Source organism: Hyla sarda, chromosome 1 (assembly GCF_029499605.1).
Source record: "Hyla sarda isolate aHylSar1 chromosome 1, aHylSar1.hap1, whole genome shotgun sequence".
In the NCBI taxonomy this organism is placed as follows: Eukaryota; Metazoa; Chordata; class Amphibia; order Anura; family Hylidae; genus Hyla; species Hyla sarda.
In genome coordinates, this window is record NC_079189.1 from 385,070,842 (window position 1) to 385,192,737 (window position 121,896).

At 43.9% G+C, this 121,896-nt stretch overlaps 1 protein-coding gene across 1 annotated transcript; it reads right to left on the reverse strand.

The window, feature by feature from the left end:
* Positions 1 to 10,150: 10,150 nt before the first annotated feature.
* On the reverse strand, positions 10,151 to 100,805 carry LOC130308040 (protein FAM240B-like). The gene is made up of 3 exons (XM_056552213.1): positions 100,670 to 100,805; positions 50,782 to 50,924; positions 10,151 to 10,560 (listed from the first exon to the last, which is right to left on the reverse strand). Exons 2-3 carry the CDS (start codon positions 50,919 to 50,921, stop codon positions 10,479 to 10,481), a joined length of 222 nt encoding a protein of 73 aa, XP_056408188.1. The 5' UTR covers positions 50,922 to 50,924; positions 100,670 to 100,805; the 3' UTR covers positions 10,151 to 10,478.
* Between the last annotated feature and the right edge of the window lie 21,091 nt (positions 100,806 to 121,896).

Sequence of the window (121,896 nt, forward strand, 5' to 3'; positions counted from 1 at the left end):
GTAGATTAATGCCATTGACCCACCATCTTGTCGGCAAGATATCAATCTCAAATCTACTGTAAAATTTTTGAGATCCCTTGTTAAAGCTCAGGGTCCAAACGTGTTGAGTCGGTCCATACCATGGGAATAGAGACAAGGAAAACAAAATCCGCTCTCAGGAGTGCTGGTTTCTACTAGGGAGACACTTTGTGATCAGCTTGCTGTCTAAGGACTTTTCTAACAAGCAGGAAATATCCAATGCAGAGAACCCCTTTAATTTAACAACGGTTTATTGATCATCCATTTGGTTATGCCTTTCTGCATAAAAGCATTACAAAGAAGAGCATTACACACATTTACACATCAGGATCTAGAAGGTTGTTGCATTGTTGCTTTTATTAGAGAGGGAGGAAAATGTAAAGAAATAATGTAAATATGTAAAGTCAGTCATATTAATGTTTGTTTATTTATTTCAACTAATAATCTTTTTCACAAATCCACCAGTTTTGTCCTGTAGACAGTCCAGCATTTTTGTAAATCATTCCCTTGGTATAAGCAAAATTGCCTAACTGTTGCTGTCAGCTTTCTTTGGTATATCCAGGACAGGAACCTATTAATCTATTCAGAGTACTTTGCCAGCAACTGTAACAAAACAGTATAAAATATTCCGTATACAGAGGGAGTGGGTTGCAGTGTGTTTGCTTTGTGACAGATTCATTTCTCAGATTTGACAGCTGCTTCTCATGAAATAGAAGGGTCATTAGTCCAAGTAAAATATTACTTTGGTTTGTTTGTAGAAAATAACTGCTACCACAAAGCGAGACTGAAGTATATAAATGTCACCTTGTATAAGTTACACTGAAAAGATACAGCTTGCTATTAGCACTCAATGTATTATTTGTATAACATGGGATTAACTCATAGCTTGGTATTGAGAGCAATTTATATATTACAATTGTGCTATTCAGAAAATGTAAAGCCGGTTGTTCTGCACTATACTGGCACATCCTGAGAGGCTAAGAAATGTGCAAGGTCAATTGATGTTCTGATTTTAAAGGTTTTTTATTTTTATTTTGTTTTTTTACTTTGGGGGAATTTATCAAAGGATGTGTTGTTAAACAATATTTCTACCCCTTCTACACCTTTGTGTGGTGGTAATGTGCATGTGCGTCAAGTTTCTTAAGTTGCACCACGGCGTGTGTTACATATAGTGCTAGAAGAAAATTTTTAGAATTTTTTTTTTTTTTAAATGCAATCCACAGCCTGTACTGTAAGTCAGGGCTGGTGTATGTTTCAGGTATAATTGAGGGCAGTGCATCAAATTTTTTTAAGAAAAGTCACACTTCATAAATCAGCAACCACTGCAAAGTGTCAAGCCAAAGTGTCTAACAACATCTTTACAGTCAAAATCTTTTTTTTTTCATGTATGGGCAGAAAAAAGTCACACACATTTCTGCGACTCTTTCAAAAAGGAGTCTACACCCTTTTCATAAATACCCCTTCCCCCTATGTTTATTCTATGCTTATGTACAAACACAGGTGGGTTGATATTTTGCACTCTTCTGGCCTGTGACATTAAGGCTATATCTCAGAAAGTACCAGGATATACTAATATTTTGGTTACTTTTAATTAAAGGGGTACTCCCATGGAAAACTTTTTTTTTTTTTTTTTTTTTAAACAACTGGTGCCAGAAAGTTAAACAGATTTGTAAATTACTTCTATTAAAAAGTCTTAATTTTTCCAGTACTTTTTAGGGTCTGTATACTACAGAGGAAATAGTTTTCATCTTGGTACACAGAGCTCTCTGCTGACATCATGACCACAGTGCTCTCTGCTGACATCTCTATCCATTTTAGGAACTGTCCAAATCAGCATATGTTTGCTATGGGGATTTTCTCCTATTCTGGACAGTTCCTATAATGGATGTCAGCAGAGAGCACTTTGGTCATGAAGTCAGCAGAGAGCAATGTGTTCCAAAAAGAAAACCATTTCCTCTGTAGTATTCAGCAGCTAATAAGTACTGGAAGGATTAAGCTTTTTTTTAATAGAAGTAATTTACAAATCTGTTTACCTTTCTGGCACCAGTTGATTTAAAAAAAAGGTTTTCCACGGGATTACCCCTTTAACCCTTTTTTTTTTTTTTTCAATTGCATTTGCCTGAAAGTCAGGGTGTGTGTATAGAGTTTTGTACTCCATGTCAGACCTGGAGCAGACTTGCCAATCTTTGAGGTTTGCGACTTTTTTGGCCTACATGCGACTTTCGGACACATAAATTCGTTACCACTGCAAAGTGAAAACTGAAATTTGCTTAGGTAAGGTTATTTGTAACTGTTTGCTTGCCCACAAAGGTGACACAAAAAAGTGCTTAGGCGCACATTCAACTTTTTGTGAGCGTGGAGTAAGCAAAAAAAAAGGCTCTAAAAACCTTGATAAATGTCCCTCATTGTTATTGAATGATTTACTTTACAGAAAAGAGGCACAACTTTTTGTAATCCTAACACCAAGACCAAGATCATGACCTCAATCGCTGCCAGAAGTCCCACCTGAGAGGTTACTTTTTGCCATAGTCTGCTTTACCCTAAAGGCTACATAAATGTTGATGTTGTGAAAAGGACGCAGGAACTTTGTCACATGTATGATTGTAATACCCTAAGATTCAGCAATTTTTACAGTTATTGAAAAAGTTACAGGCCAAGTAATTCAAAAGTACTTTCCTATCCTACTAGTGTGGGCTCCCCACTCTGGCTTTCACCTCAGACTTTCTGATCTGGCAACTTACATTAATATGGCTGCCAGACTGCTCATCCCTCTGCACTGGTGGTCCTTGGAGCCTCCTACTCTGCAGTAATAGAAAGACAAAATAGATTACCTCTACCATGTAGAAGAACTGGTTAGTTTGATGCTGTACCAGCCCTTCTTCTAGTGTTGGACACTTGGAAGACCAATCTTTTTTGACTACATTAGTCTGATGTGATTCTTTGCTTCCTACTTTTGTTGTGTCTTAATTTTTTGACTGGTGTTCCTCTTCCCCTCCCACCCTTATATGGCCAGTGGTGGATCCATGGTGGATGGGGGGGGGGGGGGGGGCAACGGGGCAATTGCCCCCCCCTCCCAGATTAATTTCCCCCGTCACATTAGGGACATCCATGTGTCCCAAAAGATCTTTTCGGGACACAAGGATGTCCGGGTTACCTTTCTGCAACCCCACATTAACTTTAAAAATGCAGGGGCCGCCAGGAGGTAGAGCACACAGGGATGTCATCCCGTGCGTGCACCCATAGAAACAGAGCAGAGCGGAGCAGCTAGGAGGAGGACGCTCACATGGTAAGTTACCAGCGGCACGTCATCTTCAGTGCTCCGACCACCGGTCCCGGGACCCACTGCTATGGCCTATAGGCCATAGCAGTAGATCATGATCTGGAGGAGCCGTGGTCAGAGCACTGAAGTGGGGCAGAACACAGACATACAGCTTCACACTGTATATGGCTGAAGGCTGTATGTCTGTGGGGGCCACTGCCTACCAAATGTGTGGGGAACCATACTGCCAACCTAATGTGGGGGAAATATACTGCCAACCTAATGTAGGAGGAACTATACTGCCAGCCTAATGTGGGGGGAACTACATGGCCAACTTAATATGGGGGGAACTATACTGCCAACCTAATGTGGGGGAACGACTAACGTGGGAGACAAATTAGCTGGCACTATCAGAACTAAGCCCAGAGGAAAAACGGAGAATACAGCAAAACAGGGTCCAGACCATTAAGACCTGCAGCGGTGGTGCTCAGCCCAACAGACGGCAAAGCTTTAGCTGAAAAGCAATGAAAAGAGGTGACACTCAGCATGCAGGGAACTTCTTTATTCACTCGGCGGTGACATCAAGCGGGTAACAGGCGGAGGAGTGGGGTGGAGGAGGGGTAACCGGAACAAATTGCTTTGTGCACGCTGCGCACTTCCTCTAGCCGGATGTGACTAATGTGGGGGGAACTATATTGCTGACCTAATGTGGGGGAACTATGCTGACAACCTAATGTGGGGGGAACTATGCTGACAACCTAGTGTGGGGGGAACTATGCTGCCTACCTAGTGTGGGGGAACTATGCTGCATACTTAAAGAGGTACTCCACTGCCCCAGCGTACGGAACATTTTGTTCCAAACTTTTGGTGTGAACTGCGGGGGTTGTGACTTCTAGTTAAGCTTGTATTACCGAAACTGTACATACTTAAGTCTTAAACCCTGTATATATGGAACTTTCTGTATTTATGTTCATCATACATTTTTTTTCTTGTGGTCCACTGGGGTGCCACGGGTCCTAATGACTTCTTTATTTTTCATTGTCGAGTGTGCATGTTTGTATTTATGTTATTTTATATCATTAGGTTAACAGGTTAAGTCACAGAAATATGAAATAGTAGTAACACAGCATGTTAAAATGGGTAAAAACAGATAAAGGATACAATGAGAATTCTACACAGACATACGTAAAATAAAGCATCACAGCAGACAAAGTCATAGACATGGACGCCTGAGGCATGAATATACCTGCCATGTACCCTGTCACAGGCCAACCACTTGACACCTCTATTGTGACTTAACCTGTATACCATTTATCACCTGTCATTGCTACCACCAGTATCTTTTGCATATGTATCCAAAGTGCCTAATTTCACTCCTTTCTTCTTGTTTTCATCAATTGTTTGTTTTTGATATTTAACTTGTTAAGGACGCAGGGCGTACAGGTATGCCCTTAATCCCGAGTCCTTAAGGACTCAGGGCGTACCTGTGCATCCTGAGTCCCGTTACTCGGGTTTAAACCGTTGTCCCAAGCGGAGAACACTTCAAATCCCCTGGGTCCTCACTGTTATCAGCAGCCAAGACCCAGGGTTAATGCTGGGCACGGCCGATCAGGCCGATGCCCGGCATTAACCCTTTAGACGTCTAAAATGAAAGTGTCCCAGCAGCTCAGCGGACTATCGTGATAAAATCGCGATGTTCCGATCAGCTGAGAGGACAGCGGGAGGGTGCTCACCATCCTCCTCGCTGTCCAATTGGCGATCTACTGCTCCATGCCAGGAGCCGCAGAGCACCGAGAACACTGAACAATGCTTGGCTATGGCATAGCATTGTAAAAATTTGAATCGCCCGGCTTTTCCTATTTTTCAAATAAAATAATTTAGTAAAAAAAAAATCATATGGGATACCACCGCTTGTGTAAATATCCGAACTATTAAAATATAAGGTTCACTAAACCATATGGTCGATGGGGCACACATAAAAAAAATACCAAAGTCCAAAATTGGGCATTTTTGGTTACTTCATATACCACAAAAAAACGTAATAAAAAGTGATCAAAAATGGTACCAATAAAAACGTCATATCAAGGCGCAAAAAATGAGCACTCATAGCACCATATACGGAAAAAATAAAAAAGTTATAGGTGTCAGAAGATGACAATTTTAAACATCCTAATTTTGGTCCATGTGCTTAGGATTTTTTAGGAAGCAGTAAAATAAAATAAAACCTACATAAATTAGCTATCCATGTAACCGAATGGACCTACAGAATAAAGATAAGGTGTTATTTTTGCCGAAAAGTGCACTGCATAGAAACTGAAGCCCTAAAAAGTAGCACAATGGCGTTTTTTTTTTCATTTCACCCCACAAATAAAAAAAATTTTGTCACGCCGCAGATTATGTTATAAAATATGAGATGTCATTACAAAGTACAATTGGTGATGCAAAAAACAAGCCCTCATATGGGTCTGTACATGTTATGATTTTTAGAAGGTTAGGAGGAAAAAACAAAAGTGCAAAAACGAAGATTGCTTTGAGTCTTTAAGGTGAAAATGAGCTGAGACCCTAAGGGGTTAATACGTATGTTCATGTGTTTGTATTAACTTTTTGTAGCTGGTCCTCAGTTTGATTTTTATTATATGTCCTTTGCATCACTACTAGGGGTGACTGGCTCTCATACCTGATGTTTCCCCAGATCATCACACCAGCAGTTGGGGCATTGTATCGCCACACTCTAACCCAACCATCATTGGATCCCAAGCATAAATTGGATTTATCGCTAAAGATTATACGATTCCAAATTCCAGATTTCTCGTTCACAACACCACTATAAGGTTCTGCAAATAAGGTGATGGTGGCTGGCTATCAATGGCAGGACATGGAATGGGTGCAGTTTGATACCAAACTTCATTATGCTAAGCACCCTAAAATGGTTTGGGCAGAAACAGGGGAATTAATAAAGGTTCCACCAGTGTCTGGATGGTGGACAACCTGAGCTTCTTAAATAATGCTTTCTACTAGTGGTTTGTCTGGCCTGTTGAGAACTTGTTTGTTGTGTGTTCATTCCCTCACGTGACAACTGCTCACAACACTTTCTAACAGCTTAATCAGAAAGCCCTAGGTGGTGGGTAATTTGTCAAAGGTCCATCCTACTTCTCTCAGTCCAATGATGCACTCCCTCTTAAAGTCTGTCAACTGGGAAAATGTCTTTGAGTTCATCTTACAGGCATGTATACCAGTCAACTATCTCTCCCCATGAGGTATACTTTACCTAATAGTAGCCTATAAGCCTTTTTTATAGGGCAGCAGGGGAAGCACTTTTATAATAATTTCTAATCAGACCATGCCAAAATCTGCCCAAGACATAACTGCATGCTTTTTCAATGAAAATAATGTGTGTGACTTGCATGGACAGTGCAGATCCTCAGGAAACTCAGATGCAGGTAGGTACACAGTCTTCTTTACAGTACTCTCTTTACAGCACAGATCACATGCTAATGCTCAACCCCACTTCCTGTTTTCTAGCTTCCTGTGACTAGAGACAAATTTACTCTAACAACAATCAGTGAGCAGCAGATTGCAGTGAAGGGAGACACCTAGTGGCCAAGAATGTAGAGCAGTTTTTCTGGATGAGGAGTCATTTCTGGTAAATAAAGGGATTTACAAATAAGTTATCATGTTAAAGAATATTTAGGTTTTTAAGTTGAGCGAAATCTCATTCAAGTGAGCTTCCTGATCTAACCTAAACAGAAGATGGTTCGTCCCAAATGAAAAAATACTCTTACTAATGTCTCAAAGGAACAAAGTGGGCAGAGCTGATCTGTTATGCCTATGTGGACAGCACATGAATCAGCTAATACGCTCCCCCCCCCCCCTTAATACATTTGCCAATAAACATTTTCCTTTCCACATAATCTTAATGCTGACTTCTGACAGCGATTTCTACAATCTGTTAGGGCTTATGCATTTGATATAACTGGAAAACAAGTATGAGACTACAAGGGGATAACAGCTTAAAAAGCTTTGTTAATCCTGTCTCAGCCGTATCACAGTTGTGTATAGGACCACATTTTTAGAAAGAACATTTGAAATAAAATTGGATATTGAAATAAAATTCTCTGGAATCATTTGATTTAATTTTGCAAAATGTAATACATTTTTCTTCTATGGAGCAACCAAATGTATCTATCACATGCTTAACTACATGCTACTCTCTTTCCATTAGGTGACAGTATGCATGTGCCATTATTTTCTGCCCATTAAGCTCATTAAATTGTGTGCAATAAATATATTGCTAGCGTCATGTTTTATGTGTTATGAGGGCTGTTAGGTGACCTCGTTGCATGCGAGGCATGCCCTGACTCAGTCGACCTGCAAAATTCCCATTGCTATTCTAGCAGCAAATAATATGCTGTCCCGAGCCTTATTATACATGATTTATGAAGGCAAAAATCAAGGGGGAGATGTATAAAGCAAAATGCCATGTTTTTTTTTTTCTTTTCTAAAATATAACACACAGCAACTGTGAGAACTTTGTGTACACGAACTGAGAATGAAACCATCTCGTTCCCTATAAAAGGAGCATGATTTTAGGCATATAAATATGTTATTTATCCTCTGACTGCATAAGAGCTACTTAATAGAACCCCAGTTTTGGCTCCCACTTGTTCTGGAAATAATTCAGTCATTTTCATTATATTTTACAATCTGCCTTCAAAAGGACCACATCTTATACAATAAACCATACCTTAACCCATCCATTGAAGTTAAATACACTTAAAAAATAAGTAATATAGATAAAAAAAATATATTATTGTAACATTGTTTATTAAAGATACAGAATAATAGCACAACATTTTTATTTCACCAGTGCCGGCATCAGCACCTAAAATTTTTTATGCAAGCACCAGGAAAGCCCCTTTACATATGCCAATAGCTGCACACTAGCAAGCGCTGATCTTGTTGATTGATAGTTGTTTAATTTCATTGTTGCTGACAGGATATTCCTCATTCACATAGGGGATGTGCGGGCGATAATTATATGAATGGACGCAAAAAAGTCGGAATCAGTCAACAAACATTAATTTTCTCATTCCACAGCTAACCTCTGGCCCTTTTATATGGGCCAGTTTTGGGGAATAAGCATTCCTATGGATGCTTATTTGGCCAATAATTGGCCTGTGTAAAAAAAAAAAAAAAAACAATTAAAGGAGTTATCCCGGTTGTAAAAAACAAAAACAAAAAAAACCCTGCTTAGGTTTCAGTCGGCACCTTGGTCTTCCTTTTAGAGCAGACAGCATTATGGTTCCCATTCCTGAGCTGTGATACCAGGAATATGGCACATGATTGCTGGGATTGCTGGTTGGTTGCAGAAGTCACATGTCATCTGCTACAAAAGGAAGACCAGGTGAGTAACTAGTGGTTTATTCATTTATCTCATTAAAGGGGTACTTCGGTGGAAAACTTTTTTTTTTTTTTAATTAACTGGTGCCAGAAAGTTAAACAGATTTGTAAATTGGAAAAAAGTAGAAAAACGCCAGCATGGCTGAATAAAATCTTCAAAGCTTTATTCAGGAATCCTCGTTAAAAACCTTCATGGTGGCAGAAAGACATGGACGCATACAAAAATAGAAAATATTGCACATAGAAAAACGGTCCCAGACAGTGGCTGACGCGTTTTAGGTTGCTACACCCTTACTCATCAACCTGAAACGCTTCAGCAACTGTCTGGGACCGTTTTTCTATGTGCAATATTTTCTATTTTTGTATGTGTCCATGTCTTTCTGCCACCATGAAGGTTTTTTACGAGGATTCGTGAATAAGGCTTTGAAGATTTTATTCAGCCGTGCTGGCGTTTTTCTACTTTTGTCTACATCCGTCTGGAGGTAGCCGTGCACGCCCCAGGTGAGCTGAGATTTCTCCCCTTTTTTTGTTCTAGATTCCTTAAATGACTTCTATTAAAAAATCTTAATCCTTCCAGTACTTATTAGCTGCTGAATACTACAGAGGAAATTATTTTCTTTTTGGAACACAGAGCTCTCTGCTGAATCACGAGCACAGTGCTTTCTGCTGACATCTCTGTCCATTTTAAGAACTGTCCAGAGTAGGAGAAAATTCCCAGAGCAAACATATGCTGCTCTGGACAGTCCCCAAAATGGACAGAGATGACAGCAGAGAGCACTGTGCTCATGATGTCAGCAGAGAGCTCTGTGTTAAAAAAAGAATAGAATTTCCTCTGTAGTTTTCAGCAGCTAATAAGTACTGGAAGGATTACATTTTTTTAATAGAAGTAATTTACAAATCTGTTTAACTTTCTGTCACCAGTTGGTTTAAAAAAAAAAAAAAGTTTTCCCCCGGAGTACCCCTTTAATTGACCTTTAAAATTTATTTTACAACCTGGAAAACCCCTATAAGGTTAGTATATACAGGGGGATGTCTGATTCTGTCACCTAAAGGTACCAGAAGTAATCTTAGCATATTAGGAAGAACCAGGTTGTAAAATGCATAGAGTTTTTTTTGTCTCATCTCTTTATTTTATGTTTTTCTTCTTATAGGTGGCCACTGCTGTTTTACATTAGGCAGAGGCAGCTACACCACCTTTTTCTAATTACAACTCACTGCACTGTGGAAAGGATTTCCTTCAAAAAAGAAATAGGCACTACAGATGCAAGCACAGGAGACTACAAGAATATTCAAGGTAACTGATAAAGGTATGCTGTATTATTATTTCATCATCTGTGCATTTCATAACCAAGCTCTATGATCACCCTTAAAGGGATAGTGCCAACCTGTATCAATCTTACCATTTTTGGCTCTCCATATGGGTAAGGGCACATGAAGAGCTGATGGAATGGGTATACATATTATTTGTGATGTTATTATTGCGTGCTTCAAAGTCCTGTTCTTTTGACATTGACTCTTTAGGTGCATAATCATGAATTAAAAAGTCACATACAAATAAAGCAATCTTTCTTTCAAAGTATCTATTGCAACAATATATATGAGGAAGAGTTATGAAACCAGACAATCCATTTAGACTGTGATGTTTTTTAACATAGGTTAAATACATTCACAAATACTGTTAAATGCCGTCTTTACCTAACCATCCCAGGAAATGAACTACTAAACAGACAGTTGTTTAGATTATACGATGCATTAACTACTGTGAATCTGAAGACAGTGGAAAATGGGAAGGGAGGTATTGTCACACATTAGATCTCTTTTGATTCTGGCTTCTTATCATTTCAATCTTTTTCTCCAGCCGTTCAGCCCATTCATTCCGAAGCCTAGGATTAGAAAAAGAATAGAAAATGTTGTTAAATTTGTAGAGGAATAAATTAAAGGGATTATCCAGGAAAAAACTTTATATATATATATATATATATATATATATATATATATATATATATATATGTATATATAGCTAGAAAGTTAAACAGATTTGTAAATTACTTCTATTTAAAAATCTTAATCCTTCCAATAGTTATCAACTGCTGAAGTTGAGTTGTTCTTTTCTGTCTAAGTACTCTCTGATGACAGGTGTCTTGGGAACTGTCAAGAGTAGAAGCAAATCCCCATAGCAAATCTCTTCTACTCTGTGCAGTTCCCGAGACAAGCAGAAATGTCAGCAGAGAGCACAATGGTCAGACAGAAAAGAGCAACTCAAATTCAGCAGCTGATAATTATTGGGAAAATTAAGATTTTTTAATAGAAGTAATTTACAAATCTGTTTAACTTTCTGGCGCCAGTTGATATATAAATAAAAAACAATTTTTTTCCTGGAATACCCCTTTAAGTTTAACCATTTAACTTTGTGTATTATTTTCATATATGCATATTAATTGCGGATCTGACTGCAGGACACCCCCTCACCCCCTGAATATCTTGACAATGAGAGTCCTGATTCTCCTGTTTAAATGGAGAATTGTTTACATGGAGGTACTCTATTTATTGTCTATCGCAGTGTTTCCCAAGTGCAGTCCCCAGGCACACCCAATAAGTCATGATTTGAGGATATCCCATACAGGGAACACTTGTGGTGATGCCTGATGCACTGACCATAATAATATCACTTGTGAAAGACTTGAGATCCTGAAAACATAGCCTATCAGGGGGAACTTGATGACTATGCTTGGGAAACACAGGTCTCTTGGATTGCCAGAAATAAAGTGTTTTTCTCAGCTATCTCCTGCAGTTCTATAGACAGTGAATGGAGTGGTCACTTCATTTAGACAAATGTAATAGAAAGTAGGGATCGACCGATATCGTTTTTTTAGGGCCGATACCGATAATCAGTGGAGGTTAGGGCCAATAGTCGATAACTTATACCGATATTCTGGTATAAGTTATCGGCTATTTATCCCCCCTCGACACCGCTGCAGAGCATTGATTTAAAGCGGGCGCTTTAAATCAATGCACTGCAGTGGCTTTTGCGGTGCCATAGGCCGCCGCCGCCGCCACCCGCTTCTCTCCCCCTGCCTGTCCGGGGGTCCTGAGACCTATCACCGCCACCGCTCCCCCCGCCGCGCCGCACCGCACCGCGACTGCTGCCACCGCCGCACCGCACCCCGACCCGCCACGCCCCACCGCACCAGCCCCATTGCCTCCCCCATCCCCGGTTTTATAATTACCTGTTCCCGGGGTCCACTCCACATCTGGCTCCGGTGGCGTCCTCCTGAACTGTCACTGTGCGAACTGACGGTGACGTCACGTCGCGCATGTCACGTCACTCATCATTGCGCACAGCGTAACGCAAGACGCAGCAGGAGCAAGAAGTAGCGTGGGCTCCGGGAACAGGTAATTATAAAACCGGGGATGGGGGAGGCAATGGTGCCGGGGCATTGGGGGGTGCGACGCGTTGCGGCGTCGCGGGGCGGTGCCGGGGGCGGGGCATTATCGTCTTATGGGCAAGGTAATTGCCGATACCGATATTGCCCAAAATCGTGATTATCGGCCGATAATATCGGCCATACCGATAATCGGTCGATCCCTAATAGAAAGTAGTTTCACAAACAAATACAACACTCTGTAACAATCCTCTCCAGGCACATAAAATAGACATTTGATGACCTTGCTGCACTTGACTTGCGATGGAACTCATTCTGCCTTTTTTGTTTGATGTCTAAACAGTTGGATATGTTCTTGAAGGATCAACCAGTATGTTCAGAAGGACTGAGCTCACTTTTATCAAAATAAAAATCCCTATGTATTTTGCTGTTCACAAAGTAGTATTATCCAAGATGTAGAATGTACAGTTATATAATTCTACTTTATACTATACTATTCCAGTTTTCAGGTTCCTCTCATTCAAATATTGGGCTAGGACTGAATGGTGTCTAGTGAGCAATGTACAAATAAGTTGCAGGCAGTTGCATCATATGTGTTGTTTTTCAAGGTGAGTGGCTGGTTTAGGATACTGGTGTATCCTAGCTGTACATAGCGAACTATAAAGAGCTTTTCTATTACTCCTAACCACTGCACTCTCTGTGCATCTTTTGGTATGTGCTAAGATGTATTGTAGACATTACAGTCACTAATGTTTGATAAATAAAGAACATGAGCTAGGTCTGACAAAAAATAATGTTTATCCATCTGTGGTCTCATTCCCATCACAATTTGTTCTTTAGCTATTTGTTTAAATAGGAATCCTGTCAAATATAGGAGTTGACTACATTAAGACCAGAAAAGTAAATGGGGTGGTGTTAGTTAACATAAACAACAGCCCCCTATATTGACATGATTCTGACATATATGTATAGCATAAGTGCAAATCTTAAGATGGCCCTACCCTTCGGCCCCCTTGAACTTTTCAACCTTTTGCCACATTTCAGGCTTCAAACATAAAGATATAAAACTGTAATTTTTTGTGAAGAATCAACAACAAGTGGGACACAATCATGAAGTGGAACAAAATGTATTGGATATTTCAAACTTTGTTAACAAATAAAAAACTGAAAAATTGGGCGTGCAAAATTATTCAGCCCCTTTACTTTCAGTGCAACAAACTCTCTCCAGAAGTTCAGTGAGGATCTGTGAATGATCCATTGTTGACCTAAATGACTAATGATGATAAATAGAATCCACCTGTGTGCAATCAAGTCTCCGTATAAATGCACCTACACTGTGATAGTCTCAGAGGTCCGTTTAAAGCGCAGAGAGCATCATGAAGAACAAGGAACACACCAGTCAGGTCCAAGATAATGTTGTGGAGAAGTTTCAAGCTGGATTTGGATACAAAAAGATTTCCCAAGCTTTAAACATCCAAAGGAGCACTGTGCAAGCGATAATATTGAAATGGAAGGAGTATCAGACCACTGCAAATCTATGAAGTCCTGGCCGTCCTTCTCAACTTTCAGCTCATACAAGGAGAAGACTGATCAGAGATGCAGCCAAGAGGCCCATGATCACTCTGGATGATCTACAGCTGAGGTGGGAGACTCTGTCCATAGGACAATAATCAGTCGTATACTGCACAAATCTGGCCTTTATGGAAGAGTGGCAAAAAGAAAGCCATTTCTTAAAGATATCCATAAAAAGTGTTGTTTAAAGTTTGTTACAAGCCACCTGGGAGACAAACCAAACATGTGGAAGAAGGTGCTCCGGTCAGATGAAACCAAAATCAAACTTTTAGGCAACAATGCAAAACGTTATGTTTGGTGTAAAAGCAACACAGCTCATCACCCTGAACACACCATCCACACTGTCAAACATGGTGGTGGCAGCATCATGGTTTGGGCCTGCTTTTCTTCAGCAGGGACAGGGAAGATGGTTAAAATTGATGGGATGGAGCCAAATACAAGACCATTCTGGAAGAAAACCTGCAAAAGACCTGAGACTGGTACAGAGATTTGTCTTCCAACAAGACAATGATCCAAAACATAAAGCAAAATCTACAATGGAATGGTTCACAAATAAACATATCCAGGTGTTAGAATGGCCAAGTCAAAGTCCATACCTGAATCCAATCGAGAATCTGTGGAAAGAACTGAAAACTGCTGTTCACAAACGCTCTCCATCCAACCTCACTGAGCTCGAGCTGTTTTGCAAGGAGGAGTGGGCAAAAATTTCAGTCTCTCAATGTGCAAAACAGAGACATACCCCAAGCGACTTACAGCTGTAATCACAGCAAAAGGTGGCGCTACAAAGTATTAACTTAAGGGGGCTGAATAATTCTGCACGCCCAATTTTTCAGTTTTTTATTTGTTAAAAAAGTTTGAAATCTCCAATAAATTTTGTTCCACTTCATGATTGTGTCCCACTTGTTGTTGATTCTTCACAAAAAAAATACAGTTTTATATCTTTATGTTTGAAGCCTGAAATGTGGCAAAAGGTCGAAAAGTTCAAGGGGGCCGAATACTTTCACTATGTACTGTATGTATATATATATATATATATATGTATATATATATATATATATATACAGAATGCCTCCAATGTTTGTCCAGATACAACCAAACAGCATTGGTTTGCGGAAAGGTCCAAAAGTTCTCAACCCGGGAACTTTACTCATTAACAAGCAAGGCAATTTTTATTGTTGGGTTTTTGTGTTCTCTCCTAGATTTCTAAAAGTAATTATTCTTTTCCATCCATCCACAGATCCTTATGAGGGCTTGCTTTTTGTGGGACCAATTGTACTTATGATTTAACATACAGTATAAGATATTTGTGCAGTAAACTTAAAAAAAAAGTTATCTTGATTCAGTAAGTCAGTATGGTTACAGTGGTTCCCATAATAAATAGCTTCAGTTTTATTTAACTACTTTTAGGGGTATTTGTAGTAGAAATGATTCAATTGCATGTACAGGTCAATGTATTACTATAGTATTACATTGATCCATCAGATCAGCACTGCATTGTTACGGCCTGCTAGAAGCAGACTATAGCAATAAATAGGTCGTGGCAGCCACAGAGCAAAGTAGCAAGGAACCTTGGTGTATGGATTGGGCTTTTACTAGTAGAACAAGTTTCATTGCATCATTTGCTCTTTTCTATTAATACAGGATGTAAGATTTCTAACCATTTTAATATATATAATAGAGTGTAAATAAAAGTTTGGTGCATCTATCATATCAGCTCTGATCTCGAATATAAGACAAATGTCATCGTTAGGAATTAAGTACTGTTTATTATGCTATAGTAGTCGCTAGTCTCGCTTTCTGATTTTTCTTTAAGCCAAAACCTGTCATGAGTAATATCCCAATTAAATAAGAATAGCTCACCCTTGAGAATGTGGTTGGTATATAATCTTAATTTTGACACTATTTGCAGACCTGTGGTTTCTATAACTAGTAACATTTCTGCATTGTGACACTTAGAACACCTAAAGCAGCAGTTGGTTCTTTTTGACTGAACAAAGTAAGGTCTACTGTTTGACTATTTATAGATAGATTTCATCTGATTGTACGTTCTGTTATAACGCCTTGATACATTTTTCTCATATTTAAAAAACTAAGATATTAGAGGTAGATGTAAAACTCAACAATCAAATTTTGCTTAAATCGGTCAAGCATAAGGAGATGACTAGCCCCTAGATACATTCTAGATAGTACATCATAAGTATATCCAAAAAAGCCATGCTGTTTAAAGGGGTTATCCAGGAAAATTTTTTTTTTACATATCAACTGGCTCCAGAAAGTTAAACAGATTTGTAATTGTGATTAAAAAATCTTAATCCTTTCAGTACTTATGAGCTGCTGAAGTTGAGTTGTTCTTTTCTGTCTCAGTGCTCTCTGATGACACCTGTCTCGAGAACTGTCCAGAGTAGAAACAAATCCCCATAGCAAACCTCTTCTACTCTGTGCAGTTCCCAGACAGAAATGAACCACTCAACTTCAGCAGCTGATAACTACTGGAAGGATTAAGATTTTTTTAACAGAAGTAATTTACTAATATGTTTAACTTTCTGGAGCCAGTTGATATATAAAAAAAAAAGTTTTTTCCTGGAATACCCCTTTAAGTCCGTTTTACAAAATGTGTGCATACAATGGGGCAAAAAAGTATTTAGTCAGTCACCAATTGTACAAGTTTTCCCACTTAAAAAGATGAGAGAGGCCTGTAATTTTCTTCATATGTATACCTCAACTATGAGAGACATAATGAGAAAATAAATCTATAAAACCCCATTGCCTCATTTTTAAAGAATTTATTTGCAAATTATGGTGGAAAATAAGTATTTGGTCACCTATAAGCAAGATTTATGGCTCTCACAGACCTGTAACTTCTTCTTTAAGGTTGGATTTCCACTTGTTTTTTGGGGGGAAAAAGGGCAAGAAAAACACCAATTCTGCCACATGACGTTTTTTCGGCCAAAAAACGCTGCAGTCAGATGTAAGTCAATGAGAAATTGCAAAATTCTTTTTCCACTTAGCGTTTTTCCGTTTGGCATTATTTTTTTTATCCTTTTGGTGTTTTTTTCTCTCTTTTTTTGGCATTTTTTAGCTCCTTGGCGGTTTTGCAAAATCGCAGCATGTTGAGCCTATAGCGTTTTTTCAGGCGGCTTTTATTCTTTTTTGGAAATTAGAGATACCTTTTTTAATAACATTTCGATAGGGTACCATAAAAAAAACTATAAAAAAGATACAGTAGTGATGGAAAAAATTGTATTTAACGAAATTTATCTTTTTTTTAACCAAATTTTTATTAATTTTTAAACAGGGATCAATTTATGTGTGCGGGCAGGGCACTAAAAATATAGCCAACAATGACAAAAATGTAGTGTGTGTTTGTGTTTTTCACTTTTTTTCTTTATTTTTTAGGTGTTACTACTACTCCCAGCATGGAACACACTGTTCCATGATGGGAGTAGTAGTACCTGTTGTCACGGTTCGGCTGGCAGGAGGTGGATCCTCTGTGCCAGAGAGGGATTGGCGTGGACCGTGCTAGTGGACCGGTTCTAAGTTACTACTGGTATTCACCAGAGCCCGCCGCAAAGCGGGATGGTCTTGCAGCGGCGGTAGTAACCAGGTCGTATCCACTAGCAACGGCTCAACCTCTCTGACTGCTGAAGATAGACGCGGTACAAGGGAGTAGACAAGAGCAAGGTCGGACGTAGCAGAAGGTCGGGGCAGGCAGCAAGGATCGTAGTCAGGGGCAACGGCAGGAGGTCTGGAACACAGGCTAGGAACACACAAGGAAACGCTTTCACTGGCACGATGGCAACAAGATCCGGCGAGGGAGTGCAGGGGAAGTGAGGTATACATAGGGAGTGCACAGGTGAACACACTAATTAGACCAACTGCGCCAATCAGTGGCGCAGTGGCCCTTTAAATCGCAGAGACCCGGCGCGCGCGCCCTAGGGAGCGGGGCCGCGCGCGCCGGGACAGGACCGACGGAGAGCGAGTCAGGTACGGGAGCCGGGGTGCGCATCGCGAGCGGGCGCCACCCGCATCGTGAATCGCATCCCGGCTGGGGGCGGTATCGCAGCGCACCCGGTCAGTAGATCTGACCGGGGCGCTGCAGTAGCGAGGATGTTGCGAGCGCTCCGGGGAGGAGCGGGGACCCGGAGCGCTCGGCGTAACAGTACCCCCCCCCCTTGGGTCTCCCCCTCTTCTTGGAGCCTGAGAACCTGAGGACCAGACTTTTGTCTAGGATGTTGTCCTCAGGTTCCCAGGATCTCTCTTCAGGACCACAGCCCTCCCAATCAACCAAAAAAAATTTTTTCCCTCTGACTATCTTGGAGGCCAGTATCTCCTTCATGGAGAAGATGTCAGAAGAACCGGAAACAGGAGTGGGAGAAACAAGTTTGGGAGAGAAACGGTTGATGATGAGTGGTTTAAGGAGAGAGACATGAAAGGCATTGGGAATACGAAGAGAAGGAGGAAGAAGAAGTTTGTAAGAGACAGGATTAATTTGGCACAAGATTTTGAAAGGACCCAGATAGCGTGGTCCCAGTTTGTAACTGGGGACACGGAAGCGGACATATTTAGCGGAGAGCCATACCTTGTCTCCGGGAGCAAAAATGGGGGAAGCTCTTCTTTTCTTATCGGCAAACTTTTTCATGCGAGATGAAGCCTGTAAAAGAGAATTTTGGGTCTCTTTCCATATGGTGGAAAGATCACGAGTCACTTCATCCACAGCGGGCAAACCAGAGGGCAAGGGAGTAGGGAGGGGGGGAAGAGGGTGACGGCCGTACACCACGAAAAATGGGGATTTAGCAGAAGATTCAGAGACTCTGAAGTTGTACGAGAATTCGGCCCATGGTAGAAGATCTGCCCAGTCATCCTGGCGGGAGGAAACAAAATGCCGTAAATAGTCACCCAGGACCTGGTTAATTCTTTCTACTTGCCCATTGGATTGAGGATGATAAGCAGAAGAGAAGTTTAATTTAATCTTGAGTTGTTTACAGAGAGCCCTCCAGAATTTTGACACGAATTGGACGCCTCTATCCGAGATGATCTGCGTGGGCAAACCGTGAAGACGAAAAATGTGTACAAAAAATTGTTTTGCCAACTGAGGCGCTGAAGGAAGACCAGGAAGAGGAATAAAATGTGCCATCTTGGAAAATCGATCAACGACCACCCAAACAACAGTGTTGCCACGGGATGGGGGTAAGTCTGTAATAAAGTCCATACCAATCAGAGACCAAGGCTGTTCGGGGACAGGCAGAGGATGAAGGAGACCAGCAGGCTTCTGGCAAGGAGTCTTATCCCGGGCACAGACAGTACAGGCCCGCACAAAATCAACAACATCCGTCTCCAGAGTCGGCCACCAATAGAAACGAGAGATGAGTTGCAAGGACTTTTTGATGCCCGCATGGCCTGCGAGGTGGGAGGAGTGACCCCATTTGAGAATCCCGAGACGTTGACGTGGAGAAACGAAGGTCTTCCCTGGAGGAGTTTGCCTGATGGAGACTGGAGAAGTGGAGATCAGACAGTCAGGAGGAATGATGTGTTGCGGAGAGACCTCTACTTCCGAGGCATCCGAGGAACGAGAGAGAGCATCGGCCCTAATGTTCTTGTCGGCAGGGCGAAAATGAATTTCAAAGTTAAAACGGGCAAAGAACAACGACCACCTGGCCTGGCGAGGATTCAGCCGTTGGGCAGACTGGAGATAGGAGAGATTCTTGTGATCGGTGTAAATGATAACTGGAAATTTTGATCCCTCCAGCAGATGCCTCCATTCCTCAAGTGCCAATTTAATGGCCAGTAGTTCTCGATCCCCGATGGAGTAGTTCCTCTCCGCCGGAGAGAAGGTCCTAGAAAAAAAACCCACAAGTAACAGCATGCCCGGAAGAATTTTTTTGTAGAAGGACCGCTCCAGCTCCCACTGAGGAGGCATCAACCTCCAATAGGAAGGGTTTAGATGGGTCAGGTCTGGAGAGCACGGGAGCAGAAGAAAAGGCAGACTTGAGCCGTTTAAATGCGTCTTCCGCTTGGGGAGACCAGGACTTAGGATTGACATTCTTCTTGGTTAAAGCCACGATAGGAGCCACAATAGTGGAAAAATGTGGAATAAATTGTCTGTAATAATTGGCGAACCCCAAAAAACGTTGGATAGCACGGAGTCTGGAGGGGCGTGGCCAATCTAAGACGGCAGAGAGTTTATCTGGGTCCATTTGTAGTCCCTGGCCAGAGACCAAGTATCCTAGGAAAGGAAGAGATTGACATTCAAACAGACATTTCTCCATTTTGGCATAAAGTTGATTGTCTCGAAGTCTCTGAAGAACCATGCGGACATGCTGGCGATGTTCTTCTAAGTTGGCAGAAAAAATCAGAATATCGTCCAGATACACAACAACACAGGAATATAAGAGATCACGAAAAATTTCATTAACAAAGTCTTGGAAGACGGCAGGGGCGTTGCACAGGCCAAAGGGCATGACTAGATACTCAAAGTGTCCATCTCTGGTGTTAAATGCAGTTTTCCATTCGTCCCCCTCCCTGATGCGGATGAGATTATAAGCACCTCTTAAGTCCAGTTTGGTAAAGATGTGGGCACCTTGAAGGCGATCAAAGAGTTCTGAGATAAGAGGTAGGGGGTAGCGGTTCTTTACCGTGATTTTATTAAGTCCGCGGTAATCAATGCAAGGACGTAGGGAGCCATCTCTTTTGGACACAAAGAAAAATCCAGCTCCGGCAGGAGAGGAGGATTTGCGGATAAACCCCTTTTTTAAATTTTCCTGGATGTATTCAGACATAGCAAGAGTCTCTGGGGCGGACAGAGGATAAATTCTGCCCCGGGGTGGAGTAGTGCCCGGGAGGAGGTCAATAGGACAGTCATAAGGCCTGTGAGGAGGTAAAGTCTCAGCTTGTTTTTTGCAAAATACGTCAGCATAGTCCATATAAGCCTTAGGGAGACCGGTTACAGGGGGACCCACAGGGTCACGGCAGGGAGTACTGGGAACCGGTTTAAGACAGTCCTTTAAACAAGAAGTACCCCAGCTCTTGATCTCTCCTGTGGACCAATCAAGGGTTGGGGAATGGCGTTGAAGCCACGGTAGTCCAAGGAGAATTTCGGAAGTGCAATTGGAGAGGACCAAAAACTCAATCTTTTCGTGATGAGGTCCGATGCACATTAGGAGGGGCTCCGTGCGGTAACGCATGGTACAGTCCAATCTTTCATTGTTAACACAATTGATGTAGAGGGGTCTGGCGAGACCTGTTGATGAGAGAGGCCAAAATAAAATTTCCTGCAGAAGGCCATAGTAGAGAAGGAGAAGGTAGAGGCAGATATCCGCACAGGCACAGTAAGGCGTGGAGAAGCAGAGTTGACATCAAGAACTGTCTCACCTTTGTGCGGAGTCAGCGTACGTCTTTCCAGGCGGGGAGGACGGATAGGACAATCCTTCAGGAAGTGTTCGGTACCGGCACAGTACAGGCAAAGATTCTCCATGCGGCGTCGTGTCCTCTCTTGAGGTGTCAAGCGAGACCGGTCAACTTGCATAGCCTCCACGGCGGGAGGCACAGGAACGGATTGCAGAGGACCAGAGGAGAGAGCAGCCGGGGAGAAAAAACGCCTCGTGCGAACAGAGTCCATATCCTGGCGGAGCTCCTGACGCCTTTCGGAAAAACGCATGTCAATGCGAGTGGCTAGATGAATGAGTTCATGCAGGTTAGCAGGAATTTCTCGTGCGGCCAGAACATCTTTAATGTTGCTGGATAGGCCTTTTTTAAAGGTCGCGCAGAGGGCCTCATTATTCCAGGATAATTCGGAAGCAAGAGTACGGAATTGGATGGCGTACTCGCCAACGGAAGAATTACCCTGGACCAGGTTCAGCAGGGCAGTCTCAGCAGAAGAGGCTCGGGCAGGGTCCTCAAAGACACTTTGAATTTCCGAGAAGAATGAGTGTACAGAGGCAGTGACGGGGTCATTGCGGTCCCAGAGCGGTGTGGCCCATGACAGAGCTTTCCCAGACAGAAGGCTGACTACGAAAGCCACCTTAGACCTTTCAGTAGGAAACTGGTCCGACATCATCTCCAAGTGCAGGGAACATTGTGAAAGAAAGCCACGGCAAAACTTAGAGTCCCCATCAAATTTATCCGGCAAGGATAGTCGTAGGCCGGAAGCGGCCACTCGCTGCGGAGGAGGTGCAGGAGCTGGCGGAGGAGATGATTGCTGGAGCTGTGGTAGTAGCTGCTGTAGCATCACGGTCAGTTGAGACAGCTGGTGGCCTTGTTGCGCTATCTGTTGCGACTGCTGAGCGACCACCGTGGTGAGGTCGGCGACGACTGGCAGTGGAACTTCAGCGGGATCCATGGCCGGATCTACTGTCACGGTTCGGCTGGCAGGAGGTGGATCCTCTGTGCCAGAGAGGGATTGGCGTGGACCGTGCTAGTGGACCGGTTCTAAGTTACTACTGGTATTCACCAGAGCCCGCCGCAAAGCGGGATGGTCTTGCAGCGGCGGTAGTAACCAGGTCGTATCCACTAGCAACGGTTCAACCTCTCTGACTGCTGAAGATAGACGCGGTACAAGGGAGTAGACAAGAGCAAGGTCGGACGTAGCAGAAGGTCGGGGCAGGCAGCAAGGATCGTAGTCAGGGGCAACGGCAGGAGGTCTGGAACACAGGCTAGGAACACACAAGGAAACGCTTTCACTGGCACGATGGCAACAAGATCCGGCGAGGGAGTGCAGGGGAAGTGAGGTATACATAGGGAGTGCACAGGTGAACACACTAATTAGACCAACTGCGCCAATCAGTGGCGCAGTGGCCCTTTAAATCGCAGAGACCCGGCGCGCGCGCGCCCTAGGGAGCGGGGCCGCGCGCGCCGGGACAGGACCGACGGAGAGCGAGTCAGGTACGGGAGCCGGGGTGCGCATCGCGAGCGGGCGCCACCCGCATCGTGAATCGCATCCCGGCTGGGGGCGGTATCGCAGCGCACCCGGTCAGTAGATCTGACCGGGGCGCTGCAGTAGCGAGGATGTTGCGAGCGCTCCGGGGAGGAGCGGGGACCCGGAGCGCTCGGCGTAACACCTGTACTAATTAACATATCACCCTGGGTCTGTTGCGATCCTCCTGTATAATGTATAGATGCGGCCGGCCACTCTTCTTTGGTCCCCTGCACTGCCTTATATATACAACTATTCATATTTCCCACAGAGAGCTGTGATTGGCCAGACGGTTCCAGCCAATCACAGCTCTCTGTGGGAAATATGAATTGGTGTAAATATACATCAGTGCTGGGGACCATAGAAGAGTGGCCGGCCGCATTATACATTATACAGGAGGATTACAGATGGTTTCAGAAGTGACATCCGCTGTGATCTTTCCTTAACTGCAGGTACTACAGCTCCCAACATGGAGCCGAGCGTCTTTCTCCTGCGCTCAGTATCACTGCTCTGTACTCCGGCCAGTGATATGAATAGAACATCGCTCATTCATATTTCCCGCTGAGAGCGGGGATTGGCTGCCACCATCCGGCCAATCCCCACTCTGGGCAGGAAATATGAATGATTGATGTGAATTTCTATTCACATCACTGGCCAGCCGGAGTATAGTGCAGAGATGCGAGCGCTGTATAGAGTCGCTCTCAGGATTGACACACGGGGCGATATGTCTATTAATACGGGTACTACTACTCCCATCATGGAACAGTCTGTTTCATGCTGGGAGTAGTAGTACTATGTTAAACATGTTAAAAAAAAAAAAGAGAAAAAAGTGAAACACACATACATGCTTTATTACAAATTTATTAAAAGTCAATTGTAAAAAAAAAATTCCTTAAATACATTTTTCCCATCCAAGCCAGTACATGTCTGGGCCCATCTGAAGTTTGCTAGAGAGCATTTGGATGATCCAGAAGAGGATTGGGAGAATGTCATATGGTCAGATGAAACGAAACTTGTCATATTTGGAAGAGAAAGAATGCTGAGTTGCATCCAAAGAACACCATACCTACTGCGAAGCATGGGGGTGGAAACATCATACTTTGTGGCAGTTTTTCTGTCAAGGGACCAGAATGACTCATCTGTGTAAAGGAAAGAATGAATGGGGCCATGTATGGAACATCCTTCCATCAGCAAGGGCATTGAAGATGAAATGTGGCTGGGTCTTTCAGCATGACAATGTTCCCAAACAGACCGCCCAGGCAACTTAGTAGTGGCTTTGTAAGAAGCATTTCAAGGTCCTGGAGGGGCCTAGCCAGTCTCCAGATCTCAACCCCATATAAAAACCTTTGGAGGGAGTTGAAAGTCTGTGTTGCCTAGCGACAGCTCCAAAACATCACTGCTCTAGAGGAGATCTGCATGGAGAAATGTGCCAAAATACCAGCAGTGTGTGAAAACCTTGTGAAGACTTACAGAAAACGTTTGACCTCTGTCATTGCCAACAAAGGGTACATAACAAAGTATTGAGATGAACTTTTGTTATTGACCAAATACTTATTTTCCACCATAATTTGCAAATAAATTCTTTAAAAATCAGACAATGTGATTTTATGGATTTTTTTTTCTCATTATGTCTCTCATAGTGGAGGTATACCTATAAGGAAAACTACAGGCCTCTCTCATCTTTTTACGTGGGAGAACTTGCACAATTGGTGGCTGACTAAATACTTTTTTGCCCCACTGTATGTGCCCAACATCTCTCTTTGCGAACTAACATATTATAAAACAGATATTGTTAAACAATTATGAAAATGAAATGCCTATGAGAAACAGGAAAAGCATAAATGGCTAGTCTGAGAACATGGAACCACACCGGAACAAGTACATCGTTCTGCTTCTGATCTGTGGTAAATATATTGTATTTACCATAAAGCTCATACATGAGCTAAATTATAATTTATATGTTTAAATTAGAGTGAGGTCTACTGTTCACCTGAACTACTAGTTTATTCTACTTTTATTTAAAGCATAACTTTGATGTTAGTTGGGCTGCGGAATACCTATTTAAAGGAGTTGTGCGCTGCCCTGCCTTTTCGGAGCTCTGCACGCAGCGTACACGGAAGCCTGCACAAAGCGTTCGGAACCCCTTTAAGTCTCCCAGCAACTTCGTAGCCCAAGACTTGCCCCATGCTAAAGGAATCAGAATACTGATCTGCCAGAAATCTCATGCAAGCATATCTGATTTCTTGCAAATACCTATGCTGAACGCTTTAGTCTGGGAAATTTAAAGAGGTATCCTGCCACTGGAGCAACATTAGAGTAGGGCTTAAAATTTTTACAAAAAATGGATAGATTAGATTTGGCATAAATATGGTTGGCAGAAAGATAAAATGGTTCACTTTTTTGGACTTTTTATGGATACTAACTTGGAAAAGTAATACTTTTGTTATCCCAATTTAACCTGTTGTCACAAATACGTCAACACATGGAATATTAGTGAGGATTTAGATCCGAATAACAAGGCATATGACATATGCCCAGACAACTACAAATAAGCTAGTTTGTCTGTTTAATTATTTCTGTTTGTTCCATCATGGCTGTAGTAACAACTGGTAGTCTATATATAGCAGAAACCTTCCATTTGACTAGAATGAAACAAGACACCTTTTATGTAGATCTAAATGTGTTGACTAATCGTGTAGTTAATTAGGATTATTGCACAGCACGGGTAAAGAATGCTCACCAAAAACTGTACTTCCTTTTTAACCCCTTCCCGGATTATCGCCATAATCGCACCGACCCACAGAATAAATATAACATCACTTTTACCGCACAGTAAACACCATATGAAAAAAAAAAAACGCCAGGAATTTTCCAGTTTTTCCCAATATTTTGAGAAATAGAAGAGTTTTTTACAAAAAATGCTGCATGTGGCAACAAAAATGCACCACTTATAAAAAGTACATGTGATGAAAAAACTATCTCAGAATCGCTCCGCTCAGAAAAAGTGTTCTAAAGTTATTACCATTTAAAGAGATACATGTCAAATAAAAAAAATAAATAAAGAGCCTGTCATTATTCTGGGCAAAAGCATTTTATCCCCAAATCCAAAGAATAGGGGATAAGATGTTTGATCGTGGGGGGCCCGCTGCTGAGACCCCCCGCGATCTCCCTGTAGCACCCGCGTTCTATACGGGTGCTGAATCTCCAGTTTCGGAAACCTCCGGCTTTCCCGGACTGGGGACATGACATCACGCCACGTCCCCTCAATTCATGTCTATAGGAGGGGCGTGACGGCCGTCACGCCCCCTCCCATAGACATGAATGGAGGGGACGTGGCGTGATGTCACTTCCCCAGTCCTGGAAATCTGGGTCAGTCCTTAAGGGGTCCGTCCTTAAGGGGTTAAGCTATCATACCGGTATCACATATTCTTTTCCTACACCTATGTAATCCATATTGAAACAATTGAAGTAATGTAAAATATGTCAAAGAACCCCCCAAAATGTCTGTTAACGCACATTCAGTTTAATTTATGTCCACAATTGTTTTGGAAGTTTGCTTATATGGTGCAGCATAGGCTGTTATTAGAGAATATTGTAGAGGTTATTGTGCTTTCCTGTTTTAGCTGAAGTGGCAGGCATGGATTTGAGTAATATTGATTTCCACACGGAAATGATTTTCTTTTGCTGACTACATTTACCATGAAGCCTCTGGCTTTGCAGAGAAAAGGGGTGGAGTCTCCTTACTGCAGTTTGTCTAATTATGCTGCTTTACTTCAGCCAGGTAAACTGATTAGACTCCAGTGGGATGGTGTCAGTTCACACTAAATGCAGTTTTGATGTTTTGCTTATTCAAAATGTGTTCTATGTTATTATACATTATTACACAATACATTATTTATATGTTCTGGCTATGCCTTTACTGTGATTTTTCAAAATTGCTCTCAAAATGATGTCGTTTTCTACGACAATTTGCATAATCCCAGTAAATTAGTACCATTTTGCCATTATATGGGGAAAGACTACACTGAAAGACTAGACATGGTGAGTGTGCATTATATAGCAAAACAATGGATTGTTTCTTTAAATGTAAGGGACTTATTTTTGGTTGAATTTTGGCATGTGTTTTAATGCTCATTTTGAGATGTTTTAGGATGAAAATGCCCCAAAAAGTGTCTCCTTTGCCAAAAGGCGGGAATCCATCACTAATGGTAGACATCAGTGATCACGCTGACGTCTGCCATTAACCCCTTAGACACTGAGATCAACACTGATACCTATGTGGTGACCCAGTACAGGATATTCTTCTGTTTGGTAAACGTTGTCTCAGGCACTTCCAGTGTCACTGTTTTGTGCCAACGACTCTAGGGTAAATTGTATTTTGTTATGCTGTCATTTTGTGTTCTGCACATGTTTATCAGTGTTACTGTAACCTTAACTTGTTAAGGACAAAGGGTGTACCTGTACGCCCTTGGCGTTTCCAGTCACCGCCGCGCACAGGGCAATGATCGGAAAGGGATGACTGCTGATATCTATCAGCAGCCATCCCAGGATATTGCCTAGTGGGGTCCCCCTTTGTTGGCAATCACTGTGATTCGCCGGTCATTTCTGGCATGCCGGGAGTTGCAGTTTTGCAAAATCTGGAGGGCTACAAACTGTGACCCTCCAGATGTTGCAAAACTACAACTCTCAGCATGCCCAGACAGTCCAGGCATGCTGGGAGTTGTAGTTCTGCAACATCTGAAGAGCCACAGGTTGGAGACCACTATACAGTGGTCTCAATACTGTGGCCCTCCAGATGCTTCAAAATTACAATTCTTAGCATGCCCAGACTGACCAGGCATGCTGGGCATTGTAGTTCTGAAACATTTGGCACTTCAGATGTTGCCAAACTACAACTTCCAGCATGCCTGGACAGTCTGGGCATGCTGGAATACGTAGTTTTGAAACATCTGTAGGGCCACAGTTTGGAGACCTCTGGACAGGAAACACTGAGTTAGGGTCTGTTACCTAATTCAGTGTTTTCCCAACCCTTGTACCTCAAGCTGTTGGAAAATTACAACTCCCAGCAAGCACTGACAGACAGTACATGCTGGGAGTTCTAGTTTTGCAACAGCTGGAGGCACACTGGTGCGGAAACACTGGGTTAGGTAACAGACCCTAACTAGGTGTTTCCCCATGAGTGTGCCTCCAGCTGTTGTAAAACCACAACTCCCAGCATGCATGTTGGGAGTTGTAGTTTTGCAAGAGCTGGGTACATTCACATGGGCAGGTGTTTACAGCGAGTTTCCCGCAGCAAGTTTATACTGCGGCAAATTTCATGCCGCAGCTCAAACTCCCAGCGGGAAACTCACTGTAAACCCCGTCCATGTGAATGTACCCTAAAAACACTACACTACACTATACTAACATAAAATAAAGAGAAAACCACTACATATACACACGCTTACACAGTCACCCCCAAGCCCCCTCCCCAATAAAATGGAAAAACATCTCGTACAGCACTGTTTCCTAAATGGAGCCTCCAGCTGTTGCAAAACAACAACTTCCAGCATTGCCAGACAGCGATTGACTGTCCAGGCATGCTGCGAGTTTTGCAACAGCGGGAGGCACACTGTTTGTGATACACTGCCGTAGGGTATTTTTTGGTTGGCGAAGGCAAGCACCATACTGGCATCTGGGTCCGCCCCTATGCAAATCCCTAATTCAGGCCTCAAATGCGCATGCCGCTCTCTCACCTCGGAGCCCTGTTGTATTTCAAGGCAAAAGTTTAGTGCCACATATGGGGTATTTCTGTACTCGGGAGAAATTGCACTACAAATTTTGGGGTGCTTTTTCTCCTTTACCCCCTATGAAAAGGTAAAGTTGGGGTCTACACCAGCATGTTAGTGCAATTTTTTTTTCTTTACACTAACATGCTGGGGTTGCCCCATACTTTTTGTTTTCATAAGAGGTAAAAGGAAAAAAAGACCTCCAAAATTTTAACACAATTTTTCCTGAGAATGGAAGTACCCTATATGTGGACATAAAGTGCTCTGCGGACGCACAACAGGGCTCAGGAGTGAGAGTGCACCATGTTCATTTGAGGCCTAAACTGCTGATTTGCCCAGGAGTGGCTGCTACAGTGGTTCTGACATAAACACAAAAAAATTAAAAAAACACACACACGTGACCACATTTTGAAAACGACACCCCTCATGGAATGTAACAAGGAGTATAGTGAGCCTTAACACCCCACAGATGTCTGAAATTTTTTTGTTGAAGTTGGACATGAAAATGAAAAGTTTGATTTTTTTTTTCACTAAAATGCTGGTGTTACCCCAAAGTTTTCATTTTCACAAGGGGTAATAGGAAAAAAGACCCCCAAAATTTGTAACCCCATTTCTTCTGAGTAAGGAAATACCCCATATTTGGATGTAAAGTGTTATGCGGGCACACAACAGGCTCAGAAGGAAAGGAGCGACAATGGGTTTTAGGAGGGAGAATTTGGCTGGAAATGAAGGCCATGTGTGTTTACAAAGCCCCCCATGGTGCCAGAACAGTGGACCCCTCCACATGTGACCCCATTTTGGAAACTACACCCCTCACGTAATGTAATAAGGGGTGCAGTGAGCATTTACACCCCACAGGTTTTATTTTTCATTTGTACAGCCCACTGTTCCAAAGATCTGTCAGACACCAGTGAGGGGTGTAGTTTCCAAAATGGGGTCGCATGTGTGTGTGTGTGTGGGGGGGGGGGGGGTGTCCACTGGGGGCTTTGTAAACACACATGGCCCTCAACTTCTATTCCAGCCAAATTCTCTCTCCCAAAGCCCTATTTCACTCCTTCTCTTCTGAGGCCTCTAGTGCACCCGCAGAGCACTTTACATCCACATATGGGCTATTTCCATACTCAGAAGAAAAAGTAGAAAGAATAAGCTCACCCCAAAACCAATGATTCCGAGCACGTAGAGGGTGTGGACTGCACCTATTAAATAGCAAAGACAAGGAGACTCCAGCTCGATACAGATCCAATAGCCAATGTGAATTCAAATAGAGAAAACAGATACATCCTGCCTTGTACCTGTGATTCATGTAGCTCTATGTGAATAAAGACGGCTATTGGATCTGTATTGAGCTGGAGTCTCCTTGTCTTCAGAAGAAATACTGTTACAAATTTTGGGGGGCATTTTAATCTGTTACCCCTTGTAAAAATGAAAAATTTAGGGTAACACCAGCATTTTAGTTAAAAAAAATCAAATTTTTCATTTTCACATCCAACTTTAGTAAAAATTGATGTCTTCCAAAAGTAAAAACATGATGCAAACATAAAGTAGACATATTGTATATGTGAATCAAAATATTATTTATTTAGAATGTTTATTTTCCTTACAAGCAGAGAGCTTCAAAGTTAGAAAAATGCAAAATTTAAAATTTTTTCATCAAATTTTTGAATTTTTCACCAAGAAATGATGCAAGTATTGACAAAAATTTACCACTTACATAAAGTAGAATATGTCACGAAAAAACAATCGCGGAATCAGAATGAAAAGTAAAAGCATCCCAGAATTATTAATGCTTAAAGTGACAGTGGTCAGAATTGCAAAAAATGCTCCCGTCCTTAGGGTTATAATGGGCTCCGTCCCCAAGGAGTTAACTTTCTGGCACCAATTGATCTAAAAAATCTTTTTTTTTTTTTTTTTTACCCTTTTAACCCCTTAAGGACTCAGCCCATTTGGGCCTTAAGGACTTAGACATTTTTATTTTTACGTTTTCGTTTTTTCCTCCTCACCTTCAAAAAATCATAACTATATATTTTCATCCACAGACTAGTATGAGGGCTTGTTTTTTGCGTGACCAGTTGTCCGTTGCCATCACTCACTTTACCATAAAATGTATGGCCCAACCAAAAAATATACTATTTGTGTGGGGAAATTAAAAAGAAAACCGAAATTTAGCAAATTTTGGAAGGTTTTGTTTTCACGCCGTACAATTTACGGTAAAAATGACATGTGTTCTTTATTCTTTGGGTCAAAGATAACCCATGATAACATACTTTCTATTACTGTTGCGCCTAAAAAAAATCGCAAACTTTTTAACCAAATTAGTGTGTTTAAAATTCCCCTATTTTGAAGACCTATAACTTTTTCATTTTTGCGTATAAGCGGTGGTATGAGGGCTCATTTTTTGCGCCGTGATCTGTACTTTTTATTGATACCATATTTGCTTATATAAAACTTTTAATACTTTTTTATTCATTTTTTTTGGAATAAAATGCTATAAAAAAGCAGCTATTTTAGACTTTTTTTTTTACATTGACGCAGTTCACCGTACGGTGTCATTAACATTTTATTTCAATATTTTGGATATTTACGCATGTGGCGATACCAAATATGTATATCATTTTTTTTTTATACTTTTGGGGGTGAAATAAGGAAAATGGGACAATTTTAATTTTTATTGGGGGAGGGGGGTTTTCACATTTTTTTTAACTTTTTTTAAAAACTTGCCGTTCATGACCCGAGCATCGCTCCAATGCTTGTGGTTATGCATAGTGGTTATGCATAGAAAGTAAATGTACGTCTTAGTGCATTAAGTACCAGCTCACGAGGATGTACATTTTATGTCCGGCGTCGTTAAGGGGTTAAGGACATAATGGGCTTGGTCCTCAAGGGGTTAAGGGAAGTCATGCAGAGTAAACCAGGTGAGCCTGATGCCCCAATGGGATTCCCCCACTTTAACTCTTGTGTAGTGTAGGGGGTTAAGAGTTGCTCAGTCTAGTCTCAGTCTAGTGTGAGCTGGGGTACAGAGGAGCTGGGAAAAGTCTCTAATAATTTAAAGAGGCCTGAGGAGAAGTTTAAGATCTAAAGCCGCACAATTTCCAAGAACCCCATCTCAGAGGTACAGCCTCAAGCTTAACCTCCCTGGCGGTATAATAATGTCAGGAAATTTGTACCAAAAGCGGTACAATTTTTTGCATGGGAATTTGGCGTTCTGTATTGTAGGCCTACAATTCTTAGTAATTACTTACTTAAACCTGACCAAACAGGACTCGTGTCTTAGTAGATGTGATAAAATTTGACACACAAAATCTGGAATTTTAATCTAATAAATAATATTTTTTTCAATAATGTAATGAAAAATAATGAAATTTGTCAAACAAAGAAAATTCAATAAACATCCTGAGTGTGATAAATTTTAAAACATGGGACTGCACAAAGTCCGACGTCACAATCAGGACAATGAAACCTGGTTTCTTTTCGGACTTTCTTTTTATTGCCATCTCTCGTTGGTCAGCAAACTACTCACATCCTGGTAGGCGCTGCCTTTTTTGCGGTTGGCGGGATGTAGTCCATAAAGTGACGACCAGTCAGGCGTTCTGGGTTGACAACGTCAACAGCACGACGTCCAGGTCTGTTCACAACTAATGACGGCGTCTGGTGGTTGACAAAAATCGTCTCAGCCACCTTCCAGATGAACTCGGAATGAACAAGAGGCTTGTCACTCTTTGCTTTGTGCAGAAGATCTTCTTATAATATTTGTTTTGCTGTTTGCGCATAGCCAGATGAAATGTCATTGCCTGATCGGCTCTGTCGACACCTCCTATGGTTTTGTTATAGTCTATCACGACTTGCGGCTTCAGCACATCTATCCCACCTTTTGTGTGGACCATTGCAGTGGAGGTATTGTGCACAGTGTTCATGAGACACACGTCCTTTTTGTCTCACCATCGCATTGACATCATCTTACCCTTCTGCCAGGCAACCATTTCTCCGGTTTTTAGTTCTTTTTAGGCAAACATAGATGGCATGTCACGTCGGTTAGGCCTCACGGTACCATATGCGTCAGTCTTGTTTTTTAGCAAAACCTCATACAGTTCCGGAGATGTGTAGAAATTGTCCGTGGTCACACAATACCCCTGGTTCAGCAATGGCTCCAGCAGTGTAAGGACAGATGATGTGGCCATCCCATAGCCGCTGTACCTGGGGTTGAACTTTGTGCCTTTACCGGTGTAAATGACCGAATTCCACATGTACCCAGTGGATGACTCGCAGAACATGTAGGATTTGATGCCAAACTGCGCTCTTTTGGATGCAATGTATTGTATCCAGCTTAGGCGTCCCTTGTAGGCCATCAAACTTTCATCCACGCTGACATCCCTTTCTGGCAAGTAGGTCTGCTGGAAATTGGTCACAATAATTTGCCATACCTCCCAGATTATTTTTTAGTTTGGGTGCAGGATGCGTGGCCTCATCAAAGTCTTCATTGTTTGTGAAGTGGAAATACTTCATGAGGAGGGAAAACCGGTATTCCAACATCACGGTGCCAAAAAACGGAGTGGCCAGTAGCTTGTTGGTGGTCCAGTACCATTTCTGGAACGGTTTCCCCACCAGCCCCTGAAGAATGATGAGCCCCAGAAACTGCCAGATGTCCTCTTTGGTCACCGGTTCCCACATTCTGCTTCTGGAAAACCTGGCATGCGGCGTAGCGGATTGCTGCTCTTGGTAGCAATTTGTCTCTCTAACAATTATTTCAATTACCTCCTCAGTGTGGAATAATTGCAGGTATGCCAGAGGGTTGTCAAGCTCAGCATCTACCTTCATCCCAGGTGATCCAGTGAACAAGAATCTTGGGGGCGCTACCTCGTCCGTATCACAGTGGAAAGAGTGCAAAGTGTGCACATCGCTGAGGTCAGGTACAGGATCATCGCCGTTGTCACTTGACAGATCAGTGTCGGTGTCAGTGTCAGACGACTCACTATCGCTCAGTTCTGCGAGCACCTGCGTGTCGCTGTCCCTCAGCTGGTCCAAAATAGATTTTGATGTAAAGTGGCGCTTTTTTGATGCCATTTTATAAATATTTTTGGGGCACAAATGACAGTAATGTAAAGTGGCAAGGGGCACTGTACAGTGATCAAGTGTCAGATCTGAAGTAATTGTTACGCCGAGCGCTCCGGGTCCCCGCTCCTCCCCGGAGCGCTCGCCACATCCTCGCTACTGCAGCGCCCCGGTCAGATCCACTGACCGGGTGCGCTGCGATACCGCCTCCAGCCGGGATGCGATTCGCGATGCGGGTGGCGCCCGCTCGCGATGCGCACCCCGGCTCCCGTACCTGACTCGCTCTCCGTCGGTCCTGTCCCGGCGCGCGCGGCCTCGCTCCCTAGGGCGCGCGCGCGCCGGGTCTCTGCGATTTAAAGGGCCACTGCGCCACTGATTGGTGCAGTGGTTCTAATTAGTGTGTTCACCTGTGCACTCCCTATGTATACCTCACTTCCCCTGCACTCCCTCGCCGGATCTTGTTGCCATTGTGCCAGTGAAAGCGTTTCCTAGTGTGTTCCTAGCCTGTGTTCCAGACCTCCTGCCGTTGCCCCTAACTACGATCCTTGCTGCCTGCCCCGACCTTCTGCTACGTCCGACCTTGCTCTTGTCTACTCCCTTGTACCGCGCCTATCTTCAGCAGTCAGAGAGGTTGAGCCGTTGCTAGTGGATACGACCTGGTTACTACCGCCGCTGCAAGACCATCCCGCTTTGCGGCGGGCTCTGGTGAATACCAGTAGTAACTTAGAACCGGTCCACTAGCACGGTCCACGCCAATCCCTCTCTGGCACAGAGGATCCACCTCCTGCCAGCCGAATCGTGACAGAAGATCCGGCCATGGATCCCGCTGAAGTTCCACTGCCAGTTGTCGCCGACCTCACCACGGTGGTCGCCCAGCAGTCGCAACAGATAGCGCAACAAGGCCATCAGCTGTCTCAACTGACCGTGATGCTACAGCAGCTACTACGACCGCTCCAGCAATCATCTCCTCCGCCAGCTCCTGCACCTCCTCCGCAGCGAGTGGCCGCTTCCGGCCTACGACTATCCTTGCCGGATAAATTTGATGGGGACTCTAAGTTTTGCCGTGGCTTTCTTTCGCAATGTTCCCTGCACTTGGAGATGATGTCGGACCAGTTTCCTACTGAAAGGTCTAAGGTGGCTTTCGTAGTCAGCCTTCTGTCTGGGAAAGCTCTGTCATGGGCCACACCGCTCTGGGACCGCAATGACCCCGTCACTGCCTCTGTACACTCATTCTTCTCGGAAATTCGAAGTGTCTTTGAGGACCCTGCCCGAGCCTCTTCTGCTGAGACTGCCCTGCTGAACCTGGTCCAGGGTAATTCTTCCGTTGGCGAGTACGCCATCCAATTCCGTACTCTTGCTTCCGAATTATCCTGGAATAATGAGGCCCTCTGCGCGACCTTTAAAAAAGGCCTATCCAGCAACATTAAAGATGTTCTGGCCGCACGAGAAATTCCTGCTAACCTGCATGAACTCATTCATCTAGCCACTCGCATTGACATGCGTTTTTCCGAAAGGCGTCAGGAGCTCCGCCAGGATATGGACTCTGTTCGCACGAGGCGTTTTTTCTCCCCGGCTCCTCTCTCCTCTGGTCCTCTGCAATCCGTTCCTGTGCCTCCCGCCGTGGAGGCTATGCAAGTTGACCGGTCTCGCTTGACACCTCAAGAGAGGACACGACGCCGCATGGAGAATCTTTGCCTGTACTGTGCCGGTACCGAACACTTCCTGAAGGATTGTCCTATCCGTCCTCCCCGCCTGGAAAGACGTACGCTGACTCCGCACAAAGGCGAGACAGTTCTTGATGTCAACTCTGCTTCTCCACGCCTTACTGTGCCTGTGCGGATATCTGCCTCTACCTTCTCCTTCTCCACTAAGGCCTTCTTGGATTCCGGATCTGCAGGAAATTTTATTTTGGCCTCTCTCATCAACAGGTTCAACATCCCAGTGACCAGTCTCGCCAGACCCCTCTACATCAATTGTGTTAACAATGAAAGATTGGACTGTGCCGTGCGTTACCGCACGGAACCCCTCCTAATGTGCATCGGACCTCATCACGAAAAAATTGAGTTTTTGGTCCTCTCCAATTGCACTTCAGAAATTCTCCTTGGACTACCGTGGCTTCAACGCCATTCCCCAACCCTTGATTGGTCCACAGGAGAGATCAAGAGCTGGGGTACTTCTTGTTTCAAGGACTGTCTTAAACCGGTTTCCAGAACTCCCTGCCGTGACCCTGTGGGTCCCCCTGTAACCGGTCTCCCTAAGGCTTATATGGACTATGCAGACGTATTTTGCAAAAAACAAGCTGAGACTTTACCTCCTCACAGGCCTTATGACTGTCCTATTGACCTCCTCCCGGGCACTACTCCACCCCGGGGCAGAATTTATACTCTGTCCGCCCCAGAGACTCTTGCTATGTCTGAATACATCCAGGAAAATTTAAAAAAGGGGTTTATCCGCAAATCCTCCTCTCCTGCCGGAGCTGGATTTTTCTTTGTGTCCAAAAAAGATGGCTCCCTACGTCCTTGCATTGATTACCGCGGACTTAATAAAATCACGGTAAAGAACCGCTACCCCCTACCTCTTATCTCAGAACTCTTTGATCGTCTTCAAGGTGCCCACATCTTTACCAAACTGGACTTAAGAGGTGCTTATAATCTCATCCGCATCAGGGAGGGGGACGAATGGAAAACTGCATTTAACACCAGAGATGGACACTTTGAGTATCTAGTCATGCCCTTTGGCCTGTGCAACGCCCCTGCCGTCTTCCAAGACTTTGTTAATGAAATTTTTCGTGATCTCTTATATTCCTGTGTTGTTGTGTATCTGGACGATATTCTGATTTTTTCTGCCAACTTAGAAGAACATCGCCAGCATGTCCGCATGGTTCTTCAGAGACTTCGAGACAATCAACTTTATGCCAAAATGGAGAAATGTCTGTTTGAATGTCAATCTCTTCCTTTCCTAGGATACTTGGTCTCTGGCCAGGGACTACAAATGGACCCAGATAAACTCTCTGCCGTCTTAGATTGGCCACGCCCCTCCGGACTCCGTGCTATCCAACGTTTTTTGGGGTTCGCCAATTATTACAGACAATTTATTCCACATTTTTCCACTATTGTGGCTCCTATCGTGGCTTTAACCAAGAAGAATGCCAATCCTAAGTCCTGGTCTCCTCAAGCGGAAGACGCATTTAAACGGCTCAAGTCTGCCTTTTCTTCTGCTCCCGTGCTCTCCAGACCTGACCCATCTAAACCCTTCCTATTGGAGGTTGATGCCTCCTCTGTGGGAGCTGGAGCGGTCCTTCTACAAAAAAATTCTTCCGGGCATGCTGTTACTTGTGGTTTTTTTTCTAGGACCTTCTCTCCGGCGGAGAGGAACTACTCCATCGGGGATCGAGAACTACTGGCCATTAAATTGGCACTTGAGGAATGGAGGCATCTGCTGGAGGGATCAAAATTTCCAGTTATCATTTACACCGACCACAAGATCCTATCACTATCCTATCTCCAGTCTGCCCAACGGCTGAATCCTCGCCAGGCCAGGTGGTCTTTGTTCTTTGCCCGTTTTAACTTTGAAATTCATTTTCGCCCTGCCGACAAGAACATTAGGGCCGATGCTCTCTCTCGTTCCTCGGATGCTTCGGAAGTAGAGGTCTCTCCGCAACACATCATTCCTCCTGACTGTCTGATCTCCACTTCTCCAGCCTCCATCAGGCAAACTCCTCCAGGGAAGACCTTCGTTTCTCCACGCCAACGTCTCGGGATTCTCAAATGGGGTCACTCCTCCCACCTCGCTGGCCATGCGGGCATCAAAAAGTCTTTGCAACTCATCTCTCGCTTCTATTGGTGGCCGACTCTGGAGACGGATGTTGTTGATTTTGTGCGGGCCTGTATTGTCTGTGCCCGGGATAAGACTCCTCGCCAGAAGCCTGCTGGTCTCCTTCATCCTCTGCCTGTCCCCGAACAGCCTTGGTCTCTGATTGGTATGGACTTTATTACAGACTTACCCCCATCCCGTGGCAACACTGTTGTTTGGGTGGTCGTTGATCGATTTTCCAAGATGGCACATTTTATTCCTCTTCCTGGTCTTCCTTCAGCGCCTCAGTTGGCAAAACAATTTTTTGTACACATTTTTCGTCTTCACGGTTTGCCCACGCAGATCGTCTCGGATAGAGGCGTCCAATTCGTGTCAAAATTCTGGAGGGCTCTCTGTAAACAACTCAAGATTAAATTAAACTTCTCTTCTGCTTATCATCCTCAATCCAATGGGCAAGTAGAAAGAGTTAACCAGGTCCTGGGTGACTATTTACGGCATTTTGTTTCCTCCCGCCAGGATGACTGGGCAGATCTTCTACCATGGGCCGAATTCTCGTACAACTTCAGAGTCTCTGAATCTTCTTCTAAATCCCCATTTTTCGTGGTGTACGGCCGTCACCCTCTTCCCCCCCTCCCTACTCCCTTGCCCTCTGGTTTGCCCGCTGTGGATGAAGTGACTCGTGATCTTTCCACCATATGGAAAGAGACCCAAAATTCTCTTTTACAGGCTTCATCTCGCATGAAAAAGTTTGCCGATAAGAAAAGAAGAGCTCCCCCCATTTTTTCTCCCGGAGACAAGGTATGGCTCTCCGCTAAATATGTCCGCTTCCGTGTCCCCAGCTACAAACTGGGACCACGCTATCTTGGTCCTTTCAAAATCTTGTGCCAAATTAATCCTGTCTCTTACAAACTTCTTCTTCCTCCTTCTCTTCGTATTCCTAATGCCTTTCATGTCTCTCTTCTTAAACCACTCATCATCAACCGTTTCTCTCCCAAACTTGTTTCTCCCACTCCTGTTTCCGGTACCTCTGACATTTTCTCCGTAAAGGAGATACTGGCCTCCAAGACGGTCAGAGGAAAAAAAAATTTCTTGGTCGATTGGGAGGGCTGTGGTCCTGAAGAGAGATCCTGGGAACCTGAGGACAACATCCTAGACAAAAGTCTGGTCCTCAGGTTCTCAGGCTCCAAGAAGAGGGGGAGACCCAAGGGGGGGGGTACTGTTACGCCGAGCGCTCCGGGTCCCCGCTCCTCCCCGGAGCGCTCGCCACATCCTCGCTACTGCAGCGCCCCGGTCAGATCCACTGACCGGGTGCGCTGCGATACCGCCTCCAGCCGGGATGCGATTCGCGATGCGGGTGGCGCCCGCTCGCGATGCGCACCCCGGCTCCCGTACCTGACTCGCTCTCCGTCGGTCCTGTCCCGGCGCGCGGCCTCGCTCCCTAGGGCGCGCGCGCGCGCCGGGTCTCTGCGATTTAAAGGGCCACTGCGCCACTGATTGGCGCAGTGGTTCTAATTAGTGTGTTCACCTGTGCACTCCCTATGTATACCTCACTTCCCCTGCACTCCCTCGCCGGATCTTGTTGCCATTGTGCCAGTGAAAGCGTTTCCTAGTGTGTTCCTAGCCTGTGTTCCAGACCTCCTGCCGTTGCCCCTGACTACGATCCTTGCTGCCTGCCCCGACCTTCTGCTACGTCCGACCTTGCTCTTGTCTACTCCCTTGTACCGCGCCTATCTTCAGCAGTCAGAGAGGTTGAGCCGTTGCTAGTGGATACGACCTGGTTACTACCGCCGCTGCAAGACCATCCCGCTTTGCGGCGGGCTCTGGTGAATACCAGTAGTAACTTAGAACCGGTCCACTAGCACGGTCCACGCCAATCCCTCTCTGGCACAGAGGATCCACCTCCTGCCAGCCGAATCGTGACAGTAATACAGTGTAATCCCCTTAGATTACAATGTATCAATGAGTGCGTATGTTTACATTTTTGAATTTCCCGCCCAGTTCTGCTCACATGCGCCGCTGCTGCTCGCAGAGAACGGAACCAGGAAGTCAGGCTGATCACAGCGGAGAACACCGCTGATCATGGAGGAGAACATCACTGAACATCATCGCAGGTGGTAGGTCAGTGGGCTCCGCTCGCAACTCTACCCTGCAACCCTGCAATGATACCCCGCAATGCCGAAATGATACCCTGCAACGCCGCAGTGATACCCCACAATGCCGCAATGATCCCTCGCAATGCCAAAATTCTACCCAGAGCGTGATTCGGGGTTACCGCTCCTGGTAGGGAAAATTAACCCCGAGTCACGCTCGGGATAACCGCTAAGAAGGTTAATGATAAACAAGAAGCTCTGGGGGAATATTCTTTAGTCAATCTAAAGTCAGCATGGGTTGTTACAAGTCTTAAGCTAAAGTTTAAAGTCTGCAGCAATCATAATACAGTCAAGCAAAAGCAACTACAAGTCCCAGCAAGGCAAAAGGCTCCCAAGGGTTACTTTGCATCTCCCCTTTTCTGATCTGCACTGGAAAGGATATTTCCATCATTCCTACGTATGTAACCCTGTATTTGTAGTCATTATTGTCCCCAGTGATGGGCCCAGGAGAACTGTCTAAACCTTGGAACGTGGTTAAAGTTACTCTGGCATCACAAACTGTGCATTACATCATTCACACTGTAGACACCACACCTATATCTATTTTTCTGTTGACAAGTTTCATACCAGTTGTTGCTTGTCTGGTCACTAATAGTGGAGTCAGTGAATATCACATGAGATTAGCTTGTTCCTGCCAGAATGTTCCAGGATGTACAATTTGGTGCCTAATTTTGGCATAAAAAAACTAAAGTGGCACAAAAATGTGCGTATTTTCAAAGCAGCACTAGGGACCTTTGAAAATGTCAGGAAAAAACTAAATGTGATTGATATTGCTGTAACAGAAATTTGAATAGGTCCCCTGTTGTACCACTGATACTGATTTAATTATACTAGTTATGCTTATGCAGCACAAGTATAGCTGTTGAAGAAGAAAAAAAAAACACATTTGAAAAATATCAATTACATATTTTTTTCTCCTCACATATTCAAAGGTCACTTGTGCTGCTTTAAAAATATGTAAGAATTAATTTCTGTGCCACTTTTGGGTTTTTTTCGCACCAAAATTGTAAATCTCTGAAAATTTAGGTAAGAACAAGCTAATCCCATGTAATATTCACTGATTCCACTTTTAGTGCCCAAAAAAGTGATAACTGTCTGGATGAAACATGTCTGAAGGCCAGGGGGTCGCTAGATTAAAGCATTTGGGGCCTGCGCCCTGATTGTTAGCTGCTCAGTGAGTCCATACAGCAGTGTTTTGCAACCAGGGTGCCTCCAGCTGTCGCAAAACTACCACTCCCAGCATGCCAAGACAGCCATAGGCACATTTGTTGGGAAACACTGCCACATACTCAGCGATCATGGGCTGCCTGCTCAGCCCTGCCCAGCAGCAGAAGGACAGAAGATTACCACAGGCTGTCAGGTTACAAAATAAAAAGTATGAATACTGTGTCTGGCCCCTGCCATTCCCTGCTATCCCCCGCCCTCTGCTATCGCACAGTGACATCACAGTACTAGTACACACTGTGCATATTACCCTATACTGTGGCACACTGTGCATATTACCCTATACTGTGGCACACTGTGCATATTACCCTATATTGTGGCACACTGTGCATATTACCCTATACTGTGGCACACTGTGCATATTACCCTATACTGTGACACACTGTGCATATTACCCTATACTGTGGCACACTGTGCATATTACCCTATACTGTGGCACACTGTGCATATTACCCTATACTGTGGCACACTGTGCATATTACCCTATACTGTGGCACACTGTGCATATTACCCTATACTGTGGCACACTGTGCATATTACCCTATACTGTGACACACTGTGCATATTACCCTATACTGTGGCACACTGTGCATATTACCCTATACTGTGACACACTGTGCATATTACCCTATACTGTGGCACACTGTGCATATTACCCTATACTGTGGCACACTGTGCATATTACCCTATACTGTGGCACACTGTGCATATTACCCTATACTGTGACACACTGTGCATATTACCCTATACTGTGGCACACTGTGCATATTACCCTATACTGTGGCACACTGTGCATATTACCCTATACTGTGACACACTGTGCATATTACCCTATACTGTGGCACACTGTGCATATTACCCTATACTGTGGCACACTGTGCATATTACCCTATACTGTGACACACTGTGCATATTACCCTATACTGTGGCACACTGTGCATATTACCCTATACTGTGGCACACTGTGCATATTACCCTATACTGTGGCACACTGTGCATATTACCCTATACTGTGGCACACTGTGCATATTACCCTATACTGTGGCACACTGTGCATATTACCCTATACTGTGGCACACTGTGCATATTACCCTATACTGTGGCACACTGTGCATATTACCCTATACTGTGGCACACTGTGCATATTACCCTATACTGTGACACACTGTGCATATTACCCTATACTGTGGCACACTGTGCATATTACCCTATACTGTGGCACACTGTGCATATTACCCTATACTGTGGCACACTGTGCATATTACCCTATACTGTGACACACTGTGCATATTAACCCTGATGTGCCACCAAATATTCATGCATATGTGCTGCATAATCAATGCGGCAAATATGCATAAATATTATACCCTAATCTTATATTTATAGATAATGGGGGAGATTTATGAAATCATGTGCAGAGGGAAAGTGGAGTCGTTGCTCATAGCAACCAATCAGATCGCATTTTTTAATTTTTTAAAAGGCCTCTGAAAAATAAAAGAAGTAATTTGATTGGTATCTGTGGGCAACAGCACCACTCTTCCTCTGCACAGGATTTGATAAATCTACTCCATTATCTATAAATTTCATATTTGTTGTGGCCTCTGGTGGTTATCTTCTGATGTCTCATATACATGTTATTCATTTTGTTGTTGTTCCTAAAATTTACTTTAACCAGTATGGGAACTATATATCATATAGTAGTAAGCCCCTATACTGCCCGATAAAGTGTTAGGCCCCTATACTGCTCCCACATATTCTTTATAGGGACAGTATGGGGCCTGATGCTATATGGGGGCATATTCAGAAGGTACAGTGTGTAGCAGTGTTATATTAGGAGGGCCAGGGCAATTTTTTGCATCAGGGCCTTGGGTTTCCAGCGCTGCCCCTGCACCTCATTATATAACCAAAGTTATGATAATTAATGTGTGATTGTTCTGATATAGGGTCGTGCTTTCTCTCCTGGTATATACAGTATGTTCTAGTAACCTGACTGAGCATGCTTTTTACTTGCTGAACACAAAAGCAGAAAGACCTAAAAGCAAGCAGCAGCTAAAGGTGAGGTAGTAAAGGCCTGGCATATCATCCCAAGGAAGGAAACTGTTAGAATCGGCAATGTCTATTGGTTTCAGACAGACATTCGGGGGGAATATTCAAAACCGAATTTTCCTTGTTTTTTTGTTCAATTGATTAAAAAAATGTTGTGTTTAAATTGTTTGCCCCATGTGTCCAAATTCTTTTAAAAAGGTGTTAAAGGGGTATGCCAGGAAAACCTTTTTTTTTTTTTTTTTTTATATCAACTAGCTTCAGAAAGTTAAACCGATTTGTAAATTACTTCTATTAAAAAAATCTTAATCCTTCCAGTAGTTGTCAGCTGCTGAAGGTGAGTTGTTCTGTCTGACAACATTGCTCTCTGCTGACACCTCTGCGTGTTTCAGGAACTGTCCAGAGTAGGAGCATATGCCCATAGCAAACCTCTAATGCTTCAGACAGTCCCTAAGACAAACAGAGGTGTCAGCAGAGATCACTGTTGTCAGAAAGAAAAGGACAACTCAACTTCAGCAGCTGATAACTACTGGAAGGATTAAGATTTTTAATTTAGAAGTAATTTACTTTACTTTTGGAGCCAGTTTTTTCCTGGACTACCCCTTTAACAATACAACCTAAGATGTGCAAGACTTTCAAACAACTTAATACACTGTTAAAAATCTGTTGCAATCTTAGACTAGCCAAGACTATTCTAAATTAGAACTAGCCAGTTTTTGAATATCCCCCTCCTTGACTGTAAAGTATTCCAGGTATCAAAAATAATGCTTGTATTTATACTTACGTTAATTTCCCCAATTACTTTTGATCTATTAAAAATGGAGGAACTAGTTAATTTAATATTTTTGTTAGATCTGGTAAATTATTCTGAAGGTCAATGCTTCGATCACATATTGATGGCTTTGTACCATATCCATTGTGGTGGTGTACGGAGGCTAAAAGATATGAACTGTGTCACCGTCCAGATACTTCTGGACCCATCTGTCAATGAGAAGAGTTTTACCGTAGCCTGAGAGGTTTGTATTCCCTCTGGGGGAAGCACTGTTCTCACTTTAGCATACGCCACTGTAACTGAGTGTCTTTGATCATTTGCTCTCAGACTTACATGTTTAAGATGATACACAAGGGTATAATAACTATCCAGTGATCTCACCAGGTCTTTTGTCTCATTAATGTTATCTATGGAATATCATATCCCACTTCAAAATAAGGCTTAGCAGGATGAGATTCAATTTGCATCCTGATATTCATAGAATGTGTTAAGCAGGGTCCGTGCTTTATCCTAATTACCATGACTGTAATGTTTATTTTAAGCATCCAGCCCTCTCAGAAATATTTCACACATGACAGACACTACACCAGTAGTTGCTACTACCGAAAGATGAAACACGGGTTAACATTGATGGAACCTGCTTATAGAGTATTAAGTAACTAAGACCCTCACATTGACCAACCACCACCTTTATAGAGCACTTGTGCTTTTCCTTTCTGCAGTGAAGCATATTGTACAACTACTACCCTACACAGCTCCTTCCAAGTCTATATAATTATAACTATTGTCATTTCCTATTCAAGTAAAGGTCAATAATCTTATTTTTGTGGTTGCAAAATTGTCTCTTCGGCTTTGACAGACTTTCTTTACATTAGGGCATCTAATATACAAAATGAAATGTAAGCAAATGGAAATATTTGCACCCAATTTTAAATCAAATTTTTTGACCCATAGTAGAAATAAAGATGCCCCTCCTGGAAGTAGGTAGTCGCCTCCCTCCGGCCAGAAAATAACACAACAAAAAACCTTTATATTTTTGTCAGGGCCTGTTCTTCACCTGGTGTTCTGACTGGGGGTGCACATGTGATGAGTGATGTCATAGTGCATGTGCCTGAGCTGAGGGGGGGGGGGGGCAGGGTGCAGAGGTCCTGTGCTGCTCCTGGTACTCTGTAGACTGCAGGCCCAAGACAGCCCACAGCCTACAGGGATGGCAACAGAGTTGAGAGAGGGTACGTTTGTTCTGTTGTCAGCTCTCACTTGCAAGTGAAACGTTGGCAGATAAATGTATTGCTCTTTAGATCAGGGATCCATTGCAAGTGCCATGATTTCTTCTTGCAATTATCGGCAATTGCACCACTGACAAGCGAGGTACGTGGCTGTGTCCTAGGTGGGTTCTCACCCAGCCTACCCTTTGCCCCATTTCTGCTTGGCTGTGTGCTTAGGGTCATTGTCTTGTTGGAAGACAATCTGCAAGACAGAGCACTGTGGATCAAGCTTTTATTAGGTATATCTTTGCACTTTGCTTAATTAACTTTTCCTCAACCCTGACCAATCTCCTTATTAAGGCGGCTGAAAAACAGTCTCACAGCATGGTGTTTCCACCATTATGTTTTACTGTAGGGATGATGGGCAGGCTGATAAGCAGTGCCTTGTTTTCTCCAGGCATGAAGCTTAGAATTGAGGCCAAATAGTTCAATCTTGGTTTCTGACAATGTGAATTTCTTTTCAGTACTTTTCTTGCAATCTACAAATGTGTCTTTTGCTGAGGAGAGGCTTCTTTTTGGTGAAGTGCTGCGGTGATGGTTGACCTTCTGGAAGTTTCTCTTATTTGCACACATGATCTTTGGAGCTTAGTCAGAGTGACTATTGGGTTCTTGGTCACCTCTCTTAGAAAGGTGCTTCTCCTCTGGTAACTTGGTTTGGTGGGTGGCCAGCTCCAAGGATAGTCTTGTTTGTTCCAATCATTTTCCTTTTAAGACTTTTGGAGGCCATTGTGCTTTTGAGAACCTCTGGTAAAGCAGAATTTTTTGTACCCCTCTCCAGATCTGTGTCTTCCCCAGAAACTTTCCTGGATACCTGGGTACAAGATTCCTTATTAGCCCACCCCTATATAGGTTATTTATAAAACTTCACTTTTTTTTGAATATGTGATAAAATAATGATTCCAGAAACATAGGATTTAAATTCCACCAGTACACTAACCTGCTCTCAGCTGAGAGTCAGAACTAACCAAAAGCGCCTGCAGGACGCTAATAGCATGTGGATTTATTGCTGATATAAAACAGTAACACTATGCCTCCCCTACATGTTTTGTGGCATGTGACACATCTTCAGGGATACAGAGGCATGGCAGAAACTGTGCTGTGTCTTTACATATCTTGTCCAGTCAACTGAATTTACCACAAGTGACTCTGATCAAGGTGTAGAAACATCTAAGAGATGATCTAGGGAAACAGAATGCCCCAGGGAAAAAATTCAGGTGTCATAGAAAAAGTGTCAAAATACTTATGTCCATGAAAACTGTAAGTTTTTTTTTTTTTAGTAAATTTGCAAGGATTAATAAAATTCAGTTTTTCCATTCTCATTATGGAATATCGAGTGTAGAATGAATTGGGAAAATGTATATATTTTTTAATTGTAGCACGAGGCAGCAACATAACAAAATGTGAAAAAGTAAAAGAGTCTAAATATTTTCTGAGTGCATTGTATGCCATATAATTTCTTTGTAAGCAAGTTAAAAAGTGTCAAGTATTGAAAACAGCATATGCCTTCTCCCCAACTTCTATATTGCCTTGTTACACTGGTCATTTATTATCTGTCGCCTAATTGTGATTTTTTTTGTCTATAATTGCATTGCATTAATGTGTGAATTGGCTGTGGTTTACAGTAGAAATTGCCCAAATATTCTGTTGGAAATGTCTGAAATCCTAAGGGGAAAAGGGGTGTGGCTTAATTGTGGCATGACACAATGTGCCACTATTTTGGCGTACTATTTTGCCTAAAGTAAGCCAACTTATAGCTGGTGAGAAAGAGACAGAAATGGAAGTCAACATTTTTTTTATATTTTTGCAAGATTCCTTCTTTCCCTCTAATAAGTGCATTTCTGATAAAAAAAAAACAAAAAGCTGGGTGAGATGTGTGCACTGGAAGGCTGTGAGAACACTGGAGCTCTGCTGTGAGTTTGAATCCTGAAAGGCTAACTCCACCCCTAGACATCTTATCACCTATCCAAAGTATAGGGTATAAGATGTCTGATCAGGGGGTCCTGCCGATAGAGACCCCTGCAATCTCCCTGCTGCACCTGGCGTTCGTTTAGAGCATCGGGTGCAGCGCCGGAGCGCCGGAGGCTCGAGGCGTCATGGCCTACCCCGCTCATGATGTTATGGCCACATTCCCTCAATTTAAGTGTATGGGAGGGCATGACGCCCCCTCCCATAGACTTTCATTGAGGGGGCATGGCCATGACGTCACGAGTGGGGCGTGACTGTGACGCCACGAGCCTCCGCCCCACATCACCAGAGCTAAGTTCGCTCTGTGCATCAGATGTCTGGGGTGCTGCAGCCGAGATTCTTTGGTTAGGGGATAAGATGTCTAGGGGCAGAGTACCCCTTTTAGTTTGCAGCCTCTAAGAGATACTGAGGGGGGGAACTCCGGTCCACAGAATAGGAGATAAGGGTCTGATCATGGGGAGTCCGACTGCTGGGACCCCCTATGATCTTCTGCTTGGCACACTGGCTCTCCTCATGCACCTCCGCTCTGTGCACAGATTACACCATGCTCCCAATATGTAGCTCTAAGGGAGAACTGGAGATACAGTGCTCATGTATCTTAGGCTTTCTCATAGAGATACATGGAGGGTGTGTGTTGGTCACCACTTCATGTAGTGGTCCACAGTAATCTGGATGCTGGAAAGTACATTGCAGGGGTCCCTGTGGGCAGACCCTCAGCGATCAAACACTAATCCCCTTTTCTGTGGATAAGGGCTAAGAATTTATGTACTGGAGTTCCACTTTAAATTAAAACTGTCAGCCTGTTCACTCACACTAAACCCAATATACTGGGTTATAGTGTGGTTGAACAGGAGTCCAACGAGGGGTTGCTTTCTTAAATATGTCCAGTAGGTCCCAAAATATGTCCCCCAGAAGATCCTCTGCTGAATTCAGTAAATCGTGCACAGGGGGCGTGGCTTCTATAACTCAATTTACATATTAATTGTCTGTTACTCCACATCCTCGTGAAGTGGAGTCACAGACTATGGATATGTAAATTGAGCTGCAAAGCCCCGCCCCCTGCGCACAATTTACTGAATCAAGCAGAGGATTTTCTGGGGGAAATATCTCAGGACCTACTTGACATATTTAAGTAAGTGACTGGATTTAGTGTGGGTGAAAAGGCTGACAGTTTTCCTTTAATTCTTGTGTGAGCAACACATTGAATGCCTAGTTAGTAGTGATGAGCGGCATTGGCCATATTCATATTCGCAATATTTAGCGAATATATTGACGATTATTCGTTCTTTGTTCGTGAAATTAGCATATTCGCTATTTTCCTTCACTTTTTTTCCATGCAAAAATTTGCATGGGAATTTTACATAAAAATTTGCATGTGAAAAAAACAAAACAAAATATCAACGAATATTCGACATTGCGAATATATAGAACTATATTCTAAATATTCGCAAAATCACAAAGTGACAAAGTGCCTATATTCGCTACAAAATTTAGCATTACGAATATTCATGCTCAACGCTAATAGTTAGGGAATACTCTGTTATTGAGCACAAGCAGGACGAGCAGGATTTTCTTTACATTTTATGCCTGAAGTTGAAGGCTATATTTAGCTTTGAGGCTGAAAAAACTAAAGCAAGAGAAGTTTTGTTTAAGCTATACTTCCGTCTCATTGTGTCTGACTGCTGTTTTAGAATAAATTATACCAGGGTACGAGGTGAAGTGCCTTATAGTTAACTTTTATTGTTACAGTTTAATAACTCCCTAAAAAAAAAAAAAACAACTGGAAGCCGTCACCAATAAAAAACAACGACTTGCCAGTTTGAGCAGGTAACACCGGACTATATTCTGTACAACTTGGAAAATAGATGGAGTATACATCTATATGAAAACAAAAAAACAAGGGTGCAGGGTAGCCAATAGTGTACAGTCTCTGCCACTGCTAGTTTGCATCCTCCACCATGCCTCTAGCCTGGACAAGGAAGACTGTAAGTAGCCACATAGAGGCCCCTCTTCTTACCCTTTTAAGTAATCAGCAGCTGGAAGTTCTGCAGATTATTGCTGATAAGGTATTTCATTCTCTTGCAGGTAGTCCAAGGAGGTATGCTGTTTCTTATTTTCTCCTCAGGTTAAGGGATCCTAAATGACTATATGGATATTTGCCCTTAATGATTACTGATAACGGTTCAATAATCATGTTTATACTATACAGACAATACCAGTCTATGGTGTAACTGAGGTTTGTCTTGTATCTCTTAGGATTGTGGTGGTGCTGCTAACTCTGCTCCAACCAACCCCTTTGGCTTGTTGGGATTCTTTGGCATATGAAGACATCTTTTGTTGATTTTGACGTATACTCCTTCTATTTTGCAAGTAATATATAGTCCGGTGTTACCTGCTCAAACTGACAACAATAAGGGAGGAATAAGGGTTAAGTATTAGACACTTCCCTTGTAGCATCCACCTAGTGGGGTCCACTGCAGGACTATCAAACTGGCAACACACATTTTATTCTGACTTCTGTTTTGCCATTACAGTACAGTGATCCCTCAACTTACAATGGCCTCAACATACAATAGTTTCAACATACAATGGCCTTTTCTGGACCATTGTAAGTTGAAACCAGACTCAACATACAATGCTATGGACAGTCCAGATCAGCAAAACATATCAATAGCTGGAAGAACCGACCAATCAGAATGGACATTTCACTGGTAAAGCACCTGTATGTCTGGTAGACTGGTACCTGTATGTCTGGTAGACTGGTGTCTGGTAGCACCCCCTACAGTACAGGGTGGTATTACATGTTCTGTACACTTTACCTGTACCAGGGTTACCTGCTCCTTTGGACACCAGGTGAGGGCGACTCCATGTTACATTTTTAGGACACTTTGTCTACTGTACAGGACCCTAAAGAAGCTCCTGTCCTCTACATAGACCAGTGTTTCCCAAGCAGGGTGCCCCCAGCTGTTGCAAAACTACAACTTCCAGCATGCCCGGACAGCCAAAGGCTGTCCGGGCATGCTGGGAGTTGTAGTTTTGCTACAGCTGGAAGCTCCCTGCTTGGGAAAGACTGACATAGACCGTGATTTACAGCTCCCAGCAGATCTTTCTTACGTTTATACGTAAGGATTTGCTTTATCTGTATTAGTTATCTACTTATTTTTCTTTAATCCTCACTTTTTCCTATTTTTGGATGACATTTGGGGCCTTTAGAACCAATTACCAGGTTTCCATAGAGTTCTGGTCTCAACATATAATGGTTTCAACATACAATGGTTGTCCCAGAACCAATTAATATTGTAACTTGAGGGACCACTGTATATGCCTAGCTCTATGGAGCAAATCTCCCAAACTGCCCTAAACTAAGACTAAACAGAGTAAAATTAGACTAGACAGTCTACAGGTATGCCAGGTTACTCAAACAGCATGAATGACTGTTGTAAATAGTTACATAGTTTGTATGGTTGAAAAAAGACATACATCAATCAGGTTCAACCAAGGAATTGAAGGGAAGGGGTATGGTTGGATGAAGGGGACGGGATGTGATTTTATATTTCTGCATAACATTAAAGGAGTATTCCAGGCAAAACCTTTTTATATATATATATATATATATATATATATATATATATATATATATATATATATATATATATCAACTGGCTCCTGAAAGTTAAACAGATTTGTAAATTACTTCTATTAAAAAATCTTAATCCTTCCAATAGTTATTAGCTTCTGAAGTTTTCTGTCTAACTGCTCAATGATGATGTCACATCCCGGGAGCTGTGCATGATGGGAGAATATCCCCATAGGAACTGCACAGCTCCCGGGACAGAAAACAACAACTCAACTCAACAACTAACTATTGGAAGGATTAAGATCTTTTAATAGAAGTAATTTACAAATCTGTTTAACTTTCCGGAGCCAGTTGATATATAAAAAAAAGTTTTGGCCTGGAATACCCCTTTAATGTTATATTGTTCTAAAAATGTATCTAACCCTGTTTTGAAGCTCTCAACTGTTCCTGCTGTGACCAGTTCCTGAGGTAGACTGTTCTATAAATTCACAGTTCTTATGGTAAAGAAGGCGTGTCGCCCCTTGAGAAATGAAGCACCTTTGTAGACTGTCTGTCTAAGTTTGTACTTTGTAGGAATTAGACAGTAATAATACCCTCCCCCAGTGATATACCACTTACCGTTTTAGAGCGCTCCTTTGTTGTCTAGCTGCTTCAATTTGTCGCTCTTCGTTTTGTTTTTGAATTCTCTCTTCCCAAGCATTTTTAAGTTCACAAGTTTCCAGGGCAAAAATCTCTACACGTATATATTGGTTGTTCATATTCTGTGAAGACATAAGTGCACCACGGTGAAAATCTCTATATTGACACAAGAACATCTTTCTTAATTTTTTTAAATTTTTTTTTATAGGCTAATGTATATATGCAGACATATATTTGTTAGCCGCTGCTCTTCAGCTGTGGATAACAAGTTACATAAGCTAGCCAAAAAGGAGAAATGTTTTATTTTTCTGCTTCCTCTGAGCAACCTGGAATTATTTTATCTCACGCAACAGAAGGCAGAAGACTGGCATTATCTTTGTACAATTTCAGCTTAGTTTGTTTGAGAAGTCTTGCATCATTACTTGCACAGGTGGTTTCTTACAAACCCCACCTGCTTTCTGAATTATACACTCTTAAGAAAATCTACTGCTTTGCATATAAATGTGTTTGCTTTCAGTACAGAAAGACAAGATAGATGAAAAGAAATGAACATGCTTCTTGTTTGCCTTTTGTCTACAGTGTTGTCAGGAAAAAGTCATATCGTTTTCAATGTCAAAATGTTCTGGTAGGTTTCTTGCATCAGTCATATAATTATATAAGATAAAATTCCGTTCTAACTATGCATATTACTTATGAAGTGTCATGGGGTACACAGTACCTGATAAACATAGTAAAGTGTAATATTTGGAAGAACGGTGATGAGAGTTAAAGGATTGAGAAAACCTTCACACTTTGTAATATTTGGCTAATCTCTAAAGGGTTAATGATAGACAAGTATTATTAATGGTATATGCAATATTGTACAGGATCAGTGTCATTGTTTTTGTCAAAAAAGCCAACCTTCTCTTCCATATTGCTATGGCATACCTTCTCTTGATGACTAGTGGAGGTTTGACCTCTAGGACCCCAGTGATATAGAATGAGGCCATAACACTAGTTTTCCATGCACAATGGCACCGCTGACATTAAAGTTGCCACACTGCTGTTTTCTATGCAGCCTGTGGTCATGGAACCAATGGGCAGAAAAAAGACATTGAAGGGAATATAGTTCTACAGAAGGACGTGGCTCCTTACCTTCTAAGAATTAGTGGGTGTCCTAGAGGTTAGACCCCAAACAATCAAAAAATGATGGTATACCCCAGCAATTTAAAGGGGTATTCTGGTGTTAGGAAACATTTCAATAAAACTATAACCACAAGACTTAACTACAACTTTCTAATATAGTGTGGTCACAAAAATGGTACTGGCTTCATCAGGCTTATACTTAACTCAACCATGTTAGGAAGTTGTTTAGTCCTTTCTGGCAGCGCAGGAGATCGGCGTCGGGACCCGGCTGTCAATCACAGCTGGAGTCCCGCCGCAGCTGCTGGAGCCGCGATCGTGCCAGTCCCGGCAGCATTAACTCCATAGATGCCATGATCAATCCTGATCATGGCATTTATGGTGTTGACAGGGGGAACGCGCTCACCCTGTTCACCAACAGCGTCGCCGCGATACGATCACGGGTCGTGGTTGGTTGCTATGACAGCAGGAGGTCAGATCATGACCTCCTGTCTGCCTGCTTACCATTACCATTTAAAGGGACACATGTCAAAAAAAAAAAAAAAAAAGAGCCTGGTTATTGAGGTAAAAAATGGGTCCGTCCTTGAGGGGTTAACATCAAATACATAAAAAATGTACACATAGCCCAAATTCATTGGACCGAAGGATAGATAATTTTCATGTTCTTTATTACTTCTTTAGATCTGTGCTGTCACCATCTTCATTTTATTAATTTAATAATGAAAATTGCACGTGAATATTTTGCTTAGAAAGATTGGCTTACATTTACAGAGATCACCTGTGTAGGTCTGGCTTTTCTAATGTCCATCAGTCATGGTGGTTATGGAAACACATGTCAACTATGACATTCTTAGATGGCCAAACCCCAAAGGCACTCTCTGTTCTGGTAAATAGGGGTTCTCAGCAGGGAACTTCTATGATGTCTATATGCCCTAATAGGAACTAGTACATTTGGAATGTAAATAGTAATGCAAATAGTGCTGAACTTACGCATTAATCCTTCTATGAGAAAAATAAGAAGAAAAGTAAATGTGATTTATATCCGTGAACCATCAAAATTTTGCTCTGCCATTGTAGTTTATCAGAACATGGCGTGTGCCAACACACTTCAATCTAGCACTGATTTTGGCAGAAAATCATATTGATGAAAGGGGGGGAATATAAGAAAACTTCTTAGCATGAACTTGTACAGAAGAATAATTTTCTAAATTAAACATATTTTACATGTTGTTTACACTTCTATAGAATATGGAAATTTCAAAGCGAAGCTCTAGTGTTTGCTTAAGCAAGATACCTTTCTACTTGATGAGAATATTTTTATCTATGTCATTACTGTATCTGTTCTGAGCAGAGCATAAAGGGGAGAAAACAAGAGATTAAACACCCCAAAACAGCAGCTGAAGTTGGTGACACTGTATAACACTGTAGGTGTAACACTTTATGGTGGCATCACTCAAATCTCTCAACATTATGGATGGCTAAAGAGGGCACTGGATAAAAGTTCAATTTTTACATGCATTGAATTTAAATGTTATTTATGTAAACTCAGCCTGACTTTTGACCCAACTGATGCCACAACTGATGACAACGTTCATCAGTTGTAATCAGCTGTTTAGCATGTTTCTGTTTAGTGTTTCTGAATGCCGGAAAGGGGAATGCAGCAAGATGCATTCTCCTGTCCGGTGTTGGTTCGGTGAGTCCAATCATCCGGCGTCCAAACTGAGACTCCGGATGAATGTGAACTGTCCCATTCAAATGAACAGGATCAGTTCTAACATCAGTTTCCCCTCCAGTGCATTTTTTACAGAACCAGAAGGAAAAGATGCCAGACACTGGGCAAATGTAAAAGAGGCCTTAAAGAGCCCAGGAGCGGCGGCGGCGAGGGACTGACCTGAAGCGGCGTGGATCAGCAGTTAGAGATGAGTGACAGCCTCCTGCTGTTGCTTAGCAACAGCTCCCAGCATGCAAAAAGGGCATGCTGGGAGCTGTAGTTATGCAACAGCAGGAGGCAGACCACCACAACATCCAGCATTCCCTTACGGGCATGCTGGGACTTATAGTTTTTCATCAGCTGGAGGCACATTTTTTCTATGGAAAAGTGTACCTTCAGCTGTTGTATAACTACAACTCCCAGCTTGCACACACAGCTAAAGTGCATGCTGGGAGTGTAGTGGTGCATCTGGTGGTTGCATAACTACAACTCCCAGCATGCTCGTTGGCTGTCGGTGACTGCTGAGAGTTGTAGTTTTGCAACAGCTGAAGGCACACTGGATATGAAACTGAGAGTTTTTTTTTACCTAACTCAGTGTTTCACGACCGGTGTGCCTCCAGCTGTTGCAAACTACAACTCCCAGCATGTACAGTTTGTCAGCGCATGCTGGGAATTGTAGTTTTGCAACAGCTGGATGTCCCTCCCCCCCCCCCAATATGAATGTACAGGGTACACTCACATGGGCGGAGGTTTACAGTAAGTATCCGGCTGCAAGTTCGAACTGCTGCAAATTTTCTGACGCAGCTCAAACTGCCAGCGAGAAACTACTGTGAACCCCCGCCTGTTTGACTGTACCCTAAAAACAATACACCAATACAAAATAAAAAGTAAAAAACACTACATATACACATACCCCTACACAGCCCCCCTCCCCTCCCCCCAAAAAATGAAAAACGCCTGGTACGCCACTGTTTCCAAAATGGAGCCTCCAGCTGTTGCAAAACAACTACTCCCAGTATTACCAGACAGCCACTGACTGTCCAGGCATGCTGGGAGTTTTACAACAGCTGGAGACACCCTGTTTGGGAATCACTGGCGTAGAATACCCATATGTCTACCCCTATGCAAGTCCCTAATTTAGGCCTCAAATGCGCATGGCGCTCTCACTTTGGAGCACTTCGTATTTCAAGGCAACAGTTTAGGGTCACATATGGGGTATCTCCGTACTCGGTAGAAATTGTGTTACAAAGTTTGGGGATTATTTTCTGCTTTTACCCTTTTTAAAAATGTAAAATTTTTGGGAAAACAAGCATTTTAGGTAGAAAAAATATATATTTTTTTAACGTATGCAAAAGTCGTGAAACACCTGTGTGGTATAAAGGTTCACTTAACCCCTTGTTACGTTCCCCGGGGGGTCTAGTTTCCAAAATTGTATGCCATGTGGTTTTTTTTTTTTTGCTGTTCTGGCACCATAGGGGCTTCCTAAATGCGGCATGCCCCCAGAGCAAAATTTGCTTTCAAAAAGCCAAATGTGACTCCTTCACTTCCGAGACCTGTAATGCTCCATCAGAGCACTTTTCACCCCATATGGGGTGTTTTCTGAATCGGGAGAAATTGGGCTTCAAATTTTGGTGGATATTTTCTGCTATTACCCTTTTTAAAAATTAAATTTTTTGGGGAAAACAAGCATTTTAGAAAAAAAAATGTTTTTACATATGCAAAAGTCGTGAAACACCTGTGGGGTATTAAGGTTAACTTTATCCCTTGTTACGTTCCCCAAGGGGTCTAGTTTCCAAAATAGTATGCCATGTGTTTTTTTTTTGCTGTTCTGGCACCATAGGGGCTTCCTAAATGCGACATGCCCCGGGAGCAAAATTTGCTTTCAAAAAGCTAAATGTGACTCCTTCTCTTCTGAGACCTGTAGTGTGCCAGCAGAGCACTTTTCACCCCCATATGGGGTGTTTTCTGAATCGGGAGAAATTGGGCTTCAAATTTTTTGGGGGTATTTTCTGCTATTACCCTTTTGAAAAATGTTAAACTTTTGGGAAACCAAGCATTTTAGGAAAAAAAAAATTTTTTTTTTACATATGCAAAAGTCCTGAATCACCTGTGGGATACTTAGGTTCACTTTACCCCTTGTTATGTTCCCCGAAGGGTCTAGTTTCCAAAATGGTATGCCGTGTGTTTTTTTTTGCTGTTCTGGGACCATAGGGGCTTCCTAAAGGTGACATGCCCCCCAAAAACCATTTGTCGCTCCTTCCCTTCTGAGCCCTCTACTGCGCTCGCCGAACACTTTACATAGACATATGAGGTATGTCCTTACTCAAGGAAAATTGGGTTTCAAAAACAAGTAAAAATTTTCTCCTTTTTACCCCTTGCAAAAATTCAAAAATTGGGTCTACAAGAACATGCGAGTGTAAAAAATGAAGATTGTGAATTTTCTCCTTCACTTTGCTGCTATTCCTGTGAAACACCTAAAGGGTTAAAACGCTGAATGAATGTCATTTTTAGTACTTTTGGGGGTGCAGTTTTTATAATGGGGTCATTTGTGGGGTATTTCTAATATGAAGACCCTTCAAATCCACTTCAAAACTGAACTGGTCACTGAAAAATAGTGAGTTTGAAAATGTTGTGAAAAATTTGAAAATTGCTGCTGAACTTTGAAGCCCTCTGGTGTCTTCCAAAAGTAAAAACTCATAAATTGTATGATGCAAACATAAAGTAGACATATTGTATATGTGAACCAAAAAAAATGTATTTTGAATATCCATTTTCCTTACAAGCAGAGAGCTTCAAAGTTAGAAAAATGCAAAATTTTCACATTTTTCATCAAATTTTGGGATTTTTCACCAAGAAAGGATGCAAGTTACAACAAATTTTACCACTATGTTAAAGTAGAATATGTCCTGAAAAAATAATCTTGGAATCAGAATGATAACTAAAAGCATTCTAGAGTTATTAATGTTTAAAGTGACAGTGGTCAGAATTGCAAAAAACGGCTGAGTCCTTAAAGGGGTACTCTGCCCTTGTCTAATGTCTAATCTTATCCCCTATCCAAAGGATAGGGGATAAGATGTCAGATCGCCGCGGTCCCACTGCTGGGGAGCCCCGGGATCCCCGCTGAGGCACCCCGCTATCATTACAGCACAGAGCGAGTTCGCTCTGTGCGTACTGACAGGGGACGGAGCAGCGTTACGTCATGGCATCCGCCCCTCATGACATCACGGCCCGTCCCCTTAATACAAGTCTATGGCAGGGGGCGTGATGACTGCCACGCCCCCTCCCATAGACTTGTATTGTAAGGGGGGGCCGTGAAGTCATGAGGGGTGGAGCCGTGACATAACGATGCTCCGGCCCTGTATTGCCCGTCATTACGCACAGAGCGAACTCGCTCTGTGCTGTAATGATAGCGGGGTGCCGCAGCGGGGATTCCGGGGCTCCCCATCAGCGGGACCGCGGTGATCTGACATCTTATCCCCTATCCTTTGGATAGGGGATAAGATGTCTAGGGGCGGAATACCCCTTTAAGGTGAAAAAGGGCTAAGTCCTTAAGGGGTTAAAGACTTAAGGCCCTAGATACTGTGAAGGGCCAGGCAAAAGCACACACCCACTGGTGTTGTACACAAATACTTTTTTAAGCGTACTGGAGCTCATTGTCCCCCCCTCATAAGTGCATACCACATACATACATCTAAGTGGTGTACTATTTTGTTCCTGTTAAAGACTTAAGGGCCTAGATACTGTAAAAGGTGAGCCAAAAGGACACATCAGCTGGTGTTGTACACAAATACTGTTTTAAGCATAGTGGAGCATATTGTACTCCCCTCATATATACACTATGTTAGGCAGAGAAGTGCCAGGACGTGCACAGGAGTGGAAGATGCCTAAATTCATCAGCAAGAGGTCGCAGCAGACTAGGGGCGAGTGGCAACAGGAGTTGCATCGAGAGGCCTGAGTTCCCAGTATCAGCTTGCGGTCATGTCTCAACCAGCAACTCATCTGCCGTCATTGATTGGTGAACACGGTCATCCACTTCATCACAAGTGACATCTGACACCCCCAGTCAACAGTTGGTGGGTTACTCAGACACAACCCTCAGTTGGCATGGCCCATGAGCAGTCCCTGTCCTCCCATTGCCTCTATCATATTCTGTTCCCTCCCCCCACAGAAGTATCTTATGCTGTGCGTTCAGCTCCACTATTTTGTGAGGATGATCTAGAGGACAGTCAGGAGCTACTGCCCAGCCAAGAAGTGGAGGAGACATCTGCAGTTTCCTCCACTAGGCGGGCAAGTAGTGATGAGGAGAGTGGCGTGGGAGGTGGTGTTGCGAGCGTTCAGGCTCCTGAAGAAGACACTGTTGAGGAACCTGAGGAGGACATCTGTGACATGTAGACACAACTTGATGATGATGAAGCCGATCACACTTGGGAGCCAGGTGCAGAAGGGGCTTCATCATCATCAGGAGAAGAGGGTTGCAGGTTGTCCGTGAGGCAGTAGCTGAGCCAGCAAGGTGGTAGCATGGTTGGCAGTCAGCATGGTGGCAAAAGTGGAAAGTCTGGAGCCAAATGTGCCTGGGATAGACCACCTGCTTTGCAGCAGCCTACCTTCCCAGGAGGTCGTGGGACAGGGGTTCCTGGAGTCAGCGGCAGTAGCAGTCAATGAGTGAGGACTGTTGGCGTTAAAATCAGCTACTCCGTGGTGTGGCAGTTTTTCATCAATCATCAGCAGGAGGCTAACATGGCCACATGCAAGATGTGTTGGCAGAAGGTGAAGTGTGGCCAGGGTCCCAATGTTTGCACAACAACCCTGCGTCAGCATATGTAGGCCTCAGAGAACCGTGGCTCCGATGTGGTGGTCCAGCCTGCTGCATCATCCAGGACACGCCGCTCCCTGTATCAGCCAGCCAAGGCTCCACCGCCTCATCCGAAGGGAGCGGTGTGTCATACCAATTTTCTATCGCTCCAGATGCTCCTGCTCCTCCTACTTCGAGTCAGTCATTCCACCAGCAATCCATCGGCAAAGTCATGTCCAAGAGACAACAGTATGCGACCACTCATCCAACGGTGCAGAAGCTGAATGTGCTCCTGTCCAGGTTGCTGGTGCTGCAGTCCCTCCATTTTCAAGAGGTGGACTCTGCACCTTTCAGAGAACTGATGGCTTATACCGAGCCGAGGTGGAGAGTCCCAAGCCGTCATTTCTTTGAAAAGAAGGCAGTACCAGTCCTGCACAATATTGTGGAACAGAAGGGGGGACAGTCCTTTAGCCTGTTGGTGTGTACCAAAGTGCACGGCAGCGCCGATGTGTGGAGCTGTAACTATGGTCAGGGACAATACATGTCCTTTCCGCTCCATTGGGTGAATGCGGTTCCTGCACGGCCCCAACAGCAACTTGGACAGCTCATGCCACTTCCGCCTCAACGCTCTCAGGCCGTTGATCCTGTGAGAGTGTGCGACTCCACCTCCTTATCCTCCACCGTGTCCTCAGCCTCCACTGCATGGACAAGTCTCAGTGCCCCTCTAGCATACCATGTGTGCAGGTCACGGTGGTGTCACGCTGTTCTTCACATGGTTTACCTTGGTGAACAGAGTCACATAGGGGAGTAAATGCTAAAAGTCATTCATAAAGAAATTGAATCATGGCTTACTGCACGAAAACTGGAAATGGGAACCATGGTGACCGACAACGGGAAGAAACTCTTGTCTGCACTGCGACAAGGAAGCCTGAGACATGTGCCCTGCATGGCACACGTAATCAATCTGGTTGTCAGGTGGTTCCTGAAGTGTTCCCCCCCATTTTCAGGACATCCTAACAATGGGAAGGAAACTTTACATGCACTTTAGCCACTCATACCCTGCAAAGCACACCCTCCTTGAGCTGCTTCAGAACGGCATCCCCCAACCTAGTCTGATTTGTGACATTTCCCCACGTTGGAATTTCACCCTCCATATGTTGGATCGACTATATGAACAGAGAAAAGCCATCACTAATTTCTTGATGATATAAGTGGATAGGGGTACTCTCCTGTGTAACTTCAATGTCAACCAGTGGCAGCTCATACGTGACACCTGCCATTTGCTCAGGCCCTTTTAGGAAACCACATTATTAGTCATTCGCCAGGATTTCGGGATGAACAGCATCATTCCACTGTTTCATCTACTACAACACATGTAATGATGGCTGGTCTGGGCACCCGAGACATGGCAAATGGAAGGAATTGTCCAGCTCCCGAAAGTGCAGTTAAAACTTAGCTAAGTTTTAACTGCACTATTGGGAGCTGGACAATTCCTTCCATTTGCCTGCTTTCTACGGAGAAAAGCGGTTCCCTGCATCCGTGCTTCCGAACTACCATCAACCTGTGCCCGGCTGTTTATAATCAAAGTGGTGAGCTGATCTATCCCTTTTTTCTATATATATATGTTACTGGAGACATGGTGCCTACATCTCATGGCCACATGAGCCATGTGGGGGCTGAACTGGAAAAGGAGGAGGGGGAGGGGAACAGCGGAGCACAATTTAGGTTTCGCGAGATGGACGGTTTTTCTAGTCATCTGACAGGCGAGGAGGAGCAGGAGAAGCTAGAGGAGCTAAAGTGTTATGAGGAAGGCGAGACAGAGGACCAACACAAACCGTGGCAGTATGCAGTGGAGATGGAGGCAGGGAGTCCCTCCGTGTCACTTGCACAAAGGGCACGATGCTTGCTCACTTGCTCGCATAGTGACTGCCGAATTGTCACCATTTGGAAGCGGGATGACTTCTGGCTCTCCAACTTATTGGACCCTTGCTACTGGCGCAAAATGGGGGCCTTTTTAACACCCACTGAAGAAGGACGACAAACTGACCAATACAGAGACATCCTAAGTAGTCAGTTGCCTATCTGCACCATCATCCATCCTCTCGCAGGTCTGACGGGGGCCCTCTGTGCTCACCTTCCACTGCCATGGCTGCTGGGGAGAGGTGGGGTGGCAGGAGCAGTAGCAGCTCCATCAGCAGCAGCCTGAGTCTACAGTCGCTGATGAGTAGCTTTCTTCACCCGCATTGTGAGGAAACTCATCAGCAGCAGGTAGACCTGGAACAGGACCTGAACCTGAACCAGCAGGTGGTGACATACCTTGACATGACCATGCCAACACATCTTGAAGATCCGCTGGACTTCTGGGCAGCCAAAATTGATTGGTGGCCACAACTAGTTGAGTTTGCCCTGGAAAAGCTGTCCTGCCCGGCCAGTAGTGTGCAGTTTAGTGCGGCGGGGGCCATAGTTGCCCCAAGGAGAACTCGTCTGTCCACAAAAAATGTGGAGAGACTGACCTTTGTGAAGATGAATGGATCAGCCAGGATTTCCAACCACCAATGCCTGATGCATCAGAGTAGATTGACCTGGTGACACAGCAACAATTCACAAATATGGATAGTACTAAACATGTTTCAGGTTCTGCTCCCCAGTTACAGACATTCCTCCACATCAGACCACAAGTAGGTATTGAGGACATGCATTAAGTAAAACTTAACTTTTAATAATATGCTTAGGATAAAATATTTGGACCTAATTATTATTTTTTTAAATCAAACAAAAGGAAAGGTGTGCAAAAAACACCATGTGCCACCTACCCAATCAAGAATTGATGTGATGCAAAGACCACTAAAAGGTGGATGGGAACAACGTATGGTCCATTGTAACCAGTGGGGGTAAAAACTTCCCCCTGTAAGGTCCTACTCTCGCATTAATTCCCGTCTTGGCAAGTGTTACTCGGCCAAAAAAGGGCAGCCCCACACAGGAACCTCTCCCTCTTTCCCCCTACAAACACTTCCATTTCCCAGGGATTTTAGGTGGAAATAGAGAGATTTCTGTTCATACTGAGGAATCGGCGAGGAGTTCTCGCTTGAAAATTTCGCCGTGGAATTTCGGGGGGTTTTTTTTCATGCAGAATTTATGATATTCCGCGTGGAACTACAGGAGGAAACTGTTTTTATTTTTTTTTCCAGTGGACTACAACCACCAATTAGAATTTCCCCCTTTTTTGCGCAGACTTTTCGTGCAAATTCTGCTCAAATTTCACACGAAAACAGTGTCGGGCAGAATTTTTATTTACAATTGAGTTCTATGAGATTCTGCTTGCGGATTCCACTTGAAGAATGAACATGCTCTTTCTTCAAATGGAGAGGAATTCCACTGCGGAATTCGCAAGCTGAATTTCACAGTGTGAATGAGAAAAATACATTAAGGTCTATGGAAGAAGAGAATTTGTATTTTTTCAAGCAGAGAATTCACAAGGAATTACTAGAGTGCGAACGGGCCCTAACAATTGCCAAGAAGGGAATTAATAGGGCGAGAGTAGGGCCTTACAGGGGAAGTTCTTACCACCACCTACTACAATAGACAATACATTGTTTCCTTCCACCTTTTCGAGGAAAGTGTTACTCGTCTTAAAAAGGGCGGCCCCACACAGGAACTAATCCGTATTTCCACCTAAAAACCCTGGGAAATGGCAGTGTTTTTAGGTGAAAATAGGGAAAGGTTCCTGTTTAGGGGGCCGCCCTTTTTAGGGCGAGTAACACTTGCCAAGTAGTGAATTAATAATGCAAGGTTAGGGCCTTACAAGGGAAGTTTTTACCCCCCATCGGTTACAATGACTATACAAGGTCTTTGCATCACATCAATACTTGGTGGTGTAAGTGGCACATGGTGTTTTTTGCACACCTTTCCTTTTGTATAATAAAGAAAAATGTGGGTCCATATATTTGATCCTAAGCATATTATTAAAAGTTAAGTTTTACATAATGCGGAACCTCAATACTTACTTGTGCACACTAACACTTTTACAAAAGAGACTGTTTTCTTCTGCCTACCTGACTCTGCTACTATTCTGATCCTGCCACCCGCCTGATGCCACACATCTGATGCCAAGTTCTCCTTTTTTTTCACCCATCTTCGTCACCGTGTGCTGGTATTCTGGTGGTCTCCTCATGCTGCCGCCAACTCTAGGCTGTGTCATTAAGCCACTATATGGTCTCCTCATGCTGCCGCCAACTCCAGGCAGTGTCATTTAGCCACTATATGTCCTCCTCATGCTGGCGCCAACTCCAGGTTGTGTCATTCAGCCACTATATGGTCTCCTCATGCTTCTGCCACCTCCAGGCTGTGTCATTCAGCCACTATATGGTCTCCTCATGCTGCCGCCAGCTCCAGCCTGTGACATTAAGCTACTATATAGTCTCCTCATGCTGCCGCCAACTCCAGGCTGTGTCATTCAGCCACAATATGTTCTCCTCATGCTGCCACCAACTCCAGGCTGTGCCATTAAGCCACTATATGGACTCCTCATGCTTCCACCACCTCAAGGCTGTGTCATTCAGCCACTATATGGTCTCCACATGCTGCCGCCAACTCCAGACTGTGTCATTCAGCCACTATATGATTTCCTCATGCTGCAACCACCTCCACATTGTATCATTCAGGCACTATATGGTCTCCTCATGCTGCCGCAAACTCCAGGCTGTGTCATTCAGCCACTATTGGTCTCCTCATGCTGCCGCCACCTCCACGCTGTGTCATCCAGCCACTATATGGTCTCCTCATACTGATGCCACCTCCAGGCTCTGTCATTATGCCGCTCTGCGACAGTGTTTCCAATAGCGACGCCTCTGATCTGCAGGTCATACCGAATAACAGCATTATTTCACTAACCCAGCACACACACTATGCGTGTTACAGCAAGGCAAAGTGTTCTACACCCCTATTGAGGTCTCTTTAGGCAGAAATATCCGTTTTTAATAGTGATTCACCGCAAATAATTTTGGACCGAAAAAAAGGAGATTTTTATGCTTACCGTAAAATCTCTTTCTCGAAGGATCCATTGGGGGACACAGACTATGAATATATGCTGCTGTCTCTAGGAGGCTTGACAGTATGGCAACAGAAAAGTCGGCTCCTCCCAGCAGGGTATACCTGCCCATAGGCACCTGAGGTAATCAGTTTTAGTCCCAGAGCAATAAGAGAAGACCGACAGGTCAAGAGAAAAACCACAGACTGTTCGAGCAGCCAGAAGAAAAAAGGTAACTGAACACACCCTCAGACAGATAACTGAGATATGAACACCAGAAAAAGGGTGGGAGCTGTGTCCCCCAATGGATCCTTCGAGAAAGAGATTTAACGGTAAGCATAAAAATCTCCTTTTCTCTATCGGCTCCATTGGGGGACACAGACTATGGGACGTACCAAAGCCGTCCCTTGGGTGGGTAAGGAAATCAGTTAGGTGGACGGCTGTACCACCGCAACCTGCAACTCCTTGCGGCCCAGAGGAGCATCAGCTGATGCAAAGGTATGAATCTGGTAGGACCTTGTGAAAGTGTGCAAAGACGATCACGTGGACGCGTTACAGAACTGCGAGACCGAAGCCACGTAGCGGAGTGCCTAGGATACCCCGAAAAATGGGTGGAATGAGCCAAAACCCTAAAGGGAGGGATCTTCCCCCTGTAGCGGAAAACTTCCAAAATAGCAGACCGGATCCACCGAAAAATGGTGGCCATAGAAGCAGGTTGTCCTGTACGACGACTTTCCGGAAAAACAAAAAAGGGAGTCACACTGCCGAAAGGAAGTCCGAACAGCCCTCACCACAACCAAGCCCCCAGGGAGGAGAAGAGGCCAGACAAAAGGACGGTAGGACGATGTCCTCATTGAGATGAAAAAATCAAAACCATCTCAGGAAAGAAGGACGGACCTGGACGGAAAACAACTTGTCCTGGTATACAACCAGGAAGGGAGAATGGCAGGAGAGAGCTGTCAGCTCTGACCACTCCTAACAGAGGTAAGAGCAATAAGGAACATCACCTTTTCGGGAAGGAGGCAAAGAGAAATGTCCCTTAGAGGTTCAAAAGGGGCGCCTCGCAGGGCACCTAAGACCAAGTGTAAGACCCAAGGGAAAGAAGGGGACCGATAGGGAGTGGCAGCTTGTGCCCGACCAAGAGAGAGGAACGCTTCGGTTGTGGCGGGATGAGCAGAGGTCCACACCTGGAGCGATCCAGGGGTTGCAGATCACTGCAAACATCTCCGGATGTGGGGACCACTCGCCTTGGACGTCTGAGGACCGGCTGAGAAGACCACATCCCAGAGACGCCCAGAATGAAGATAGCTGAGATGGCCGGAAACCTGAGTTCCGCCAGAAGGGAATTTCCCAAGAAGCAAGCAAAGAAAGGATTGTCCTAGGCCCAACATGTTGAAGGGGAAAAGGGCTTCTCGGGGGCCAAGAACCGGTCCCTGAAAACACCTCCCCAGCTCGACAGACTGGCAGGGAGGGTCTGGAAGGAGCGCCCCTGAAAAAAAGAGGGAAAACGAAGCCACCATAGGAGGGACCGACAAGACAGAGAGAGAGAGAGAACAATCTTGCGGTCGAGAGACAATGGAGACTTGTCCCACCGGAGAGATTCACCAGCTGAAGAGGTCGGTGATGAAACTGGGCAAATGGCACGGCCTCCACGGCTGCCGCCAACCGACCCAGGACATCCATGAAAAAGTGAATGGAAACTGGAGCAGGGTGCCGAAGTCATCGGACTCTTGACAAGAGAGTAAGCCGAGTGTTCAGCGGAGTCGAAAGCGGGCAGAGGCCGCGTCAAACTGGAGCCCCAGGAGAGAGGTTGGACTTGTCCCGATTGACCATCCAACCAAAGCGAGACAAGGTCTGGAGGTTGAGACTAATCTGGGCCCTGGCTGAAGCTCTGATCAGGAGGTCGTCCAAGCAAGGAATCCACGGAGAAGTGGACAGACCGAAATGGAGAGCCACAATAGAAAATAGCCGACCGGAAGAGCAAAGCGGAGCAGGAAACAATGAGATGTGGAGACAGGCATCCTTGATGTCCACCGAGGAACGAAAACTCCCCTTGAACCATGGATGCCACCACCGAACGGAGAGCCTCCATTCGGGATGGGGAGCAGAAGATGCTGGTTGAGATACTCTAGAACCAAGATTGGGCGAACAGAAAATGCCGTCCTTGGGGACCACAAAGAGGTTGGAATAAACCTCGAAAATTTTTCCCTGAAGAAACCGGGACAATTACTCCCTGATAAAAAAAAAGAGCTGAAGCGCACCCCGAACTGTCTTCGCTAGAGAGGGGAACCGGGGGGGGGGGGGGGTCCAGGAAAGAAAAAGGCAATCCCATGGTGTGGTCCAGGCATCCCGGAAGAGTAAGAGGCGACCAACCACCCGAGAAAAATGGGCGGGTGGGGGCGACCCTTCAGGCCGAGGTAGGCCTACGGGTGCCTGATGGGGTCGCAAAACGTCCGGAACGGTTAGCCGACCTCCGGGAGGGATTGGTCAGGAAGGAGGAAGCCCTTCCCGTGAAGGCGCCTGGCTGGACCATTTGTTGGAACCAAAGGTCCGCAGGACCGGAAGGAGGAGGACTTCCGACAGAAAATTGTTCTTCGAGCCTTATCCAAAGGCCAAAAGGAACTATTTTCCGCCCGTCGCCTAACTTCTTGAAGGCGATGTCCGCTTTCCAGGCTTTAAGCCATATGGAGTGACGGAGGGCTACCAAGTAGCCTGTGGCAAAGGCAGCGCAGTGGCTGCGCATGGAAGCAGAACACAGAAAAAATCTCCAGCTGAGGAGCATTGGAGAGCTAGTGAGGAACCTGCTGTCTCAAAAGCATGTTTAGCCAAGGTCTCCACCTTCTTGTCCGCTGGATTCTTGAAGGCCGCCGCATCAGCCAACTGCAGGGCAGTCGCCTTAGAGAGGTGGGAGACTGGTGGATCCACAGTTGGAGAGGAGGTCCACGGAGCAATGAGATCCTTGACGAAGGAATACTGCGTCTGAACCTTCTTCGTTTCCTGAAACTTCTTGTCAGGGTGCCTTCAGGTAGATGCCAGCAGGGCGACAAATTCAGCATGAGAGCTGAAGGCATTGGGTGCCGGACGGGCACAAGGAAAGGAGACTTGTTGAGCCACATCCGAAGTTCCTGGGTCCTTTAGATGGAAGGTGTCTCTTATGGCAGAAACCAATGAGTTCACCGTGCCAGCTATATCCGTGAGAGCTGAAAACCTTGGGTGCCGGTTGGGCACAATGAAAGGATACTTCTGGAGCCATGTCCGAAGTTCCAGGGTCCTTAAGATAGAAGGTGTCTCTTATGGCCAAAAGCCAATGAGTTCACCGCGTCAGCCACATCCGTGCGGTCCTCTGAGTCAGATGCCGAATCGGAAACCTCGTCCACAAGTTCTCCAGGTGAGTGGGAACGAGTGGAGGCAGTCCTGGAGGAGGGAGACACCGACCTGGTACGCGGTTCTGGAGAGCCAGAGCGGCGACCACGGAAGCGTCCTCTGAAGTAGCGACGTTTGTGACAAATTGGAGCAACGGGGTGAGTCCTATGAAGGAAGCGCTTGTGCCTATCAGGAGACTCAGGATGAGTCAGAGAATACACCCCTATCACGCTTGCGAGAGCGGTGATATAGAGAGAAAGGTAGTGGGTCCCTCTGAAGGACCGGCGTAGGGTGGACCTCTCCAAGGCTGTCACCTGAGCCAAGTCAGATATATACTGGGAGAGGGGTAGAAATAGCAAGGGAAGCAGTGGTGCAGGTGGAACAAGTGGTTCAGCAGAACCAAGCATTGTAGAATTTCGGCCCCTGTTAAAATAATAGGTGACCAGGGCTCCTGCTATCCGACTAGAAGGAGGGACCGTTCCCCAGAGAAGAGAAAGACGCATAGCCAATTGGCACAAAGCAGCAGAAGAGAGGACCGTCTGTTGGCTCTCAGACACCTCTGCGCGCTTAGCGCTGATTGGCAGAGAAGGGGACTGGTCTAAGCGCTATTTTTTTTTTGAGAGGGAGAAGGATGCCCGCGGCCAGAGAATCAAAATGGCCAGGCTATAATAGCATCCCATAAAGAAAGAAACCCCATGCTCTTAGCTAACTGCGGGTGGGAGAAGTCCCAGCCGCGCTTAAAATACATGTCGGCTGATAATGGCTCCCGCTCCTGACCCCGAGCGCATATGCGAATGCATATACGAATAACAGGGGGAGGGAGCGGGCGAGCACTCCGCCGGCAGCAGTACACTGCTGAAAGGGAAAAGCAGGACTCGATACGCGGACGACAATGGCGCCTGCTCCCAGCCCCGAGCGAATGACAGGGGGAGGGAACGGGCAAGCACCCCGCCAGCAGCCCATGCTGCCGACAGGGACATATGGCGGACTCCCAGCCCGCGAGCGAATGACAGGGGGAGGGAGGGAGCGGGTGAGCACCCTGCCAGCAGCCCCACGCTGCCGAAAGGGACATAAGGGGGACACGGTACGCGGCCGGCTGAGCCGCGCGCCCGGCAGAAAGTGAAAGTTAAAGCCGCGCTGCCATGACAGTGCAGCTCTCCCTTACATATTTAAATTTAATTTCACACCACTGCTATAGAACGGGGAGACATTGTCCCCCACCCCATGAATAAAGAGACCCCAAGGAGGGAACAAAGACCCTCAAGACAGGCCCCATATCCAGGCAGTGTACCAAAGGTGGGCCAAAATAGGGGGTCTCCAGAGGCTGAAAGTCCCTACCTGGAAGAAAAAGGGGGAAAAAAATACTCACCTAATGCTGAAGAACTTACCTCTTGAAAGTCTTCAGAATGTTCAGTCAGCATTGTCACCTGCAGCAAGCCAAACTCATAGCGAGGCGAACAGGGAGGTAGGGGGACCCGGACCCATGAGGTACAACCCCAAGCGCTGACCATTGGCAAGAGGGGGTTAACAGTACATCCAAGATGTCTGCCATCTCTCGCAATGGGGAAACAGTGAACCGCAGTTCCTGAGTCCCCACCTGAAAACGGTAAGAAAAAGGAATAAACGAAACTAACACATTCCCTAACTAGGAAAATAATAAAACATAAGAAGAGAACTCCAGACTATGTCCACCTCCTTAAGACACTTAGCTAAAAACTGATTACCTCAGGTGCCTGTGGGCGGGTATACCCTGTTGGGAGGAGCTGACTTTTCTGTTGCCATAGTGTCAAGCCTCCTAGAGACAGCAGCATATACCCATAGTCTGTGTCCCCCAATGGAGCCCATAGAGAAAAAAATTTAAGAAAATTCTGCGAATCGGCCGAATCGAATTTTTAAAAAATTTGCTAATTTCTAGACACTATGTACCTCTCTGCCACATGATAATCATGGTTGATCACTGAACAAGTTCAAGATGCTATTCACCTTTTGTGGAAAACTTGCACCAAAAATTAAAAACATTTTTTTGAACATATACCCTGTGTGATTTTCCCATAACAACCAATTACAGCTTAGCTTTAATATGTTAGTGAAATATGGTAAAATGAAAGCTGACCTATGGTTGGTTGTGATGGGAAAATCACTTCAATTTTTGTCACCGACAAAAATTGTGGCACTGAAATTGGTTGCAACCATCCAAGTTGTTAGGATGCTACCAAATCTAAAAGTTTTATCCTAGTAATTCTATGCTTGCTTTAGCAACCGTTCCTAAAGAACAGGGCTCTCTAGTGATATGCTGTAACGTATGTACATCAGTCTTCCAGAACTTTTCTGGCAATAATTTCTATTAGGAAATAATACAAAGTGATTGGTTAAGGATCATATGGAGAAACTGGGGAATATATTTAGGATCCTTTTCTTTTGCGTATTGGTATTCCAATGCTTTCTTTAGGGCTGTTCAATTCACCCAACAATACTGCACGATAAGAGCTTCCCACATTTAAATAACCGATGCTATATTCGCAGAAAGGATGCGCTAATAACTTTTGACAGTTACGTTTTAGACACTTTTCCTGTGCTTGAAGGATGATTTCCATAGGCACATCAGCGTGAATAAAACTTAACATGATTATGTTGGTAGGTCATCAAGTATGATTACTGTGCAATGTGACATCGCTCCGCTCCACTGTATGTGACAGCAATCACACTCCTGCTGAGTAATGCTAAAAGAATCAGCAATGAAGCCATTAGCACACTTTAATTTCTTCTCAGACAGTTTTTGCTCATTTTATCATTCTGTTTTTCTTTTATTTCCTTATTATTGGATTTTTAAAGGCAGAGACAAGGAAGTGCTTGTTCTCCTTAGAAATGTGTCAAAGATTTTTATAGTTAAAAGTAGCTTGGACTATTTTTCTGAAAATGCTACATGTTAGGGTATGCTTGCTAAACGGAATTACGGAAGAATTACGGAGACATTTGGCGGAATCGTAGCAGAATTTCTGTGTTCTCAGAAATTCCATCGAAATTCAAGCCCCATTGATTTCAATGGGATTCTGCTGTGGAATTCCAGAAAAAAATAAGACTGTTCTTGTATTTTTGCAGAATTCAGAAAGCAGAATTTTGGTGGAATGCCTGCTGCGGAATCCCATTTAAATCAACAGGCAGTAAATTACAGTGAAATTCTTCTGCATCATTCCACACGGAAATTAAACATACCCTAAATAAGATCTCCTCCAAAAGGTACAAAACTATTTCTTACTAGCCAAACAATAGTTGTCTCCAAAAGTGCACATTATAAAGGCTTAAAGGGGTATTCCAGGATTTTTTTTTATTTTACTGTGCTACAGGGGCTGTAAAGTTAGTGTAGTTCTTAATATAGTGTCTGTACCTGTGTGTGTGACGGTGGTCTCGGGATTTCCCAGGTTACAGTGCATCTAGACGTGACATTACTAGTCAGGTGATCAGAGGGAGCCTGTTCTGCTTCAATGGGGAGAGTGACGGATGGGTGGAAATGAGATAATTTTGCAACAGTTGTAGGCACCCTGGTTAGAAAACAGTGGTCTTTTGAATGGAATGCAGCTCATTTGTGTTTCAATGGGTGGGGTGGCTGATGTATGGGAGAGAGGAAAGTGATCTCACACTTAGAAACTATGTGACTTGTAGTTTGAGAACAAAATCCAACAGGAAATATCCAGTTCACTAAAAGATAGCCAACAGCGTTATGGTAATCTCACAACATAGCAATTTAGCCCCTAGACACCTCATGGTGTATAACCCCTTTAATGCTGCCTTGATTCACTGGTGCAGTATGGTTTCTACAGTGTAACAACTACTGTCAAACTACATGTTTTTGCCTTACTCCCAAATTCAAAATTTTACAATAACACCTCACTAGTTCCCTATATGAGGTGATGCACTCAGTACACTTGTGTGAAGCGCGCCTTTATCATTCCTACAGTGTTCAGTCACCCAGTTATTATTCTTGGTTTCACAGAGCACATTGTTCTTGCCACTCTTTAACTCTCTTTATTTTAACTCAACTAATAGGTTCCTTGAATACAAACGCAGGTACTAAAATAGAGCATGTTACAGTATTAAAGGGAACCAATCATCAGATTTTACCCTATATAACGCTTGGCAAAGCGTTATATAGGGTAAAATCTTTATTTTCACCATTCCCGGGGGATGCTCCTGCCCCCAGGGATGGTGAAGATATGTAGTTATAAACTAGTCACCGCTGCCGCCGTAAGTAATCACCTGGGCGGGGAGCTCTTCTCATCTACTACCGTTCTTTTGCCGGAAGCGACGCCCCCTCCGCTTGATTGACGGGCAGCGTCATCACTCTACTCCGTCTGTTCAGTGAGCGGAACAATGACGTGGCCCATCAATCAAGGGGGCGTCGCTCCCGGCCGAAGAACGGGAGTTGGTGAGAAGAGCTCCCCGCCCAGGTGACTACTTACGGCGGCGGCGGTGACTAGTTTATAACTTCATATCTTCACCATCCCTGGGAGCAGGAGCATCCCCCGAGAATGGTGAGGACAACAATTTTACCCTATATAACGCTTTGCCAAGCATTATATAGGGTAAAATCTGATGATTGGTTCCTTTTAAAGTAGACCTGATATCTCAAAGAAACTATAGCAAGAATATAACATTAGTATTGACAAAGATAGAGTCAGGAACGGGATTTAAAGAAGCATCATTTAATTCAGTCTAATGTTTAACAATAGACAATGGCTTGTTCAGAATTTACCACTAGAGATGAGCGAATTTACAGTAAATTCGATTCGTCATGAACTTCTCGGCTCGGCAGTTGATGGCTTATCCTGCATAAATGAGTTCAGCTTTTAGGTGCTCCCGTGGGCTGGAAAAGGTGGATACAGTCCTAGGAGACTCTTTCCTAGTACTGTATCCACCTTTTCCAGCCTACTGAAGCACCTGAAAGCTGAACTAATTTATACAGGATAAGTCATCAACTGCCGAGCCGAGAAGTTTGTGATGAATCGAATTTACTGTAAATTTGCTCATCTCTATTTACCACCATGACAGATGAGATAAGTGAGCTACTCAGTAGTATAGTTTAAAGTCAGGCAAGACAATGCTTCTCATTTTCCCAAGATCTATATAAATAGTGGATTGCAAGGTGGGGTGTCAAATATGTCCTACTGTAATAACACAGTAATACCTTCGAGAAGAAGCAGACTTGTGTGTACTATACATATGAGATTGGGTGGCACAATAATATTTACCAAGCTAACCCTCATAGGTAGTACAAAAAGCAGATTAAACCATGCCTGAACCCCACATCTGGTCAGCGTAATCATTGGGAAACATTCAAGGCATAACAGGATAGAACATTTTTATGACCCTCATTTCCATGTAGGGGATTTCAGCAGACATCCAAAAAGTCTGGAGAGATTGTATGATGGTGCAGTGTGTGTCTTCCTTTTGGTATTTTAGAATAGTTATGTCTATGCACTTCAGCACTTTACTAAAATGAATATATTTCTACCAGTATTTACAATTAAGGCATACAATTAGGATGCAATCCAAGGTGTGTGTCCCTATACCCGAAACCAATATTATGTTGGTCTTATCTTTATGCTTTAGTTACATTTAATGCAAAACCACTTCCCAGGGACCCTGGAATGGTTGAAAACATCCTGGGCACATAGAATGTTGCAAGTCTAACACATAAGGTATATCAGCATATGTCATGCATATTTTTAGGTCTGCCAGATGGAGGATTTTCCTAGGAGGATAATAACATTACTTCATGAGTTGTATTAGAAACCTATTTCCAAACTAACTAACAGAAGAAGCGGAGGACAGCACTAGATCCACCTGCTGTGCAAGTGACCATCCGAATTGCCAATATGGACAATCAAACAAAGCCTAAAGAGTCCAGGGTCACAGCACTAAACAGAGGCTCAGGATTAAACCAGAAGCTGTTGTTTATTGGTTTCTCAATATACAACATTTTCAATATATGTTCGGCTGTATCAAGCAAGCTTGATAAAGTCCAATATATCATCAAAACATTGCACGTTGAGGAACCAATAAACAACAGTAAACAACAGCTTCTGGCTGAATTCAGAGCCTCTGTTTAGTGCTGTGACCCTGGACTCTTTAGGCTTTTTTTCCCCACAACTCTTTTGACCTGTATTTCAGGTTATTTAGACAAATTACTTACAAACGAGCATCCCAAACTAGCCAAGTCAAACATTCTGTATAATGTTAGTAATGTATTTGCTTTCTATTGGCTAATCTCTACTGCACACTCCATTACTGTACTCAACCATTTTATGAGGCTGAAGATGGTGGATATATCACAAAAGGGGATTGCTTAAGAAATATTAGGCCCAGTAAGTGGCCCAATAAGGAAATTGGAACTCTCATTGTTTAGGAGATCAGTAGTATGTTGGAAAAGTATCGACCACATTTTCAAAGATCTTTGTGCCGCAGTTTACACTGTTCACGTCAGTTTTGTAAAAGTGGGCGTGTCCACATATATTGTCTGCCATAAAGAGGTGAGAGTCCAGTTTACATCAAAAATTTCACACCAGCTTTCCGATAGTGTAGAAATCACAGAAATGGTTGTAGTTTTATTGTTTTAGTTTTTCTTTGTTTTTTTGGGAAAGGTGTTTAAGTAATTATTAAAAAAAAGAAATAATTCTTATTGAAAAATTTTATTTAAAAAAAATATATATATTTTTTCTTGGTCACTGCACCTGCACTCACATTTAAGCTCAGAAATGTTTTATTTATACAGTTATCGCTTGTCTGGGCACTAGTACCAAGGAATATTTTGTGAGATGTTTCCGCCAGAGTTCTCTAGGATGTAGAATTTGGTGAAAAATTGCCAATTTCGGTGCCAAACTCGCCAACTGTGAACAGTCCCATTCAAATGAATGGGATTAGATCTAGCATCAGTTTCTCTACGATGCACACCGGAAGGAAATTGTGCCGAACACCGCACATATGTGAACTCAGCCTTACTGATTCAGATGCTCAGGCTGTAAATGAGGGCCAAGTGCAGGGTCAGGCATTGTAATAGGGTCCTGTTCAAATCTTATCCCTGAAGGCTAGGTCAATCCCCTTTTCAATGCAATTCTTTGAACTATTGCAATTTCAACAAACATCTGTCAGATATAGTGATACAGTCAGTGTTAATGCTTTATGTCTTTTATTCCTTAAAAAAAATCAAACCATCAAAAATGCTCTTTTAGATATTGCTTTTGTTTTGCAGGAAATTAGGTATGGGTCAGATATATTGTAGCCTACAGTAACCTTCCTTGGGCCCATGCTATGCCTGATTTTATCAAGAAGCACACAGAGGTCTTTCTCTCCATAATACAGACCCATATGGATGCTGTGTGATGCCACACAAAGTCAGACACAAGATTTTTTTTTTTTTACAGATAACATTTCTGTTATTGTATTTTGTCTTTTTTATATGTCAGAGTGATCTAATACAAGACCAGAACAACAGAAGGTCCATTTAATTACCATAAAAGATTGTTAGCAGAATATAGGTATTCATTTACAGCAGCATAATTTCTGTCTAGTAATAATGGCCTATTATTAGGCTGTTTATTCATGTAAAAGCATACTGATAACCAGACTCTCATTATCAGAGTCTCAAATATATACTATTTTATTGCTACCATCAAAATTAAATTCTCTGTTAATTCATGGAGACATTTGCCCCCATTTTGTAAGTCCATTTTAACTTTGTAACCTTCAGGGAAACATGAAGTTACCATTACAAAGTCATCAAAAGTTATCATAGAGCCGTAGCCTGAAACTAAAGAGTATGGAGGAGATTCATCAAGGGATTTAGAGGTCATTTTAGCTTACAAAAGTCGCACGGGCACCTAAGCAAATTTTTGTGCGACTTTTTTTTTTTTTGGGTAAGTATAAAGTAGCAAACACCACTTTTTGTAAAGCTCCGCTCTCCGGCCACCTGTCCGCATCTACCACCCGCCCGTATCTACCTCTTGCCGTTAGCTGTTGCAAGACTACAACTCCCAGCATGCCCTCACTGTAAGAGCATGCTGGGAGCTGAAGTATTCCAACAACTAACGGGTGAATGGGAGATGTGGGCAGGATGTGGAGCCGGTCTGCTTACAGGAACATGAAATCATGGCTCTGTAATTCCATATTTCCTGCCCGGAGCCGTGATCACGGCTCCGGAGAGAAATATGAAATTACAGGGCTGTAGTTTCATATTCCTGGGAGCCGTCTGGCTCTGCTCCCTGGCCACTCGGCCACATCTCCCACCCGCCCGCTAGCTGTTGCAACTACAACTCCCAGCATGTCCTTACTGTAAGGGCATGCTGGGGATTGTAGTCTTGCAACAGCTAGTGGGTGGGTGGAAGATACGGGCGGGTGGCCGGGGAGCAATTTTAACACCAGGGTGCCTCCAGCTGTTGCTAAACTACAACTCCCATCACAGGAGTTGTAGTTTAGGAACAGGGTGCCTCAAGCTGTTGCTAAACTACAACTCCCATCACAGAAGTTGTAGTTTAGCTACAGGGTGCCTCCAACTGTTGCTTAACTACAATTCCCTTTATGGGAGTTGTAGTTTAGGAACAGCGAGACTCCAGCTGATGCTTAACTGGGCTTACAGGGCGGGTGGCGTGTGAAGTCATGCCCCCGCCCCCGTGTGATGTCACACCCCGCCCCTCAATGCAAGCCTACGGGAGGGGGCATGATAGCTGTCACACGCCGCCCGCCCTGTGACTCCCTTCATTCCCAGACATTCCCAGGGGAGAGCACCATAAATGTACTAACCAATTTTTTGTGTTTTTTTTTTTTTTCTTCTCGTTTCAGATCGATTTGTATCCTGTGGACTACTTCGAATTCGGTGGACTACGTCCCTGACCTGAATTTTTATTTATTTACTATTAATAAAATGGCTAACGAGAGCTTGTAGGGGAGTGTTTTTTGGGAATAAAAGTTTTTAAAACATGTTGTGTATGTTTTTTTTTATTTACTTTGCAGGCTTAGTAGTGGAAGCTGTCTTATAGACAGAGTTCATTACATCAAGACAAGGCTTAGCGTCAGCCCCAATTACAGCTAGCGCTAACCCTGAATTATTACCCTGGTACCCACTGCCACAGGGGCCGGGACCAACAGGTTTGGAATGTCAACAATGGTGCTCCTTGGCCTAGGCAGTAACAGGCTGGTGTAATTTAGGCTGGAGAGGGCCAGTAACAATGATTCTCGCCCACCCTGGTAACATCAGGCTGTTTGTTTTTTTAAATATTTAATTGCTTATGCAAATAATGTGTGGGGTTAAGCATATTTTCATTCTCAGCCAGATACAAACCAAGCATCAACAGCCGGACATGTAAGGGTGGGTGAGGACCATTGTTACTGGTCCTCCCAATAATGCCAGCCTGTTATTGCCTAGGCCCAGGAGCGCTATTTTTGATGCTCCAGGCCTGTTGGTACCGGCTCTTCCTGGCACCCCTGTGGCAGTGAGTTCCAGGGTAACAATTGGGGGTTAGCACTAGCTGTAATTGGGGATAATGCTAAGCCCCAGCTTAGTAATGGACTCCATCTAAAGACAGCTTCCAGGGTGTCTCCTTCTTTGATGCTGAGATATCTAAGATATTTGTGCTTATTCATAGGACCTCTCTCATCCCAGTCTCAGAAACGTAGCTTTAAAATCCTCTCCAGGTGGTACAGGTGCCCAGACCAGATCAACGCGATGTTCTCCTTGGCCTCAGCTACGTGCTGGCACTGTAACGGGGCTATAGGTTCTTACCTCCACACCTGGTGGGACTCTGGGTGTTCTAATCCATCCGTTCTGGGCATCTGTTTTTGACCTGTTCAATAGAATTTGCGTGGATTCTGTCATTTCCACACCTGCCATTGCCCTCTTGTCCCTCTACCCTACCTCCATTCAGTGTGCTAAAATGGGCCTCCTACGGCACTTCTTGTGTGTTGCACAGACTGTGATCCCACGCCACTGGAAGTCTACCCCCACTCCTTCGAAATTGGAGTTTTTTGAGACGTTTAATACGTTTTGCATAATGGAGGAACTAGTAGCTTATGACAAAGATAAACACAAAGTGTTTTTTGGCATTTGGCACCCCTGGGACTCCTTTAGGGAGTCCCCGGAATTCTCCCGTTGGCTCTCTGAGGGGTCTACTGTCTTTTTTTTTCTCCTTTTTGTCCCCATCCCGTTTCCTTCCCCTCCTCCCTCCCCATTCTTCTCCTGCGTTCTCCCCCTCCCTCCCCAGTCTTGTTTCTCCTGTGTCTTGTCCACTCATAGTTGTCATTGTCCTTGTCTACTATATCTCCTTGTCTTTATCTTTTCCCTCCCTTTTTTTCTACTGTTGTAGTTTTCTTTTTTTCTTTCCTCTATCTCCTTTCCTTTTTCCTTATTGCACTGACCATGCCACGTTAGTCCTCTGTGTCCTTAGTCCATATACAGCATGAAATAAGGTAAACTGGCAATGTTCCTGTTTTTCTTTTTATATGTGTTGGAATACCAATAAACAAAAATTTGCAATAAAGACAGCTTCCACTACTAAGCCTGTAAAGTAAATAAAAAAACAACACATTTTAAAAACTTTTACACCAAAAAAATACTCACTCACAAGCTCTTGTTAACCATTTTATTAATACTTAACAAAAAAAGAGGGTCAATGATGTAGCCCACTGAATCTGAACATTTTTAACACAGCTGCAACTTTAGAACAGAGAAGTCACAGAGGAGAGGAGATAGTGTTACAAAGTGGTGTTCTTAAGTTTTTTTTATTGGTTTTTCTTATGAGTGCTAAAAAAAAAGCCAAATTAACCTTATCCCATGGGATAACAATGATCATTGTAAAAGATCAGTGTGTGCAGTGTCATAGCCCCCTATGGGGACTATAACATTGCAAAAAATGTAACCTCCTCCCCTAATAAAAGTTTGAATCACCCCCATTTGTCCATTTGAAAAAAAAAAACAGTGTAAATAAAAATAAACATATGTGGTATCGACGTATGTGAAAATGTCCGAGTTATAAAAATATAATTAGTTTATTTTTGGTCACTTTTTATATTATGAAAAAATTCATAAAAAGCGGGGCGTGGCTTGGCGCGCTGGCGAGTGGATGTGACCCCTGAGAGCTCCAGCTACGGCCGTCAGTTTTAGGGCTTACCTTCTGTGTTATGGGAGGCAGACACAGGAATAAACGCCGCCAACAGCCAGCTGAACAGCCCGGGAACCCGACACGCCAGATCACAGCGTTCTTTCAGCCCCAGCAACCTCATCCAGCTTCGGTCCGGAGTGGGAAAGCAGGGAGATCCGCCATGTCTGAGACCGGAAGTGACGGGAAGGCGCGAGTCGGAGCGCTTACAGCGAGCCGCTTAGTACCCTCTGCTGCTCCGCCAGTGCCCAAGTCCGGAGGACAGAAGGACCTGGCTCCCACCCAGCACCCGGTAGCTGATACCACAGACCGCCGAGGACATAAAGTAGGTTCGGGACCTGGGCTCCCCCCCGCTCCATCAGCACTCAGCCCCGCTGCGCCACCATTGCAGCTCCGGCCCTCCCTCTCCTCACCTGTCAAGACAACCCAGACACTGAAACAGCTAGCTCCCGCTGTCTCCGCACATAACGGAACTGTACTCCCTCAAGGAGAGGTGGCCCAAGGGGGAGCCTCTAGCATTACAGAGTGGGATAGAGAAGACTTTCCTCCGCTTCAGGCACCTCAGCTGCCTCACCCTCAGAGTGACATAAGCTGTTCTCCTGCTGACCACTCTCCTATGTCCTCCTCCGCCCCTGCAGATATCATTCCTGAGGCCTCACAGCAGCTTGCATTGCCCAGTCCTCTACCCTCAGCTCAGAGTGCCACAGCAAGGGACACAGAGGTCAGACGACATCAAAGAGACCCCCGAGAGGAGACTATCCCACACCCCACTACACTGGATCATAACACTCTCCAAGTGCCTGGTCCTCCACCTGACAATATCCTTGACTGGACAAGTGAAATGGATGTCTCTGATACAAAATCTGATGGAGACTCTGAGGATTCGTCAGAGGACACAGATACTTCAGATTATTGGGGTGCGAGCCCACCGGCTAAAAAGAAGCTTTTCAAGACTCCCCTAAAGGCGGCAGCTCTTAGGGCCCGTGCTTCCAGCAAATCCTCCTCGGATGATTCACAAGGCACAGTGAGAGATATGCCTAGGGCTGCTAAGACCCCGATCAATCGCCGCGCTGGCGACCCTCTCTCTACTCCGACTCAGGATCCAGTTACCTCCCTAATACCAACTCCTGAGGTTGCTGTCCATACACTTAAAGGCCACCCTGAGTTGCAGGCGCTGCTGGCTCTGTTGCCAACAAAGGCAGATATGATGTCCCTCGCGACTAACCTCAAATTGGCATGGAAAAAGGACTTACAACCAGTCAAGAAGGAAGTCTCACAACTTCAAAATAGAGTACAACAGCTGGAGGACTCCCAAGCAGCTACCACCACGCAGCTACAGTCTCTACAGGATACTACTAGGAAACTGACCCTACAACAATCCATGTTCAGAGATCATCTCGATGACATAGATAATAGAAACCGCAGAAACAACATCCGAATCAAGGGACTCCCGGAGACAGTCCAGCCACAAGACCTACCAGACACCCTGCAGAGACTTTTTAATGAAGTACTCAAGAAACCACATGATAATAAAATTGAACTTGACAGGGCACATCGCGCCTTAAAAGCCAAAAACCCAGATCCCAAGAAACCTCGTGATGTCATCTGCCGGGTACATCGTTTCCAACAAAAAGACGAAATAATGCGCTGCTCCCGCTCTATAAAGAACCTCACCTACAACGGTGCCCCAATACAGCTTTATCCAGACCTCTCCCTCCGCACACTACGACTAAGAGCGGCGCTGAAACCCTTACTTCTACTACTTCTAAACGCTAAGATCTTATATAGATGGAGCTTCCCTTTCGCTCTAGTCGCGAAACATGGATCCACCACTGCGACCCTACGTCACCCGGGCGACCTCCGTAACTTTCTCAACACTTTCAAGCTTCCTCCTGTGGACTTACCGGATTGGGACACTTTATTCCATGATGATGCCGTCCCGACCACTGGACCCTCATCTACCCACAGAAACCATGATGTATTCCCACAAGCCCCTCTGCCGCAACGCCAGAAGAGAAAAACCTGATAGTCTTTTTCTCACCTTTGCCTCACCTCTGGTAGAAGTGAGCAGAATGACATGTCTGTGAGCTCTGCACTATTAGACTTTTGATGTGATGTTCACAGGTCCAAAATGTCTGCCTGGCATTATTACTGTATACTGTTTAGTTACACCGTGTTCATTGATGTTTAGTTCTTTAGCAATGTTTCTGCCTCCCATCCATTAGTTTTCAAAGGGCCGTGTGCCCGACCAGTACACCATAGCCCACACATATTTGGCCCTTTCCGTACTTATCCGGAATTGTGGCTTCCCCCTTAGAGTATCTTTGGCCTTGGCCCTAGCACCTGACACCGATATTCCCTTAGATGATGGACGGTACTGTCCTCTGGGATTGGTGCGCCTTCTATGTTACCCCCACTAGGTCATCAGCCAGGCTGGTCCTGGCGCTAACTCTGGCCCTTATGGCCTCCCTCTGTAGTCCCTGTGCCTTCGTGTCTGTACGTCGGCTTCTCTGCCCTTTCTCTCATCTTCCATCTCTTCTTTCCTTTTCTAGGTCTTCGACAATGGCTGCTTCTATTCTTTGTGGCGCGGACGGTTTCGGGACTCCCGGGTACTCTGGTAAGTGTCCATCTAAACACTCCTCATACCATGGCGGCTGATCTCAGGATAGCCTCCCTCAACGTGAAGGGTTTCAATATCCCCGAAAAGAGAGCCCAGACACTCTACTCGTTCCACAAACAGAAAATGCATATCCTTACACTGCAAGAAACGCATTTTAAGGAAGGTCACCTCCCTGCCCTGCATTCTAGATACTACCCCAAATGGTGCCATTCTACCAACCCCGAGGCCAGGACGAAGGGAGTGTCCATTGCATTTCATAGGTCCTTGCAGGTGGTCATAACGTCCTCCAAGTCAGACCCTGATGCTAGATTCCTATTTGTAAATTGCTCCATAGCTGACCAACATCTCACAATAGCATCAATTTATGCTCCTAACCACTCGCAGATTCCGTTTTTGATACGCACATTAGACGCCCTTTCGGAATTTGCGACGGGCGCTATCATCCTATGTGGTGATTTTAACATCCCTATGTTCCCCACCCATGACACCTCCTCTGGCCACTCCACAGTTGCCCACAATAAATTGACAGCTCTACGCCGTAAACTCCACTCCCTACAATTGAGCGACGTGTGGCGAGCCTTTAACCCCCAAGGGAAAGACTACACGTTTTTCTCACACCCCAGACAATCATACAGTAGGATAGACTATATTTTCCTCCCCCACCACCTCCTACAGGCAGTCTCCTCCACCTCAATAGGATTAATCACACTTTCGGATCACGCCCCTGTATGTTGCTCCATTTCCTTCCCCTCTTTTCCTAAACCCCATGCCTCATGGAGACTAAATGAATCATTGCTTTTAGATACCATCTGTTTACAGGATGTTAAACGATCGATTTCTCAATTCACATTAGATCACGCCTCTGACCCGACGCCTCATTCTATGAAATGGGACGCACTAAAATGTGTAATAAGAGGTATACTGATGAGCCATGGGGCGCGGTTAAAGAGGGAGAGAGCGGAGAAATACAACTCACTGACGAAGCTGCTTCACTCACTAGAGACTAAACACAAACACTCGCAACAGGAACAAACCTATAGAGAAATGCTTCGAGTCCGTCATGAACTACTAGACCTATTAAACAATAGTCACCGCTACTACAAACAGATCACAGGAAAGCTATATTATGAATGGAATAACAAATCTGGCCGTCTTCTGGCCTCTGCCCTGAGAGCCAAGAGATCTTCCACATTTATTCCTGAAATCCGAACATCATCACACACTACTTCCCATCTTACAGGGGACATTCTTACTGCCTTCCACAAATATTATACAGACCTTTACAACTTACCACGTCCGACAGCGCTCTCTGCCCCCCTGACCGACCTCCCAACTCTCCAACAATACGTATCCTCCACAGCCTTGCCCAGGCTATCCCAGGAAACTATTAGCGCCCTAGAATCTCCTTTCTCCCCTGAGGAATTAGACTCCGTGATTTCATCCTTGCCTACAGGTAAGAGCCCAGGCCCGGATGGCTATACGGCAAAATTCTATAAAACCCTTAAATTAGAACTATCGGCTCCCCTCCTCCAGACATTTAACAATATCACCGTGGGACCCCAACTTCCTCCGTCCTTCCTACAAGCATATGTGACAGTGATCCCCAAGGAAGGGAAGGACCCCCTACTTTGCCCAAGCTACCGCCCGATCTCATTGATTAATGTTGATGCTAAATTGTTTGCTAAACTACTGGCCAATAGACTGGCGGACCATCTGGATTTCCTAATCCATCCCGATCAAGTGGGATTCGTCAGGGGCAGAGAGGCAAGGGATAATACCTTGAGGGCTTTCTCCTCAGTTCATCTGGCTCATCGCCTCAAAACCCCCCTCCTACTCCTATCCCTGGATGCTGAAAAAGCCTTTGATCAGGTGGATTGGGGCTTCCTTGAGGCCACGCTCTCCCAGATTGGATTAGGACGGTCCATGATGGGGAAGATAATGGCATTATACTGGTCCCCACAGGCACAAATCCGAATTAATGGTCAACTATCTGCCCCCTTTACCATTCGTAATGGCACACGACAGGGATGTCCCCTATCTCCGCTCTTATATGTCCTTTGTATGGAACACCTATTGGTGGACATCAGACGCAACCCTGACATCCTGGGGCTATCTCTGTCGTCCTGTCATTATAAATGCTCGGCCTTCGCGGACGACCTGCTCCTGTTCCTATCCACCCCAATAACATCCCTGCCTTCCCTTATGGCCACTGTGCGCTCTTTTTCGAGTTACAGTAACTATAAACTGAACGCATCCAAATGCGAAGCTCTGCCTATCCTTATCCCTGCCCAAACCCTCCGCTCCCTCAAAGCATCCTACCCTTTTAAGTGGCAATCACTATCATTAAAATACTTAGGTATCCATGTCCCGAATAATCTGGCTGACACATATCGCCTCAACTTCCCCCCATTCTTACAGACACTGCGCTCGGACCTGGCCAGGTGGGAGCGCAGAGACTTCTCGTGGTTGGGACGTATCAATATATTTAAAATGAATGTGCTCCCTCGTCTACTTTATCTCTTCTCTGGAATACCGATATTTTTACCACGTTCCTTCTTCAGGGAGGTCTCTGGGATCCAAACTGGCTTTGTCTGGGGAGGGCGACACCCTAGACTGGCTAGAATGACCATGACTAGACGGAAAATAGAAGGTGGACTGGCACTTCCTGACATCTCAGCTTACTATCTATCCACAGCGCTTAACAGGATTTTAGATAGTTTCCACCATAGACAGACGAAGCAATGGATAGCACTTGAATCTAGGGCCACTGACCTAGACATTAAATCCATCCTGTGGTTACCAAAAGGATCTCTGCCCAGACACCCGAGTCCCGCTATTCCCCCAATCCTTGCGTCCACTATAACAATTTATCACACATACCTAGCTCACAAGTCAATCCTCTCCCCCTCTGGCCCGCTCACGCCCCTATTTGGAAACCCGGACTTCCCTCCGGCGCTAAGTGCATCAACGTTCCTTTCACTCAGGAGAGACGATGCCCCCACGTTTAGAGATATTCTGACCTCTGAGGAAATGAAACCCTTAAGCGAAATAGCAAGTGAACACTCCCGGACCCACATGCAAGAATTTCAATACACTCAAATCTCCCACTTCTATAGAAACCATAAGAGGCACCTGGCTCTTCATAGGCAACTGACGCCCTTCGAGCGCCTCTGTGCCTCCTCAACACCGATATGCAAACCTATTAGTGCAACTTACTCCCTTCTTCTTGACATACATTCAACTAGTCTCCCGTCATTCTGCTCAGCATGGGAAAGGGAATTGGGCTGCCCCATCTCAGACGGGGAGTGGCACCGGGCCTTCACGTGGTGCCACAGGTCTTCCACCTCTTGCAAAGCACATGAAACTAACTATAAAATTATGACACGGTGGTACCGAGTCCCCTCCTTACTGGCTCGTTTTTACGCAAACGTCGTAGACGACTGCTGGCGCTGCGGAGGGCCTGGTGGCACCATGTCCCACATCTGGTTAGAATGTCCTTCTTTGGCCACGTTCTGGACACAGATCTTAGACATTATATACCGACTGACCTCGGTTCGACTCCCCAAGTCACCTAAACCGACCCTCCTATCTATCCTTCCCGAAAACATCCCACGTTCATGTGCCCGTTTGCTACACTTCTTCCTGCTAGCAGCTAGGACAGTCATACCCAGACTGTGGAAGTCATCGACACCTCCCTCACTCACGTCCTGGCTTAAGGAAGTCTCCCACATTCACAGAATGGAAGAGCTACTTGCCGACTCTCGCCACCAAATTGACAAGTTCTATGCCATCTGGCGACCCTGGTCGGAATTTATTTCGTCTAGCGACTTTGAAACCCTTCACCTGGGAGATTAGGTTCTCCTGGTAATTTCTACATGGTCTTTCAAAACCTGAGGTGGATCTTGAGTTGCCCGGGGGTCGTCGCAGCCGTTCGTGCCACACGGTATTTATAATTCTCATACTAGACCTGTACCCTCTATCGTTCCTCACCCTCTCTCATGCCCTCTCCCCTCCCCTCCCCCTCCTCCTCATCTCTCACTTACTCCTCTACCTTTTACCCTTAACCTTTCCTTTTCTTTTTCTTATTTTTCTTACTTATCTCCTTGCATTAGTATTAAATCTGCCATGGAAGAGCCCACTGTATACGACTACGTACCTCATCCCGAGTTTACAAATCGGTAACCCCTCCATCCGACCCCTCCATGGGTTCTCACTAAATCAATATAGTATGTGGTCGTCTACGCATCTGCCTGATCACCCCTCTGAGTTCCTGCAGATTACAGAGAAGATAGGCGTTGGAGCGCCGTTCCAACTAGTTACACATTATAGTTTTGTTTATTAGTTACATTGATATACAGCTGTATCTGATGTTTCTGCCTTCTAGATACTTATGGGGATTATTCCTTTTTGAGAAATGAGCAGACGTTATAATGACAGTGTTCCGACTGATGTTTTCAACTAGTGCTTGAATGTATACTCTTATTAAAACTTCAATAAAACATTACTTTGAAAAAAAAAAAAAAAAAAAAAATTCATAAAAAGCAATCAAAAAGTTTGATCAATACAAAAATTGTACCACCAAAAATGTAAGATGACAAAATGAAACCTATATAAGTAGGGTATCATTTCAATCATATGGACCTACAGAATAAAGATAAGGTGTCATTTTTATCAAAAAATTTACAGCGTAGAAACGGAAGCCCCCAAAATTTACAAAATTGCGTTTTTTCTTCAATTTCATCGTACAATGATTTTTTATCTGTTTCGCCGTAGATTTTTGGGTAAAAAGACTGATGTCACTGCAAAGTAGAATTGGTGACGCAAAAAATAAGCCATCATATATATATATATATATTTTTAGGTGGAAAATTGAAAGGGTTATGATTTTATAAAGGTAAGGAGGGAAAAACGAAAGGGCAAAAATGAAAAAAAAATCCAGGTCCTTAAGGGGTTAATCAACCCCCTGTGATAGTATGATAAATAACTAAAGCAAAAAAAAAAATTATGACTTCAGAACTCACTAACCAAAGCAACAATGATAAATGTCCCCCTTTATAATTTTAGTTATGGAAACTGACAACAGCATCACCGACACTAACCTGCTAGTTGAGGCTACGGGTGATGTTGATTATAAGGGTAAGTATATATTTTTTTTTTTTATCTACGTGGCTCTGTTACTAGCCCAAAGAGCCCAGAGATACGGGCCAAAATGCTTATATAAAAATGTGTTACTTTGGCGCTCTCTGGGCATTCCCTAGCCCATAAATGCACTGGTGCACCTACCTGACTGGTCCCCAGACAACACCCCTTCAGTAAATATTCACAAGTCTGCACCAAAGCACATAGCCGCAATGTGCTGAGATTCCACACAGTCATATCTCCAGCTTGGATGGCCTTGAGCATCATTATGCTTGCATGGGAACAAAGATTGTGGGTTAAGATCTTAGTTTCCCAGGATACAGATCTAATGCAATATCACAGGATGCTAGCAAAACCCTCAGTGGGCTACAATTTACATCCCAACCAATGTTCTTTTTTGTTGAGTTAGTCATCTAGTGACACACATTTTGGGTTGTGTTAAAGCCATGAGGCTATGCTAAGCATATGTCAAGGAGTGGGGAAGAGTTATGATTTGAGTGACTTTTACAAGAGCCAAATTGTGATGGCTAGATCATTGGATCAGAGCAACTCTAAAATCACAGGCCCTGTGGGGGTTTCCTGGTATGTGGAGGATAGCACTTATCCAAAGTGGTCCAAGAAAGGACAGATGTGACTTAGCAATAATATTAGGCCGGTGGTTTTAATGTTATGGCTAGTGTATACCTCTGTGTTACGAGTTCAGCTCCAATGTTCTTGTAGTTAATAAGATTTCTTTGCCTCATCTAAATCAACATATGCTTTCTTCACACAATAGCAATGAAAGTTAGCCCAAATAATCTGTGCACTCACTGCTCTCCCCTTGAAGATGACAAGGTTGTCACTCACTTGCTCTCGAAAGTATATGAATAACTTAGTAAACTTATCACAGGCTTCTTACACAAGTTCTGTAATGCTTTTCTCCATTTATCTTTGGAAATAGTTACAGAAAGTTATAAGTTTTTGCTCTGGTTATGACATTGTGATTTCTCACAGGAACAAGCGCAGGGCTGTGTACAGTCCATCATTAGTCAAACTGATGTTATCCTTGGTGCATTCACTGGTAAGAATACATCACTGTACACACAGGGACTGGATCATATGCTCAGTTCAGCCAATAAATATTGCAACAGCAGGAGGGCCTTCCGCTCATTACAGTAAACACTGACATGATTAAAGTAAATTGACTGTAAAGTTTTATACAGAAAAACATTGAGGCACTGTAAATCTGAAGGTGTACTGCGAATGTGGTCATGAATTCATTAAGAGTCACCTCATTACCTACCATATGTTACACCAGAACCTACTTAAAGCCTTATCCCTTAAATACATAGACAGGTTTTGTTAATTACATCACTATATAAACAGGTAAATAGCCTTATTGCATTTTATAGCAACTAATAGAAATGGAAAACTGCAGAAGCATAAAAGATTACGGTGGCCATAGCGCTGCCTTGTTTGATATTTCCGAAAGTTGTGACCTTGTAGGATTGAGGTTGACATTACCCTATCTTTCCATAGACTATTAGGTAATGAGCTAATGGAACGTCACAGGAATAAGGGAAGATTTTCCCTCGATAAAAATACCAAAGCACTGGACTAGAAAGCACCATACAGACATTCTCTGCAGCATATCTGCTCCACTACCTGACCTCTGTTGTTTTCTTTTCTTGCTAATGTACAGTGTTGCTGGAGGCGAGAAAGGCAAGATCTTCTGCAGATTGCTGAGTCAAAGATATAGGCTGTGCATAGAAAAAATGCCAAGCCATACACTAAATCATCTTTTTTTAGGAGCAAAAATAAAAGGAAAAAATAATGAATTGTTCAACTCACAAGCTAAACACAATAAAACTTATGAGGAATCTGTTTGTATTCACCTCTTCATATTTACGCTCCACATGAATGGATTATAACATTAAAACCCTGACAGATGTATAGAATAAGGTAACGTAAGGATCTGGGAGATTTTAACAAGGACATATTTGTGATAATTTGAAGATGGGTCCTTCCAGGTATGCAGGGGTTAGTACCTACCAAAACTGGTCCAAGGAAGAACATTGTTACGCCGAGCGCTCCGGGTCCCCGCTCCTCCCCGGAGCGCTCGCTTCTCTCTCGCTACCGCAGCGCTCCGGGCAGCTCCACTGACCCGGTGCGCTGCGATACCGTCTCCAGCCGGGATGCGATTCGCGATGCGGGTAGCGCCCGCTCGCGATGCGCACCCCGGCTCCCGTACCTGACTCGCTCTCCGTCTGTCCTGTCCCGGCGCGCGCGGCCCCGCTCCCTAGGGCGCGCGCGCGCCGGGTCTCTGCGATTTAAAGGGCCACTGCGCCGCTGATTGGCGCAGTGGTTCCAATTAGTGTGTTCACCTGTGCACTCTCTATTTATACTTCCCTTCCCCTTCACTCCCTCGCCGGATCTTGTTGCCATTGTGCCAGTGAAAGCGTTTCCTTGTGTGTTCCTAGCCTGTGTTCCAGACCTCCTGCCGTTGCCCCCGACTACGATCCTTGCTGCCTGCCCCGACCTTCTGCTACGTCCGACCTTGCTTCTGTCTACTCCCTTGTACCGCGCCTATCTTCAGCAGTCAGAGAGGTTGAGCCGTTGCTAGTGGATACGACCTGGTCACTACCGCCGCAGCAAGACCATCCCGCTTTGCGGCGGGCTCTGGTGAAAACCAGTAGTGACTTAGAACCGATCCACTAGCACGGTCCACGCCAATCCCTCTCTGGCACAGAGGATCCACTACCTGCCAGCCGGCATCGTGACAGTAGATCCGGCCATGGATCCCGCTGAAGTTCCTCTGCCAGTTGTCGCCGACCTCACCACGGTGGTCGCCCAGCAGTCACAACAGATAGCGCAACAAGGCCAACAGCTGTCTCAACTGACCGTGATGCTACAGCAGCTACTACCACAGCTTCAGCAATCATCTCCTCCGCCAGCTCCTGCACCTCCTCCGCAGCGAGTGGCCGCTTCTGGTCTACGACTATCCTTGCCGGATAAATTTGATGGGGACTCTAAATTCTGCCGTGGCTTTCTTTCCCAATGTTCCCTGCACTTGGAGATGATGTCGGACCAGTTTCCTACTGAAAGGTCTAAGGTGGCTTTCGTAGTCAGCCTTCTGTCTGGAAAAGCTCTGTCATGGGCCACACCGCTCTGGGACCGCAATGATCCCGTCACTGCCTCTATACACTCCTTCTTCTCGGAAATTCGAAGTGTCTTTGAGGAACCTGCCCGAGCCTCTTCTGCTGAGACTGCCCTGTTGAACCTGGTCCAGGGTAATTCTTCCGTTGGCGAGTACGCCGTACAATTCCGTACTCTTGCTTCAGAATTATCCTGGAATAATGAGGCCCTCTGCGCGACCTTTAAAAAAGGCCTATCCAGCAACATTAAAGATGTTCTGGCCGCACGAGAAATCCCTGCTAACCTACATGAACTCATCCATCTTGCCACTCGCATTGACATGCGTTTTTCCGAAAGGCGTCAGGAGCTCCGCCAGGATATGGACTTTGTTCGCACAAGGCGTTTTTTCTCCCCGGCTCCTCTCTCCTCTGGTCCCCTGCAATCCGTTCCTGTGCCTCCCGCCGTGAAGGCTATGCAGGTCGACCGGTCTCGCCTGACACCTCAAGAGAGGACACGACGCCGCATGGGGAATCTCTGCCTGTACTGTGCCAGTACCGAACACTTCCTGAAGGATTGTCCTATCCGTCCTCCCCGCCTGGAAAGACGTACGCTGACTCCGCACAAAGGTGAGACAGTCCTTGATGTCTACTCTGCTTCTCCACGTCTTACTGTGCCTGTGCGGATATCTGCCTCTGCCTTCTCCTTCTCTACTATGGCCTTCTTGGATTCCGGATCTGCAGGAAATTTTATTTTGGCCTCTCTCGTCAACAGGTTCAACATCCCAGTGACCAGTCTCGCCAGACCCCTCTACATCAATTGTGTAAACAATGAAAGATTGGACTGTACCATACGTTTCCGCACGGAGCCCCTTCTAATGTGCATCGGACCTCATCACGAGAAGATTGAATTTTTGGTCCTCCCCAATTGCACTTCCGAAATCCTCCTTGGACTACCCTGGCTTCAACTCCATTCCCCAACCCTGGATTGATCCACTGGGGAGATCAAGAGTTGGGGGCCCTCTTGTTTCAAGGACTGCCTAAAGCCGGTTCCCAATACCCCTTGCCGTGACTCTGTGGTTCCCCCTGCAACCGGTCTCCCTAAGGCCTATATGGACTTTGCGGATGTTTTTTGCAAAAAACAAGCTGAGACTCTACCTCCTCACAGGCCTTATGATTGTCCTATTGACCTCCTCCCGGGCACTACTCCACCCCGGGGCAGAATCTATCCTCTGTCCGCCCCAGAGACTCTTGCTATGTCGGAGTACATCCAGGAAAATTTAAAAAAAGGCTTTATCCGTAAATCCTCCTCTCCTGCCGGAGCCGGATTTTTCTTTGTGTCCAAAAAAGATGGCTCTCTACGTCCTTGCATTGACTACCGCGGTCTTAATAAAATCACGGTAAAGAACCGCTACCCCCTACCCCTCATCTCTGAACTCTTTGATCGCCTCCAAGGTGCCCACATCTTTACTAAACTGGACTTAAGAGGTGCTTATAATCTCATCCGCATCAGAGAGGGGGATGAATGGAAAACGGCATTTAACACTAGAGATGGACACTTTGAGTATCTGGTCATGCCCTTTGGCCTGTGCAACGCCCCTGCCCTCTTCCAAGACTTTGTTAATGAAATTTTTCGTGATCTCTTATACTCCTGTGTTGTTGTATATCTGGACGATATCCTGATTTTTTCTGCCAATCTAGAAGAACACCGCCAGCATGTCCGTATGGTTCTTCAGAGACTTCGTGACAATCAACTTTATGCCAAGATAGAGAAATGTCTGTTTGAATGCCAATCTCTTCCTTTCCTAGGATACTTGGTCTCTGGCCAGGGACTACAAATGGATCCAGACAAACTCTCTGCCGTCTTAGATTGGCCACGCCCCTCCGGACTCCGTGCTATCCAACGTTTTTTGGGGTTCGCCAATTATTACAGGCAATTTATTCCACATTTTTCTACCGTTGTGGCCCCTATCGTGGCTTTAACCAAAAAAAATGCCAATCCCAAGTCTTGGCCTCCTCAAGCGGAAGACGCCTTTAAACGGCTCAAGTCTGCCTTTTCTTCGGCTCCCGTGCTCTCCAGACCTGACCCATCTAAACCCTTCCTATTGGAGGTTGATGCCTCCTCTGTAGGAGCTGGAGCGGTCCTTCTACAAAAAAATTCTTCCGGGCATGCTGTTACTTGTGGTTTTTTTTCTAGGACCTTCTCTCCGGCGGAGAGGAACTACTCCATCGGGGATCGAGAGCTTCTAGCCATTAAATTAGCACTTGAGGAATGGAGGCATCTGTTGGAGGGATCAAGATTTCCAGTTATTATTTACACCGATCACAAGAACCTCTCCTATCTCCAGTCTGCCCAACGGCTGAATCCTCGCCAGGCCAGGTGGTCTCTGTTCTTTGCCCGATTTAACTTTGAAATTCACTTTCGGCCTGCCGATAAGAACATTAGGGCCGATGCTCTCTCTCGTTCCTCGGATGCCTCGGAAGTTGAACTCTCTCCGCAACACATCATTCCTCCTGACTGCCTGATTTCCACTTCTCCAGCCTCCATCAGGCAAACTCCTCCAGGAAAGACCTTCGTCTCTCCACGCCAACGCCTCGGAATCCTCAAATGGGGTCACTCCTCCCATCTCGCAGGTCATGCAGGCATCAAGAAATCTGTGCAACTCATCTCTCGCTTCTATTGGTGGCCGACTCTGGAGACAGATGTCGTGGACTTTGTGCGAGCCTGCACTGTCTGTGCCCGGGATAAGACTCCTCGCCAGAAGCCCGCTGGTTTTCTTCATCCTCTGCCTGTCCCTGAACAGCCTTGGTCTCTGATTGGTATGGATTTTATTACAGACCTACCCCCATCCCGTGGCAACACTGTTGTTTGGGTGGTCGTTGATCGATTTTCCAAGATGGCACATTTCATCCCTCTCCCTGGTCTTCCTTCAGCGCCTCAGTTGGCTAAACAATTTTTTGTACACATTTTTCGTCTTCACGGGTTGCCCACACAGATAGTCTCGGATAGAGGCGTCCAATTCGTGTCAAAATTCTGGAGGGCTCTCTGTAAACAACTCAAGATTAAATTAAACTTTTCTTCTGCATATCATCCTCAATCCAATGGACAAGTAGAAAGAATTAACCAGGTCTTGGGTGATTATTTACGACATTTTGTTTCCTCCCGCCAGGATGATTGGGCAGATCTTCTACCATGGGCCGAATTCTCGTATAACTTTAGAGTCTCTGAATCTTCCTCCAAATCTCCATTTTTCGTGGTGTACGGCCGTCACCCTCTTCCCCCCCTCCCTACTCCCTTGCCCTCTGGTTTGCCCGCTGTAGATGAAGTGACTCATGATCTTTCCACCATATGGAAAGAGACCCAAGATTCTCTTTTACAGGCTTCATCTCGCATGAAAAAGTTTGCCGATAAGAAAAGAAGAGCTCCCCCCATTTTTGCTCCCGGAGACAAGGTATGGCTCTCCGCTAAATATGTCCGCTTTCGTGTCCCCAGTTACAAACTGGGTCCACGCTATCTTGGTCCTTTCAAAGTCTTGTGCCAAATTAATCCTGTCTCTTACAAACTTCTTCTTCCTCCTTCTCTCCGTATTCCTAATGCCTTTCATGTCTCTCTTCTTAAACCACTCATCATCAACCGTTTCTCTCCCAAGTTAGTTTCTCCCACTCCTGTCTCCGGTTCTTCTGACGTCTTCTCGGTGAAAGAGATACTGGCCTCCAAGACGATCAGAGGAAAAAAGTTCTTTTTGGTGGATTGGGAGGGCTGTGGACCTGAAGAGAGATCCTGGGAACCTGAGGACAACATCCTAGACAAAAGTCTGCTCCTCAGGTTCTCAGGCTCTAAGAAGAGGGGGAGACCCAAGGGGGGGGGTACTGTTACGCCGAGCGCTCCGGGTCCCCGCTCCTCCCCGGAGCGCTCGCTTCTCTCTCGCTACCGCAGCGCTCCGGGCAGCTCCACTGACCCGGTGCGCTGCGATACCGTCTCCAGCCGGGATGCGATTCGCGATGCGGGTAGCGCCCGCTCGCGATGCGCACCCCGGCTCCCGTACCTGACTCGCTCTCCGTCTGTCCTGTCCCGGCGCGCGCGGCCCCGCTCCCTAGGGCGCGCGCGCGCCGGGTCTCTGCGATTTAAAGGGCCACTGCGCCGCTGATTGGCGCAGTGGTTCCAATTAGTGTGTTCACCTGTGCACTCCCTATTTATACTTCACTTCCCCTTCACTCCCTCGCCGGATCTTGTTGCCATTGTGCCAGTGAAAGCGTTTCCTTGTGTGTTCCTAGCCTGTGTTCCAGACCTCCTGCCGTTGCCCCCGACTACGATCCTTGCTGCCTGCCCCGACCTTCTGCTACGTCCGACCTTGCTTCTGTCTACTCCCTTGTACCGCGCCTATCTTCAGCAGTCAGAGAGGTTGAGCCGTTGCTAGTGGATACGACCTGGTCACTACCGCCGCAGCAAGACCATCCCGCTTTGCGGCGGGCTCTGGTGAAAACCAGTAGTGACTTAGAACCGATCCACTAGCACGGTCCACGCCAATCCCTCTCTGGCACAGAGGATCCACTACCTGCCAGCCGGCATCGTGACAAACATCAGGTGACCCAGAAACAAGATCATGGACATCCAAGTCTCATTGATGCATTGTAGTGCACAGGTAACATGTCTAGTCTGCTCCCTCAAAAGATCTGCTGTAGCCCAAATTACTGAAAAGCTAATGTTGACTATGATATAGATGTCAAAACAGACTACACAGTGCAACTTGCTCTAAATGGGTCCACCATTGAAATCTTCAGAACTAGAACACAGAGCGATGGAAGAACATAGCCCTAGGATGCCTTATGAGAGCAAGACAAGCTGGTAGAGTCAATGTGATGCTCTGGGCAATGTTCCACTAGAAAACCTTGGGTATGTTGATCATATGGGGGGAGATTATTCAAAACCTGTGCAGAGGAAGAGTGGTGCAGTTGCCCATAGCAACCAATCAGATTGGTTCTTTCATTTTCCACAGGCCTCTTTATGTTACTTTGTCATGTACCACCTAGCTAACCATTTTTGCAGACCAGGTGTACTGTACTCCTTCATGAAAACAGTATTATCTAATGGCAGTGGCCCCTTTACAATGAAATAATTGTTACGTAAATATTTGAGGATGAAGAACTCCAATCATAGACTTCCCCTTCAAATTCCCCAGATCTTAACGCCTTTGAACACGTGTTGGAGAGTCCTTAATGAGTCCTTGAGGCCGGTTTTGATGGAACAAGGAAAACTTTCACAATATTAGGTATTTAGATGTTATGACTGATAGGTATATAATTCACAAAGATTGATACAAATCATGGTTAACTTTATGGGAGTTCTTTGACTAAAGATACTAAAATAAAACTTAAAAAGCGCTACATTTCACTTTCTAGGTGTATGCATACTAAATATATGGCCTAAAGGAGCATACCAGGCAATGCACTGAATCACAGTGACAGTAAATACATTCCTTTCTTGACAGGATGCTGATGTATACCTGGGCACACATCAGTATAGCTATGTGAACCCAGACTTACCTTTTTAAGGCCTTTTTACAACTGTGTGAGAGAAAAAATTTAGTGATTTTCCCACAAGAACCAATCACAGGTCAGGTTTCACTTTACGAGCGCTCGTTAGCTGAGCTGTGATTGGTCATTGGGAAAATCACTCAGTTTGATAAATCTGGGCCATATATACAATACAACAGAAGAAAGCAAATAACAGTGTCCAACATATTTAACCCCTTAACGACTACGGACGTAAATGTACATCCTGGTTTGGCGGGATTTCCCGCACCAGGACGTACATTTCCGTCCTGTGTATGACCGCAAGAATCGGAAGGGTGCTCGCGTCATACACGGCAGGTTCCAGCTGCTAGCAGCGGCCGGGGACCCGCTCGTAATGGCCGACATCCACGATTGCGCGGATGTCTGCCATTAACCCCTCAGATGCCGTGATTAATACAGATCACAGCATCTGCGTCATTGCGGTACTTTGATTGGATGATCGGATCGCCCGCAGTGCTGCCGCGGCGATTCGATCAACCAGCATGTCAGCCGGAGGTCCCCTCACCTGGCTCCGGCCGTCTCCCGGGTCTTCTGCTCTGGTCTGAGATCGAGCAGACCAGAGCAGAAGATCACCGATAATACTGAGCAGTGCTGTGTCACAGTATTAGCAATCAAAGGATTGCTATAGATAGTCCCCTAAGGGGACATAAAAAGTGTAAAAAAAAGTTAAAAAATGTAAAAAAAAAGTGAAAAAAAAGTGAAAAACCCCCTCCCCAATAAAAATTGTCAGTTTTTCCCATTTTATCCCCAAAAAGCGTAATTTTTTTTAAATAAACATATTTGGTATCACCGCGTGCATAAATGTCCGAACTATCAAAATATAATGTTAATCATCCCGTATGGTGAATGGCGTAAAAAAAAGTCCAAAAATGCTGCTTTTTTATCACATTTAATTTAAAAAAAAATTTAAAAAATGATCTAAAAGTTTTATATATGCAAATGTAGTATCTAAAAAAAAAGTACAGATGACGGCACAAAAAATGAAAAAGTTATAGGTGGTCAAAATAGGGCGATTTTAGATTACTGATTTTGTACAAAAAGTTTTAGATTTTTTTTAAGCGGTACAAAAATAGAAAAGTATCTAGCCATGGGTATCATTTTAATCGTATTGACCCACAGAATAGAGAACACATATCATTTTTAGTGTTGAGCGGCATAGGCCATATTCGAATTCGCGAATATTCGCGAATATATGGACGAATATTCGCCATATTCGCGAATATTCGCATATTCGTAATGTTCTCGTTTTATTTTCGCATATGAGAATATTCACGTGTGCGAAAATTAACATATGCAAAAATTTGTATATATAAAAATTAACATAGGCTAAAATTCGCATATGTGAATATTATCAAATGCAAATTTTCGCATATGCGAAAATTCGCACGCCAATCTCACACAGTAGTATTAGAGCCTTCTTACACCACATAAGCTGGAAGCAGAGAGGGATGATCACTGTGATGTGTACTGTGAAAAAAAAAAAAACAATATTCGTAATTACGAATATATAGCGCTATATTCGCGAATATTCACGAATTCGCGAATATGCGATATTCGCGAATAATATTCGAATTGCGAATATTCGCGAGCAACACTAATCATTTTTACCGTAAATTGTACAGTGTGAAAACGAACCACTCCAAAATGTGCACAATTGTGGTTTTCATTTAAATTTCCTCCCTAAAAAAAATATTTTTGGGGTTCGCCGTACATTTTATGCTAAAGTCACAGAGCACATTACATATTTGAAACAATTAATTAATAAATGTCTATCCAGTATTCAAGATCCTGAGCCTCAACTTTCCTTTTAATCACAAACATGATTCTGCCAGAGCTTCTCATATAAAGAACCAAAGATGCAAACCTCTATGGTCAAAAGTACAAAGACTCCTAGCAAGGAGCAAAGGAAGGACAGCACATCGCTCTAAAAGACCTGGATCGGTGGACATGCCCAAAGAAGATGAACAAAATCAGCCCCTGGGGCTCTTTACCTAAGACAATCAGAGGAAGACAGCCATTGCATTCTAAACAGTCTCAAGGTGATCAGATAGGATTGGTGAATTATATTCAATTGTAACATTATATTGTTAGCTTCCGGAGAAACATAATGGTGTGACTCCATGGCCTCCTCCCGATCCTCATCTTGTAACTCAGGAATGACTAAGGACCATTTATCCCAAACAGGCAGAGGGTGAGCAGAGGTGGTCACAGACAGCAAATGAGCATACAGACCAAATGCTAACCTCCGAGGGCCCTGGGAGGGGAAGAAACCTATTTATGAAAAAAGGAGATAAACATGTCTTCTCCAACATTAAGAAAATGTGATTGCAAAATACTACATAGCTGAAGATACCAAAATAATTGGGTGCAAGGCACCTAAAACTTTGCCTGCAACTGTGCAAAAGAAACAAAAATTGTTGGTCGTGTTAATCCCTGATAGAATGCTAACTATATGACACCCAAAAGAAAGGGTCCCCACCTAGGAGCAACATAGAACTATAATTGCTGTGCCATAGTCGTAATTCTTCAAGGGCATGAGAGGTCTGACACCTTTTTGGTGTGCTGCCTGGCTGACCTAGCTAATTTATTGAGAGGAGACATTTCCAAGGAGCAGCTAGAGCCTTTGGCCTCCAGAAAACCCAATAAACGTGTAGGACTGACTACATGAGCTAAGTGACTTTCAGAATTAGGCATATATGTAGATTGCTTCGATTAGTATGATATAGCTGCCCTATTAAGTAGTACAAAAAGAAGTAATGCAGTTCCCTACAAACTCTTAGGCATATTCACATACACTTTCAAGTAACCAAAACTCCCATTAGCCATTAGTATTATCGGCTAAGAGAAATGGCTGCACAGTTTAGTTGCAGAGTACTTGAAACTAGGGATGTTCCAATACTAGTATCGGTATTGGGGCCGATACCAGGTATTTGCATGGCATCGGGGGCTAGTCTAATGTCCACAATACCAAAGCCGATACCTGGTGGAGTACTCCGCTGCCCCGTTCTCTGATTCGCATCACTGCCACTGCCCCGTTCTGCTGTCCCCATCACTGCCGCTGTCCCCTTCTGCTGTCCACATCATGGCATCTTATGGAGGAGCATGTGACACACACGTCACTCCACCTCCTCCACTGCACCCAGCGCAATGCTATGGAGGAAGCAGAGTGACGTGAATGTCACGTGCTCCTCCATTGGACTCCATGATGCAGACGGCAGAATGGGGCAGCGGCAGTTATAAGTACGGGAGAACGTGTTGCGGAGTGGCGACAGGTACAAGTGAGCAACTGCAAGGGGGTGTCCTTCTGGGTACAAGGAGGGGTCCTGCTGGCTACAAGGGGGGGAGGTCCTGCTGGCTACAAGGGGTGTCCTGCTGTCTACAGGAGAGCTGCTACCAAGGTCTGTAGGGGGGCTGCGGTCTACAGGGGGCTGCTACTAATGTCTGCAGGGGGGTTGCTGTCTACAAGGGGTGGTGCTGTCTACAAGGGGGCTGCTGCTAATGTCTACAACTATCTATACTACCTACAATGGGATACTACATACTATTAAAGGCAATCTTACAGCAGAGTCACCTGCACTAACTTGAATTTATAGGTAGATAGTGCAGGTGATCCGGTTTCTACCATGTGCTCATCATGTGAACATCAGCGCAATTGCTTCGGAGACATTGGTCTCACCACCAATGCAAATTCCCTATTCTGCCCAATGGAGAAGAGATAATTCTTGTCTCATACTAGAGTACAACAGCCGCATTCCACACAACAAGGAACCCACATATCAGCACGGTAAGCAGCGCCAGAAACCGGGTCACCCTGGTGTCAGATTTCCTTTAAAATATAAATACTTGTAATTGGTATCAGAGAATACTAGAATTAAAGCATTGGTACTCATACTCGGTCTTAAAAAAATGGTATTGGAACATCCCTACTTGAAACCCTTCTCTGTCCCCTCACTAATTCTGAGATAGTACCACATTTACCAGTGGAAAATAAAAGGTATCCCAGCTCTTGGCTTATAATACACATTTTCCCAAGAATTTCTTTGTTCAGAATTTTAAGAAAAAGTTGCCTAGTAATTTGTGTTTATTAACGGATCCTCTACGAATATCTATAATAATGTTACATATGTAATAATTTTATTGATAAAGCTGAACCTTTAATATAAAAAAAAAAAACACACATCCGATAGCATTCAGCAATGGAAAGAATATCTAAGCAAAATATTATGTTCTGACAGATTTTTTCCACAACAGTTATTTTGGTCATTTCATTTAGTCTGAAGCTTGGAAATGATTTTGTAAGTTAGGAGAGCAACTCTCACATTCAAGGATAAGTCGAACAGTCTAGTTTATCCTCTACAATATGTCAAGAGATTCAGTCTATGGTACCTCCAGACACACTTTTTTTTAAATCCAAATCCTCTTTTCCATCTTTCTTTCAAAACTGACCTTCATTTTGATCTTATGTTTTCTTCTTTATAGATAAACTCCTTCAGTGGCTACAAAAATTCACTGCTTTTTAAAGTCAATGGGCAGAATATTTGGTGAACTGAAATAAGGGAGTAACTGCAACTAACTTCAGTTTCTGATACAATTACGACTCTTTTGGTCCTTTTGGATATCACAATTGTGGGAACAAAGAAAAATTGCATAATATATATATATATATATATATATATATATATATATATATATATGCAGTATTCCTTTGGATTTGGCAAATTATTTTTGTTTTACCCAAGATAAGCAACACAAGACATACAGTATCTAAGTTCTGCTTATTTCCAAGGAACTGACATGCTGACTTGACTAGGGGTAGCCAAGACCTGATTGTAAAATGTATCTATCTATCTATCTATCTATCTATCTATCTATCTATATATATATATATATATATATATATAAATATATATATATATATATATACATATATATGTAATATATATATGTAATATATGTATATATATATATATATATATATATATATATTACAGTCTTACAATCAGGTCTTGGCTACCCCTAGTCAAGTCAGCATGTCAGTTCCTTGGAAATAAGCAGAACTTAGATACTGTATGTCTTGTGTTGCTTATCTTGTGTAAAACAAAAATAATTTGCCAAATCCAACATGTTATATCTGACAAAAGTCATTGACCATGATAGGGATAATAAACACAGATTGTTGAATTTGAAGAACTTGATAAAAATATAGGGGGACATTTATCAAGCCCCACCAATGGCACAAATTCATTAAAGTTGCACATTTTGTGCATAAATAATAATGTTCAACTCATCATTTCTTTGCAAAAATATGCAGCTTTAGAGGATTTACAACACTCGTACCAAGGGAGTGTCCAGGAGACTGGAAGAGGGTTTAATCTCGAATGGAAGGTGCGAGCCAAATTGCGAGACCTAAAGTTGCAGAAATATACACCACTTCTATAGGTGGTGTATATTTCTGCATCCGGCGCAACAGCAGCCACAGGATTTACTAAAAGGCCTGCACGAAGCACTGTGTGCATCTGGAAAAAGACAATCTTTTTTGCCATCTTTTGTACTATAAAACTGACAAATAGTGGAAGTTTTTTGGTACAGAAACAAACAACAAAATATTTTTTTTTTATTTACAACTGTTCCTGCATTTATTGTAGTAGTAAAATTTGAGCATAAAAAATAAATAGGGTAAAATGTACATTCAAGATCTATTGTTCACTTAAGAAAAATCTTCACTTACAAGATATCAGCTCTAAGAATCTGACAGAGAATTAGCATGTCATCATGTTAAGTCCTGTAGAAAGTTTCATTATCACCCAAAGTCACACAAGAGCAGAGCACCGAGTCACTAATCCAATAGTTACTGCTCAATATTTTCTTGATGAATTCTCACTTTCTATATGCATAAAATCAAAACCAAGCTCCCCGGCAATCGATTGTGTCCAGAGAAATATACTGCGAGCTCCGGAGCTAATTACAATGTTTGATTAAAGCATAAACACAAAACAACCATCTTGGAAAATAAAGTCAGACACACAAATTCTCAAATTATTGACATCTACGAATGCAAGAGTATGGCACTTTAGAGAGTTTAGCCTATGAAGCTATGAACAAAATGACAAAAATATATATACACATTAATAAAAATCCTATTCAACTTATATTGAATAAAATCACTAAAGTAAATTAGTTTAAACATAACTTTCTGCATTTTAGTGATATTTTTAAAATAAAGCAAATAAAAAAAATAACAATAAATAGAACAAATACTTTCCTACCTTTAAAATAATGGTTCACGTGGGAGACACCTGAGCAGCTGCAATGTGTTACCTTTAGTTTCCTCTTCTGCCTCTGGAATAGGCTTCGTTTCTTGAACTCATTAGAAGTTATATACGGAGATATCAATGGCAGCCCTTGGACTCACATAGCAAATACCTGCATGATCTCTTTATTCCATGTCCGTTAGGGTTTCTTGCCTATCCTATTGCAAACACTTTTGTGTTTTCCATAAAGCATGCGCTGTGTAAACATAGATCTCCCATGCTTTAATGAGACAAATTTAACAGCACTTAGGATAAGCCTAGAAGTCCTCTTAAAAACACAGCAAGGTTTTTTCACTCCCTTTTTTTATTGGGCATGAAATCTTTTGCAATGTGATCCTTCCATAAGAAGAAAGCCAGGAATGTTGTCCCATCACAGTTGGCTATTGTATAACGAGTGACACCAGAAAGTATGTTGTTCTTTAGAACTGTTAATCTAGAGACGCATTCTTCATTATCACACAACAAACCATCTCGTCCACAGGAAACAGTAACGTTAATTACCTGTGTCAAAATATATTTGCTTGAGTGAGATTGACAATGACTAAATTAACAGAAGTGTTGTAGCGTGGAATGCTTAATAAGCTTAAGAGGTTAGATGGTCAATGCTAGTTAAAACAAGAAAGCAAGTCGCAGGATTTCGTTTCTTAGCTTTCAACAATTATATAGTAAACAGAGCCTTTGGAGAGGGTCATTAGTTTTGTTCTTCTGAAAGCAGACTATTTCCAAGTCATCAAAAGAACATTGTTTTTTTGTTTTGATTGCAAATAATTATAAGTCTCCAATTAATCAGACAGAAGAACATTGGAGTCTTCTGTATAGGATGAAATTCAATGACAAAATATGATAAATATTAATCTTGCACACACTGCAGATAATTAAGACAATTATGTTCATTCAAATATTATGTTCAAAATGTCCTTATTGTAACATCTTTACACAATACAATCACAATGACTACCAGGGGTTTGCATGCCAGATGGCATTCAATCAAGCCCCCTCTCCACTCGCACCCCAACCAGGGGCAGATGCAGAGTCTAGTCTCGGGAGGGGAACTATAAGAGTTTTGTGCGGTGGTAATGATCTACTGCTATGGCCTATAAGCCATAGCAGTTGATCCCGGGACCAGAGGAGCGGTGGTCAGAGCACCGAAGCTGACTTGCTGCTGGTAACTTACCATACACGTGTCCTGCTGCTCCGCTCCTCTGTTCCTATGAGCGCACGCATGGGACATTAGTGACATCTCCCGGCAGCCCCTGTGTTTTAAAACTTAAAGGGGTACTCCATACTCCTTTGGATAGAGGATAAGATGTCTTAGCGCCGGAGTACCCCCTTAACGTGGGGGCCGCAGAAAGGTAACTGAGACATCCTTGTGTACCGAAAAGATCTTTCGGGACACAGGGATGTCCTAAATTCTAATGTGGGAAATTAATCGGGGGAAGATTAACTTCCCCCGGGATCTGCCACTGACCCCACCATTTGCATACAAAGGTATAAATCTTAGTTTTTCCAAAAAGGGATAAGGATTTTAACTCCTGGACACCCCACAACATAGCTATATTGGCCTTGATGACACCGTTTTTCTTTTCTTTAGTTTTCATTACATTTCCATCTATCTAGCAATAGGTTTGTTGTATTCTGAATGATAATGCTTTGCGGTACACAGGGTATTGAAAAAATTATATGCGCTGTTATTTTTTTAAGGGGTGAGGGGATGGAATTGTTAAATTTTTTTTGTTTTTTTTGTTTTGGGTTTTGTATTTTGAGTGTTCACATGCAGTATAAATAATATGTTAATGTTATTGTGTGTGCCAGTATGATTAGGGCAATAGCAAATCTAACACACTGCACAGTATATGTGTTTCTTTGTTGCTATATTCTAGAATCCATATTTTTTTTCTTTTTACATTAAAAGAGTTGTGCTAGTGTCTGAATTTATGCAACATGAATTGACATTTCATTAGTACTATTTGAGGGTGGGGTAAATATGACTTTTTTTTTTATCAGACTTCGAGTGGCACAAACAAAAATATCAATATAGACTTGCATGGAGTGGCGGGGCCATGATGTCACAAGGGGTGTGGCCAACTCCCACAGCGTGAACACAGCGTTCAGAACATTTATTTCCGAACGCTAGCCAGTGGAGTACCCCTTTAAGCATGAGCATACTGCCCCTTGGCTAGGTTTCTACACAGGTTTCTTTCTGGCATATTTTAGCAAACTGCCATTGCAGTTTTTGAGCCAAAGCCAGAAGTGTATTTAACCCCTTAAGGACCAAGGACGTACCGGTACGTCCTTGGTCCTGCTCTTCTGATATAACGCGGGGTTACACAGTAACCCCGCGTCATATCATGGCAGGCCCGGCGTCATAGTGAAGCCGGGACCCGCCTCTAATAGCGCGCAGCGCCGATCGCGGCGCCGCGCGCTATTAACCCTTTAGCCGCGCACTCAGAGCTGAGCCGCGCGGCTAAAAGTGAAAGTGAAAGTTCCCGGCTAGCTCAGTCGGGCTGTTCGGGATAGCCGCGGCTAATCGCGGCATCCCGAACAGCTGACAGGACAGCGGGAGGGCCCCTTCCTGCCTCCTTGCTGTCCGATCGCCGAATGACTGCTCAGTGCCTGAGATCCAGGCATGAGCAGTCATCCGGCAGAATCGTTGATCACTGGTTTCTTATGAGAAACCAGTGATCAACATAGAAGATCAGTGTGTGCAGTGTTATAGGTCCCTATGGGACCTATAACACTGCAAAAAAAAAGTGAAAAAAAAAAGTGAATAAAGATCATTTAACTCCTCCCCTATTAAAAGTTTGAATCACCCCCCTTTTCCAATAAAAAAAAAACACAGTGTAAAAAAAAAAAAAATAAACATATGTGGTATCACCGCGTGCGGAAATGTCCAAATTATAAAAATATATCATTAATTAAACCGCTCGGTCAATGGTGTGCGCGCAAAAAAATTCCGAAGTCCAAAATAGTGCATTTTTGGTCACTTTTTATATCATTTAAAAATGAATAAAAAGTGATCAATAAGTCCTATCAATGCAAAAATGGTACCGTTAAAAACTTCAGATCACGGCGCAAAAAATGAGCCCTCATACCGCCCCATACACGGAAAAATAAAAAAGTTATAGGGGTCAGAAGATGACAATTTTAAACGTATTAATTTTCCTGCATGTAGTTATGATTTTTTCCAGAAGTCCGACAAAATCAAACCTATATAAGTAGGGTATCATTTTAATTGTATGGACCTACAGAATACATATCAGGTGTCATTTTTACCGAAAAATGTACTACGTAGAAACGGAAGCCCCCAAAAGTTACAAAACAGCGTTTTTTTTTCAATTTTGTCGCACAATGATTTTTTTCCCCGCTTCACCATAGATTTTTGGGCAAAATGACTGACCTCATTACAAAGTAGAATTGGTGGCGCAAAAAATAAGCCATCATATGGATTTTTAGGTGTAAATTTGAAAGAGTTATGATTTTTTAAAGGCAAGGAGCAAAAAACGAAAATGCAAAAACGGAAAAACCTCCGGTCCTTAAGGGGTTAAAAGAAATGGGAAATATAAAGGAAGGACTTATACTTCTCCTCCCTTATGGATCCAGTTCTGACTTTGGCTCAAAAACTGCAGTGGAAGATTTCCAAAAAAAATGCCAGAAAAAAATGTGTGTGGAAACCTAGCCCTATAGTGTCATAATATAGCCTCAGCATTCAGCATCAAATTAAAAGTACATTTGACAACAATCTACATATATAAATCAGTGTAAAAGTGAAAACAAAGTTCAGAGTGTTTTGTGAACCATTATTAACGTGTATCTAAAGATTCAGGTGGAGATTTATCAAAACCTGTCCAGAGGAGAAATTGACCAGTTGCCCATAGCAACCAATCAGATCACTCCTTAAAACCTTAAGGACCAGGGTTTTTTCAGTTTTTGCACTTTCCTTTTTTCCTCTTTACCTTAAAAAAAATCATAACTCTTTCAATTTTGCACTTAAAAATCCACATGATGGCTTATTTTTTGCGCCACCAATTCTACTTTGTAATGACATCAATTTTACCCAAAAATCTATGGCAAAACGAAAAAAAATCATTGTGAGACAAAATTGGAAAAAAAACACCATTTTGTAAATTTTGGGGGCTTCTGTTTCTACGCAGTGCATTTTTCGGTAAAAATGACACCTTCTCTTTATTCTGTAGGTCCATATGATTAAAATGATACCTTACTTATATAGATTTGATTTTATACATGCAGGAAAATGCATACGTTTAAAATTGTCATCTTCTGACCCATATAACTTTTTTATTTTTCTGCATATGGGGCAGTTTGAGGGCTAATTTTTTGATCGGAAGTTTTTAATTTTTTTTAATTGACTTGATCTGAAGTTTTTAGCGGTACCATTTTTGTATTGATCGGACTTGTTGATCGCTTTTTATTCATTTTTTCATGATGCAAAAAGTGACCAAAAAGTTACCAAAAATGCTATATTTTGGAATTTGGATTTTTTTTTGCCCGTGCGCCATTGACTGTGTGGTTTAATTAATTATATATTTTTATAATTCTGACATTTCCGCACGCGGTGATACCACATGTTTATTTTTATTTTTATTTACACTTTTTTTTTATGGGAAAAGGGGGATGATTCAAACTTTTATTATGGGAGCGGTTAAATGATCTTTATTCACTTTTTTTTTTTTTGCAATGTTATAGCTCCCGTAGGGGGCTATAACACTGCACACACTGATCTTTTACATTGATCAGTGGTTTCTCATAGGAAACCAGTGATCAATGATTCTGCCGCTTGAATGCGCATGCCTGGATCTCAGGCACTGAGCAGTCATTCAGCGATCGGACACCAGGAGGCAAGGTAGGAGACCCTCCTCGTGTCTAACAGCTGTTTGGGATGCAGCGATTTAGCCGAGGACATTCCGAACCGGCAGTGATTTACTTTCATTTTAGATGTGGCGTTTAACTTTGAACGCCGCGTCTGAAGGGTTAATAGCGCACGGCACCGCGATCATTGCCGCGCGCTATTAGCCACGGGTCCAGGCCATTGTTAGAGGTCGGGCCCGACCCACTATGAAGCGGGGCCACGTTGTGGCCCTGCGTTATAGAAAGGGAAAGGACTCAGGACGTACCGGTACGTCCTTGGTCCTTAAGGGGTTAAATTTTTCAGTAAGATTTTTCTACAGGCAACTCAGCAACTTTTTCTCTGGACAGGTTTTGATAAATCTCCCCCACAGTGCATATAATTATATTATTCCCATGAAAATGTCTAAATCATGTAATGAGTGATCATAATATCAGCAACAGCCTGTGCATAATAATACAAATATGGGCTATATTAGCATACAGTTAGATCAAAAGGTCATTCTAACTGCTCATCTGTTGACAACCTTCATCATGAATATAACTGCATGCATGAGAGTCAGTATTGCACCTCTGCACATGAGCACCAATGTGTAAGCCTGCCCAGACCCCATATTGGTTAATCTATCATGAAATGTTATTGGCAGCAAGGAGACAAGCAGTACTGTGATATATATATATATATATATATATATATATATATATATATATATATATATATTCAGGGGAGGTCTTATTGTTATTGAGTATGGTACAACAATACAGAGACCCACAGACTGGTGCTGGTTGGTGATGGGTGAGAGAGACCCACAGTGCTGAATTAAACGTCAGCCACAGCTTTATTCTCCCCCCTAAGGGCCCAAAAAGCGGACCTTTCTGTTCCTCGCTTCACTGAAGAGACTTTTACTTTCACTTTCTGTCTCCCTCTATGCCGCAGCTAGCAGCACAAACAGAAGGACCGGGACCTGACAGGGGGAGCCGACCTTGTTGATGGGGCAGCCAGCACGTCTCTGGTCACCCCCGAGATAGCAGTTGTCATGATGGAGCAGATGAGAAGGGCTGCCCATCTTCTTTACTGCTCCGTGCTGATACGCTTAGCCACGTCTACCACTATGCCTTATTTTTGGGGTACGGCTTACACTATGCCAATGCTTAGAAATTCTGCTATTGCTATCTGCTATTTATGTGTATGTCTTATTTTTGGGCAAACAGGGTATATGTATATATATATATATATATATATATATATATATATATATATATATACACACACACACATATAGGTAAAGCATGCATGCATAAAGAGAGACAAGCACTGCTACATAAACATAAAAGAAAACTGGGTTTATTTAAGAGTGGAGTGGAGTTTTCTTTGTGGGTTTTGATTTCGGACAGGTATTTTCCCTAGGTATTTACTAAGGTTTCCCTACATTTAGCACTTTTCCCTACATTTTGCTTTTTTTACAACTGTTCTGATCTGTTTCCCAGCTGAAATCCACCATGTTTTCTGTGGAAACCTATGTTGGAATCTTTTTTAAACTGTTGGGGACACGCCCATTTTGTCTTGTAAAATGGAGGGTTTTGTTTTTTTTTGGTTGCAAATTGTGTCGCATGAAACGTGCTACACATTTCGGGTGCAAAACCCGAGAAAAAAGAGTCAGGATCACGATAGTAAATAAACCCCAATGTGTATGGTCTTAATACCCACACTCATGCTATTTGATATTGAATACACCCCTAAATGGAAATGTCAAAATTGGGTCAAAAGTGTCAATATATTTATGTGACCACCATTGTTTTTCAGCATGAACTTAAACCTCTTGGGCATGGAGTTCCCCATAACTTAATAGGCTGCCACTGGAGTCGTCTTCCACTCCTACATGATGACATCATGGAGCTAGTGGATGTTAAAAGGGTACTCCGGTGGAAAACTTTTTTTTTAATCAACTGGTGCCAGAAAGTTAAACAGATTTAAGCTTATTAGCTGCTGAATACTACAGAGGAAATTCTTTTCTTTTTGGAACACAGTGCTCCCTGCTGAAATCACGAGCACAGTGCTCTCTGCTGACATCTCTGTCCATTTTAAGAACTGTCCAGAGCAGCATATGTTTGCTATGGGGATTTTCTCCTACTCTGAACAGTTTTTAAAATGGACAGAGATGTCAGCAGAGAGCACTGTGTTCCGAAAAGAAAATAATTTTCTCTGTAGGATTCAGCAGCTAATAAGTACTGGAAGAATTAAGATTTTTTAATAGAAGTAATTTACAAATCTGTTAAACTTTCTTGCATCGGTATCCACCGGATTACCCTTTTAACTTGTTGGTGATGGAGGGCTTATGGATATGCCCTCGTGTCTTATCACTTAAGGATGGAGGGCGTACCTGTACGCACTCAGCAGGCATCCCGTGCCAATGCCCAGGGTGGTCCTGAGACCCCCCCACTGGTGAATTCATACCGGCGATTTGCAGCAATTCTGGGTCACACTGGTCTCTGGTGGACCCGGTGACCCGGAAAACAAGGGGGATCGTGGGTGTTCAAGACACTCTCGGTCCCCCTGAAGGGATAAGAGTTAGGTGGCAGAGGTGCCACCCCTCCTTTCCTTGTTATTGGTGGTTAAGACGCGACCAACCGGTTGGTGATGGAGGGCTTATGGATATGCCCTTCCGTCTTATCACTTAAGGACGTAGGGCGTACATGTACGCCCTCCGCATTTCCGATCACCGCAGCCCGCCAGGCGGTGATCGGAATGGGATGCCTGCTGGAATCACTCAGCAGGTATCCCATGCCAATGCCCAGGGTGGTCCTGAGACCCCCCCATGTCGGTGAATGCCGCAAATCACCGGTGAATTCATACCGACGATTTGCAGCAATTCTGGGTCACACTGGTCTCTGGTGGACCCGGTGACCCGGAAAATAAGGAGGATCAGGGGTGTTCAAGACACTCCCAGTCCCCCTGAAGGGATAGGAGTTAGGTGGCAGGGGTGCCACCCCTCCTTTCCCTGTTATTGGTGGTTAAGATGCGACCAACCAATTGCAGATCCGAGGCAGGGAAGTTAAAGTTCAGTTCCCCCGCACTGCCCACCCACGGTAATCCAGGCCGAGCAGGGGAACCGTAGGTAACCGGCGCCGGAAGTCACTTACCATCGGCGGCAACGGCAGTGACAATGTGCGGCTTGCTCCCTGGTGCAGATTGCTGAAGCGGGTAAGTTGCCTAGCAAAATCTGGAGGGCTACAGTTTGAGACCACTATACAGTGGTCTCTAAACTGTAGCCCTCCAGATGTTGCAAAACTACAACTTCCAGCATGCCCAGACAGCTGTTTGCTGCTTGGGCATGCTGGGATTTGTAGTTTTGGAACAGCTGGAGGGCTGCAGTTTGGAGATCACTGCACAGTGATCTCCACACTGCAGCCCTCCAGCTGTTGCAAAAATTGCAAATCCCAGCATGCCCAAACAGCAAACAGCTGTCTCAGCATGCTGGGAGTTGTAGTTGCGTACCTCCATCTGTTGCATAACTACATTTCCCAGCATGCCCTTCGGCGATCAGTAGATGCTGGGAGTTGTAGTTTTGCAACAGCTGGAGGCACACTGGTTGGAAAATACTGAGTTAGGTAACAGAACATATCTGAAGGTTTTCCAACCAGTGTGCCTCCAGCTGTTGCAAAAGTACAACTCCCAGCATGCACAGTCTGTCAGTACATGCTGGGAGATGTAGTTTTGAAACAGCTGGAGGTTTGCCCCCCTCGCAATGTGAATGTACAGGGTACATTCACACGGGCAGTGAGTTTCCTGCTTCAAGTTTGAGCTGCAGCAGCGCAAACTCCTAGCGGGAAACTCACCATAAACCGCCGCCAGTGCGAATGTACCCTAGAAACACTACACTACACTAACACAAACTAAAGGGTAAAACACTACATATACACCCCCTTACACTGTCCCCCCCCAACAAAAATGAAAAACATATCGTACAGCAGTATTTCCAAAACGGAGCCTTCAGCTGTTGCAAAACAACAACTCCCAGCATTTCCGGAAAGCCACTGACTGTCCAGGCATGCTGGGAGTTTAGCAACAGCTGGAGGCACCCTGTTTGGGAATCACTGGCGTAGAATACCCCTATGTCCACCCCTATGCAATGCCTAATTCAGTCCCCAAATGCGCATGGCGCTCTCTCACTTCGGAGCCCTTTCGTATTTCAAGGAAACAGTTTAGGGCCACATATGGGGTATTTCCGTACTCAGCAGCAATTGCGTTTGAAATTTTGGGGGGCTTCTTCTCCTTTTACCCCTTATGAAAAGGAAGAGTTGGGGTCTACACCAGCCTGTTAGTGTACAAAAAATTTACATTAACATGCTGGTGTTGCCCCATACTTGAAATTTTTTTTGCCCCTTACTTTTATACTTTTACAAGAGGTAAAAGGAAAAAAAGACCCCCAAAATTTGTAACGTAATTTCTCCTGAGTACGGAAATACCCCATATGTGGGCGTAAAATTCTCTGTGGGCACATAACAAGGCTCAGGAGTGAGAGCACACTATGTACATTTGAGGCCTAAATTGGTGATTTACACAGCGGTGGCTGATTTTACAGCGGTTGTGACATAAACGCAAAAAAAAAATACCCACATGTGACCCCATTTTGGAAACTACACCCCTCATGGAAGGTAGCAAGGGGCATAGTGAGCTTGAACACCCCACAGGTGTCTGACATATTTTCCGTTGGATGGGAAAATGAAGAAAAACATGTTTTTTTCACTAAAATGCTGGTGTTTCATTTTAACAAGGGAAAATAAAAAAGCCCCCCAAAATTTGTAACCCCATTCCTTCTGAGTAAGAAAATACCCCATGTGTGGATGTAAAGTGCTCTACTGGTGCACTACAATGCTCATAAGAGAAGGCGCGCCATTGGGATTTTGGAGAGAAAATTTTCCGGAATTGAAGGCCACGTGTATTTACAAAGCCCCCATAGTGCCTGAACAATGGACCCCCCCACATGTGACCCCATTTTGGAAACGACACCCCTCATGTAATGTAATAAGGGGTACAGTGAGCATTTACTCCCCACAGGTGTCTGACAGATTTTTGGAACAGTGTATTTTGAGCAGTGTATTTTGCATTCTAAATGAGTGAGGCTATGTTCACATTGTAGAATGTCGGAAACATTCCACCGACAGCGGAGCGCCGGCATGTTCTTCTGGTGCTTTGCTGTCGCTGGAATGTCCGCTGTCAGTCAAATAACTGCTCAGAAATGCGCAGTCTCATAGACTGCACAGAATTTCTGTGCGGACTCTGCAGAAAGAATAGACATGTCTGTTCTTTCTGGGGACTCTTTGCGGAAATTTTGCAATGTGCACAGCACAGCAGAATACCATTGAAATCAATGGGACTCTGCTGCAGCAGAATGTCCATGCGGAATTCTGCACGAAAATCGCATCATGTGAACATGGCCTTATTGTACACACATTTTTACCGGGGAACCTAGTATCAAGCAAATTCACCTGGAAAAATAAAACAAATAAAATTCCAAAGGGCAAGAAGTGAAGGGATTGGGTAATGGGGTTTTTTAAGGTTATTTTTCAGACCATCTTTGTTTTGTGTGAATTTTTTTCCAACAGAATTCTCTTTTTTTTTTTGTAGTAAACCTCAATAAATATGTAGGTTTCTTATGCAAATTTGTTGCTATGCCCCTTTTGTTGGGTTTTATTAGATTTTGTTGATTTTGTGAATAATGTCGCATTGTGCAGCCATGTTGCAAACAGCGGATATTTAAAAAGCATCTGTTATTTCCATAAATCTCTGAGACATATCAGAAGTTTTGTTCAGGGTCCTCTTTAGAGAAGCAAGGTAAGTCATATACAGCTACTGTATACACTTATGATGCCAACATTTTACGCATGAAAAAGCTTTAAAAACCTGATCAGAGCCAAAGAAGCGCATTGCTCATCTCAGTTCTCACATCTTTTTATTTCCATGATCATTGGTGATCTCAGCTCCTGAACATGTAAAAAAAGCTCTTTAGAGGGAACCAAGCAGCATATTTTTCCATATATAACGCTTGACAATGCGTTATGTAGTTATAAATTGTAAATTTGTTATCCTCAACATTTCCAGGGATCGTCCCTGCCCCCAGGGATGGTGAGGATATAAAGTTATTAAGTTCCTCCCGGATGCCCCGTAAGTAGTCCCCTGGGTGGGGAGTTATACTTACCGGTCTTGTTGCTCTGGCCGTGGTACCACCCCCTGGGCTTGATTGATAACCGGCATTATTGCTCAGCTTCCTTCATAGACGCTAAATGCTCCAGGGCGTACAGGTATGACCTCTAGCTATCATGTATTCTGTCATTGGTTCCCACATGGATTACACCATCCGGCTCATCCCCAGCCCCCCTCCCCCCAAAGTAATTTGTCCACCCATTCAATCATATGCTGAAGCAGTAGAACCACATGCCAACGGCAAACATTCAGTTGAGTCAGTCTTGCCATCAAACTATTTTATCTGTCATAGTAGAATTCTATACAACCACTATTTTGTCTTGGCCTACCTACCTTACCACCCCCTTGCTATTAGTTGAACTGCTCTCTTGGCTGTTAGGGTGACCAGTATCCACTAGGATTGTCATTTCTGAGACTGATGCCCTTGCATCATCACCCAACTTGACAATTTTGCTTAGGAGCACAGATGTTAACTACATTGACCCAGCTACCTTCGTGGTCCTCCTTATTCATTTTTTTTACCCTGCATGTCTACCACCCTGTCTGCATGCTCCTCTCAATAGCCCTCAGTATTACATTTTTCTGTTCCATATCTCTTGTGAAAGCTTACAGATGGGCAACATACTCATATCCACAGTAGTATTCCTTATGAACCTCCAGTAGTGTATACGAAGGGCATATTGTGCACTGAAGAAAATCTCTGATCCTGTTATCCATTATCCTAGTTACAAAAACCTGTGAAAAGTCATTGGAAAAGAAAGGCTGTACTTACAGGTACTTTTAACTCCTGCTTTCAACTCATTTTTATGAATCCATTTGGAAGCTTTCATATTTAGCCCAGAGTGAGCAAACATTAAACTATCTATTGGAAAAAGAAAAATTTAAATCTTATACAAAGCACTATGAAATAATAGTTCCATAGTTAAATGGCAGCAATTTAGTTATTGTATGTTATATTTTGGCATTTTACTTTTCATAAAGCAGAACAGTAAAACTGTTCTGTGTGTACTCATTGGACACACTTTAGTTATGTGGTTTATAGTGATTTTGAAAACCATCACTTTGAATTTTTAACCGATAGTGTACCAAAAACTCAGCACCTCTGAGCCTATGAATTGGCTTTTTTCATGCCTCTTGCAGATAGGTGCGGTTGCAGTATAGAGATAAGGAGACAGCGTTTTAAATCAAAGTCAGGGTTTTATTCACACTTAGCATACAGCCAAACAGTCTTTAAATGCAGAACCAAGTAAAACGTAGCAATAGTCCACCTGTAATTGCTTGGTGATTGTTCCCACCTGAGTTTGTGCCGTGCGACACTAAGCAAGACCTTTCCAAGCCTCCAGCTAGGCTGTTCAGCAGCTTCTACTCTTGGAGCAACCAAAGAGAAGAAGTCCACACACAGCTTTCTCTGGCACTGTGTGCTACAACTAGCAAAATCCCACTCAGCTGATGAGGCAGCCTAGTTTTAAGGCCAACAAAAGGCGGCCTGGATTGTGGCGAATGACCCCCACCCTGCACTTGGTCATTCCCAGTAAGAGCCATCCCGGATTGGCCTTCCAGCCATACTACAGTCTTAGTGTCAGACTGAATCGCAGTACAGACACTGAACAATACCGGCTCTTATTTCACCAAAACCAGGAGCCTTGGTGACACATATCTTCCATCCACCACCATACCCTTCACCTTCTCACAGCACCCACAAAAAATGGGCAACCATCAGTTATAATATAAACTGGTGAACATATGGTTTTTGTTACAGGAAACGTTATTAATATAAAACTTAAATTTAGTTAAATTATCTGAAAATTGTTTTTATTTTTTAATTTTTGTATGTGAGGTGTCAGGCCCATGTTAATAAGTTAGCAGATGAAATAATGTTTGCCTTCTCCATAGGATCAATACTTTACCTATAAGATAAGGCTTTCTTCTACTGTATGTTCTCACAACCCATACAATCCTGTGCAGCTGTCCTTACACTCTTACTATTGTACGTACAAAGTGCTGCATCCTGGATGAAATCCTTCTTCTCCTTTTAGCTTATTATTGTCATTTGCAGCAGCAGCAGCAGTCTAGGGCTTAGCATAACCCCCTCCTTGCTGTGCTTCTGTTTATTTAATTTCAGCTCACATAGGTTCTCACAAAACCAGGGCATCAGTTACCTCTTATTTCCCCACATGTTATCTATAGTACTGTAATGCATATCATCCTCCAGCACAATGCCAGCCTGTCAGTGCACTTTCACTAGCACTGAGAGAGAGAAATGTGTGCCGTGCTGTGATTGACCAGAGAATTAAAGAGAAGGAAGCGGCTGTGTATATGTACTACTGGTAAATTGTCCAGCTCTGGTCTCACCCCCTAAAAAGGAAAGAATGGGAAATAGATGCACCATGAAGAGGACTCTAAGGTTATGTTCACACTATGGAATCTCCACTTGTGGCCCGGCACCGTCACTATTGATGGCAATGCCGCATAATTTTGCTGAAAAAATGAACATGTTCATGCTTTTGGCAGATCAATTTGGCATTCAGTACTGTAAACGGGTCCGCGGAAGAAGGTTCACTTGTTCCGAGCACAATTTCTCTCACAGAAATGTTATTGGAATTCCATAGTGCGAACATACCCTTAGGGGCTCTGTAACAGCAGTGAGATCAAAAATCCCCTTGTTTCCACTCTATTCTAACAAGCCATGCAGGCTATTGTGAAATCTTTTGAAATGACAGGTATGTTTTATGATAACATAGCATATATAACATAGGTATTGTAATGCTTAGTAATTGTTCACATATGCCCAGAGGCCTCCTCCATCTTTTGATGGCATAATCCTTAAAGGGGTACTCCACAACTAGACATCTTATGCCTTATCCAAAGGATAGAGGAGAAGATGTCTGATCGCGGGGGGCCCGCCACTGGGACCCCCGCGATCTCCCTGCAGTACCCGGCGTTTGTTTAGAACGCTGGCTACTGCATCGGAGGCTTGTGACATCATGGCCGCACCCCCTTGGGATGTCACGATCACGACCCCTCAATGCAAATCTGCCACGCCCCTTCCATAGACTTGCAATGAGGGTGTGTGGCCATGATATAACGAGGGGGCGTCACTGTGACATCAGTGCCGCATCGCTAGTCATCAGGCACGGAGTGAGGTTCGCTCCAGATGTCTGGGGTGCCGCAGATTGCGGGGGTCCCCAGCGGTGGGACTCCAGCGATCAGACATCATATCCCCAATCCTTTGGATATGGTATAAGATGTCTAGGGGCGGAGTACCCCTTTAATGTCCAAAACAGCTTCATATGCCATCAGTCCTGTCAGAAGGAAGCTTGCCAATTATGTTCTATGCAAGGCATGTAAATAGCAAACAATCTATAGCTAAATATGAAAACTGTAGTCAGTTTTAGTTGTTCAGCATTGTCATGCGTACCGAAGGATGATATTTATTATGGTAATTTCATAAAATCTATAAGATCACATAGAATCCATCTCAAAGTAATTTGGAATGCATGGTGGACACTGAAAATAAAATAGAATGCAACATTCATAAGACACAAAAGAGTTATCTGTAGTAATTCGATCTTAGGACAGCTAAATCTCTTATGATATTTACTTTGATACACAGGCACAGAACTCACAGGACATTTGCAATCAATACAGGGGCTTCATGTGCACAAATAAACCTGTGTATTGATTTCAAAACCCTTCTGTGTGTTATGACTACATGAAAATGTGTCCACTCATTCCTTTTTATAACAGCCTTGCTGGTTCTGGTTATTATATGGAGTTCCTTCTTTATTGAAGCCTTGTATAGGCCCTTTTCACTATGTCCCACAATTCAAGCACACCAACCAATATTCCTGGAACGGCATCATAATATGTGTTAGCTTGGTGCACGTAGATTTCAGTATTCAATAGGAATAAGATTTTAGCATTCCTCTTCTATACATTACACTAGCTGAGTACCCGGCGTTTCCTGTTTTTTCCTTCCTAATCCTTGTTGGGGAGGAAAATCAACAAAGGAAGCTTTTGACTTCATATCCCATCCCCATATATTGTTGTCATATCACAACCCCATATACCGTCCCCATATGGCGTCCTCACATTTGACCCTCATATCCCGATATCCCGACCTTATCCCCTTAAGGAACGGGGGTTTTTCCGTTTTTGCATTTTCGTTTTTTGCTCCTTGCCTTTAAAAAATCATAACTCTTTCAATTTTGCACCGAAAAATCCATATGATGGCTTATTTTTTGCGCCACCAATTCTTATTTGTAATGAGATCAGTCATTTTGCCCAAAAATCTACGGTGAAATGGAAAAAAAATCATTGTGCGACAAAATTGAAAAAAAACCCCGCAGTTTTGTAATTTTGGGGGCTTCCGTTTCTACGTAGTATATTTTACGGTAAAAATGACACCTTATCTTTATTCTGTAGGTCCATACGATTAAAATGATACCCTACTTATATAGGTTTGATTTTGTCGGACTTCTGGAAAAAATCATAACTACATGCAGGAAAATTAATACGTTTAAAATTGTCATCTTCTGATACCTATAACTTTTTTATTTTTCCGTGTATGCGGCGGTATGAGGGCTAATTTTTTGCGTCGTGATCTGAAGTTTTTAATGGTACCATTTTTGCATTGATAGGACTTATTGATTGCTTTTTATTAATTTTTAAATGATATAAAAAGTGACCAAAAATGCACTATTTTGGACTTTGGAATTTTTTTGCACGCACGCCGTTGACCGAGCGGTTTAATTAATGATATATTTTTATAATTCGGACATTTCCGCACGCGGCGATACCATATATGTTTATTTTTATTTTTATTTACACTGTGTTTTTTTTTTTATTGGAAAAGGGGGGTGATTCAAACTTTTAATAGGGGAGGAGTTAAATGATCTTTATTCACTTTTTTTTTTTTCACTTTTTTTTTGCAATGTTATAGGTCCCATAGGGACCTATAACACTGCACACACTGATCTTCATCATTGATCACTGGTTTTTCATAGGAAACCAGTGATCGACGATTCTGCCGCATGACTGCTCATGCCTGGATCTCAGGCACTGAGCAGTCATTCGGCGATCGGACAGCGAGGAGGCCCTCCCGCTGTCCTGTAAGCTGTTCGGGATGCCGCGATTAGCCGCGGCTATCCCGAACAGCCCGACTGAGCTAGCCGGCAACTTTCACTTTCGCTTTTAGCCACGCGGCTCAGCTCTGAGCGCGCGGCTAAAGGGTTAATAGCGCGCGGCGCCGCCATCGGTGCTGCGCGCTATTAGAGGCGGGTCCCGGCTTCACTATGACACCGGGCCCGCCGTGATATGACGCGGACTTACTGTGTAACCCCGCGTTATATCAGGAGAGCAGGACCAAGGACGTACCGGTACGTCCTTGGTCCTTAAATCCCGTCCTCATATCCCGACCTCATATCCCGACCTCATATCCCATCCTCCTATACCGTCCTCATATCCCGTCCTCATATCTCAACCTCCTATCCCAACCTCCTATCCCAACCTCCTATCCCGACCTCATATCCCGTCCTCCTATCCCATTCTCTTATCACGAAATCCTATCACGACCTCCTATCCAGTCCTCATATCTCGACCTCATATCGCGTCCTCATATCTCGACTTCATATCCCATCCTCATATCTCGTCCTCCTATCCCAACCTCCTATCCCGACCTCCTATCCCGTCCTCATATCACAACCTCCCATCCCGTCCTCCTATCTCAACCTCATATCCCGTGATCATATCCCGTCCTCATATCCCATTATCATATCCCGTGTTCATATCCCGACCTCATATCCCGACCTCCTATCCCGTCCTCATGTGCTGTCCTCATATCCCATCCTCATATGTCAACCTCATATCCCGTCCTCCTATCTCAGCCTAATATTCCGTCCTCATATCCCGTCCTCCTATCCCGTCCTCAAATCCCGTGTTCATATCTCGACCTCATATCGCGACCTCCTATCTTGTCCTCATATCCCGTCTTACTATCCCGTCCTCCTATCCTGTCCTCCTATCCCATCCACCAATCCCGTCCTCCTATCTCGACCTCATATCCCAACCTCATATCCTGTCCTCATATCCTGTCTTCATATCCCATTCTCATATCCTGTCCTCATATCCCGTGTTCATATCTCGACCTCATATCCCGACCTCCTATCCCGTCCTCATATGCTGTCCTCATATCCCGTCCTCATATCCCGTCCTCATATCTCAACCTCATATCCCGTCCTCCTATCTCAACCTAATATTCCTTCCTCATATCTCGACCTCATATCCCGACCTCCTATCTTGTCCTCATATTCCGTCCTCCTATCTCAACCTCATATCCCATCCTCATATCCTGTCCTCATATCCCAACCTCATATCCTGTCCTCATATCCCAACCTCATATCCCGTCCTCATAGCCCGTCCTCATAGCCCGTCCTCATAGCCCGACCCCATATCCCGACCCCATATCCCATCCCCATATGCCGTCCCCATATCCCAAACTCATATCTTGTCCTCATACCCCATCCTCATATCCCGACCTCATATCCCGACCCCCATATCCTGTCCTCATATTAACCCTTTAGATGCGGCATTCAAAGTTGATCGCCGCGTCTAAAATGAAAGTAAAAGCTTCCCGGCAGCTCAGTCGGTGAAATCGCGATGTCCCGATCAGCTATAACGCGAGCGGAGGTCCTCTTACCTGCCTCCGTCGTGTCCGATTGGCGATTGATTGCTCCAAGCCTGAAATTCAGGCTTGAGCAATCGACCGCCGATAACACTGATCTTTGCCGTGTCAATGCATAGCAATGATCTGTGTATGAGATCGGTATGTTCAGTATAATAGCCACTATTGGTATATTCAGAATAATCAGCCAGTTACAAAACAAAACAGCAGCGGCCTGGCATTACCAGGGTGGCAAGGGCCCCAGGCATGGACTGTCATTCTTAACCCCCTGGGCTTGCTAGTAGCTGGCTCTTCCTAGTACCCCTTGTGTCATTAAGTGCTAGGACAATAATGGGGCGGTTAGCACTAGCTGTTTTATGGGCTAATGCTAAACACTGGCTTAGTTAAAGGAAATATGCAGTGCTGAAAAACTTACCACTGGACTACCCCTTTAATAGATGCTGTCTGTCAGATGGCATCCAATTCTAAACCAAAAATAAGTACAAAAAAAGATGCACACTAAATTGAAAAAAATAAATTGTTGAAGTAATATCCCCCCTGAAACCCCTCATTAACCATTTAACTAAGTAGAGTTTTTGATCTAAAGTAGCCCTGGTCTTCAAGTGGCAGTTGGCAGCATGCCAACAGTGTCTACAGCAGTGTTGGCCAACTGTGTATTGCAAGGGAAAGATTCCCAGGATCAGATGAATTTGGCCCCAGGAATCTGTTATAGTAAGCTGGGCATACATTAAGCATGTAAGAAGCTGAGGTTCATGTTTGTGCCGAACTGATATTTTAGCAAAGTTCGGATCGAATCTGATTTCACATTGTTTGTCTAGCTCAACACTACCTCTTAGAAACATTGGCCCTTATTTTCATGAGCTAAACAATTTCTACTTTTGCATGACTTTAGTACTAACAGCAATTACACAGTTCACGCAATGTTTAATTTTGTTTATCTTTTAATGCAGAGCACACTCATTAGAACATAATTTCTTGACCTAAACGCTTACTTGAACAAGTACACCAGATTACATTAACATGGCTACAGCATAATATACTCTGCAACATACGGTGTGGGGAAAAAAACAACTTTTGTTTAAAGGCCCAATACAGTATGGACAAACCTCCATAGATTTGTTAGACTTGCCCTTGTTGCATCCAAAAACACATTGAAAACATTGTTTTTTCAGAGGTCTTTTTAAAATTAGAGAAACAATCTGAATGGTTGCTATGGGCAACTGCTCCTCTTTTCTTTTTTTCTGCTCAGGTTTTAATACATCTCCTCCATTGAACTGAGAATTCTGAAAATATGTCACTCAACATGGCTTATATCACCATTTAGCTCACATGGATTTTCCTTTTGCCCTTAAGTGGAATATTATAGCATGCAAATGATTTAACATAGATTAACATCAAAAGTATAATGTTGATGCATAAGATTGGTATAGTTATGGCAGCTCTATAACAGACCTTGTAAAGGCATTGGTCTTGGTGATCTAGTTATTCATATCGATGTAACTGCTTGGAGTAATAGATGTTACTGTTCATTAAAATTTGCCCTAGCCAAGTGTGGAGACCAGGGGTATATGCTAAGACTTGTAGTACTACACAGAGATGTCACTGATGGTTATGTCAATGGTCCTACGAGTGGTGTGTAACTCTTTCAGGTGCACATAGCTTTTCTCAATGTCAATGGAGGGCTTGCACTTGGTGGTAGTGTAGCATAGAGGCCGACATTGGGATTGGGATCCCACGGGACTCAACCCGAAATGCTTGAGCAGTCAGGAGGCTGCTGCAGGGGGGCACGGGCGGTCAGGCGCTATGCCTGCGGGTCCTGTAAATCCCGCAAAATCCCGCACCACCACGACAGCTTCAGTGACTCCCAGTTAGCCCCACCCTCCACTTACAGACCTTACAGTCAGACTCACCAGCAGCGCAGCAGGGTGAGACTGATGCTCCTCCCAGTCCTGTCTCCTCCCCCGCCGCAATACCACCATTTTGTGGAGCCCACGCTCTCCCCTGTCCTGGAGGATCCATCATCTTCTGCTGCCAGGCCCGGTAGGTCAGAGCTGCCATCAATGTTACTCACAATTTACACACAGTGCACTGTGCTGCAGCCCAGGCCAGGTATGTAAGTGCACTGACTGCATCCGTCGGTGATCCGCCCAGCCAGGGCCTCTGTCTGCAGTCTATTCTACACTGCTATTCACATGAGGGTAAGTGCACTGCAGAGCATTGCACCCTGGTGCTTTCTATAGACACTGGGGTGCAATGCTCTGCACATACTCCCATGTGTATAGCAGGACTATGCACTAGTGCAACTGCAAACACACTACTATACACATGCGGGTATGTGCAGACTGCAGAGCATTGCACACTAGTGTCTTCTACAGACCCTAGTGTGCAATGCTCTGCAGTCTGCACATACCCCCCCCCCCATGTGTATTGCAGTGTGTGTAGTGTACATTACTATACAGGTGGAGTTATGTGCAGAGCATTGCATTGGTCAGTGACCCAGGGCCTCTGAGTCTGCATGGTCACTGCTATTTACATCTGTACATACGCTTGAGGGAAATGCTCTGCACATACCCCCCATGTAACAGCATCCAGTTCCTTGGTGCAAATAAGTCCTTAACAAGTTCCCTCTCATGCCACCCTTTTTGTTTCTTTTTATGGATAATGAGAAAAATACTTACTCAGTCCTCAGCACACCAAAGACAAAAAAGGAATGTATGGTGGCTTATTGGTTCAGATGGAAAAAAATCTAGATTTCCAGGCCAGTACTTAAACAATACAAATTTAATACACTGTAAGTCAATATATTAATAGCAACAGTCGCAGGGCCCTACAGCTGTGCAAGAGATACAAATAAAAGTAACATATAAAAACACCAATGGACTGTGCTAACGTAGGTAAAAATACGATGTGGCTGTAACAAATATATAAGCCTTTAAGGAGTAGTAAAAAAGAGAATTGATCATAAAATAATTAAAGTCCAGATATCAACCTGTAAATGAAATGCAATAACAGTGGATTAAATGATATGTATAGTAAATAAATGTAAATCCAGATGTCAACCTGTAAATAAAATGAACAATAAAAGGTTGGTGGGAAATAGCGACCTTAAATTTATCTGTTGTAATAGTTTCCACCAATCCTGGAAAGAAAATAACACAAGTCCTATGATGGAGGACAAAATGATGCAGAGATCTTGTGGAGAAAGTAATAAGACAAAGAACGGCAGAATGAAAATTCTGTGCGGAAGGATTCTAACACCTGTAGCAGAGGCAAAAGACTAGGAGCCCGGCTAAGTTTCTGTGATGGAATCCGGTTTGTTGTATGTTGCCGGTATGAAACAATTCCTGCAAACGAATGACACAGGCACTATGTGCCTTTCCCGGTGGCGATGGCTTCTCGCTCTAGCTGAGAGCGATGGGAGCACAGCATATG

Excerpts from the sequence above, each read along its gene's own strand:
- LOC130308040 (XM_056552213.1), bottom strand. The coding sequence starts at position 50,921 with ATGAACAACCAATATATACGTGTAGAGATTTTTGCCCTGGAAACTTGT. Across the intron at positions 10,561-50,781 it reads CAAAGGAGCGCTCTAAAACG|GCTTCGGAATGAATGGGCTG; the intron begins GTAAGTGGTATA and ends TTCTAATCCTAG.